Here is a 144,179-nt window from a genome sequence, read left to right as displayed (position 1 = left end):
TTCACTCATAATCCAGTACAAAGATTCCAGAGCAGGAAATTCTCCATATAGTCTCTATATATTTTTTTCTTAAATCTCCCTCAAGTTCTTAAATAAACCTTTTTTGCCTGCACAAGCTTCACGTTGGTTCTTAGAACAGGACTAGACTTAACTCCTAGCTTATAGTTTCACTGCTATCATGAAAGGCAGGACAGAATTGCTCCCTTTTATGCTTCCAGTTTTTGGCAAAGCTAACAGGAAAAGCCATAGGAAAAAGAATATATAATAACAGAATCCCTAGTGGAAAATAAGCTGCCATAAATAATTTTACAATATGAAAGCTAATTTAAATTTTGCCATATTTCTGGCAGAGCAGTGTTCTGTTTACAAAATTCAGACTGCTCTGCACTCTGCTGTGAATGCTCATATAAATTTATCTGAAAGAGGAAGGTGAATCCAATTCAACTTATTTTCATGCTGTGTTAGTTAGCTTTCACTCACTTAAGAAGCAGAGATAACAGCATATACCTTCCCTGGCACACTATGAATGGCAAATAATCTATCTTTTGCATCAGTGGCACAAACCAACAGCAACTAAAATGGGACATACAAGCAGGCAACAAGACCTGTATCTTCTGTAAAACACATCATGTATGCCACGGTACAGGGGAAAGGGCAAGAAAGGAAAAAGTTCTCCCCAATTTCACGTAGTGAACCAGGTCACAAAACAATTGAAACACTCTAATTCTCACTGAGCTGACTGAAACTTCTTCTGTTATTCCAGGGTGATAAAAAAAAGATAAATTTGCAAGCATCTTCAAAAAATCCGATTAAGAATAGTGTCATCTACGCAGAGTCAAATAATGAACAATTAAAAAGGGACAAAATATTTGAGAAAAATTAGTTTAAATAATTCTCTGCTTTAAGAAAATGTTTTAAAGTTACCAAAACCTGAGTGTTTCCAATATCTCAGTTTCAAAGCACTTACAATGTAGTAGTTTTGAGAGAACCAGAAAAGAAGGCCTAACACTATTAAAAAAAAAATGTATACTTAGAATGAACCAAATTATCTCATTGAAACCCTAAAATTTCTTGTCTTCAGCTTCACCAGACATGTCAGAATCAGAAAGTATACCAGCAGAACCAGATTCAGAATTGGTACCTCTCATTTAAAACTGATGAATCTGTATCATTTTATTCACCAAGACCCCCTATTCAAGGGAGTTTAGTTGATATACATTAACTTAATAGGTATCAAGTGGTTAATAGATTATTTAACAAGAGCGTTGTTGTAAAAAGAATGTTAAAAATAAAAATCAGCTACTCCAACCAACATTAGTTACCCAAAGCAGTAATCTGGTTTTGGCATATTCTTTAAGATATATTAAAATATCAAAAATTCCTATTTCAGCAACCCAAGTGCACTAAGCTATCTAAAATACATCCAAAGTATTCTGTTTGTCAGCAAATGTTTGTCATAATATATAATTTAGGATGATGGACAAACTGTCATGGATGATGGAGAAGTAAGGTGATAACTATATTCTCTAGTGAATTGTTATGCAGCAATTAAGCCTGCCCACATATGACCAATGATTGAAAGCTCACCAGGATATTGGATGTTGTCCTCATGAAAGCAGAAAACATCATTACAGCAATCAAACAATAATGATTCCATATAAAGGAAAATATTTTTAATAACGTCATCCACAACACCTTTATGCAGTCAATTACCAGTCCAAAGCCGAGATAAAGTGTAAGTGCACTAAATCAATATTTTAAAAATATAGCATAATTGTTATAAAAATAATTCTGTCACCTCTTTAATTCAGTTGAAATTCAAACCCAGAAAAACACACCTACAAAACTGGTCCTGGGGTAAGACTGGCTGGTGAAAATAAACATATTTAGCTGCTACTCAATTAAAGATAATAATTGTCTCAGTAACATTGTTCATAATCAGCTGCAAAGACATTAAAACCATCAGGGAAAAAAACCAGCAAAGGAGAAACACTGCCCCAAAAGATAAAACAGCACTTCAACCTGCACTGCTATATTTGTGTTTCAATAAGTTTTGCAACTCACTTTGATTTGGAAGCATCATACACACAGGAACAGAGTCAATCAAATGACAACATTTAGAGGACATGAATCCAAAGAAAGATCAAGCTACATCAATTCAGGGCTTGGGTCACCAGTACAAAATGGAAATAGCAGCAAATGTCATCAATAACCAAAAAGTTGTCAGGCAAACAATGGAACTAAGAAAGGATGACCTTAAAGCAGCTTTCAAAGAAATTTCTTGTAACCAGGTTGCAAAGATGAAAAGGTTTTTTCCTCCAGTTAACTCGAACTGAGAGAGATGAAGGGGAATAACTGGAAATGGAAAAAAAAAAAAAAAAAAAAAAAAAAAAGAGGAAAAGAAAGAGGGACAGAGTTCAGAGAGACTCAGCTGGATACCAGTAACAGTGGAACAAGAAACAGACATTCCAAATGACTGGAAACTTAGATTTAGAAATAAGAGAATTTGTACTTGTGTTGCATGTATTTCTGAAAAGAAAGAACCAGGATAAGGAAGAAGCACAAGGAGATTTGACATTTTAATGATGTTTTCTCCAAGACTAAGTTTCTTAGTTATTTTGAGAAATGAAAACTCCAATAAACATCACTGGAAACTTCTAGCATAGCTGTCCAGAAATAATCAGTGTTTCTTAGTGACCAACTAGACATATCTAAATGGTCCCTGATATTCACTGTCTGCAGTACCCTAATTAAATACCTAGTTTTTATTTTTTTACTCAAATACAGGCTACAGTCTCCAGTAGTGATGTTTATTTTTCGACACTAAAAATCCAGTTTTAAAACAATTCTGCATCTATCAATAAGAGACAAGAAAAAAATACAACTTTCCTGTGCTTGAAGAATGAGTGAACTAAATGACCTTGCTATTGGAAACAATTTGGCAGACATATAATGCAATTTATAATATCCCTCATCCACAAAACAAAGTCTAGGTCCTCTCAAACATGGATCTAATCAGGGACCAGTGTGTTACAGCAGTCTGAAAGTGATGTTTCCCTGTCACCTCTCAGGGCCATGGGGGCTACTCAGCACTGCCCCACAGGAGCAGCTGTGCAGCCACAAACTCCATCACCTACGCTGTAAATGCCCAGGACTGGAGCATTTCCCATCCTGTTTCAGCTGTACTTCAGCAGACAATGGACTATTTTTACCTATCATGAGAGGAGACAGAACCTGCTGGTAATTTAAAGAAAAATTCATACAACACTTAAAAATCTTCAGATGATCAAAATGTCTAAAACTATTTTACAAAGAAAGTATTTAGAGAGTAGGAATGAAAGAAACTGGAAAGACTCTGGCCTTGTGATCTCACATTGCTGGCCATAGGATTTGCCTTTCACTTTTGAACATCCACAGAAAAAGAACCCTTGTGACCAAGTGGCAGAAGATTAAAAAGTCATATTGAAAGAAGACTTTTGACACTATCTCAAAATAAAGAAATAAAAGGCAGTTTCTTAACATGCTCTCTGATTTAATATTTCACTTCTGCAATGTTCTGCTTCACTGCTGCTGAGTGTCTGAAAATGAAATAACAAAAAGCCTTTTTGTGTCCGTATCTTGCTTTTTTCTATGTATTGTAGAAGAAATGACAGAGCTGATCATTAAAAATGTTACAATTAAGTCCTGCAGTCACCAGATGTACAGCTGAAAAGTGGGATCAGTCCTGAAAATTACATCACAGGTAAAGAGAAAGAAAAATTGATGAATAAACAGAGGAAACTAATAGGAAAAAACCCTCTAGCCTCTTCTGCTAGGTTGGAGGGAGGAAAAGATGCAGTATCATGTTTTTAGAATAATTTCTGTTATGCCCTTTCCTATGAAGATGCAACTGCAGGTTTAATGCAGGCTGTGATGTAACTCATTGCAAATAATCAATTTGCAATTTATCCTGATTCTGATTAAAAATATAATAGCAGGAAATGTGTAGAATCAGAAAAGTTGATCCTGACTGTGGCACTCACATGCTTGACAGCAGACACTATGCAAGCAACTATGGGAAGTCCTTGCTGCTCAGGGAGAGGTGAAACCTCTCAGATGAACAAGGAGATGAATGGAGGCATCAGATGTCACATGGTTTGGGGTTTTCTTGGTTTGATACAGAGCAATTAAATAAGTAGCAATTTCTAGTACCCTCGGTGAAGTGGTTACCACACAGTTACTGAGTGGCTACAAATGCATGTACAGGTAGAGAATAGCAGCCTCTCCCATTTCATGTGGAAAGTGAATGAGACCTCCCCCAGTCCACCACCCCTTTCCTCTTAATTACCTTATTTCTTCATGTACATTGAATTTTAGGTTGTTGTTTTGGAGTTACTGTTTTAAATTCTGAGCCCTTATAAAATACACTTGGCAAAAAAGTACAGCTAAATTGTATTTTTTGTTATCTTTCTAAACTCAAAGATATATTGTCATTGATACTTTTTCTCATATATTTATATCATATATTTAATTAATAAATTATGAACAATTCCTCTTTGATAGGTAGAAATAAACAATTTTAACCAACTGAACAGACAGAAATTTTTTAGAATAAGAGCTGTGGCAAAGATACTAACAGAAATCAAAATTCTCAGTAATTCAGTTCTGTAAATGTTTGGAATTTTGACTTGAAAGGTAGATCAACATTAAATAAAACTATTAAAATTTTGAAACTTTTAAAAAATTGACATGGTCTTCTTGTCACTGTTTACTATCCCATCTTCCCTTGTTGTGCAGACACTAAACCTCTTTGCAATATATATTTGGGGACCTGATACAAAAACCTGTCCCAAGGCACTGTGATCACCCATAGCAGCAGAGACAGTGCTCCACACCCAGAGCCCACAGCATTCCCTGTGACACCACTGCCTCCTCCCACCTCTGGGTTAACAACACCGATTGCTGAAAGCAGAGAGGAGCCCCAAGGGGTGGGAATATCCCATGCAGATCTGGAGAGCTCTGAAAGAATTCCACATTGACTAGAGTGGGATAGAGGAGCAGGGCAGAGCGGGCCCCATCAACACAATGGAACCTTTTTGGAACCTTCCTTTAAATAACAGCTAAACTGTAGAGCAGAGTGAAATACAACACACAACTATTCAAGGATGGGAAAGTAAATTGCACACATTTTTCAAGGAGAAGGTTTCACCAGCAAGAAGTTATTCTGACTAAGTGCAGATCTTTCAAAGTTATTAAAGAAATTATGGGCAAACAGGCTTACTTTGGGTTTTATGTCGAGAAAGGTAAGGAGAAGACACAAAACCAGGAGTCACACTTTCTTTAGCAAAGATTTCTTTGGTTATTTATCTTATTCTACACTCACTGAAGAGGCATAGAGGCTGCTGTGAGCTACAGCCAACCAGATCAGAGGGAGCAAGGAGCAAAGGGAAGACTGCGAGCTGCCGAACAGATGGAGCGATTAACTACACTGGGGGAATCCAGTCAAAGCTACCAAGAATAACTAGCAGGGAGCATGGCTTTCAAGGTCATTTCACAGGAAACTGGGCTTTTTGGGACTTTCTTCTGCTTTTCTAAGTTGGCATTTTATTATCATTTCTTTCTGTAGCCTGTTGCCTCTCAGCTATTTCAAATCCTCGCCTTACTGTTGCAAATCCGGAAAAAGTGGTTATTTTTGAGCTACAAGAAAATGGAAAATCCCCTAGGTTTCTGTGCAAGGGTTCAAAATTATATTAAATATTTTAATATTGAGCCCTAAAAGCTGAACTGCAAGGAAGTTCCCATGCTGCTGTCAGTAAAGACCTTGACTTGTCTGACCATTTGCTTATTTTCCTGGTCTTACTGTCATCCATCTATCAAACAAAAACCATGATCTTTTGAGGCACTGTCTGCAGGTCCTGCTAATCTCAGTCTACATTTATGGAGCTTATGTGTTTTGGAGATAAAATAGGAATGTGTCCTAAAATTGATAACTGAGCAAACATGAAGATTCACAAATACTGTATTTCATACACATATTCTGGCAATTTTTAAAAATAATGCTGAAACTAGTATACAATGCAATAATTGTATACAATTACCTAAAGTAGATTCAAATGTATCTCAACATTTTCCAGACATGCAGAAAAAGATACAAATATGTAAAATTTTCCCAAATACAAACATTCAGCTCCTAGAACGCTAATCAAAAGTTTGGCCAGATTTTAAAGCCATGAGGAACTTCTGCAGCAGAGTATTTCATAGAACTACTTGTGTTGTGCAATTTTTCAGCAGACTGTGAGCAAAATTTTGAAGTCATGCAAGAATCTATCAAAATAGATGCTGTATTGGGAAGAAGAATGCTTGTATTCTATTTCTAGAGCTAGGCCAGACCTCAGATAAATCCTGAATCTCTTCTTTCATGCTCATTATCTGGTTTGCCTGCTACAATTACGGTCATCATATTTCTGCAATGACAACAGACCCTCAAACTGGCCAGAGTCCGTATTTTCTGGTTTGACATTAATTGCAGCAGTAAACCAGATATCAAGTGCTGATGCAAAGGCAAAAATCTGTAGCTGCCTGGCCATCAAAAAACAATCTGAGGGTGAGCAATATTTTTAACTTACTGTGCTGCAAGACTTGGTGAGATAACTGTGTGCACATACACAATATGCAACACAGAATAATCTTCCATCTTACAGATTTACAGGCTCCTTAATTCAAAAAGTCCAAGATTTCCAATTCTCTTTCTGCTATGTCAGTTTTACTGTGTGAAAAGATGAAAAATATAGTCTTACATAGAAAAGATGCCTACTGAAGAGGTAAAACATGCCTTAGAGAAGAAAATCAGACTCATATGAACTTTGTCTATTCTTTTCTAAATAGATGTCAAAGCAACAACTGAAAGAACCATCTCAAGAGACATCTGAGATGAGGAAGGTGAAATGGTGAGAACAGACAATGTTCACTAGGTACAGGTTTTGTCAGCATTTTGTTCTCTTTTGATCAGATGTTCAAACAAATAATCCAGAGATCTATCAAGAGGGGAAATACTGTCCAAATAAATTCCTGCATTGACAGGCTATCACATATCTGAGAAACTATGTCACATGCAAATATCATCACATACAAGGAATAGTGAACCTTGCATTAAATAAAGTTCTTGCTCTTTTTAATTTGAGGAAGAATCCCCCAAATAATGGTATAGATGGCAGTCTACTGGGTTGGCAGATACCATTAGGATCTCTTTATACTGTGTGTAAGATTTGCCCTTCTCCTGCCTGGGAAGAACCAATCAGAACAACTCACAGAATCTTTAATTTATTTTTTTTTATGATTAATGATAATTTCTCTTTATACTGTGTGTAAGATTTGCCCTTCTCCTGCCTGGGAAGAACCAATCAGAACAACTCACAGAATCTTTAATTTTTTTTTTTTTTTTTTTTTTTTATGATTAATGATAATTTCTGAGGTTCCTGAGATCCAAGTGCTTGTTTTCCAGAGGGTAGGTGCTGTGACCCATTGTGGACTGTATTTCTAAGTGGCTACAGGTTACATAAGAAATATGCACATATATATCATCACATGAGGAAAAGCAAACCTGTTCGTTCTGCAAGATAAGCATTATCAGCTTGCATGGTGATAGGGAAAAGACTTGAAGTTGTCCAGGGCAAGAGCTGGATATCCTGGGGTACCCCCAGTACAGCAGTAGAAAGGTAAACACACTTCAATCACACCAAGTGATAGAACTGAGCTTTCTGTGGAGCTAGAGTCACAAAAGGGTACTACAATAAAAGGCAAAGTTGAAGAAAGTCCTAAAGAGCAGGAGCTGGTTACAGTCTGTCTGCTTGAATATGCATCCCTCCTACTACAAGCTGGCAAGTGATTCTTTATCTCACAATATGGTGCACCACGTGTATGTTTTTCACTGCTGTAGTTTCCTGGAATAGCTCAGTATACAGTAAGATATGGGGCATTGGCAAAGGAAGAGAGGAAAGAGGTCACATTCATAGGAATGCCAAAGTATCTTCACTACTGTTTAAAATGCTCCAATCTATATTCCTGGAACTGGTCCTGCTAATGAGAAAAGGAAAAGATAATATAAAATCCACTTATTATTTTTTAAATAACCCTTCATTACCATGGGACAAATTTTTGCTCTTTAATACAGCAGACAGTGCAAGGATTTGGACCTTTTAGATTATATTATCAGGGAGACATAATTTAAGGAGTTGATATAACCTCCCCATTTCTTGGCCAGTTTACTACTGAATCCTAATCTCCTAGTACATAAAATATTGTATAGCATTCAATCACACATGACATTGGTAGTACATATTAGCAAAAACTACCCATTGTCTTTCTTTCTTTGTGAAATTGTGTTTATTTTTTCAGTTAAAATAAAAATATATTATCATGACACAAAGAATAATTTAATCTGAGCAATTCAGATCTAAATATACAATATTTTATAAACAGTGTTATGGCTATCTACAATTCAGACATTATATCAACTATAACTTTTTTTTCTCAGTTTCTCATGTGATCATTATTTCTGCAGAGGAAACTGCAGAGAGGGAAAGTGGCTCCCTGGAGGATTTCCTCATTTCTAGAAAGAGATGGTATCTTTCTTTGAGAATAATATTAATACCACACAAAATTCAGCTGAAAGAAACTTTGAAACTAAGTTCAGACCAATATATGGGAAATCGATGTCTTACACACTGTACCAATCACACCAAGAAAATTCCAGTAGTGTAAGACACCAGTCAAACCTGTCTCAAGGCTACTTTCTATTTCAAGACTATATTCTTGTTACATATATTTTATAGCTCCTGGTTTAGATTGTGAAGGTGCTAAAACATCCCACTATGTGGCAAATGGGTTGCAAACCAGTAAAACTAACAATAGTTGCCAGACCTAAGTTGGGACTGACAGGTTATGTGGGGAATTGTACCTTTAAAACATTTCTGTAAGGAGCCAGAACTTGACATCAAATAAAGCAGGTGCTTCCATTATTAGCTCAGATTGGTTTAACAAGATCCTTTTGGGGTAGTTGTGTGTCTAAAACTGGAAAATTTCAAGTTCTTCAAGTTCCCTGCTGAGGGAGAAGCAGAACACAGACCCTAAACAGGAAGAGGGAGCAGAATTCACAAAGAGGTTTGACAGAACACGGTAGGAGAAAAAGACTTGGTGCTTTGAAGGAACACTAAGAAAGGAGAAGTAGTTTGATGAGAAAAGTGATCAGAAGTGATGATCAGAAGATAAGTTCCTCTGGAGCAGTCTGATCAGTGTCCACCTGACAACTGCACTTCCAACAGTTGCCTTATTTGAAGCCTTCCCTTCATTTATGTACAACATCACACTGGTGAAATTAATTTATCCCCATTTCAACATTCAAAATACATTGAAAACACCCTAAATAAAAATTAATAGGAAGGTTATAAAAAAATCTTATCCTAAAATAAGCTGTCAAGCACAAATACAGAATATAAATTCTAGCTGAAGCTATAATGCAATTGGATAGTGGATCAGTTTGCAGCAAGTAAGAGTTCTCAGGTAAATTACACAAGAAAAGGAATAACTAATACATAAGCACCCACACAGACATGCCTTAGAATGCACACACTGGGAACAAATATAACCAGCAACGAAAAGAATTGGTGATGTTAAATCTTGTTTTACTTTTTGCCAATAGCAGAATAATGGGAAGGTGGTGACAGTCTACATGAGGGACATCTCTTAGCAATTGTAATAAAAAGAACAGGCCCAAACAGATGAAAAAGAAAAAGGTAAATATCCTGTACCATGATTTTGAGGAATGCTTTCTGTCATTTACTTACAGAGCCATTTTCCACACATGCCCATTATAATATTCTCTAAATAGATAATGACGCAACTCTACAGGTAAATAACTTCGAGGCATTTAGGAGACAAAATGGTTTGAGCCATTTTATATAAATGAGTGGAAGAATGCTTTGTATTAGTTTCCTTCAGTAAAGTTCTAGCCTAAAACAATAGAAAATGGTTCCTACATTGTAAAAATTATAAAATTGAGTATTTGACAGTAGCCGATTTATTAAATCACAGAGAACACTTTTCCTGATATATTATTCTCCTGGCTTTCCCTCCTATTTAATAAGCCAAACATTAGCACATTGTAACAACACAAGATTTGGTTGGATGGGGGTTGTTGCTAGGGGGGATCATTTCGTGGTTTGTGCATTACTTTTCTCAAACCTGTTACAAATATAAGCATTTTATGAATTTCCCAATTATTTCCATACTAACACTACCAGAAGGGAATACTGATGACAAAAGGAATTTTCAAACAAAACCACATTGAGGTTAATCCTGAAGTACAAACATTCATGTGCATCTCAGCAAATCCCTGTTTTGTTCTAAACATTTTGAGTGCAGCTTCTACAGTACTGTTTCATACAAAATTGTATTCTAATGCAGAAGAGTTGAAAATCCTGATTGTTTGTTTACCTGTTCCATCAGCTTCTATTCTGATCTTCTGCAGAGACCCAAGTTATAATTCACAGTAAGGAATGGGTAGGTTTAGAAACAAAAGATCACACACTTGTAAAGAGGGGAACCTAAAACCAGGCAAGGTGTTTAGGAGATGGACTTTCAAAACTGAGAGGTACCTGGATATGAAGGTAGAAAACTTACCATTCACTCAGCTGAAACAAGAGCTAAACCAAAACCAACTCTGCCTGATGAACTTTTGAGGACAAAGCTGAAGCAAATTTAGGAGACTTGGTCTAGTGGTAACAGGCATTGAATACAGAAGCAATGTCTGAGTGAGCTCAGGGATTTGCATTATCAGTTGCTGGTTAAAGTGTTTTCCACATTATTCTTTGATGACTGAACTATCAATAATTAAAAGACACAAATAACCAAATCAATATGAATGCTGTTCTTTCCCATTCCCTGCATATTGAGAATCTGCTGCTATTGCCCCAGCACACATACCACCTCTGCAGAGGCCAGTTTTCAGATCTCCAGTTCACCTTTGGTCATTTGCAGCAGTACACCTGCACTGTAGGAGAAAGGTTGCAGAAGTTAGAACATATCACAAAAGATATTTAGCTTTAGGATTAATAAATGTTTCTGATTTTCTCCTTTTCCACCCCCTAATTTTTACCAGGAAAACAGTTTCTCCATATGGATAAGGAAAATGTTCTTTCTAGCACTAATAGATAATAAATAAAAATAATATTTTTATCCTATAAAATCATAAACTTTGTGCATACCCTTTATGTGTTTTCATCATATTCCAATAATTGAAAGTCACAGCAAAATGTGAGTGTTGAATCAGAAAAAAATTGAAATATTGTTATATGTTGAAATTGAAATATTGTTATATGATGTAATAAGAAGCATTGTCCATTGGTTACCAATAAGCATTGCTTATTGGTAGCGGCAATGTTTTTATTAATAGTGTTTATAAAGCAGACAAAAACAGAGCTTCTAGAGCTAGCGAAAAGAAAAGAAAAGAAAAGAAAAGAAAAGAGAAAAGAAAAGAAAAGAAAAGAAAAGAAAAGAAAAGAAAAGAAAAGAGAAAAGAAAAGAAAAATCTCCTAACTTCAGAAAGGAAAAAGCAATCAATTATTCCATTTTCTAAAATACTGAGAATATCAAGCCAGTCTAGTAGCTGGTGGTTTTAATTCTTCATGTCAGAATTTAAAACAATGTAGGAAACAATTTCATGTTTATTGACTAAGAATAACTGAGATTTCTTTCTTCTGGAATAGTGAAACAGGCTCTATTCACCTGCTTTGTTCCTGATTCCCATTTTTGAGTGGCACAATTTAAATAGTGTATCTTTCACTGACAGATTTCTTCATGTTGTCAAGGAAGAAAGTTTCAGTTTTACTTTTTATTTTTCAGGTCTCCTTATGCTTATTTAATGAAGCATAAATATGGATGGCACCTTTTTCCTTACAGCAGCTGAAAACATACAAAAATACATTCAGCTGCAAAAGCACCTCTTTTTTAGCCAGTCTTTAAATAGTTCCCTTGGTTTCCATTATTTTTACAGAGAACTTTACTTCCTTCACACATGTGAGCAACACCATCTCCAAAACAGCTGTCCACATAAACTCATCACACTGATGTCAGGAAAAGAAAAAAACATATGAAACACTCAGAATAAGAAAATCCTTTCACAAAGAGATCCATATTACTATTAACTTCATTTTCACTTCTTACGAGCCAAGTGCTCAATACTGAAGGCCATGTCGTTCTCTCCTCTTTAACTGTAATTAACGAGTCTGTCAGGACCATTTTAAAGTACTTATTACCTAAAATATTGACCACTGATAAGTTCTTGTCAAAATATACCTAGAAGTGCCAGAATTTTGTGGATGTGCTATTTTCTGTTTCTGGATTGAAATCATCGGGTTTTGTCAGAAATATCTTGTCAAGCATTTCCTGTGCCAATGCCATGGCTTGAAAACTGAGGGCACCCCTGAAAAGTCAGAAAATATTTTATCAAAATATACAACTGAAATGTCTGCAGGAGGTGTGCAGGAGACAGACTGCACATGTCTTTTTTTTTTCTTCAGTTTTCTAGAGCTCTATCTCTTGTTTGGTAAACACGTTGTATGAATAAAGTATTTCTTATTCTCCTTTTTCCTCATATTCCCCCTCGTGTTCTATACCTCACGGCCATCATTTGTCTATATATGAGGAGATTTTTCAGCTGGATCTCTGGGGCTTAGTTTTGCCTTTCTACAAAGAGAAGGATAAAATACAGAAAGGAAGGAGAGAAGATAAAGCTCCAATTAATTCATCTTGAGTGAATAGGCAAACAGGTGCAGCTGAGCAGGGATCACCCCTCAAGAAAACTCATATATTCTTTTGGTGACATTTAATTATACTTTTCAAAATATCTCAGCTCTAAAAAACAGGCATTTCATTTCAAAGAAAGGAGAACGTAGCAACATTTTCTTTTACAGGGATGAGAAAGCACATCTATGAATCATAGCAGAAAGCCAGCTAACCCTGCAGCAGATTCTTCTGCCAACCAAACCTAGAAAGGACAGAGTTTGAAGGATTTTTGCATTTACTCAAACTAAAACATTCATGAGCCTGCAATATTAACACAATCACACACTGATTCCCAGAGACAGAGCCCTGCTCCTCAGCCGGGACACTCCATTCCAAGCTGACACATTTCATTATGGCTTTGTTGTTATTTCCAGACCCTTTGGGGGTACACCAGGGGCTCAGCTACAAAGCTGATCAAGTATCCACTGTACACTAATGTATATTTTATAGCTGGGCTTCTTGGAAGATGACAGATTTTGTGCACTACATGGATTCTAAAGAGTTCCTATAAAGTGTGAAAGAAGAGTGAAATCTAGAACCAGAGGAACAGGTTGCAGGACAGAGCAGTCCTCCAAGTCTCAGCCAGCAGAAAAGGAACACAGCATTTGGAGGAGAGATCCTAAGAAGTTATTTCATCCATTAGGCTGCAAATCCCACCATTTCTGTGGGAATGTAAGAAATAACTAGTCCTGAGAAAATATTCCTCCTACTGAAGGACAACAGAAAAATTAAAGGCTCTAGAACATATGTAACAATTTAAAATGTGTTACTTTATTTTTTCCCAATGCTTCCTTCTTCCTTTAGTATTTACCCCAGCCCAGACATTTCATTACAGCTAATGTTAAGAATAGTTATCCAACCTCAATACTCACTGGGCAGGAAGTTGTAAATCAAGTACATTGCTTTTCAAAAAAAAAAGAAAAAAAGAAAAAGAAACCAAACAACAAAACAAAATAGGAATAAAATAACCAGACTTCAGGCAAAAGCTCTGCGAAAGTCCTGGAAGAAGACTTAGAAAATCACTGACTCTTTTTTTGTGCTACAACTTTTACTGTAATGCTACTTTTGGAGTAAAAGAGATTTCTCTCTTCACACAAAGGGTGCATTCCTCAGTGACAACACACATCCCTGAGGAGCCTACAAAGAGCACAGCAGACACTGCTCACTAATGGTTTTATTACAGATGGAGCCTGACTGCAAAAAAAAAAAAAAATTGCTCCATAACACATCAGATTTGCCTTAACTTAATTAGGAATGCCTTTAGTCTTGTCTTGGACATGGAGTTATTACAGATTAGTTGCATTCAGACTAGGAGCTCTTTGCCCCTGTCCATTTCTACAGAATTTCAGGAACAATCTGCATGTGAAAAAGTTGAGATGGGCCAGGGAGACGGAAATATAACTCCACATAAGAACATATCATCAGATCTCAAAGTTATAGAACCCACAATGAACTTTCATTTACAACTGAACAAGCAGACCTCTTCATTCTACTTAGATAAACCATTACATTCCTTTACATCATTTTTAAGCCCTTTGTGTACTTTTAATTATACAGCTGATAACTGCTGAGATACCTGCAAAGCACCTTATAAAATACGTGAATATTTTATTTAGGTGGGTGATCATAGTTGATGCTTCCTACCCATTGAACTTTGACATTTCCCTGTGGAAAATGCAAGTTTCAGCTTGAAGTGAGCCCATGGATAACAATTTGTTTGGGTGCCACAGTGCAAGGCAGCACAGCGGGTCTATTTTAGTGTGTTTACTGCATGCATAAATACAAGCAGGAAGTACAAGCATCTTTCCATCCTCCTCACAAAACCACCTTTCACAATTTATTATCTCTTACTAAAGCCTACTGTTGGCTTGATTGAAGTGTGTAGGTTGCCCTGTACTTACCTGCAGATAAAGCACCTTCTTTTCGTTCTTAAGTTACTTCAGAAGCTCTCCCTGTTATTACATGCCTCCTTTTCAAATTATGAATTTCGCACACTTCACTGCTTTTGTGTTTCATTTAAAGCCTTGTTTATTGGTGGCACAAAAGTAAAGCTTGACTAGTAATGCCTGCCTTTTTCTTTTTATGCTTTCCCTTAAGGGATGCAATTCAACTCACATTATTGATGTGAATCATTCATTTCTGAAAGTCTTTCAAGTAAGTCTGAAACAAGCAGGTGCCTACTTTTTCAACCCTCAGAAAGAGGGAAAAATCAAATTAGAAAGTTTCCACCCTTTCACACATATGATTTAATGACAGCATAGATAATCATATTTCCTAACAGATAATGTTGAAGCTAAAATCTTTATCTAGATGGACTACTGTACCCAGCCAAAATCAGATTTTCTGTGACAGGACCACAGGATTGCTTCTTATGACTTCTTCAAATGTAAGGTTATTTTTACAAATGAAAGACTGCTACATCTCAAAAGGCTTAAGACAAACATGTAAAAAAGTAAAGTAGGTAAACCAAATTACCTCTATGGCTGATTTTATTTAATATAAAATTTAAATGCATTCATTTGGTTCACATTTTATTGCTATTTAAACTATTTCATATTATTTGAAAAATAAATCACTCATTTTACCTGCATTCAGAAATGTATAATTAGAGACAATTCTACTAAGTTGTATAATACCTAACTGTACAAAAGATTTTTTATCCACAGACTGCAAACTCAGTAACTATATGATCCCCCATATTCATGTAATGTTCAGACAAGCAATATTTTCCTTTAGTCCTATTTTCAAAATTAGATAGGTCTGTTCACTGTAACAGACAGCACATTAGATCTTCAGATTATGTGAAAACATAGCTGTCATCTGCTATCAGCTATTTCCTTCAGCTTTTCTCTTTTGGTAAAATGTTCACCACAGGTCAAAAAAAAAAAAAAAAAAAAGCTAGAAAATCAATCCTGCTGATTGGGGTGGGTTTGGGTTTGGGTTTTTTCCCAAAATTGGCTGGAGTTAGGAAAACAAAATGAAAAACTGCTAGGCAATGTAGGTTTTATTCTCAGGTACTTCAGAAGTGAATGTGGTTTATATATCAGTTTCTATATATCCACATGCACACATGGACTTTCAACATTGTGACTCAAACACTAAGTTGTGCACATTGACTTAGTCATGTGAATTTCTGTAAGTTCAGTTAAATGCAGGTTACTGAATTCCGACCGCTCATTTTGAAAATTACAAAATTTTGCTTTCCATGCTAGCTTTGCAAGGAAATAAATTACACAGATGCACTGCCAGCCTGTCGGTTCTCATCCTTTCCCTCATAACTTTTGAATGAATTGGCTAATTTTGATCAAATTTGACAAGAAGACTCGGTCTAAAAGATTGGAAGTTCCAACAAGTTTCCATGAGAACTGACAGTTGAGTAGGAGATAAAGACTGACATGAGTCTTCCCAGTGAGGAAAATATTGCTGTGTAAGCTCAGCAATTATCTATTATGCTTGACATACCCACTAGTTGATGATTGTGTATGTATCAGCCACACAATCCTCTTGCTTGGAATTTGGAAGCAATTACCGGTCTCCCATTTCTCTGCCAGCCACAGGCTGGGAAACAGGGGAGTGGTTGGCAGTATATTTTGTAGGTTTTAGCAACGAAAAGTGAATGAAGGGAGCTGTAATTTGAATGGACATAACTTTATTTGAAACCAAGCTTCAGCATATATACTGTAATCATACAAATTTGTTAAAGTTCCAAAGTGTTTATAATCATGACCTACTATAATCTGAAACAGTAAAGCCCAGGAACAGGTTGGAAACTGTCAGTGTGATGTCTACAGTGAGTTAATAAGGCTGCACACAAGTTGCTGTTTGCATTCTCCAGGGCAAGTTAAAGGAGTACCTTGGGGTGCCAGCACTTGCTCCAGGAGGCCACAGGCAATCACAGCCTGTTTTGGCTGGGTCCACCGGAGCCCTGCTGGGAATTGCCCACTTGGCACTGGGGTTGTTGGTGACACAACCTGTGATAATACCTGAGTAACTGGAATCTTTTCGAATTCTTGATATATTGTGAAAGAACTCTTGCACCTTTCCAGGCCTTTGTCTGATGTTCCTTGGCTCACATCTAACTGAGAGATTCCCAGTGATGCAAGTTCCTTGCCTCTGCCCAGTTTTGCTGATGGCAGCCCCTGGCTCTGAAGGTTATGCTGTTTTTCTTTCATGTCTCCTCAGCCAGTATCACCACATAACAAGGAAAAACAAGCTCCCCTCACTCCTTACCCCTGTTTAGTTCCCCTGCTTATTCAGGAGAAGGATTGCATTACCTTTGCATGCAAAGGCATCACACCAGGACCTCATGTTCTGTTATTTTTCTGCTACTATGAATCCTTGATCTTCTGCAGTCATTGCTTCCAAAGACAGTATTGCATTCTGCTGATGAAGTACTTCACTTACATCTGCTCAGACCTAATAAACACTCCAGAACTGGAGGTCCATCACTGTTACTCAAAATACTTGTTTGAATTATCATTTAGGCAGTCATATCCCTCCTTCATTCAGATGTTGCAGAGCATAAATGATAAGAAACCATTCCAAAGAAATCTGCATTGCAGTCATAATCAAAGTGAGTAAATAAAGAAGAGCTGACAGGCCCTCACACAGTAGGCAAATTGCTGTGATCTTCACAGAGAAAGGTAATGGTTTTCTTTTTCTTCTTTTCTTTTTAATACAGGTTTTCTTCTAGATTCAGAGGCCTTCATGTTAAATTAAATACTTTAGCACCCACACGACCATCTAGAATTAAATTTCAGCAGTTCCTTAGCATCTAAGAAAGAAAGCTATGATAGATCACTGTGATTCTCCTGTCCTTGTACAGAATCAAAGAATCGTTTACTAATAGAATGAATGCTTCCAAAAGCAGAAATCACACAGCTCCATCTTGTGGAGGATCAGATTCCTTGTGAAACGTCAGCTCCGTTCATCTTGTCTTTGGTAATGATTTAGCCCTAGATGTTTTAACATCTAAGTTTTACTTACCAGAGATATTTCCTTTCATATATGCTTTACACAATTTCACCAAGAGCAGGAACAATATGCCCAGTGTTTTTATTTATATTCTCCTGTTTTATTTTATTTACCCATAGCATTTTCCCAAACTGGTCCATACTTCAGCAGATCACCTTTGTACCAAGTAGTGCAGAATCAGCTATTTAATTTTCTTTCTATCCTCTTTCTTTGCACCTTGCAAAAATGTCCTCAGTGAACACACCATACATAAGTACTAAATATATTTGATTTTCAGCCTAGTCGTACTTCTTAGCAGGAAGCATTTTCAATACAGTTTGGATGACATAAAAATGCAGAGCAGCAGAGTTTATCTCATTCATGTAACACGGAACTTGGATCTGTAATGTTTCCATAATCTAATGCCATTAAAGTAAACCAAGTCAGAACTACTTTTAGGTCGGATGAACCAAGTAACTTTTTACAACACTACAAAAAATGTCTTCATTAATTCTGGAGACAACTATGGGATTGGTCCTTATTTCCTTGTTACAGAATCTTTGTCCTTTTGAAAGCTTTGGAATGGTTCGGACATCAAAAACCAGCACCAAAAACATGTACTTAATGTAATCCTCTGTACCATACCACCAAGACAAATTGACTGTTTATATTTTTGACCGTACATTGTACTTTGGGATAGCATATTAAACCACATGTACCAACACAGGTCTACAAACTGAAATCCACCATGATAAAAGTTCCTTGGGCTTTAGTATGGAACTCTTTGTAAAACTTCACAACATATTTGGATATTTCCAACAACCCTTGGTGTTTGAAGAAGGTATTTCTCATAAGCTGCAGTCAAATGTAAAACTTCTCTATCAGATTATCCCAGCCCACATTCACTGAAGTTTTCAGAAAAAGCAGCAGTAATGTGACTCATGGGACTACTCACAGATGTCTCTGGAAACTTATTTCCCATTAATTTTCAACTGAAATGCGTGAGTGGTCTAAAATGACCACAAACCTTCCCTCAAGTCTTCTAATGTAATTAAAAGCATAAATGATCCTAAGTATTTTCATGTTTTTAATTAGTTTTAAATTAATTGTCAGTGTGAGAGCCAGAAGTCCTAAGAGGAAAGTAAGGAATTGCTCATAGAAACTTCTATCCAAATCTGCATGATGAATGTCAACATGATAACCAAAACCAGCTGCTAATTAAAATACTGGTTTTGGATTATATTAATACATATAGGCAAAAGAAAAAATTAAGTAGAGAAAAATCTCCTAAAAATCATCCAAAATATGTATTTTTAACTAGCATTCTGGAGCCCAAGGGGGAAAAAAATAGAATAGCATCATGATTGTTTCCCTACAAAGGATATTCCATATTGTCCTATTGAGATGATTCACTCCCCTGAATTCATCTACCATACTGAGATATGTTATGGCATTCCTTCCGCCTGGTAGAAGTCAAAATAGCAACTTTCCAGATATGACTGACAAGAAAAATACCTCATCTCTTCTGCTAACCTTTTGTCTTGTATAAAATTTCTGGAACAGTATCGACTTTTTTTTTTTTTATTAAGTCTTGAAGTGATCTTTGTTTCTCTCAGAAGTATTCGTATTACTATGAAATACTAAAAACCAAAATCCACAGAAAGTATGAAGAAAAAAAGCCAAAGGAAAAGACTTTCCAATGTTCATATGCCACCCCACTAACAGCTGTCAATCCTGACAAGAAACGTGGGTGGATGTGAGAGTTCATCTTTGTCTGATCACTCTTTGGGCCGTGTTTCAGAATCTGCCAAGAAGGTTGGCAATTAGTGTCAATCATGACAGGTTTTTCTGTGATATGGACACCTATTCAAGAGATATTGGACTTATACTATCAAACTACCTTGCATCTGTATCTAAAGACCCTCTGTATGACTGTGCAACCTTCAGTTACTACCAAGATTAGCCACGTAGATATTGAAACCATATTCCTCCATCATAAAAAGGCTACACTGTGCAGTTTACAGCTGGAAGTTCTCTTAAGCTTTTCGAGAAGGTGCCAAGAGACAACTACTAGAAAAAGTACGTAATTTGTCCAATAAAGCTACAATTATTTCATTCCCCAAAAGCAGAGGATTAAAAATCATGTTAATCAGGATAAATATTGAGAAAGTGTTAAAGCATTATTACAAGACAAACCAAACAACAAGAGTTGTTTATAGCTGACTATTACAACAGTCTATAGCTGTTGTAATAGCTGACTATTACAACTGCTACAACTAATACTTCATAGTGATACACTGTGTTGCCTATGTTGCTTAGAAACCACATAATTACACACATTTAATCAACCTTAACCTATGTATTTTCATTACCTAGATGCATACCATTAAAATTCAAATGTTATCAAAATATGGCATTAGAAATAATTTAGTATTTCCTATTTTATATTGAAAAAATATATGAATAAATGCTATATTTGAGGCAGGTCATTCTAGTTAAAAAAAAAAGGACAAAGGACAGTACAAACACCTGAATCTGCTTGTTTTCCACTCATCTATTTATCTATTTCTTTTCTAATCCGTGTGCATTTTGAATAAGGTATTGAAAGTGTAATCCCAATTTCCCTGGTAATCTAAATGGGAGGTTTGACTGCAGGAGAAATCAAACACCAGCCTTAGAGCAGAGGGAAATAAAAAGTAAAAAGCCTGTAAGACTTTGCAGGTAACCAGTTTTAATGTAAAGGCCTTTGTTTCATTATGCATTGATAGGAGTATGGTTCTTTGGATTCTAAAGTACTTTAATCAATGTTCAAGGGTTTTTAAGAACCTCATTATGTATCTCTTTTACAAGATTATGAATATTTACAAATGGCATCATGTGATAAAGCTTCAAAGGCTAGAAAGTTAGATCAAGATATATTTTCTAAAACTTTTCAAAATATTTCAAAATCAGAAGAGCTGCCCAATATATATTACCACATTCAAGGTATCAACCTCCTCTTTGCATTTTAGCAACATAAATTTTTCAGTTCTGGAGAGAACTGAAGTCTATGAAGAGACTCTAGAGGGGAGACAGTGGTTGATAACAGCACAAAGAAAAAACAGAAGGCAGATTTGGTTCACCAAGACTGTGTCAAAGGAGGCATAGCAGAAGAAATAATACCCATAATGAGTTATTAATGGTACTGAAATTGTACCATTCATTTGTTAAAATGAATATGCTTGACTGTAGATTTTCTTGTCAGTCTATATATTTTGATTTTGTGCACCACACAGCTCAGCAGTAAATTACTGCAATTAACTTCGATTCCTTAGGATCCACAGCACTAGCATTTCCACATCTTGTGACTGAGTCTAGAATTGAATTCTAAATTCTTGTCTAAAGTGCCTTTACAAAGTAAGTGGTTACTTTGAAAAGTGCTGACAAACTTCAGCAGAAATTCTACCCAGATCTATTTCTCATAAGAAAAAAATACTTCTAAAAAATCCAAAGAAAATTTAGTTTATCCATCATAGTAAAGTTTGAAAAAGAGCTGAACAGCTTGATTTAATTCCTTAACAAACACCTTATGTATTCAATCACCATTTTTGGATTCCAAAGACAGACATTTCAGTGAGAATCTTTGCTTACAGATAAGATGTTTTTCATGCTGTTCCTTTTAAATTTTAGTAGCACATCCACTGTGAAAGTAGCACCGTTCCATCTGTGCCCTTCTAGAGAGTCAGACACTTTTATCTCACAACAAATCTGCGTAGCTTGCTGGTTTTTGGCTGTATGAGTGCAAAAGAACTTGACACAAAACTAACTGCAAATAATCAGATACAAGGTGTAACTCTCTAGAAGAAAGTTAGAGCCTTACCTTGGTTAGGAGAAACCACAAATCACATGTCCATAGAGGATGAGCAAGGGAGGAGAGATAAAATATTAGAACTAGGGGGACTAAGAGATTACACAGTAAAAGATCTGCCAGGAAATAGCAAGAATCAAATTTGACAAAGTGTAAGAAGAGTCAAGACAGGTATTTATTTCTGATTAAGAACTATAGAAGTTTCTATGTATGAGACATGCTCTTCTCGTTTTGTTCCCACAGCTTCTCAGTGAGCTATTGGGCAATTCCCAGTGCTGAATTAATTTAACTTCCAAAAGAAGTGAGCTTCTTTGACTTGTAAAAGTCACTGTGTGAAACAATTAATTGCTGCTGTATCACTAGAGTATAATTCAGAAAACGATACATAGATAGTAGACATGATGGAGAATTTTGTCATGACTTGGAAATCTTGTCGAGGGATCATGATAAAAAGGGCAAAAGCCAGCACAGAACTGGACCAAATCTACTTGCCAGTACTTTCTTTTTATATCACAGCAGACTTCAGGGACCACAAAGAGCATCTGATTCTCTTTTGGTAGTGCACAAGCAAAAAGGATTTTACAAGCTATGACGCTATTTGCTCCATTTGACTCCACTCTGAAGAGCCAGAAAAATTAAGCATGTCAACACATCTCAACCACTTACAGCTCAAACTCTGACCTAGCTGCATGAAACCACTGCCCCAGGAAGTGGCACTCTTACATATTCCATTAGACTACAAATGTGGGGAGATAATAAAGGTACTTTTATAATTGCCAAATTATTCACTATGGTTTTGACAAATACCATGGCTAAGATGGCTTAACACTCAACAAATCCCATTTGCAGCTCTTTTAAAAAGTTACCTAGCACCATTCATCTGGTAAATAAAAATCCTTGGAAAAATGGAAACAATGAGAAAGCAGTTCTGAGCATATTCAGAAAGTTGTAATTGCTATGGAAACTGTATCTAGTAATAGTCTTTTGCTGCAGAGCTTCAGAGGCAAATCATAATAAACTGACAGCAAAACAAAGCGTAATACTGCCTAAGAATTCAAAGTTCGAGATTCAAGAGAAAATTAAACCACTACATGCTTAAAATGAAAATTAAACCACCAAAGCTTTCATGCCTTCCCATCTTCCAGGTTCCTTTTGCAGTACATCTCTGTGGATGGGCACTTTGGAATTGATTTCTGCCCAGGCTTCCCAAATTGCAGCTGAAGCAGCAGTTAGGGCTGGCAGCATGGTTACAGTTGTTACAAAATACAAGGAAACAGTTTCTTTAGCCTAGCTCCAAAGAGACTGATAATAGGGTCAAAGAGGGTAATGGGGTCATGGATTCAGAGATCATCAATGATAGCAATTAGCTTTAATAGTTTACCGACCTAAATTAAGGTGGGTAAAATAAGAAGCTACTAATTTTAGACTAAAAAAATCTTTTTTTTTTTTAGAATATTATATGCCTTGCTTTCATTCTGAATATGAAATGTTCTCAATTTATTTGGCTGTATTTGTACTACACTAATGTGTTAATGGACAGCTCAGAATATTTTCAACATTTCATCTCCTTTCCTTGCAGCAGCTGACCTGCTGATACACCAGAGTTTATCTCCCTACTCTTCCTAGTCAACCCCAACACCTCTTTCTGAGTTTCTTCATACCAATTCTCAATTTTGTATTCTGAATAAAATTAGACTATGCCATATGCATATATCTACTATTCCAAATTCTCTCTAGATAATTAATTCCCAGAAAGAGTACCAGCTCAAATATTACTGCAGAAGAGCACTGGACTTCAAACACTAAACACTCCTTTTCCTTTCTTCAGGGACAACCCATCCCAATAAAACCTCAAAAAGTAAAATTCCACAACCAGTTTCATTTATCAAAGGCTTACAGTAATAAATCGTTATTGTAGTTATTTATAAGCAACAACTTCTGCTTTTTAAAAAGTTATTTTGTTTGAAAATTCCACACAGCTGCCTATAAATGGTATTTGTGTAATTAGGGTTTGGGTTTATGATCATCTGAATCTTGCCTTTCCCACTTTTTTTTTTTTTTTCTTTTTCTAATTAGGGTCTTCTAAGCTACAGAAACCAACCAACTTCCCACAAAAAAAATCTAGGAGACACCCATTTGTTATGCTACAATCAGTTAGATGGGAGCAAACAACCCCATTTTGTCAAGAGAAGCACGGGATGCAAATTTGTGCTAACATTATTGTGATAATCAAAAAGCAAGTAATAACTACTCTCACCTAATCCATTTGTTTTAGCAGTGAACCATCATCATTTTTTTACATAAATGTGAACAGGCAGGACGTGAATCTTACAGACCATTCTGTCATGTGGTCACGGCCTTTTCATGATAGCTATTGTCAGTCAGAAAGGTGGATTTATCCAACCACCAAATCACATCCTGGGCTTTCTGAAAAAAGAGTGACCAAAATATACAGCAAGTTACACAATCAGCTACACACAAACACTTAAACACTTGTTCACAAGCCAAAACAATGTTCGATTCTAAAAATTAGTTAAATACAAAACCCTTTGTTTATGAGACATAAAGCAATGTAACACCAATATAGCAAGGACATTAATTTGGCTTCTCTAAAATCTACCATTGGGATATCACCAGAATTACCAAATTAATGTATTAAAAACTGGCAGGAAAACACTGGCAGTAACACTGGCAGTGTTACTTCTAGTAACACTCATAACATTATATTGTCATCAATTTTCTTTTTCATTTAGGATCAGAAAACACTAAATCTTCAACTAAAATTGAAAAAGCAGATTTGTATTGCCACTACCACACAAGTCTACACTGATCACAATGGTGCAAATGTTCCCCATTGCTTTTGTTAATAACAAAGTAAGTTATTTGAAAAATTACTTCTATTAAACGAGCAGCTAAACATCATTGAGTGAATATGCCCATGGCCCTCAGAAATGTGTGAGAGACTTGAACACATGTAATGTATTAAAACATTTCATCTATCTGTCATTTCTGTATATTGCTATAATAAAGAAACCTCTTTGCATTTCATTACTTTTTCATCTAGAAATTATTAAGTAGGATAGTCTACACAGTCACCACATATATTATTTACAAAATATGCAGAAAGACAGAGGGGAAAAGTCAAAACTAAAGTTGTTCAGGATACTGAAGTACAAATTATACATATGTATCTTTGAAGTTTTAAACTTACCTTTGTAATTGTGGAGAAATAAACCTCCTGTGGAAATCATTAACAACTGCTTGGGTCTAATTCAGAGTATAATTAAGACAAATGATACTGAAGACACTTGCTGTGGCTTGTATGGCAGTTACACCTAAGGGGAAACAAAAGGGAGAGTTGGTAATTCCAGGGTCTCCTGGCCTGGCAGAGCCAGTGCAAGATGAGAACTCGCCTTTCCCTTACTAATGCTCCCTATCCATCAGACCACAGCCCAAATCAGCTCTTTTATTGCAGTTCATTTTTTACCCAGAAAAAAACAAGTCACATTTAATTTTTACAATAGCCTCATTGAAAAAGAATAATTAGGTTTTCTTTTATAGGGGTAATATTTTTTAATTTATAAAGAGTGTTCTGTATGTAGACTGCTGGAGAAAAATCTATTTCAGCCAATTACAGATCACAGAAAGTGCCCCCCTCAAAACTACCTGTTCTAAGAATATGAATAAATGTGCCTGAAACACAGGTTCTAACAAATTTCCAGATTATAGAACACAATTTTTTCCATTTCCAATGTATATTTAAACAAAAGACAAATGCTAATATTTCTAAATCCAAACAACAAAGCAAATGAAAGACACAATTAAAAAATCCACAGAGTTGGCAATCTAACCATGTTTTTACAGCTGAAAATAAGGAATTTTATTTAAATACAAAAGTTTTATGCAAGTTATTTAAATATTGTTTTTCTTCTCACAGGGAGTCCTCTTCACCTCTTTGCATGACCAGTAATAAAAGTTTATGAATATGGCACAAAAGACCTATTACTGCCTTCAGACAAGACTGTTGTCATTTCACAAATGAGCAGATTAATGACTTAGTCATGATTTTAGCATTTTCCTCTTTCACACTAATGAGAAACTACTTGTAAACATTAAAATTTAAAAACAAATTAGTTGTCAAAAGTGTATCATAAAGACTAACATTAACATTGCTGATCCAAATAACAAGGAGTGAGCCAAATACTAATCTCCTCTCCAGGGATTTGTTCTATTGCACTACCAGGCAATTAACCTGACTTTCATTTAGTGTTATTATGATCAAATAAATAGATCTGTTAATGCATTTTTAAAATACACAAGTAAATGTCTTCCTTGGGAGATTGATAATGGGCTGTACTGATCATCTCATATCATATATCAGTTTGAAAGTTACTTATCATTTGTGTGTGCTTACTATTTTATGTGGAATGAAACTCCGAAAGTTACATTAAAAACATGTTTAAAATTAAAAACAAACCTTGATTGTTGGAATAAAAATGTGTTCATGCACTCCCTGAATAACATTCTCCCAGCCTAATATTGCCAACTTTAAAATTAAATAGCTAATTCTTAGCCAAATTTTATTTATCCTATTCCCATTCAGGTTATTTCTTGTGTGTTTATGAATTTTTTTCAATATTAATCTAGTGTTTTGCAAAGAAAAATTGCACAAAAAATAAATTGCAAGATTTAGGCCTAAATTCTGGTCTCCTAAGGTAAGAAATGACAGCCCTCTGCTGGCTAATAAATATGTACCCACAAGAATTCACAGAATTCACAGAATCCCCAGGTTGGAAGAGACCTTCAAGATCACCAAGTCCAACCCATGCCCCAACACCTCAACTAAACCATAGCATCAAGTGCCACATCACAACAGCTTTACATTAATGTATCATTTAGACCAAGTAAAAATATATAAAATATATAGAGAGTAAAAATAAAATCGTGATAGAGAGATGCCTGAAATATTTTATCTGGACCATTAGGAAACATTCTGTCTACTTCCTCTAGGAAACAGTAGGGCAAGGAAATGGCTGAACCCTGAATTATATGGACAATTCTATAGAATACTGAAATTCCTCAAAGAAGTAACCTTATTGGGCTTCAGTTTTCCATGCAAATGATAATCATTGTGTTATTGTGTAAGGCTTTGTTCTGTTCAATTAAATGACTTGCAGTCCACAAAAATGAAAAGTTGTCCAAAAAAATACTGATTTCTTGACATTTTTCTGGTCTTAAATAAGTTTTAAATGCAAACATCAGAGAGCTTATTGGCAGCCAGATAAAAATGAGAATCAAAGCATGGTATTTGGCACAACAATTAGCAATGTGATCCAACTTGCAAAGAAAAAATTGTTTAGGTATCAGCATAAAATTTCATAAACATGAAACGTTCATGACAAAAATCATGACTAGTCTCCATATTTTATTAATTTTTGCCTGTTTTTAAAGACTCATTTTCTACTTTGCCCTGAAGACCTGTACTGCATTTTAAAATATAAAGACATATATTGTAAATAATCTGTTTTTTTCCTACATTAATTTAAAATGTTCCATAGCATAATTCTGACTCTGTGGAAAATTTATAAATAATGCTTTGCAAAGTGCCTCTTCCTTAACTGTGCCGACTAGAACAAGTGTGCAGTAAAGGAACACAACGGCAGTGTACGCTTTATTTTCCCTCATCAGAAAAACACGGAAACCCAAAGGAATCCCCAGTGCAGCTGCCCACAGGTGACAGTGTGAAACAAAGAACTGAAAGTGCTTATTTGAATAGATTTGACCGTTGATTCAACGCCCTTAAATAAGGGCATTTTACCCAAAGGAGACATTATCGGCAGAGATAACTGGAATCAGTACCCAAAGTAGAAGTGATGGGAACATCTTGCGCAGGTTCCCAGCTGGAAGGAGCGGGCGGAGCGCTGCCCCCTGCCCAGCAGCCCTGCACACAAAGCTGGCAGCCTTCTCCTTCCCTTTCCAGAGGGGGATTTTGACCCGGCTGAACAGGACCGCCCCGGGACCTCCGAGCCGCCCGGGCCACAGGGGGATGTCCGTGCCATGGCAGAGCGTGGAACTGGGAGATATGAGGGTCCTTTCCATCCCAAAAGGAAGGATTCCATGGCGCTCGGCTGAATTGCAGGGGAAGTCTGAGGCGTGCCCTCTGTTTGCAGCTGTTTCTGAAAGCCGCTCTGAGGAGCACCTTCATCCCTCTAGACACAGACTGCGCTTTGTGCGCTGGCCGGGGCGGGCGCCGTGGAAACGGCCAGGGGCCGATGCCTCGTGAGAGGAGTGCCCAGGAGAGTTTGGGTTTGGTGCTTAAAAAATGCAACTACTCGGTAAAAAATAATGGAGTCACACAATATTCTGAGTAGGAAGGACCCACAAGAACCATCGATCCAACTCCTGGCCCTGCACGGCACACTGCAACAATCCCACCCTGTGCCTGAGAGCGGTGTCCAAATGCTCCTGGAGCTCTGTCAGCCTTGGGGCCGTGGCCACTGCCCTGGGGAGCCTGTTCAGCGCCCACCCTACGGATGAGAAAGCTTTTCCTGGTATGTAACCCCACACAAAATGACTGGAGAAGACCGGCTATCTCGCATTACCACTCGGCACACACGCCCCGCACGGGGAGAAGCGCAGGCTCATCTGGCCGCAGTAGGAGCCCCTGTGTGGGGTCCCGTTCCCGTCCCCGCCCGCTGTGGGTGTCCATGAGGGGACGGACGCTTCCCTGAGGGACCCTCCTGTCCGCGCGCCTCGGGACCCCGCGCGCGGGGCGGGAATCCGCCCGCCCTGGAGGGGCGCGCGCGGGCGCGGCAGGGGGCGCTGTCGGGGCGCGCGCGTGCGCGGTAGCGGTGCCGCCATGGCGGCGCTGCTGGAGCACGAGAGCCAGATCTTCCTGGAGCTGTTCCAGCGCGACGGGCTCGTCGTGTGCGCCCGCGGGCTCGGCATCGACCGCCTGCTGCTGCGCTTCCTGCGCCTCTACTGCGAGCCCGCCAGCCTCGTGCTCGTGCTCAACACCAGCCCCGCCGAGGAGGTGAGGGCAGCTGCCAGCGCCCGCCCCTTCCCCTCCCGGCTGCCGCGTCCCGGGTGCGGCCGGTGGCTCTGTCTCTGCCCCGGCCGGCGGAGCGGCTCCTCGGGCTGGCGGGAGGGTGTGCGGGCTCCGGTGGGGGCAGCGCGGGAGGCGGGCCGGCCGCTGTGCGCCGGCCCCGGCACAGAACGGGTCAGGTTTGTAGGGAGCACGGTGGCTCGTCTCTCATTCCCTGCTCAGGCAGGGTCACTCCAGAGCTCACAGCACAGGATTGTGTCCAGAGGCTCTGGAATATCTCCAGCGAGGGAGACTCCACAGCCTCTCTGGACAATCCGTGCCAGGGCTCGCTCACTCACAGGGAAGAAGTTCTTCCTCGTGTTCAGGTGGAGCTTCCTGGGCATCAGTCGCTGCCCGTTCCTGCTGTGCCATTGCCGGGCCCCGGGGAGCAGAGCCCGGGGAGCGGAGCTCAGAGCCCGGGCCCTGCTCGGAGCCCTCCCTGCTCACACTGGCACACACTGGTGAGGTCTCCTCTCAGCCAGCTCCTCTGGAGCCTGAACCTGCTCACACTGACACACACTGGTGAGGTCTCCTCTCAGCCAGCTCCTCTGGAGCCTGAACCTGCTCACACTGACACACACTGGTGAGGTCTCCTCTCAGCCAGCTCCTCTGGAGCCTGAACCTGCTCACACTGACACACACTGGTGAGGTCTCCTCTCAGCCAGCTCCTCTGGAGCCTGAACCTGCTCACACTGACACACACTGGTGAGGTCTCCTCTCAGCCAGCTCCTCTGGAGCCTGAACAGCCCCAGCTCCTCCAGCCTTTCCTCACAAGAGAGATGCTGCAGGCCTTTCATCCTCTTTGTCACCCTCTGCTCCAGGGGCTCCGTGTCCCTTTTGCCCTGAGGAGGCCAGAGCTGGAGCCAGCACTCCAGATGTGCCCCAGCAGGGCTGAGCAGAGGGGCAGGGTCACCTCCCTGATCTGCTGGCAGTGCTCTTCCTAATGCAGTCCCAGGATCTTCTTAGCCACAAGGCACTGCTGGCTCAGGGACAGCATGTTGTCCACGCCCAGGTCCTGGGGAAGCTGTTAAAGCACACACATTCAGGATCAGGAGAGTTGAATTTCTACTCCTGCAGCACAATGAAGTCCTAGTAAGACTAATGAGCTAAAACAAGTACATAACTTATAAGTAAGCAGTGAGGAGAAAGGGGTGAAACATGCTTGTTGGGCTTGATGGGTTTGTCCCTAATTGTACAAAAAAAAGCTGCTCTTTTTTCTCTGGAACAGGGCAAATTTCCTATCTTCAGGAAGGGGAGATCTTGGGGGACCTTTTATTGCAACCATAGGTGAATAAAGATCACAGCTGTAGTTTGTAAGATTAAGCTTGGTGTATATGATTTACCTGCTGTAGTCATGACTACATGTGATGGCACTAAGAGATGATCTCTTTCCAATTCTCTGTTCTTAAGGCGGTATTAAAATTGCATTTTCTCTGAAAATGAGATACTGAAATATAAGAAAATGTAAGCTCCTTGAAGTATCAGTCGCTCATTTTTATGTAAGTATTGTCTAGTTACTACTGACTATGTAGATTTTTTCAAATCACCCAGGTGACTGTGAAACTGAAGAAAGTATGTCAAAGAAGAAAAAATCCTAATAATTCTGACTTCTTCTAATATGTTATACTATCATGTCTTAATTTGTTTTCGACAACTCCTCAAAATTACCAGAGTATGTGTCATAAAGGTGTTTTTTGGATCCCTTTCCCTGGACACCTCAATGTCTTGTGTTTTTGTTGTGTTTGGTTTAGGAGTATTTTATTGATCAGCTGAGGTCAGATGGAGTTGTTCATCTCCCTCGACGCGTTACCAATGAAATTGCAAATAACACTCGATATGAATTTTATACACAAGGAGGAGTCATCTTTGCAACAAGTCGGATCCTTGTGGTAGATTTCCTTACTGACAGAATTCCTGCCAATCTCATTACCGGTAAGAGCTTACTGAAATACAGGTAAGAGTGTTCTGTTTGAAAATACACAAAGCTTAATTCTATATGAAGAATTCTACTAACAGATATTGAGGTTGAAGAATTATTCCTTTTTTTTCCCCTCTCATGTCATTTGACTTATTTAATCATATAGTTTAAAAAGGCTTTCAAAGAAGAATAATTGATTGCAGTTGGTGAAATAGTGTCCTGGCGTCTATTGGACACTGGTCTATCATTAAAAGAGATTTTAGATGTCATGCTTTATGAACCATGCACACTAACTATATTTTTGCATTAACAAATCACTACTGATGAGTTCTCATCAAAAAATACCTCACTAATCTGTGTATTGACACACTTGGATACTATGCAAATAGCAGTATTACGAAGTAATGCTGTTACTGTAATTGTAAAGATTTGGGGAATAGCTTGCAACCTTTTTTTTGTAGTTATATAGAAGCTGTACATGGAAGATGTGAGAGTTACCCTTCTCTTCTCCTGTTCTGTTCCTCTTCTCCCCCAGCCACTCTTGTTTTTATGTCCCTGTCTAAGCTGGGAACCCTGTTACAGCCTGGAGAGCTGGAAAAAGAGAGATCTAAGAGCCAGGGATTTAAGAATATTTTACTGTTTTCTAAGTGTTAACATCTTAATGGTAAAACATAGCTGAATATTGTATGCTTAGAAGAATATGAGTTTCTGCTTTAGAAGTTGTACCTCCTTCCTGTTCATCAAGCTATAACGAGTTCTACTCTACAACATTTTGAACACTTATGGTGGAGTCGAAGAACACCAGATTTCTAAGTTCAAAGGTTTTTCTGGGCAAAGGTTTCATAGGTTTTCTGGGCAACCTGTGGTAATTTCTCTTTTTCCCTTGATTCCTTCCTTTTTACCTTCCTAACCTACCAAAGAAGAAAAAAAAATAGAAAGATGAAAAGAAGAAATACTGTAAAGTTTTAAAACTGGTGCTGTCCTATAGTGCCACAGAGGTGTGACAGGTTTTACATTGCCACCAGAGGTCGGTGTGAGAGCAGCTGCAATCGACTGGTGGCTTCATTCCCAGCCTCCCAACACACGGGTCCGTGTGCCGTTTCTGTGTGTGAAATTGTACAACAAAATCTTGTAGTAGTGTGTCATGAGGACACAACAGCAAAAGCCTTTCTAGGTGTTAAAAACTCATAAATCCAGCTAAATGAAGATAAGAAATTATCACTGCAGTAAAGCAGAATTATTCCTGGTGGTTTTAGCTGAGTAGAATTATGTACTTGACAGCACAGTGAAACTGATGCAAGTTGATGTAATAAAAAGTGGCGAGTTGTTTCTGCCAAGGCTTACAGAGCAGGTGTGAACTCCTTTCATAAGCAGATATATGTTGACTAAAAGCAGGAAGGTATAATAAACACAGTCTTACTGACCTGTTAGAAATTCTCTTTCCTGTCATGTCCATCTGCGGTCACATCTTGAAAAATTTGGAAGGTGTTCAGAGATTATCATTATTATGTACTGAAAAATTTGCTCCATAGGACAGGTTTAACAATTTCTAGATAGAAAAATACCTTGTAGTGGATTATTTCAGGACTTAATTATGAATGGCGAGCAGTTATATGGAAGTCTGTCTCCTGGATGCTTTTTCATTTAGCAAGCAAAGGCATGTTAAAATCAATGGCTGCATGCTGAGTTGAGGAGACTTGTTACAGAAATTAAATGCTCTGGAAGTTTACTAGCTTATGTAGGCACAAGGTAAGACCTGTGATGTTTGATGTCCTTTGCTTCCAGTTTAGAAAGGCATTTATGATTCCACTGGAAGCTGTGAACAGATACCACATAGGCCTGAATTCAGTAAGGGTAGAGGGAAAATAATGCAATGTGCTGTTTAACACGATTAGCATGAGGAAAAAACAAGCCTTGCTTTAGCAGGTCTTGGTTGAGTGAACTGTGAACTCCAGGAATGTTTGCCTCAAACACGTAATTAAATTAAACTCTTGTTTCATTTTTCTTTATTGAAATGTGCTTAATGGGTCTTTTATTCCTACTGCACCCATAGCCATGAAGAAAACTGGTGGTGTACTCATATATTTGATAATACTTGCTGTCCTTGAGTGTGAATATGACTGTCAGATGGGAGAGAAAAGCAAAATAAATGTTTTGAGAAGTTCTTTGATTATGTAAACACTTGAACTGTTACCAATGAAAGTTACTTGACAAGTCTGTAATTCCAGAATTTATCTAATCAAAAGAATTCAACTATCACAGCCTCAAACACATCTAACTTGCTTTAACAGTGTGTTATGTTGTGCATCTGCTTTTCCTGCTTTTAAAAAGCTCAAGTTCAAGTTATATCTCAGGTGTTGAGAATTTTCCTAGCTAGTATGTCTTGCCACTCATGCACAAGGTCTTTTTTTTCTATTAAAGATGCATTATTAACCTACTTCTGTTATTTGGCAATTCTATGGTAATGAAACTGAGGAATCATTTGTTTCAACCCCAGAAAGTTTGTTCAACCTTCATTTTAGAAGACTTAAATTCCCGTGATTAAAAGAACAGTAGAGGAATAAGACAACTGTGAGGAAAAATCTGTACAAACCTGAACCTTTCTGTATTTTTTTTAACTTGATTTTTTTTTTCTTTTGCCAGGCATTTTGGTGTACAAAGCACACAGAATCATTGAGTCCTGTCAGGAAGCATTCATCTTGCGACTTTATCGCCAGAAGAACAAGCAAGGCTTCATTAAAGCTTTTACAGATAATGCAGTTGCATTTAACACTGGCTTTTGTCATGTGGAAAGAGTGATGAAAAATCTTTTTGTTGGGAAGCTTTATCTGTGGCCAAGGTGAGGCACTTCTTTACTTCACTGGAGAGTTAAACCTAGAGGAAAGATGAAGGATGTTACAGCGTGTTGCTAAGAAAAATAGGTGTATGCAGTCACACTGCTAATCTGTGTTCCTTCCTGTATTCCCAAACAAAATTTTTTCAGTTTTTGACAGAAGTGGTCATAAAGATGCTGAATTTCTGAGAGTATTTTTGAAAATGGACTCCAATTGTCTCTATTAAGGGGATGAACCTTATGGTAGAACTGTCCTGTTAGTCAACAGAAATCACAGCAAAAAGTGACATTCTTAACAGTTTAAGAAAAACTTCTCTTATTAAACAAGATTACTTAAGCCATGAAATGACAGGTAAACAATCTCTCAGTTCTGCTATTCATGGAGGTGTTTGTTTCCAGCTGTTATGAAACTCCATTCATCTCCTTCTACATGTCAGATTTTTTAAATCTTCTTATGCACCTATGCTGTGTATGAAGAACATTTCCTGATGACTGTTAAAAAACAAAATGTGGCATGCACAGAGTCTTCCAGGAGTAGATCCATGAATGGAACTGAACACTCTGATGACCCAGTCAGTGCTTTTGCCCTGGCAGGAGCTCTGCCCATTTGTTCCATTAGTCTGGGCTGGAATGTGTTTCACTCCTTAATGAATGGCTCCTCTGCATTGTAAATTCCTTAACAGTCTTTCTTTCAGTGTCCCAGGGAAGTAGAAGCGGACATACCTGGGGTAGGAAAGGTTGGGTAGAAGCTGTCTAGATTTCCTTCCTTGACTTCCATGAAAAGACCTGGGGCTGCAGGCTGCAGTGAGGGAAATGTCTGTGGAGTTGCAGAGGTCAGCAGCCATTGGGTTCTCTGAGCCTCCTCTTGTCAGGGACAGTCAGGTGGCATCTCTGGATCTGTGCAGCTGGAGTGGCTCCAAGGACAGGGTTCCAACATGGACCTGCAGGTTGTCATTGCAAGCTGGGAACGTCATAAAATCTGCTGGTGCAGACGTGTGATTTCAGATAATTCCTTTCCAGTTTCTCCCTCATATGATTTTCTGGGCTTATTATAATATTTGTTATGTGTGATGATGATGCAGAATCCAGTGCAGTAATTTTCCGTGGATCATTCACCAGCACTATAGGCTCACATGACTGGGATGACTACAGCCATAATTGTGGAACAGATGGTTTTCCAAGGCTGTTCATAAGGTTGCAGTCTTCACATCAGTAGAAACTGATTTTGGAATTAACTTACTTGTTTACATTTAAAATAATTGTAGTTTATACAAACTTTTGAGTAATTCTAAGTCAAATAAAACTATCCATGTAAATCTTAAGAAGCTGTTTTTCTCTTAGATTTCATATAGCAGTGCACTCGTTTTTAGAGAAGCATAAACCTGAAGTGGTGGAAATACACGTGGCAATGACCCCTGCTATGCTTGCTATCCAGACTGCAATCCTGGACATTCTGAATGCATGTCTGAGGGAACTCAAACATTACAACCCGGCTCTTGAAGTAGAAGATCTATCTTTAGAGAATGCTATTGCTAAACCTTTCGACAAGGTAACAATTTTGATTGTTCTGCAGTGTCTAAGTAATGGGATATAGATCTCCAAAGTGCCTGCCATGCAACAGAAATGTTATTTGCAAAATAAATAACCAGCAGCAGTTGAGTGTTCTCCCATGACATGTTTATTACAGGTACAAGGGGATCTAATGGTGATGTGACAGTTGCCAGTAGGGATTTTGATGTATTGGTATTGTTCTTCCTTCATTTCCAAAGCCCCAAGAGTAAGAACACCCCAATTCATGGTTATAATAATTGTTGCTGCTGTTATTAAAAAGACAGCTGCAACTTCAGCTCAGAATACTTTGGAGATAAGTATCAGTAATTGCCATACACATACTCCCCTTTCCTTTTGAATTTCTTGCTTGTGTTTTTTGTTTTCTCTAGTGGGAGAAGCACTGTATGTAACAGACAATATGCACATGCATGCATCTGCTGTATCTTTAATCATTATGTATGTCGATAACTTTGGGTTCACTGTTATTTTTGACAGATCTGCAATGTGTGGTACACATATGTATTCATTAGGGCGAAATCAACTGTCATAGTGCAACACAGTTACTGGTTAACTGTGATTTAATCTGGATGGAAGGCCTTCTGTACTTTAAATATTTGAAGGTTCTTTCTTCAAATATTCAACTTATAGAGCCTTCAAAAGGCTCTATAAGTTGCACATCTTCGTAGTACCTGTCTTGATTTTGGAAACAAAATGACATTATGTTTTTTTCTGTACCTAAGTAAAGAACACTAGATACAAAATACAACAGGCCAGTACCAGTAAAAAAGGTGTTTTTTTATAATTTTACCAGTATTTTATTATTAGATAGAGAGGAATAAATTACTGAAAACATTAAATTATGTATGTCTGCTTATTGCTGAAATGTTTCTTATAAAGACATCATATTATGGTAACATTGCTAGGATATGGTAACTTATATCAAAACAAATATCTCACCAGTACATCTTTATTTTGGTATCTGTAATAATTTTGGGAAACCAGAGCGTCCCCTGTAAAGTTAAAGTGCATTCTCAGCTTGGTTAGAAGTTATAATGCAATAGTGCATGTTTGACACTCCAAACTTTCCAATTTTAATTTCCAGACAATACGTCACTATTTAGATCCTCTCTGGCATCAGCTTGGAGCTAAGACAAAGTCTTTGGTCCAGGATTTGAAGATCCTACGTACTTTGCTACTGTATCTAACCCAGTATGATTGTGTCACTTTCCTTAATCTCCTGGAGTCACTGAAAGCAAGTGAAAAAGCTTTTGGTGAGAATTCAGGTAAACACGGAATAACCATACAAGTTAATGCATGAAACGGTGCAATGTTGATGTTTTTAATTATCATTCCCAAACATATGAAGGTATCTAATTAGATTTTACACAACCAGCCATAAGGACGTAGGTTTTTATTGACAGATAATCCTTTCATCTTCCCACTTAACTGCTGTTACTTAACAGTGTGAGATTTGCATCACATTTCTGGTTTTTATTAAGCTGGTGATTACACAGCAAGCAGGTAGGGCAGGTATTCCAGCTGAAGATCCAGGGCTTTTACTGCAGAGAGTTGGAACACATCCACGTTGCAGATGTCAAACTACTACTGCTTCCTTCTCATTTCCTCTCCAGGCTGGCTGTTCCTTGACTCCAGTACTTCCATGTTTGTGAATGCTCGAGCTCGAGTTTATCGCATTGCAGATGAGAAACTGAATCAGAAAGGCAAAGGCTCAGGCTCTGAAAAACGTGATGTAAAGAAGGAAAATGGTACTGATCATTCCTATTTTTAAGTTTAAGAGTGTCACACGATTCCAGGTGCTTTGTACATTATTACTTCTACTCTGATTCCCTGCATGAACTTCCACAGCTCAGGATCTCAGTCTGTTAGCTGGGATAAATTGAGACATAATCTTAGTTCCAACAGCATATGATAAACAACGTAAAAGAGTCAAAGTAGGGGATTCTCCTAAGCTTGCTCAGCTGATCACTGGAAGAGCTTTTGTAGAATTGTTCTTGCATTACATTGATGTTTAGTTTCATCTTTATTATCTTATGTGAAAGAGTAGGAGGCTATAGTTGCTTTTATTAAAAAAAATATATTCAGGAGTTTCAGAATTGAAGAATGAGTGAATACTTCAGTGTTTTGCTTCACAAAAGCATTTCTCTCTATTTTTAAATTTAAGAGTGTTCTCCACCTCATTAGCATAACAAGTTGCATATGTAGGCTGTTGAATATCGTATGTGCCAACATCCATCACACTATTGACATCTAACCACTGATTTAAAGTCTGAAGGATATTTTGCCTGCAAGAGCTGCTGTGTTCAATCTTACTTTGTTTCAGAACTGAAAAGGGAATTGGTTCTAGAAAGTAACCCAAAATGGGAAGCTTTGAGAGAAGTACTGAAAGAGATTGAAAATGAGAATAAGAACAGTGACAGCCTTGGTGGTCCAGGTGAGAGAATACTAAATTATGCAAGTTTTCCAGGAATTCTACTCGTTTGTACTTCTACTTGACCTTGGAGAGAAGGAACTAACTCTTTTCTGTAGTTTTATCAAAGAGCTGGTTTAAATTTAGTAATCTGTGGCCTTAAGATGAGGAATTTATGTAAATTATGTACATAAACTATGTAAAATCAGATAGTTTTACATAAACTCTTATTAGGTCTTGTCCTAAAAGAGAAATGCTGTTTGTTCTTACAGTGCAATACTTTTTAGGAAAGAACCTGCATTATTCTGGAAAAACATTTTAGGTTACGTTTCAGTAGTGTACTGATACCTTCAAGTTCCAAGCCAAATAAAACACTTGTGGATATTTATAATGATCAAGGTACTAGTCACTCATTTCTGAAGTTTGGGTTCAAAACAAAAATAGGGGTTCTGTCTTACACCCTTCCTAACTTGCACATTCTTCTCATGCACCTGAAAATTTGCTTTGCATGGGTTGCATATAAATGAGGTAGAGATTAGGAGGCAGGGAAGAGAGTCTAACTGCTTTGCTGCCTTTCCTATTTTAGGGCTTTTAATTCCCTTAAAATTTAGCAAGTTTTATTTTAGGAAATAGTAAGGGTAAAAAAGTGCTCTTTTCTCCCACCCACAGTGTTCTGACTCTGGGTAAGAACTGGCTCTCTCTCTTAGTGTTGTAGGAGTTTATCTGAGTCAGCTTGCAGAGAATTGTTATTCACAAATGTCAATAATACTGTGTGAAACATGTGGTTTGTAGGCTCTCTAACACAGCTGACAAATTAGAATGGTCTAAACTAAGTTTTCTCTTATTCCACATCTTAAAAATGAGTAGTTGTTCGAGTAAGTTTCAACACACACTGTATCTGCTTCAGTTCCAATGGTCAGAAGGAAAACTTAACGAATTCAGATATTGGAAGAAAAAGGAATGTTGAACTTCCATTAATCTACTCTAATTTTATTTGGTACAAAAAGCCATGCAATTTGGATTCTCTCAAAGTCCAGAGCAACTGTGGCAGCCGAATATCAAGGCATTTGGCAGGCACAGTGCTTGGATCAGTGCAAGCCATTGGCTCGGGAGGTGCTTGTAGCTGGATAAGCACAGCATTACAGGCTGTAAACATGGTATTGTTTCTTGACTGCAGGGCAAGTGCTCATTTGTGCCAGTGATGACCGAGCCTGTGCACAGCTCAGGGAGTATATTATTGCTGGAGCAGAAGCTTTTTTAACAAGACTATATAACAAAACCTTCGGAAAGGACGAGAAAGCTGGAGAAGTGTGGATTAAGGACAGAAATGCCATCAAGTCCAAAGGAAATGCCAAACCAGACACAGGACCTCAAGCAAAAAAAGCCAAACTGACAGCTTCAAAACAAAATAAACAGAAGAAGCAGCAAGACCGGACTCTAATCCAAATGATAGGGAAAACTGAGGAGGAAAAGAGAGAAGAGGTCGAGGTGGAAGACAGCAAAGAATTAAGTGGTAGCCAAGAAGGCAACACTGAAGAGACCATTCCTGAAGATTTTGATTTGAACTTGCCCTCAGATTGTTACTATGGGATTTTCAAGGACCCACTGACAATTATCCACCCGCTGCAGGGGTGTGGGGATCCCTACGCGCTCACTCGGGTGCTGCACGAAGTAGAACCTAGATATGTTGTGTTGTATGATGCAGAACTCACTTTTGTTCGGCAGCTGGAAATCTACAAGGCAAGCAGGCCTGGGAAGCCTTTGAGGTAAGTTGACTTGGCCAGGGTAATTCTAGTCTGAAAAGAAAAAATTAAAAGTGCACTGTCAGCAGTCAATGCAGAACATGCTGCTGTTCATTTTCATTAGCTACCTTCCACTTCCTGTTGAGCCCTTAAGTTTAAACAAAAGCAGAACGTCTGGTGTAACCAAAAGATAATTTTTACTTTCCAGCAGGTATTTAGTCCCTTAACAGCAGAAGCGTATCTGTTAAAAAAAAAGAAACAATTCCAAGATCTCTGCTTCAATGATTTTAGTGGCAGTATATCATTTTCACGTGGTATAGTCTCACTTTAAACCATCTCTGAAGATACAACTTTTAGAGAAAAGAATTCATTTTGGATTTAATTAATTTTCAAATTTCGTGATGTTCATCATGCTGAAGACCAGTAATTCAGAAACTGTAACAGAGAAGCAAGTAAAGGAAACACAATAAAGAAAATAAGTATTTGCAGTTATAGCATTTGCTGACAGAAGATCACCACATTGGGTATATGTATTTAATACACCTGGAAATTGCAAAACTCAGTTTTATGAATAAATGTCACATACTGATTAAAAATATAAAAAACTTCAAATTTAATATGCTATTAACTAACTTGTCAGGCATTTACTGCTACTAATCTTAAATTTATTGGTTGTGAATTTTTTTAACTTAATACAAAGTTTTGTGACCTCTTCTTTTTTTCTCTTTTATACCCACAGAGTTTATTTCCTCATATATGGGGGCTCCACAGAAGAGCAGCGCTACCTCACAGCTCTGAGGAAAGAGAAGGAGGCCTTTGAAAAACTCATTCGGTAACAACAGTTAGTTTAACTGCCTTTGGAATTAGAGTTTCATGTAATTCCCCAATACGATTACATTTTAAAGAGTGAAGTTCTTATCTTAGCTGTGTGAAGGCTTTAAATAAACTTTTCATTCAATTCTTTGTCAGATGTAAGGACTACTTTCCTGTTGAGAATCACTAAAAAGTCAAAACTTTCATTTTCAAAGCATCTGGTATTTTGTTTAATAATTTTAGCAGGATTTAATATTAACGTAAAAGCTAATCAGCATCACTTGAAATTTTTCCTAATTTTCTATGAAGTTCATTTGTGTAATTGTGTTTTTGCTGGTAACATTTCTTGTAAGATAATTTCTAAAGCTTTTATAACTTAAGTCAGTTGGGGAAACAAAATATATCCTTAGACTGTATAAGACAGTATTTTTACTGACAGTGCCTTCTCAGTTACAGTGCTGTTGCTAGTTATTGGTTCCTTTGTAAAAGGAAAAACCTAGAAAAGGTTTTCCTTTTCCTCTAAAAGGAAAAACCTAGAAAGACTCAGTAAATTGCATTTCTGATCGGGGTTGCATTTAGTATTAAACTATATATAATTTTACATCTGGATGAAGGGTATTGAAGTATTTCAGTCTTCTTTACTCCTGCATTTGCAGTTTTTAGTGTGTGTTTGTTTGTGGTTCCTTAGAGAGAAGGCTAGCATGGTGGTTCCTGAAGAAAGAGAAGGAAGAGATGAAACAAACTTAGACCTCCTCAGAGACGCTAGACCTGCCTCTGTCTCTGCTGACACACGCAAAGCAGGTGAGCAGCTCCTAGGTCAGGCTTGCAGCCCAGAGCTTTCCAAAAGTCCCATAACTATTGCCCTTTAAATCCCCCTCAAAGCGTCTGGGGCAGAGACACATTGGCTCTGCAGTCTTCATGCTAAAGAAACGTTATTCCCCAGTGACAATGAACTGTGGTTTCCTTTGAAAATACGGGTTAATGAAGTATTTTACCATTAAGAATGATACTGTTTGTATTGTTCCTAGTCAGATTGTTGGTTTTGAGGCTGTCTAGTGCTGCTTGTAGGAAGAGAAATTAAAACATAGAAACTGAAGTCTACAGATTGTCAAAGGCAGAGTTGTCCTTGAGCTAGTAAATGTTGGGGATTTCTTTTCATCTTGACAAAACATGCTGCTTGGGTAAACAACTGCACATTATGGGTTTGATCACTTCCTTTGTAATAAAGGGTCCTTTTTCTTTTGTTGCATTTCTAACCATATTTTTGTTCTTTTCCTCTGACAGATATGCTGTGCCTCTGCCTGTTTTTCTTTACTGTTGTATTATAATCCTGCTCTCCTTTGCCATATGCTCTCTAATCTTTGCTATTATATCTTTTGTGGCCTTGGTGCTGCAGTCTCTTTATGTGTCCTGCAGATGTGTAGAGGGCAACACACAATTCCCACAATAAAGTGCTGTATTTCTGTGGGAAACAGCTGGAAACAAAAGGGATCAGCTTCATTATCTTGTTTTGTAGGCAGCCTTTTAAAGATTTCCCTGATTCATTTAAATAATTTTCATCTACGTCTTAATATATTTCATTGTCAACTATACAAAGCTTTCAGCAAGTAGCATGGTAGTTCTATCAAGCTGCAGAGCATGCTCCATAAACTACAGTATATATTTAAGCAAGTATTTTTTTTCTCTAACAGTTAAAAATCAAATGAAGTCTGTATTTATTGTACTGCTGAATTTGAGGTATAACTTAAGATGAGAAGTCCGTCCATTGCAGAAGCCTTGGCAGCACACAGGAAAACAACCAGAGCAGGAGGTGCCAAGTGTGGGCATAAGTGTGTTTCTTTTGCTCTTTAGGTGGACAGGAACAGAAGGGTGTTCAGCAAACCATAATCGTGGATATGCGGGAATTCCGTAGTGAGCTTCCATCCCTGATCCATCGCCGTGGGATCGACATTGAGCCCGTGACTTTGGAGGTTGGGGATTATATTCTAACCCCTGACATCTGCGTGGAGCGGAAGAGCATCAGCGATCTGATTGGTTCCTTAAACAATGGCCGGCTGTACGCACAGTGCGTGTCCATGTGCCGCTACTACAAGCGGCCAGTTCTCCTCATTGAATTTGATCCTAACAAATCCTTCTCCTTGATCCCACGAGGCTCTTTACAGCCAGAAATTTCCAGCAGTGATGTTACTTCTAAACTAACCCTTCTCACACTGCACTTCCCAAAGTTACGAATCCTGTGGTGTCCCTCTCCCCACGCTACTGCTGAACTCTTTGAAGAGTTGAAACAAAACCATCCCCAACCCAATGCAGAAGCAGCGATGGCCGTCACTGCAGATTCCGAAATTCTCCCCGAGTCAGACAAGTACAACCCTGGGCCTCAGGACTTCCTGCTAAAAATGCCAGGGGTTAATGCAAAGAACTGCCGTGCCTTAATGACCCACGTTAAAAGCATTGCAGAGCTGGTGACACTGTCCAAGGACGAGCTATCCAAGATTTTGGGTAATGCCGCCAATGCCACACAACTCTTTGACTTCATTCACCTGACCTATGCAGAGGCACTAGCCAAAGGAAAAAGCAGAAGATGACTCATGAGATTGTTCAACACACAGCACAGATAAACTTTTCTGGTACAGTACTTTGGCAAATACATGAAATAAATGCCCCCTCTAAGGTTACCAGCGGTTTCTTGCTAATGCTATTCCATCAGTTTTAATATGTGAGTAGATCATTGCTGAAGGCAAGTTTCAAGAGGAAAAAATATTTTTAATAGAGAAATGTGAATTATTTTTATTATTCTTAAAGCACTAACTAATTCTATAATGCCACTGAATTAACTAAATGAAGTTTTTCACCAAGACCAGATGAATTAAGTGCTAAGACTAACTGATAAAGGTGTTTTTTTGTGAAAGTTATGATGTCTTGTTCAAGCTAAAAATGTGCTGTGTTTTGATTAGTCTGTGTGACCTGCTACATGATAAAATGCTTGTGCCATTTTTAATGTCTCATTCTCTGGCAGCTGCCAGTTTTTGATTGACAGTGATGAAGCTATTTGAAATACATTGTGGTCTTTGCTCAGGAGTTTGTTTAGAATATAGTGGGACTGAATCCTGAATTTCAGAACATGACCATAAGCCTTTGTCACAGTAAAATACATTTGTATACTATGCTCTACATTTTGCTTGCTTACCTTACTGCCAGTTACACTTTTTACCATTCCAAAGCCGGTATAGCTCTGCCTTGCTAGATTTTGCCAAGTGCATTCCTTTGGTCTGACTGGATAGAGATTCTGTGGTGCCACAGTGCAACGTAATTTTGAGTGTGCCTTACTTATGCTTTTTAGAGGCTTTGTTTTTTACTCAGTTTTGATTAGCTCTTTCACTTGAAAGTGAAAAATATGGGTATACCATTGGCACTGTTCCTTCAAACCGGAGAATATTTCCTCTTGTAAAATGCAGTCATTTTCTAAGCAAGGTTTTCCAAAAGTGTTTAAAGTCCTTCCAATATTGGCTTCTTTTGTGTCCTATTGCTCTTGTATTTTTATGTCCCAAATCAACTGTCTGTCAATAAACTCAGTAAAGCCATTGTCACGTAGAAGATAATACTTTTAGCATTTTATGTAGCATAAAAGAGGGAAAAGTTTGTGAATATATGCATTGTTAAATTATATATTCTACACTGAACTTTGATACAACTGTGTAACAAGCTGCCGTTGCCAAAAGGGTTGGTCCCATGTTATTCCATGCTAATGTATTTACATTTGCTATTTACAAAACCTTTATCTATGACTTGCACATGTATTTATACAATTCTAATGGGAACAATAGACCAATATTATCTCTTTCCTGAAAGGAGAAAATAATTTTTTGTGTTCAGGTTTGATAAAAACTGTACTGTGCACTTTCAGGTAAAATGTTTATTGTGCATTTTAAGTGTGAATTATGAATTGTTAACTTTAATCTGTGGTTGAGCTGTGACAAATTTCCAAAGGAATATTTTTTCTGCAGATGCAAATTTTAGTATTAAATACACCCATAATAAGATTAAAATTTGTTCATTATCTTGTTTTTCATTTGGCTGTATTAATATCAAAACATTTTTATTTTTAGTGTGTGGTTTGCAATCCAGATCTTAGGGTTTCTGTTGCCCTAGATTCTAATTTATTTAATATGAGAAGAAGTCTTTCCATGTGACTTTTGCTTATTCAAACTAATATTTTCAGATGTGCAGAGGGTTGAGAATGCCTGTAAAGTGGTGCTAAGAGAACTGGAAATCAGAGTAACATCAAAGTGTCCTGAGTGCATGGCCTGTAGAGCCTGATTCAGAAACGGGCAGCTGACCAGCCTTCGAGAACAAACGTTGCTTGCGCAGTGGGCAGCAGGCTGCTCCATGAGCTGTGGGTTTGGGGTTTTTCACAGATGCTGCCTTAGCTCTGTCAGTGAAGTTTGGAGTTTGTGTCTTGATGTGTATGAGGTGAAAATGAAGGGTATAGTAATGGGTGGTAAAGTTGTAGCTTTGTGTTGTATGCTAGATTAAAGTTATGCAATCTGCAATTAAATAATTATATAATATATGCAATTAAATAATTATTTGCTAAATATTTTAATGAAATTGCCTTTTGCTTATATGTGTGGAATTTTTGTAAAGCTTTTTCCTTTTTCTTTCTCTATGCAGGATTTGCCCTTTTTCTCTAGAACAGATTTGTCTTTTTTCATGTCATTGTTGCTCCTGAGCTTTGGCATTTCACTGTATTAGTTTGGAGCTGTGTCCTCCTGGGGCAGGAGGTACAGACTGTGCTCCAAGGTGGGAGAGGTCCTGTGTCCTGAAACCACTTATCCCTGAAATAATAGAGCCAAAGTCTGCCTGAATGCAGTCACAACACAAGGTTGGGTGAATGATGAAAACCCTCTCTTTGAGCAAGAGTCATGGAATTTGTGCATCTTGTCTTTGCTGATGTTCTAAATTCGTGCTTTTGTTATTAAAAAAGCAAACACAAACACCCCCTGCCTTCAGTTTGGGAGTGTCTCAGCTTCTTGCTTGTCCCCAAATCAAGACTTCATGTTCCCAGGTCCCTCAGTAGGTGAAGCCCCCTGCGAGGGGTTCACATGCTATAGAGTTGCCAAGTTGCTTTTTCTGCAACTTCTCCTGGGCTTTGATCACTGACAGTTCTTCTGGAATAACCACACAACCTCTTATGGGCAAATGTACTTATATTAGCAAATTGTTTAGCACAGGGTGGATGAAGCTGCAGCCCCTGTGTTTGTTACCTGGTTACTATTCCTGCTCATGGGGACACTATTCCTGCAGTTTTGAGCTGCAGCTGCAAAAGGAGGCTTTGCTGGCAGTGTTGTCACTGTGCAGTCCCTAACCAAAGCAAACCTTACCTGCAAAATTGCTTCTGCATGAACACATAAAGTAGGGCTTTTCTGGGAGCAGCTAGATTGACTGCTTTCAAAACTTACATGTAAGCTAGTTGACCAGAAAGCCACACAGTTTATAAAATATGTAGCTGTGCTGTTAAAAACAATGACTGTTTTGGAAAGTGGAAAAATTTAAGTGGGAGGATTGTTGTGATTTTGATTTCTCGTTTGCAGAGTGATAGTGCAACCACAAATAACTTAATTTTTAAGAATTAAAATCTGTCTCTAAAGATTTCCTTAGTCAGGATTCCCATTCTGACTGTAGAATAGAATCCAAAAGCAAACATCTGCCAAAAAATAATTATTAAATGGGTACATTACTTATATACAGCATAAAGAAATGTAACTGAGTGTCATTAAAGAAACGTTCTGTTTCCAGTATTTCAGGCTCCATGAGCTGGGTTTACAGTCCTTTCCTAAGGGCCATTTTAGGATTAAGTTCTCCTTAGCCCTTACTCCAAGATAACCTAAATTAAATTAATATTCAGTTGATCTGCTTTTAAAATATGTGATTTTAAGAAATGCGAATAGGGTCAGAAACCAGAAAGTTCAGAAACCATTACTCTAGCATTTTGTAATACTTTGTCATTTTTACTTTTTTTGTATGTTCATTCTTCATCTAGTAGCAAGAATTTTGGATATTTACAGAATCAAACTAAGAATAAACCCTCTTGTGCTTCCTATGAAGTCTTTAATATCTTGTTATCTGTTAGGTACCTTCTTGCATTGAAAATACACTTACCAATAGTATCTGCACTTTCTTAATTTGCATGTTTTGACAAGGTTTTACTAGGAATTACTCAAGTGTTATGAGTTTCAGTGCCATTTTTTATTTTGAGTACAAAATGTTAGGAGCTCATCTCCCAGATTTTTCAATACAAATAAGCTGACCATTTTTTTTATTTGAGTTTTGATCTGCATTTTGAAAGCTTCTCCTCAACAAATTAAAGGGAAGAAATATCCTCAGTCACAGTCTTGAAAACAGGGAAGAACTGTTCAGTAGCTTGGCTGGCCGAGACTTAGCTGAGAGATGAATTCTTACTGAAGTTAGTGAGGGTAACCAGGGCTGCTACACTGCTGTGGTGATTTGTTGTCTAAACAGATGTTGCTGCAATATATCAAAATGGGGCCTGTGTATGTACTAATTTTAGTGTCATTTTTTTTTAAGCATGGCAAAATTACCTTAATCCACAACTGCTATAAAGCAGTCTCCCTTGGAATATTAATCAGGGCTAAATAGATACCGTTTTCTCAGCTTGCATTTTACCCTAGTTCTGTCTGTGAATAAAAGACAGATAAATATAGACAGATCTATAAATTAAAGCATAGTTTTCATTTCTAGGGTCCTCATTGTTCCTTCTTTTTTCTTTCATCTTGATCATCTCCTATCAAAGAGCAGGAGCCTGGAGTTATTAAACAGCTGACATTGTTTCCAAGCTGGCATTATTAGTGAGCAGTGCAATCTTGTTCTTTCAGTCTCAGCTTCTTTCTCAGCTCTCACAATGGCACCCAGACCATTCTTATTTTTATTCTTTTTTGTTTAGGAAAACACAGCAGCTACGTGGCAAAACTTTTTGGAACTGACTTGCCTTTTTTAATGTAACCTTTCTCATGTAAATTCAGATCACAATCGATAGTCAATATAAAACCACGCGTAAGTCTTCCTGTTTATAAGATACTAAGGTTTACCATGAGTTAGGCCCAGAGTTTCAGAAACTGTTAAGCTGGGATTACTGATTAAAGGATTTTAGCCAGGAGCCAGAGAGTAAGTTTATAATTTTGAGGATAGAATTTTCAGAATCACTACTAAGTCTATCACATTTGTACAATAAATATATAAGAGTTTTATTTTAAAATCACCATTTGTATCTTTAGCTTCAGTTCGATGAACAGTTCAATGAATTCAAATTTAATCTACCCAAACTCAGAAAACTTGGAATTTTACATAATTGAATTAGCAAGAAGAGAAACAAATTCCCACCTGTAAATTCAGTGCAATAGCTCTGGTTTCTGTCTCCTTAGTGACTATTACCTGTTTTCTTCAGAAACATGCTAACCTTCAAATTTCAAGCACATATAAAACCATCTCTTCATTCTAAGTCCAGGAGTTTTCCCAGTGAAATTGGCACATGAAGCCTTAACAAGGCTGCATTTTAACCCCCAAAAGTAGGCAGCATAGTTCTAATCTGAGCTCTTTGCGTTGAGCCCTCAGTTCCATGAGGATACACAGTGGGACATGTGCATTATCCCTCCTCTGAACATCCTCTAGGGTGAATGGAATGTTCCAGCAATGTCCCAGCTGTGCAGCTGCAGTGGAGATCTGTGTGTCCTGTACTCACAGCAACATTTAGCACTGAATTAAGTAACATTTTACAGTTTCTTCATCAGTTTTTTCTTGTGAAAATGTAAATTCTTGTGAATTTACATTATTCTCAGTCTCTATTCAACTTTTATCTTTCTTCTATTTTTCCTCTGGAATTTTCTGATTTATTTATTTTTTACATCCCTTATCCTAACCATGACTGTCTGAATTCTTGTCCTTTTGTTTCCATTCAAGAATGCTGCTTAAATATTGTGGCAATTTGTGATGTCTGTTGAGCACAAATAACACTGAATTCTTTGCAAGACTGGCTGCACTGGAGCCTTGTCCAGTACTTATTATCAAGGGGATTACATAAGAAAAGTATTGTACTTTGCTTTCATTTTGGTCCCAGACTTGAGGCCTGTCACGCTTGGAAAGCTGACACTCAGAGAAAAGAGAGCAGCAGGTTGGCAGTTCTTGCAACATTAAATTCTCAGGTTTGTCTTACGTTTCTTTTGAAACAAATGAAAAGCAGTCCAAATAACAGAAACAATAAAATGATAATCAGTTGATTTTATAAATCTTTCCCACCCTGGGAAAATTTTGAAGTATTTTTTATGTGTCACAAAATTCTTGGAATCTTATGCATAGATAGCAGAAGCTGGAAATTTTCTTGTAGCATTTATATCCCACAACCATTTTTACATATTGCAGTACTACAACTGGCAAGTTCTCGGATCCTGCAAATACTCTTATTCCATACTTAAGCATTTACATTAGGATGTGGGAGATCTGCAACAGCAAAAATATTAACTGCATGTCTTCTACTTTTGTCTAATTTTTCTTTATCCTCCTCCCTAACTCCTCCTATTGTCAAAATATGCTTTGTTTCTGCATCATCTTAAATCTCTGAATGTTGAGTGTTGGAAAGAACTACAGTCTTTAAAATCAACATATAATTGTATTAAACTATCATGATTCTAACTTCTGGAGTCACTGTAATGCTCTTGTTTCATTTGTTACAGGAGCATTTGGAAATCCATGTGACAGCAAAGGGGGGCAGACACTCCTAACCAAAGCTGTCCAGAATGTAAATGTCGGGATCACCTGCAGCTACAGCACAACAGCAAAATCTAGAGAACCTTCAAGAAAAGTCCTACCCATACTAAATATGAAAAAATACCTAAAATCTTCAAGATATGTCCTGTGCAAATCTTGGTGCATGAAGTACTGGCTATACAGACAGTCTTTCAGAAAATGAAAATGTCTCAGCCAAGCCTTGAACTGCAGCAATAAATCTGGTGTACTACAGTTCATATAACTATTAAAGTTACTGTTTTCTTAAATATTTGCATTATACTGCACATCACTAGCTGACAGAAGTCATAACCAAGTTCTTCTTTTTCACTTTAATATTTACTTGAAAGAAGGTCTGAATCACATACTAAGTTATCTGAGTTCATTACACAAAGTACTATTGGTATTAAAATGTAGAGATTTGGGTTTTTTGGTCAGCCCCACCAGCTCCTTAGGGATCTCTGACATATTTCTAGTGGCTTAAATAACTCTTGTGTTATTACCCAAACAGAGGAATTTCAACTGGTGTCCACCAGGAATGTCTGACTTTCCGTGGGCCATTACCAGCTCCAGCCTGTGCTGTCCCACATCAGCACCCGCACGTGCACACACAGAGTACCTGCAGGGGGGTGACACAAGCCTGCACATCTGCAGTGGCCGTGTCTCTGCAATGACCCTGAAAAACCAGCTGAGCCCATCCCCGGTTCTATATTTAAAACTGTTTGTTTAATTGGTGGAGTGCACCAAGAATAAATAATGAGCTAATTCTGAAGATCATTCCCAGAACAGCCAGCACAGATTTTTTTTCTGCAAGTCAGAACTCTCTCCTCTCCTCTCTGTTTGGGTTTTCTGGATTTTGGTGTTTTTAATGGTTTCATTATCTGAAGATGAACAGCTTTTATCTAAATGCAATTGTAGGAATAGTACAATATTTCAAGCATGAAGCATTCTGCACATGAGCGAGGTTTTTGCAGTGTTTGTTTACTGAATATAAAAATAGTTAAAAGTTCAAATTCTAAAACTGGATCAAGGATTCTAACCAGATTGAAGTTTCTTCCATGAAAAAAAAAAAGAAACAAAGAAACAACAACCAAAAAACCAAAACAAAAGTCCATTAAGAAATAAGGAATACTACCACCAGAGTTTTTCCAATGTATTGTACAGACCTTCTTTACCTTCCTTGATAACAGTTAAAAACAAGGAACTTAACTACAAATTTTATCTCAGAAAATAATTTTAAAAGACTTAAACAGTTACTGCAATTCCTTTTTCAAATTTTTCATTAGCTTTTCAGCTGTAATAGGTTATAAAGGTTTGATAATATTTAAAAAAACACAAACTGCTCTTGTATTTTGCTTTGTTCTAATGCACCAACAGGGTCCATGGGTCTCTGTGTCTCAGTGAGTGCACAGGCAGAGAGATGAGGTACAAAGAAACATACAAAGTTCAGAGTGCAGTGAAATGACTGTCCAGTAACAGAATAGGCTTGCTCATGGACTTGATGATTAATAATATTAATACAGCAATTGTCCTTTTTAATCACTATGATCATAAGTGGATCTCATTTAACTTGACCTACTGTGGTTGAAAGAATACAAGCTTTAGTCAAATACCAACCAGGCACTGTGAGAAGAGTACTGTGGCTCTTTGCTAGGTTATAAAAGAAAGAACTTAATTCTGTCATGCACCTGGTGTTGCATTCATTTTATCAAATAGGGAGCCAGAAAAACTAAAGGCAAAGGGTTATGCCAAAGCTGATAAAGCAAGTCCATGATGAAGTGTGAAATTGAAACTCACCACTGACTCATAGGTCAGTTAAACCTTAAAATCTTATCTTTCATATATTTCCATATGCTTTTTCAGCTCTCATGTGATGTTGTTTATTGCCAGTGTCAGATGAAATCTGTAGGAGTGTAGTGATACTCTGAGCAGTTTACACTGAAGGTTCTCTTGATTCCTAGCACTGATGCACCGATTCATCCTGTCACATGCAAAAACATTCTGCCACCTCCAGTATAGCTTTGGGACCAAATATGACACCTATCCCATGGCACAAACTCACCAAAAATCCTGTCTAGAATCCAGCTGAATCTTACCTTCTGGGTTGTGTCTAACTTCCCTGTAAGACAGGAAAGCTGGGAATTAAGTGGTAGCATGCAGTCAAGAACCAAGAAGTTACTGTTTGCCACTAGAGTTTTTCAGTTCAAATCCTTTTTCTAAGAGTGGGTTTTAAATACTCAAGAATACTGAGAAATTCAAGCTGGCAGGCAGGACCCAGTTCAGACCTGGAAAATCTGGATTTCTGAGCAACTGTAATTAGCTTGACCCTTATTTTTAGAGTCACACTGCTTAAACTGGCAGATATCAAAATAGGCTGAGGGCCAAATCAGTTATGATCTGGTTTTATTTATCCAAAAGTCTCATACGGACCTAATTTGCTATTTTGTGTTAAGAAATAATAAGTAGAAAGGATTATGAACACATGTTTGGCATAGAGAGGAAGAGAGAATGCAGCCATAACTTCAATTTGGGAATGTCTTACTTCATCATAAGCTTAAGTTTCAAAGCTGACACAGGGATTTTAGTACATAATGCCTCATTTTCAACTAATTGCATCTTAACTGAATATTGAAACCTTCAATTTGAAAGCTCAAATTAGCAGCTATATGGTGGTAGTTTTTTCCCAGGTTGTGTGTAGATGCCAACTAGAGGATCTAGGCATATGATCAAGTCTTTAAATGTGGTTTTATTAAGTAATAAGAATAATCAATATATGGTGACAGTTTTTACAAAACAAAACTTCTTCTAAGTCTTCTGTCTTATCCCTAGTCAATATCTTGAATAATTTACCCTGAAGTTTTCTCAGCACTCTCTGTAGAGAAAACCAGTATCCTTCCTTGAAGTGCCTTGCTATTTGGCTAATAAAAAAAACCCCAAAAAAACAAAACAACAACAAAAAAGTAACTGTTCTAGGTAATTCCCATGCTACATTGTATCAAAATTGCATTTGTTGAAGTTCCCCCAGGGAAAATTGAAAACATCCCTGGTGGCATATACCTGTTAAAGATGAATGCAAATCACTGCTTCCTTAACTATTTATGCAAATTAATCTTTCAGTTGGGTATGAGATGTTTATACTTTAAGCCTACCAAGCTGATTAATGACTTGGTCAACATAAGCCTCGGTTCACAGGGAAGGCGTCTGCAGATAAATAAATCAAACACTACTTGCCAATTTATAATATTGTATTTATACTTCTACCCTGTGCATGCTGAATGATGGCAGCAGCACATGAATCAAATGGGTACTTTACAGCTTCCCAAATGCCACAATCTGCCAATTTCATTAGCAATACCATAAAATTAATGTTTCAATCTGGGGAATTTCCTAACAAAATCAAACTTAGAAAATAAAAGCCACCCCGTGCTCTTTGAAAATATGAAAAAGACCTATGAACTTAAACTGTTGGAGAACAAGGGGTGAGAAGAAGTTGCAGAGGAGGAGATGCACCAAGGGTTGGTGGTGAATGGTGCAAATGGAGACAGATGCGTGTGCTTAGTGACACAGCCATCCACAGAAACTCCTCAGTCTGTGGTGCCTGTCCTCCCTTCCTTCCCAGACACCTCTGGGTCCCATTCCCTAGGGATCAGTAGGCATTGTGTCCAGCACCAGCACAGTTCTGCAGAGAACTGGAGCAGCCTGAGCCAGAGCTCTGCAGCTGAATCACCCCTGCATCAGCATGAGAATGGGGGATGACAAAACTGGGTTACATGGCTGAGCCTTCTCACAGTCCTCATCCCAAGAAACAAGCAGAACAAGGGCATGAAAAGGATGGGACTTAAAAGGCAGAATGAACATGCATAATTAATTTTCAAGGACTGCAAGATGATGTGATCACCTTCAGATTTTCTCCATCTGTTGCTAAGCAGCATTAAGTCACAAGCTTTGCTTTACAAAATGAACAGCAGTCTCCTCACATTTTGCTGTTTTTCCATTTGACACTGTTCTTTTGCCAAGCTTGCATTATAACTATATTCAAAATGCTTTAAAACAAAGATGAGCTCTAAGATAGATGCAGTCTTTGGGAAAAGGTTTCAGTTACTACCTGGGACTAATAGCCCATGGACTCACCAGTCCCCAAAAAGGAATTAGAAAAGCCTCCATCTCACATGTACCAAAGGAATTGTTTTCTGCCTCTCATCCCTGAGCTTTACATGAGAAATTAGACTTGCATCATGGAAAAGGAAAGAGTATCATACATTTGGGGTTGTATATTCATTATCAGTTTCAATAAACAAAATCAATCTCTATAAACAAAATCTTAGAATTTTTCCTGTAGTGGTAGTAAATTAATTGTATTTATTCATTTGATCTGTGCTAAGGATGTTGTTCCAATGATCAGACACCCATTCAATGCTCTGGGCATTCTGACAAAAATTAAAATTAAATCAAGGAGCTCTCTCTGTTAGAAATTTTCTCTCTCACTTAATTAGAAGCAATGGGCTGGCTGCCAGTGTTCCAAAACTAATACCAAACATGCCCACTGCAAACACCCTCTCCACAAATGCTTTGATTCACACCAGAAATTTCAGAAATCCTCGTTCTTGAAGACCAAGAGAAGCAAGTGACAAAGAGTTCAGGATCTTTCAGCAACTGTGGGGAATTAATTCCTCACACTTAGATCCCACATGTCTGCAGTTTAACCACTCTACACTGTTAGCTCAGTTACACAAAATGAGCAATCATTTTAAAGTGCAAAATGACCATCAGCTCAATTTTCAATATTCATGAAATGAACAAATCATAAAGTTGAATAACATAAGTGATCCTGAGGAGTGTGTGGCCTGAAGGAGAAGATGCCTTCCAATGAGAGAAAAGACATACTCAGTATCACAGCAGGTCTTTCCCTGTATTTCTACAGAAAACACAGAAGGTTCTTGCTAAACCAGCACCAAGGTGATAAATTGTACGTTTACAGCAGTAAACAAGACTATAGTTACCATCATTCAGGTTTATTGTTTATTAAAGTTTTTCAGCCATTAGCAAGAGACTGATTGGAGATTCTGGAGTCCTCTGCCAAACCAAAGCATGTACCCTCTGCTCTCTAGAAAAACATTTCCCTAAGGGATAGCCCAAAAGTTTCCCAAGTCTCCATGGCTACCTGTAGCAGCCTTTGGAGCACCACAGCCAACAAATGCTTCTCACAAGCCACTGGCCCAAATCCACACACTTTGGTCTATGACTTTTCATATCCTTCCACATGCCCCAGCACTCACCAAAGCAACAATTCGACCTGGCCACACCCCTACTTATAAACCCCAAACTTGAAGTAGCTGCACTGCTTTGCCACTGATTAAGCCATCACTGTTTTGGCAATGAGTATTGCTTATTGAAGAAGATTTTTGTTTCACATAAATTAAGATATAAACAGAATAGCTTTAATAACTTGGGCATTTATATTTACCTACTGCCCAGGAAGAGGTGGGGATCTGTACTTTACATCTACACAAGGGTATATCCAAAGTAAAATTTGTTGCACTAGGTGCAGTTAACAGTGCTTTCCTCACTCTTTTTGGAATATCTGGAGGAAAGAGAAACAGAGAGTGTTTTTGGTGTTGGATGGGGTTTTTTGGGGTTTTTTTGTGGGGTTTTTTTTGGTGTTTTTTGTTTTTTTTTTTTTTTTTGGTCTTTGTTCACATCTTTTTGTCTCCACCAGCTGTTAAGTAAAAGGACAGGGAGCAGGTAACAAAACCTGCAGCCTAGGGGTAGGGAGGCAGACTCTTGTTGCCAACTCAATCTCCTCCCTGCAAGCCTCCAATTTCTGTAAAACTGCAGGACTATGGCTGAGCCATGAAAGAACAGCAGTCTCTAGCATTTGTCCTGTTGCTTAAAGGAACAGGCAAATGAGGAGAAAAGAGGCATGAGGAGGCTGCAGAAATTGAATACACACATATTCAAAGGTGAGCCTGCATCTACACAAGAGGAAAAACAGGCAGAAAGGTCTAATGCAGGCAAAATGGACAAAGGGGATACAGGTACCCCATAGGAGAAAACAGCAACAACAACAAAGAAGTTATTAGGAGGATTAGAGGAAATAAACTAATGGAAAGACCAAAAAAAATGAAAAAATAGAACTTAAATGCCATTAATAAATATCCATTTCTTGTGACAGACTATTAAAGCTTCAATGCAAGACTGATTTTACAATTAGTACAAGTAACCACTGTTTGGCAGTGTTAAAACCTAGTGTAGTAACAGCCAATGGTGATCAGTTATATTATTTTCTCAGATGTAACCTGAAGTGCAATACTGTTTTCTTTTACGAGAAGCCACTGATGACCTGCAGTGAGCTCCATTCAGTAAGGTCAGCATGAGTATAGCTGGCAGTGCAAACCAAAACTGCAGGAATACTGCTCTGAGACATCGAGTCCCTTCTGTAGAATCACTGGGTTCAGACCTTTGCAAGTTTCTCTAGAGAATACAAAAACATTATAGCAGAGATAAGGTCAGCCTAATGTTTCTGTAACATGGCTGTTTCAATATAATAATAATTCATATTGCTTATTTAACCTACTAATTTAACCTGTAAGCTGGTGAAAGGTTTTCATATTTTTTTTTGCTTTTGATCTTAGCTATAATGTTGATAAATGCTACCTTTTCCTCTTTCAATTTCCTTGTCAAATAAGAACTGGTTCTTTACACTAAAAGTCCGTCTAGCCCAGCACGTTCCCTTGAAGAATAGCCACAACAGGATATTTCCCAAAGACATTCCCGTCCTTTGATTTCTATTGAACTCAAGGAGGTGTTCCCCCGTGAGAGATCCACCCCTTGTTAAATATGCTGCCATTTTGTAACTAGAGTGTTAAAAGAAATGCAAATGCAAATAACACTGTATCAACAACTCATCCACTTCCCCCTCACTTACAGCTCTTTGGAGAAAGCTCTGTGGAGAAAGTAGTTATTTCTTCCTCACATAAAATTTTTGTCAATCTTTTGATCTCAGGCCTTTACAGAATATATTGAAACATAATAATTACATATTATATGACTCTAGGAGAAGCTGTAGTAGTTCTTGCCCTACTTTCAAAGTAGCTTGCTCAACTATGAGCCAAATGCACTGCTATTCTGTAATCTTGTAAGTTAGGTGGCAAAATTGTGTTCTTTACTCAATTAATTTTATCTAGAAATTTAATACCCCCATCGAATATGTAGCTGACACCACTACAGAATATATTATTGCATGTTTTAAATAACGAAGTCTTTATTAACAAATCTAACCACAGTGTTTACATCTCTAGAATAATCAAATTCTTTTATATAAAGCCTGTACTAGAACTGAAAATAATATTTCTGAATAATTCCTAAAAGATATTTGCATTGTTTCATTAAACAAACAGTTCTTCCCCATTTTACACATTTCACAAGTGCATAATTAAATATATATTCACTAAATCACAACAAATATTTTTATGTGTGCATTAATTGGAATATTAAAATGTTGTTATTGTGTCATTTATCTGCTTTTCATGTTCAGCAGTTTCGAACAGCACAACACTGGTTTGAAAGCAAGAGAGGGAGAGGTGGGTCCATCCTTTCACTGCAGAGCATTGCATTGCTCTGCCAGCTCCAACCACTGTACCAGTGGTTCTTAGGCTTGTCCTGTTATAAAAAATGGAATATAGAATCCATTGTTATTCTTGGAGGCATATGCCAAGGGCTCTTGTTGAACTATTCTGTAAGAAGAAGGAAGTGTTGTACATGTCCATGCCCAAGGCAGGAAAGGTGGTGCTCAAAAGTCAAGAACAATTGTGTGTAGCTGGACAATTTCCGTAGAGTAAATTTATGGAATAAACTGTTTTTAAGTAGTTATTTGCCACTTTAAATGTGTCTTTTTCATTGACTCCTATCACCATGTGGTTTCATAAATCACAAATGCCTTCAAGAAATGAGCACCATCTTTGTTTAATGGCAAAGCCTTTAACACACCTTTGTCTCAGACATCTTTTTTTCCAGGCTTTTCAAGTTCTACAGTATTCTTTAGCAAGGAATACTCCATGTGTTCTGCAATATGATCCATGTCTCGACCCTTCTAATCAGTGAATGGGCGATGCCCATTAATGCAGCCATTGGAACAACTAGAATGATCTAGGCTGCATTGTAATATTAAAGAGATTGCCATCTCTTGCACAACGCTCTTGTACATTGTTGTTTTTAGTTTGCTTCTGGAATTGGATAAAATATGATTAGCTAACTGTAGACTAGTGAAATATAAGAGAAATTCACCCTCTTTTACAAAGCTTAACAAAAAAAGCCCCTTCCAATCCATCTAAAACAATTTGAACAAGTAATTCTTTCGATGTCAAAGTATCTATTTGTAGTGAAGTGTATTGGAATGTTGTCTTAAAATAATAAGGAATTAAAAACTGATTCTTTTTCTGTGCCTGTGGTATCACTGCTGAACAAGTGCACTGAAAAACTATTTTGGAGCAGGGAACCATGTTTTGCTTGGTCAGCATGCAGCGTAAGCTCAATGCAGTCTCTTAGCAAGCTCCTGAACATCAGCAAATTACAAATAATAAAAAAGCTGTATTAGAGCATTGCACTAAGTGGCAGCTTAGTACTTAATCTGTGAGCTGAAAAAAAAAAAATACAACTCAAAAGCAGGGTTGCATAATACTGGGCCTGATGCAGTATGTACTTACAGAAGAGGACTGGCTCGGTACTAGTAAAAGTCAATTTGTTAAATATTCGCTGTGAGCATAGTGTTGCACAATATGTGCAATAAATTACTGCATGCATGCATGATCATATTCTGATCACAGAATAAATGCCTGTGTTCTCTATTGCACATTCTCAAGTGTAAATCATCAGGTTTCCAAAACTTCTTTGAAGATTTTTTTTCCTCGTGATTGGTTTGATGTTGAATCAAGTTCAGTCACCTCAGACACTGACAGCTAAGCCTGAAGGTGAAATACACGAGCTATGAGTCCCGTCTTGTTTGTGAATGTTTGCACAGACAACATTTGAAGCCGTACCCAATCCATTGGCTTCGAATTTCAAATCCGTGCGACTGCAGCACCCCGAGAAGAGACACTGGCGCCCTCAGCCCCGGGACAAAGCCCTGGGGACGGTCGGTCCGGCCCGCCCGCCAGGGCCGGGTGTCCCCAGGAAGCGGCGGGGCCGCCGCGGCCAAGGCACCGCTGTGAGGGACGGGGCGATTTGCCTGGGCCTGGGGAGTGATCCCAGAGAACTTTCAAAAGTACCTGCGCCAGGAATAAATAGTGTGGCCAGCAGGACCGGGGAAATGATTGTCCTGTACTGGTGAGGGCACGCCTCGAGTGCTGCATCCAGTTCTGGACCCCTCAGTTCAGGGAGGACCTTGAGGCGCTGGAGTGTGTCCAGAGAATGACAACGAAGTTTGGGAAGGGTCTGAAGCACAACTCCCATGAGGAGCTGATGAGGGGGCTCAGCCCGGAGAAAGGTAGGCTCGAGGGGGACCTTATTACTCTCCAAGTACCTAAAAGGAGGTTGTACGGGTAGAGGTTGAACTCTTCGCCCAGGCAACCAGCGAGTACGCAGTCTTAAACTACGCCAGTGGAGGATTAGTGTAAGGAGGAATTTACGCAGGAGGAATTCCTTTCCAAGAAGGGGTGATTAGACATTGGAGTGGGCTGACCAGGGAGGTGGTGGAGTCACCGTCCCTGGAGGTGTTCAAGGACAGGCTGGACGTGGCCCTTAGTGCCACGGTCTGGTTAACACGGTGGTGTTCGGTCACAGGTTGGACTCGATGATCTCAGAGCTCTCTTCCAGCCTCCATGGTTCAGTGACCCCGTTCCGCAGGCAGCCGGGACCGGCGGCCCGGAGCCTCGCTCTCTGAGGGCGCGAGTGCCCGGATGTGGCGCCCCGCCTCCCGCACGTGCGCTGCGCCAGCGCGCGCGGCTCCCCCGCCCCCGCCCGCGGCCCAACCGCCGGGGCGCGCGCCCGCGGAGGGCGGTCCCGGGCGCAGAGCTCGCGAGAGGAACATGGCCGCGGCGGCCCGGGGTGAGCGGGGCGGCGCGGGCGGGGGGCGCGGGGCGCGGGGCCGGGCGCCGCCTCACCGGGTCCGCGCCTCGCGGGGCGGCCGCGCTGCCGCGCGCTGGAACGGGCTGGGCCGGGCCCCGCCGGGCCGGGCGCTGAGAGGGAGCGGCACCGCCGGCAGCTGTCGCCGCCCGGCCCCGGGCTGGGCTGCGCGCTGCCCCGCCCGCAGAGCCTTCTGAAGGAGCTTGAGGGGGGCGGGAGTGCCGAGAGCGGCGGCCGCCCCCTCTCTGCCGGGGGCGGGCAGGGTCCCCGCGAGGCCGCAGCCGGGCACAAGGAGAGGGGCGGCCCCCCAGCCCCGCCGGGCCGCTCTGGGCCTCGAGCAGGTGGAGGTGGCGGTGCCCGCACCGCGCCCTGGGACGCGGCTCGCATCGGCCCGGCCGCTGCCGTGCGGCCGCTGTTGGATGTGTCCTGTGTTATTATTTGCTAGTAAGGAACACTCGCTCCCGGGGGAGGTGCGGGGCTGCGAGGCAGCAGGGCGGCGCTGCGGGCCCGGCCCGAACCCTGCGGGAGCTGGGATGAGAGAGCCTCGCCCGGGGGAGACTGAGCCCTCCGTGACCCCAGTCGTGCAGCTGCAGCGGAGGTCACTGGGCTGTGAGAAGAGCTGCGACCCTTAGACCAGCGGCTGCTAACGAGTTCGACTCGTTTTCTGCGACATGTGTGGATTTAGGTAGCACTTGGTTAATCCATTTTAGCGTGGTCAGGCATTGGAATAGGTTGCCCAAGAAGGTGGTGGAGTCATCATCCGTAAGGCGTTTGAAAGACGATGTGGCGCTGGATGATGTGGTTTAGAGGTTTCAGTGGCAGTGCTGGTTTGATGGTTGGACTGGACGATATTGGAGGTCTCTTCCAAGCCTGATGATTCCATGATTCCATAATCAGCATTGTTAACGAGGGTATCCACAGCACCTGTATGCACAGATCCACATCGCGGGTGCAGGTCACTTGGCTGACACTTGCGGCAGTGCCATTCCTTGGGACGCGGGGAGCCAGGTGGAGAGCTGTGCTGCCGTGCCGTGCCTTTCTGCCAGCAAATGCATTTGCCTTTGTCCATTTATGTGGATTTTGTATTGGTGTGCAAGTGTGCAGTGCAGAAAACTGCTGTTAGTCAGTCTCAGTGCAGTCAAGAGATAGCAGGACTTCTGCCTGCTGCAGGCAATTGGCTGAAATAAAGACTACAGGATTTAAAGTGAATAACTTGTTTAGCTATGAAGTAAATATCAGGAAAATTATCTTTTAATGAATGTTTTGAAAACACCTCCATAAAGTCTGGTATGTCAATATGTCTAAAATACTTAAAGCTTAAACATCACTCACCTTATAAGAAAAAAAGCCAAGATTAAACTGTCCTGTGAGTACAGCATGTTCTGAAGTTCTTCTTTATGGGAAGGTGTTCTCACTTCCTCCTCATGCTGCATCTTTTCATTTATGAGAAAAAAAAAGCCCAGGTTTTGAATTAATTGAGATTTTAAAGATTTCAACGAAGGCACAGCTGGCATTTCACAAAATGATTCTCTTAATGTGTGACATTTTATCTTGTTCCTTCCTAAAGTTTTCTTTCCTGTGTAATTACTTAGGGCAGATGTGACTTTGTGGTATAACTTGCATTTAAAACTTGACAAGATTGCTGTCTGGTAATGACATCAGTTATTAAGCAAATAAAAATACCTGGAAGCTGAACATCCTTAGTACGTTATCGGGAGTGCAGAATATCTTTCAGGATTTGGCAGTATTTGGAGAAGTGTAGAAAATTGAACTTAATGATGCAAATGAGTTTTTAGAAACAGTCATACAATAACATGGAAATCACCTTTATATTTACCTTTTGTTTGCCAGATTCTGTTGAATTATAAGGTAGTATCAAACAGCTTTAATAGTGAGTGTTAATACATAGATATTCAGACAAATTTAGTGGTTTATATGCATAAAATACTTAAAAAATTGAAACTTTTACTTGTTAGCCTAGCAATGAAATTAGGTAATTGATGACACAATGGATTAATGTAATATTGGATAGGGAATATGCTTAGTTGAGGTTTGGGAATTTTTGAACAGCGTTTAGATTACTGATTAAATTATTATTGAAAGGAAGAGGGAATATATTTTATCATAGGCCATTTATTTTTGTGAGCCTTTTTGGCATTTCTGTCTTGTAACCTCTTCCTCTTGTGTGTTTTGCTTTGGTTTTTTACATGTACGGCTTTTAACCTCTGTCACTGACATGTACTGAAACCATAACATCAGCTTCAGCCTTTAAAATAATGAAAAGTAGTCTGTTAGGATTCATCTCTGGGATCAAAAGTAAAATTGTGTGCCTGAGCAATGTCAGGGATGTTCTAAGTCTGATACCTGTGGGTTCAAAGCCAAAACTGGAAAACTCCATTAGTGTTACTGTATGAAACAGCATTTGATAAATGGCAGACTTTAACTGGTTTTTTAACTTTTCTATATACAGTGAGCAGTAGGTTTCTATTGACTTAATCATATGTGTCTGTATGTGTATATATGTACACACACAGTCCAAAATATTCTAATAAATGAAATGTTGATGTTGGAACAAGTCCATTTGAGTTGGTGACATAGCAAAAAGACAAAATGTGGATGTGAACAGTTTTTTTTGTAAACATTCCATTGTATTAGAATCTGTAGAAAACTAAAATGTATTTCTGTTGTATAATTGGCACTTCCAAGTGTGAAGACTTGAAGGAACTAGGGCTGAGTTTGTGCATTGCAGTTGAGTTAAAAGGAGCCAATGATGCACCTCTGGTACTGCTGTTCTTGCCAGAAGTAATTGGAAAGGCAAATATTGTCTTAGAATTTGAGCAGGAATATGAAAGGTGCTAAAAGATGCACATAGAGTATATTGAAGTCACTTTACTCTCAGGGTTTTAACCTAATAACACACTTTTACATCTGAAAACTGCAGAAACTGAGAAAGCTGAACTAGTATTCTTAAGGCTTTAATTTCTCAGGTAGAACAAAATATGTAACTTTTTAAATAATGAATCCTTGAGACATCTTTGTGATTTTTGTTTTTCCTTTTTGCTTTCCAACCAACCAGGAATGTGCTGAAACAGACACTCTAGAAGGGTGCTAGAGATACAAGGTAAGTGCTGTATCTTAAAAAATTTAAATAAGTTTTTAGTTTTTTTTAGTAAAGCTGCTTGTGCTACTTTTTAGTGAGCAGTGTATCCCTTTAAGTTGTGCTTAAGGTTTTATAATCCTGTTAAAATGGAAGGTTTTCCAGGAGATCTGTTCCTACACAAACAGAAATTTGGTTATATGTAGTACTTGTATTACATAAACTTAAAAGCAATTTACTGTGATTTTACTCTTTGGCCTTTGATATGAGTGGGTTTAAATCACCTCTTAAGATTATGACTTAAATACTCATATGCTGATTAAACAATATTTTCTCTTTTTAAAGGACTGTCATGCTTGCAAGCCTTCACAGATGTTAGCTGTTTTCCAAATGTGAATAGTTTTGATATTAAAACTTTGGCCTATAGAACATTTTGTTTACTTTTAACAGTTTTTCTGCAGTGACTCAGGCTTGTACCAGCACAGCACCTCCAGAGAGATTCCAGACCCCTTGTGGTTTGGTTAAATCAATCCAGTTATAGATGAGGAAAATTCTCTCTCAAAGGGAGGCACCAAGGGTGTTTAATGGCTGCTGATAGTGCTGTTTCAGGAGGTGCTAGGAAGGGAAGTCAAGCAGCTTAGTAAAACAAGGAAGTTGGGTTATATTGACTAACACATTCTCAGTTCTGGAACTGTGTGCTTCTGGAGTTTAGCTGGTCCCTAAATGGTGAAAATTCTGATCCTGCCTTTCCCTCCTCATCTTCAGTGTGGGAAAAAGAGGGTGGGACAGGTTGCCTGATTTTCAGGATAACCAAGACAGAGCATCAAACTTAAAGCCTCTTGATAGTTTCCACTGAGGCCTCCTAGATGAACCAGAGCAGTGGTTCCACCTCTACAGAAAAAGCAGACACTGCACACGACTGTCATGGCTAAGAGCTGCTCCAGAGACTGGAAGAACAAGATGTACAGAACTGGATATACACAGAAGGGGGTATGTATCTGTAGCATTGATGTATTCCAGCAAACCCCAGAACTGTGTTAGGCAAAAAATCTCAACTAGAAACACTTAAAGGCAAGGTGTGTTTAGGGTTGTGTGCAGGCTCCATGAAGAGCAGGTTTGGTAAGACTTTTGTGTCCTCTTTAGTAAATCTACAACCTTTGATTCTTATTGTGAATAAATCTGCTTTTTTAGCTGCATGTCAAAAAAAAAAAAAAAAAAAAAGGATGAACCACTGAAATGAAGACTATTTGCACTTGACAGCCAGACAGCCATGAATGTTTCATGTTTGCTTCTTGAGATGAAGAAATGCTGCTTCTTATTCCATGCTGTGCTGAGGACAGGGAACCAGTATTCCTAGCATTGTTTTTAAACATTTTTAGCACCTGAAGTTCAAGAGCCAGTGTTAGTTACAGAATACGTTATTCTTCAAACTTTCCTATTGATGTCTACCACAAAAATCTTCCATATCCTGAAACTCCAAAGCAAATGCACATTACAGAATTTGTTGAAGTGTTCAGATTACTGTTATTAAATCCAGATGTTAATGTAACAGTTTTGTACTTGTGCAATAAACTGGATCCCTCTGATTGTTGACTCAGTAGAGAGTATTTTAAGATTTCATATTTGGTCCTTGGCTTAAACATTTAATTAATGTTTGAAAAGGGGCTTTTACCTGGGCATGGTGCCAAAAGCAACAAAGTGAGAAGTCCTAGTTATATTCAGTTTTGATCTTTACACCAACTAGTGAAACAAAAATTAACAAAACAAAAAATAAAGACAAAAAGGAAACCCACAGTTTTTTATCCTTCTCAGTGAATTTATGACATAGGTAGTCCTTGTTACATACCTGAGAAGGACATGCAGTTGTGTTCATGTTTCCACATTTTGTGTCTAATGCTAGAAGGCTGCTGGAAGGCTAGGGAACAGTTGCTGAAAACTTGTTTACAAGTTCTAGAAACATTAAAATTAGTTTCTTAGTCATTCTTTAAATGTAAAGGAGGTAGCTCATAAAAATTCAGCAGAGAAACTCATTAAAATGAGTTCAAATTGTTAGTGTATTCAGTGAAGTCCAGTGAAATGGTTCTTACATCTCATGTAGAGGCAAATTTCTCAATATTTCCTACACAAAAAAGGTAGAAGAGACACAGAATTCTAGCTATTGAAATTTGTTTAATTATATTGCTGCAATGCTTAAATTTGTTCCCCATATTTTTAAATTTGAAAATGTATAGCTTGGTAAAGTTGCAGTCCAGCAAAGCTTTAAGCATGTGTTTCTGATACTAAATGGGTTGCACAGTCAAACACGTGTTTAAGGCTTTTCATGATTTAGAATCCCTGTTAGTAAAGCTTTAGGAAAGTAATGTTGTGACACAGGCAGAGCAGTGTGTGTGACAGTGTGTCTGTGGTGGCTGTCTCCTTACAGTTCTTACTGCTGGTCCTTACTGCACCTGCACACAGAACTGCACTGCTGCAGGTGCAGTTCTGTGTGCAGGTGCTGTCCTGCATTGGCAGGGGTTCAGTGTCAGTTGGGAATTAGGGGTTTGTACTTGGGTGTTGTCTAAGGGAACACCTGATGTCACTGTTAATCTCACACTGGGTTTTTGAAATTCTGCAAAGTGTGTTACCAGTCTTTCTGTAGATTGTGCATTGGCCATCGTGGCACATTACCTTGTACGTGAGTGGCTGGAAGTGTGAAAGCAAAGGAGTGTTTGTACTTTTGTAATCTTCCCTTGGTGCTCAGGCAGGTGAGGGTCTCAGGATTGGTGTATTCTGAGAATGGAGCTTGCTGAATATACTGAGATGGCTATACAGAAACTAATGGGGCTCTCCCTGTTCATTAGGGTTGGCCTGAATTCTACCATTTGTGTGTTATTTTAGGCGTTTTTGAATGGACTAATAAATCTCTCTGAACTATTTTTGAGTGTGTTTTTTTCATTATATATCACTTGGTAACTATTTTTTTTAGAATTTCATCTTTAAAAATAAAATTTTAAACATATTTTTCCATGGAAAGTACAACTAAGACAGGTACCCAAAAAGAAAAGCCTTAATGCTTTGTTAGTGTTTTTGCTAATGTTTTTCAGTATGTAATTTGTACTCTTTGTACAGCTATACTCTATTTATAAATATACTTAGTATATTTATAAGGCTTTTGTTAAAGACTTGTAACCTGTATGAGTTAGGAATTTACAGAAACAACTGTAAACCTCACCATTTTCTACTTAATGTTTTCAACACTAATTTCATTTGCAGTGTCTGGACTGCAGAATGTTTTTAATACCCAGTTTATGAGGGTAGAGCTCACTTACAGTCTTTCTAGTAAATACTTAACTACAGAGGAGTTACTGCTTTATTTTGCAATCTTTAGTATTTCTGAATTTGTATGGGTTAATTACAGTAACGCTTCTTTATGTTAATGTCAAATAATACAGCAGCACTCAAATACAAGGTACTGAGCAAATACTGTCAGTTTTTGCAAAATATAAACTGTCTTTATGGTTATGGGAATTTTAAGTCTTCCAATGTGAATCAAGCCCTAAATAATTGTCTCTAGACAGTTTTTACCAACTTTCTTTGCGTCTATGAATAACTGAGTGTAATTTGTGATTTCTTCTGGAATCAGGTCCTCCCTCCTCTGCCAGATGTTCCACCCTTCCTCTGTTCTGCCAGTTAAACCATTTGATGACTCTTTTACCAGGTCCTGCATTGGAAGCCTAGTTTTAAAAACTTGTCATGCAAAATTGGTAAAAGAGAAAAGTGGAATCTCTTGGAAAGGCTGAAATGCAGGTGGTGAGAACCTGCTCTGGCCCATAGTTCATCTTTGCTGTCCTGGGAGCGCTGTGGGCAGCAGCACAGGTGGGAATGTGCAGCCAGCCCAGCCGTTGGACATGGGGGATGGGTAAAACCCTGGGAGTGTTTCCCTTTGCTGCAGAGTAAACCACACTCACAGGAGAGCCTTGGACACAGTTCTACACCAAATGTTCCTCAAATACCTGAGGCAGCTGGGGCCTGAAGGTGGTGCAGAAGAGGATTTCATAGCGTCTCCCGTGTGCCTTCGGGTTCTTGGCACTGGTAGACTTTGGAAAGCCTAAGCCAAGCCTTGTTCTGGCTGGCTGGGGAACATGGTCAAGAAAAGGTTATGAAAGAAGGATGGTATACAGAGCATTTTTGATAGGTAAAGCTGAGTTGAGGTGATTTAGTGATAGATGGAGGATAGAAAAAATAGAGAAATCAGGAGCAGAAATCAGGAAAGTGGGTATTGAAGTGACCTGGGGAAAAAACAGCTATTGTCTGACACTAGAAAAAGAACAATGAAAATAAACCAAGAGAAAAAACTCCTTGGCTACAGTATTTATATCTGATACCAGATTATATTTAATTAATATCTTGTTTTCATCACATGATCAGTATTTTCCAACAGAGTTTCTAATAAAGCTATGTAGTATCATTTTAAAATAGACTCAAACTACAAGAACTACAGAAAGTAAATGTGTGACAGCTGCTAAGTGCAGAAATTTGTAATCTACTGTAAACAATTTTATGTTACCATCTATTTCTTACTTATTTTTAAACAAGCAGCTTTGTATGGAATTAAATATTGGAACACAATAGTTTAAGAGATAAGACTTCTTTGAAACTGGCCTTAGGCAACATAAACTCTCCTGACCCAGAGTTTCTGCCCTATTAGTTTTTAGCCAATTTCAGTAGGGAAAATGGAATTCAAGTTCATTTTAGCTTTGGAGAGCGTGAGAAATTAGTTCTTAAAGTACTGAGAGCATGGACTGTGGATTATAGCATTAAATTGTTCAGAACATCAGAGTTTTCAGGCACCATACTAATAACATACTTTTTCTGATTATTTTAGAATATGGGTGTTGATCTGGAGATTAGGCTTCATCTGTTATGATCTTGGATCTGTATTTATAAAGAAGCAATAAGTTATATTCTTTCCTGTGGTCTTACCCTATTCCTTGTTAGAAGAAATGTGTTTGATTTGAAAAGTAAAAATTTGGCTTCTGTTAAGTGAAGAGTGTAATTTTGTCTTTATCAAATTATTTATTATGCTGTTAATCATAATACTATGTGTGTGGTATATCTTCATGCTTAATTTCCAGTGTTTAGGAGTCTCAGGGCTGGGATTTTGTGGTTTGTTGTGGGATTTTTCTTCCTGGAAGTCTGCTTAACTGCATGGAATTCAGCATTCTTTCAGACTGCATCCTTGTTGTTTCTATTAAAAAAACCTCCGACTTTAATTCTTAGGAAGATGCTGTAAGGTGTAAATCTAGTGCAAATGATATAATTGCATTCAGATTGTGACCTTTTGTCACTGCTGTATAAATGAGGCCTCATGGGATTAGAAGTAAGAAACAGGAAAGAATATTGGAGGTGAACACTTGGTATAAGTCAGGTAAAGAATGCACAGTAAATAGCTGCTGCTTGAGACGTACCGCAAGTTGATTTATGTATTTTATAAATTAAACATTAATGTGTCACCTTCTAAGTTTTGCTTTTGCCCATTAGCAGATTAAATATTAAAAGTTTCATTTTCAGAAGTTGGGAGCAACAAGTTGACTGGTTTCCATGGGAGCTAATTTAAGTTACTCTTTGCATTGTTAATACTTCAAAGTAGCTGTGTTGGTCCGAATCAATATGCAGCAAAAGGTTTGTGAGAGAGAGATTTTCTTAGCTCTCCTAAGGTTTTGTGTAGGAATTGCTTAATTGAGGACCTTCTGCACATGTCACTGAATTTCAGCTCAAATATAATCATTCTGATTTTTGCAAGATCCCCTAAATTGAAGTTGCTCATAGTCTCTCATTATGCTTACATTATTTTGAATTAATGTCTAATTAGCTCTTAGTTTCTTGCTGAATGTAAATAGTATGTTAAATTCTGTCCAATAGAATTTGATTGTATTTTTAAGACACATTAAACACCAAATATTACTGTAATTAATAACCAAATTACAATAATTAAACTTTGCTAATCTCTGTAAAGTGTGTAGATATAAAAAGAAGCAAAGTATAGATTTTTCAAGAAATCTTATCTACTAGAAATGATTGTGCCATGTTCAGTCTAGTTTCTGATAGGAGGTAGAAAGCAGCACCTTCAACTGGAGGCAGTCCTGCAGTTTCTTCCTCTTTGATTTGAATCCTTGTGCTTTCCTGGCTTTGTTCAATTCAAGGGCTTGGTTTGCAGGCAGTAAAATAAACAGAATAGCACCTGCAGCTTAGTCATAAATGGGAACATCTCGCAGTATCCAAGCAAACAAATGAAATCATGGACTCATCTAACCTTTCCTGAAATGCTTCAAGAGCTTTACCAACATTCATTTCTAAGATGTTCCACTATTTTGGCTATCAAAAGTCTCTGAACATATAGGGAAAGATTATAATACAATTCATTGATAAAAGTTACTAATTATTGTCTGAGCTATCAAGTGCATTTATTATACAAAAACAAACACTTGGGTTTTGATTTTTTCCTATGTTGGCAACTTCAATTACATAAATAGATTCTTCTGGCTACACCTTATGTTGGCTGGCCACAGAAAATCATGGAGCACATGGGACCTTACTAATTCCTTCCACAAAGTTCTGTCATAGACCAGAAGAATTGAACTTGCTTTTGGGCTGATTAATCCGAGTTGATCTCACAATTACTCAAACACTCCTGCAAAGCACTTCATATTAAAACTGAAATTAAGAACTTTGGGTTTTTTATTAATTGGAATTCAAGTAGGTAGCTTTGGAAGTCATATGTCACTATGTTTCATTGTAAAAAAAAATTACCTAAATATGTAGACATTTATGAGGGTGAGAATCTAGGCATCATTTGTTTGCATACCACACTAATGCAGATAGCTGTTGTTTGGTTTGTTTCTTTGTTTCTTTGCCTTGCTAAATTAAGGTGCAAAACTGACCTTGTGTTGCTTTGTAAACTCAACCCAAATGTATTTGTTGCCTATGTTAATGTCAGCTTTTTAAATTAGAGTATTAAAGCAAATTTAGAATATTGACAATCAACATCATCTTCACAGAGTGAAAAATAGGAGTGTCATATTTAGATTTTTCTATTTGCACACAAGGTATTTCCATATACAGTAACATCTAAACAAGATACTACTTCATGTTTTGCCTATATAGTTTTAAGTATTTTTATGAAGCTCTTTATTTTAATAGAACTAGTGAGGATATGTGCTATGACAGCTTTGTATTTATTTAATCAAGTGGAACCAGCTGAACCACTTAACATGTCCTTAAGAGAAACATTGTTTTTTAAGACTATCCGCAGAAAAGATGAGATTAAATCAAATTATGTCTGCTCATATGGTGATTAAAAGTAAAAAGTTTTGAGGTCTGTGCCTGAAGTCCTTCACTTACAACAAGTTATGGGTCAACGTTTTCTACACTTCAGGTATTGTGGCCGGAATTCTGGTTGCTGCTGAGTGCTCAGGCAGCAGCTCTTAGGGAAGAGGGACTTAGTTGTAGATGAAATAGATCATTGTCCTCTCGTGATTCAGAGTTTTCAGCACAAATCTTTATGAACTCTGCTGCAAACACTGCAAGTTAACACAGCATAGCTTCTGCTTATGAAGCATTGTGTCAGTAGAAGGTAAATTGAAAGCTGTCCTGGGTTATCAGGGTGGGTTAATGGATGTTTACTTCCATGCTGGGTCTTAAACAGCTCTCTAGAGATGAGCATCTCTCTTGCAGGGTGGAATAGCAGAGCAGTTCAGACTTCTCCTTAAAAATGGAGGTTGTTGACTGTGTGGTGCCTTTAAGAGGCAGTTAATTTTAGATTTTACTTTTTGTTTGGTCCCTCAGACCGATTTATTGATTTTGGTGCACACTGTGGAGTTTGTCAGCTGTTTCTTAAAGGAAGATGACATCGTTGAACAGTTTTATATAATTAGTAAACAATTTAAACATCACTTTTGTACGAAGGTTTGGGTTCTGTTTCAGTGATGACTGTTGTGCATATTGAACCTTTGCTTGCTTTATTTAAAATATTTGTAAGAAGTTTAGCATTTTAAAAAGGTTCTATTATTATAATGTTAAAGCCCTTGAAATGTGAATACAGAAGATAGTTGTAATATTTACAACTATTTAAAACATTTGAATCCTGAAGGTATTTAAACACTAAGCTTCACAACATTGCTATGAGGTAGATTCTTTCCTGTGAAGGTTTATGTGTAGCCCAGATTTCATGAACTCTTGTTTGAACAGGTTAGTTTGAGAAGGCAGTAATGTGAGAAAAGAATAGATAAATCATCTCTATGGCCCTGCACAGTGACAGGGTAGGCTTTAGTTTCCCCACACTTTAATGGAGCTGTGGGAGGTTGCCTTTATTCCTCACAGCCCCACACTGCAGGGTAATTCATTTGCACTTAGCAGGGCTCAGCTCCCATTACCAATTACTGTGATTTTTTTTTTTTTCCTACCTGGAGGTAGCAGTGGAGGGAATGTATCATCAGGGATTCTCCTGACTCAGCCCCAGCCTCTGTCCAGGTACAAGTAATTCTCTATACATTACCTCATGGACGATGTGCATTCGCCACTGTAGCTTATTCATTTTTCGTTTTTTGATCAGTCCAAAGGCTTAAGATTTAAAGACTTCCTCTGAAGAATTACTGAAGAGAATCTCAGTGTAGCATTGTCATCAAAATCTGCAGAAGTGTTAAAAGAGTTTCTGGAGGTCTTTCGGTGTCTGTTCAGTGGTATTAATTTAGCTAGAGCAGACAGTTACAAAAATTTAATCTCAGTTATTTAATAAAAGTGGACATTTTTCTGCAGTATCGACCAGCCCAGTCCTGTTTTTAAAGAAATGAATAGTAATAATGAGTTTTTCATAATGCATAATCCAAGGTGATTACTCATGGTTAGTCAGCTGCTGATATTTTTCATCTTTTTCTGCCTTTGTATAATTGCCTTCATAAAAATAGCTGTATGATTTAAATCCTTATTGCCCTGTGTTCGACCACAAAACTTAATTAAGTTTATCAACACTAAGTTTTAACTGTAAGATTGCAGTTTCTCTTTCAATGTGGTAATGAAATGTCAGTTTTCATGTCAAAGTTCACGTGCTGCAGTAAGGTGCTGTGTGTAGGAAGGCTGTCAGCCCAGCAGAGGTGAGGCTGTGCCTGTCCCATCGGGGCTCGTGCCCCCGCAGCCCTTGCTGCGTTTCTGAGCTCCAGCAGCCGCTGTGGCTGGGCTGAGGAGCGTCACCCTCTTTGGAGCACAGCCTCTCTTTGGTGTTGCTCCCGGAGCTGATGGAGATGGAGACTGCAGCCAAACCATGATTTGTTTCTGTATTTCTCTTTACCCTTGCTGATAGGCAGCATGGCAAGAGGAGCCATCCTTTAAAACCCTGCATCTCTTCCTCTCCTTGCAGTGGGTGTTCCATCGCAGGGCTTGTCTCCGGGAAGTGACTCCCGTAACTTCCAATTCCCGGACTGTTCAGTGGGCTGAATGTTCCCGACTCCTTTGTTTATGTTCAGGCCTGACGTATGTTGATCCTTGGAAGAAAGGAGAGACTGAGCATTCCAAGGATCTGACCACTGGACTGGAGTAATTTGTAGCCTAGGAAGGAAGTTTGCTGTAGGCTTGTGTAGGCATAGGTAGGGTCTGCTGCATTCTGAAAGCACAGTCCTTCCCCTTCATGAGAAGGGAAGGGGAATTGCCAAGTCAGTCTCAGATTGTGACTTCTCACATTCTCTCAGGTCATTGGTGCCCACTGCTCAAATAGAAGGAATATTTAAAACTGTAACAGCCCCTGAAGTCCTTATTGGCCTCAGTGTCAGAAATCACTGTTCCCACTGCACAGATCTCCAAGTCTTTCCAGGCACTGACAGGAAGACTAAACAGCTTAATGCAGTGGCTTGCCTTGGCAGCTGTTAGATCTGCTGGATCTCACACTTTTAAAGGATCTTTTTTAGTGTTTTCTGAGACATTGAAGAAAAAGGTAAGAAAAAACAAATGGAACATTTTACATCTCAAGTATTTTCCATTTTACATCTCGAGTATTCATTCAAGATTCTGGTGTATTACAAACTGCTAGAGTTTTAAATTTTACTGAGTTTTATAAATGGAGAAACTGAGTGCTCATGTTCACACCATGATTCTGTAAATCCTGGAGTTGAAATTGCTAGTATCTGATGACTGTTAATTCAATACTGTACTGGGTACAGTGACCCAGGTTCCTTGCAGGTGTGAGTGAGTGAGCAGTGTTAATGTCAGCCAGTTGACTTGGCCAAAACTTGAATGCATTGTCATTCTTGAACTGTGGTTTTCCAGCAGATTGCTAAAATAAAAGCTGATTTACTACTGAAGTGTCATCCAGATTTCAGAGCTTGTGCCAAATAAAATACCAGTTCTGGTGTCTCAAGTAGCCGGGAAATATAAGATTTTTCCAAGGAAATACATTTTGTCTTTTGAAGATAAAATGTTTAAAAATAAAAGGAGCGTTTGTCTTCAGCAGTTAAGAAGATAGCAACCACCTACAATCTGTGAGAACACTTACATAAGGCTCATACATTGTACAGGAGTTCTGGTTTCCCAGTGCTGGAACACTGTTTCTATGTACTTGTCAGGGAAATGTGAACCAAAGCCTCCTAGCAGTGCTGATGCAGATTCTATTTTGATAATGTATTCTAAAGGCTAAGTAGGAAAATAATTTTTATCTAGTTTTCACTTTACTACTCTTAAACATTTTGCTGAATTCTATGTTAAAAAATCCCAGCCCAACAAACAACCAGCTAGCTGTAATAATTTAGGACTATTGGAACAACTTTGTAATGTGATTTTTAGTTTCTGGAAATAAGTTGGTACTATGCTTTCCAACAGTTCATAAACAGAAATGGTTTTCCTACCTAGCAGAGTGATGGTTCACATAACTTTAACTTCAGGTATCTTAGTTGCAAGGAAGAGAGGGAAAACCCCTTGAGTGACAACTGATTTTTGTCAGATCAGCCTGGTATAAAAGGCGCTTTCTTGGATTATGTTAAGTAGAATATTGAAACTTTAGTAGAACGGATTTTTTAAAATTGTATTTTCCTGTACATGTTTTTACTATTGAGTTTCATTTATGTTATTAATATACTTGTGTATAGGTGTACTTCAGTTCGGGGTTACACAGATAATGGTTACCATCTGTAAATGCAGATGGCAGATCTGAAGTGATTCTTCAGGATTGAGGAGGCTTCAAACAAATGAGAAAGGGGAGGTAAATTGTTATCTTTAATGTAAAATATGAGAGTATCATGGGCCTTACATTCTAAATCAGAGGTTTCTCAGTTTTGCACATGGTTGCTGGATAAAGTGTTTATCGTACAGGGTTTGATTTTAAACAAGGGGATCAAATGTTTCCTACTACTCACTTTTGCATTTGAATTGTTAATGTACAAACAATTGGTTATATTAGATTCATCAGAATGAAATTACTTCTGAAGACTGAAAATAGATGGGAGACATTATGCATATCTTTAGTTGAGTTTTATGTTAAGTAAATGCTGCTGGTTGTAGCCTGCACCTGATGCTAAAGCAGTTGTATTCATCTGGAGCAGTTGAAATGAGTGTGCTAGAAAATGGTAATGGTTTATTATCATACGTGCAGCAGTGTAAAAATATGTTTACAGAGATACTTACAGATGTATTTTGTCCTCATTTATTTCTTTTTTGTTTGTTTGGAAATATATTTATAAAAGTTATTTTTAAGTTCCCAAATTAGTTATTTCAATTGATAAGGAAAACTCTGTGCCAAAGACAAACTAATAATTTCATTAATGCCAAGATCAGGAGTTGTCTTCAGAAAGCTGAACAGCTGAATGAATTCTTTACTAGATTCTAATAAAACAAGATATAAGAATCAAATTAATTGTTTATATTTTATTATTACAAGTCTTCAATTTGTCATCTTTATATTTTTTAGAAGTTCTGTTCATTGATTCAGTAAGGAGCTGTAAGAATCCTGGTGTATCTATGCCAGATGTTCATGATGTACGTCAATGATTTTTTTTTTCTCCCTACAAAAAAACCCTGGAAATATTGGGTGGGGATGTGTGTTTTCCTTTTTGGGGGAGGTTAAGAGAATTTGTTGTTCTTAGCTCAGAAATATTTCTGTAGTCTGATACAGCAGCAGTTCATAAGTAATAATGAAAAGAAATGAGACCAAAATGTGATTTGAGATATAAGTAAAGAATTTGAGGAATTTAGACTTTCTGGGAATACTAGAGTGTCTTTTGTTCAAAGGTTATATAGCAACATAGCAATAGGGTTGTTCTAGTGTTAAAGGAGCATTTGAGAACATACCTGGGTTTCTAGGAGCCTATCTAAAAGATTTAGGAATAGGGAAGTGCAGTATCTGGGACTTTACTGTGAATTGGAAAGTTTAAAATGAGGGTTTGAGTTCTGCACTGCAGAACTTTGGATTTAGGAGTTTCCTAATGATGACATTCATGAACTGTATAAAACTCCAGTGAAAACGAGGTCCTGAGAGTCATGATCAGCAGGAAAAGAAATTCTGTGTGAAGCAGGTGGGCAGAGCATTCATACTGAGGTTACCTAGAGATGGTGAAATCACCTGCTTTGGAGATTTTCAGAAGCTGGCAAGGCAAGTTCCTGAGAGCTGGTAATCCCATTAGACGGGGGATAGACTCGATGACCTCCAGAAGGTCCCTTCCAACCTGATCTATTAATGTTCAAACCACAGCTCAAGCACATTTTGTGTGGGAAGTCAAACTTGTTTTGAGTTGTGCTGCTGTGCTGCAATTAATTGCATGCTGTTTCTCAGTTGGATCTGGACAATAAACCCACACTTCTGTACATTCCTGAAACAAAAATTAAGAGATGGACATGTTACCAATTCCACAGTGCGTTGTAGAAGTGGTGAAATCAAGCTGGTTTCATTCAAAACATGATGTTTACTTATCTGTCATGGGGAAAAAATTAGTCAAAGCTAACCTGCAGCATAACAAATGCTTTAGTACAAGAAGGTGTTTCTATTAATTTCATCTGGTTTGAAAGCATCAATACAACTCACGTGGCTTAATCTCTTTGAAAAGTGACTCCAAGGCAACTCATAACTAGTAAACTGCAGATAAAATGCTGTGAATATGAACTGATAAGCAGCTACATTTTCAGTTAAATTCTGCTCTGAAGAGACCTGCTTGGTTAATAATGTACTTAATTTGTATGAGTGAGTGGGAGTTTGAGGAGAGTGTAATGTCAGGAAATCGAGTGAGAGCTGAGTAAATTATGCTTCTAGAAGCTAAGAACAAAGAAAAAAACTCTTGCATAACAGTAAGTTAATATGTCTTCATTTAATGTGAAAACTCCAGTTGGTAACTAGGGAAAATAATGAAAAATATGCACGTAACCATGATAATTGTTCTATTTAGGTGTATATCAAGCAGTACTTATATTTCTTATTTTTCAATTCACACTTTCAGAACATGATTCCCTACTCTTTTGTACTGTAGGCCATTCTTTGGTGGTCATGATAATTTTTTGTCATCTTGGTTTTTTAAATATCATGTTAACACTTGAAATATTTTGGTATTGATCATTGAAACATATTGCATTTTCAAAATTCTGAATACACACCCCAATACACGTGGTGTTTATATTCAGAATATTTGAAGCTTAAGGCTGAGTATGGCAAGTGGTTGTGTTTCTTAAGAAAAATAATTTAAAATTAACAAAAAGTCTCACAAGAATAAGACATTTCTTCATTTTTCGGAGTTGGATCTTTCTGAGTTGTTCATATGTCATATCATTCAAGTTTCCAAGAATCCAGGGACAGGACTTCATTGATGTCCATGTTGATTTATTGAAATTTTAATGACTTGATAGTTCTGTGAGGTATAAAAAGCCTGTACCAGTAATTCATACTTGTGTCTCTCTTTACTGTAGATTAAGTACTACACTAATGATAGAAAGGAAGCATATAGTAGTAAATTGGGACTTTAATTCAACTATTCAATAAGTAGCTAGTGTGTAGTAGAATTAATTTAAAAATATTTATGGCTAAAAGCCTTGCTGGAGAGACTGAGGATTAACTAGTTCTGATGTAGTCCTTTGGTGGTGTGAAGTCCTGTATAAGTACTGACATGGATTTGGGATCTGGAGGAGAGTTGTGCAGAGCTTCAAAAGATAAAAATCCATTTGTATGTTACAATACACATAGCAAATAATACAATGCACAATAACATAAAGCACAATATATTCTCTAATAGAAGCTATTGGGGAAAAGGGGTGTTGTGCTGATATGCGGATGGGGACACAGGGTGGGGCACAGGAGCTTCTGGACATCCATCGTGAGGGTTAACACTGGGTGATGTTTCTGTCAGTGTGAGCAGGGGAACTGTCCTGCTTTCTGTTAAATTGCCTCTGACTACATTTCTGCCAACCCCGTAATATTTGTGGGAAATCAGTAGGTAATGTCCGTAATTCTAAGGCCGAATTTTGCGTGCGAAGCCCAGATGTGAAGGCAGAGCAGTGTCTGAGGCGTTTGTCGGCGTTGCCGGAGCAGAGAGTCACCAGAGCCGCGTTGTTTCTTTCCGCAGAGCGCCGAGGCGTGCCCAGGATGGAGCCCGCGGGGCCGGCGGACGGCGAGGACGAGCCCGGGCCCCCGGCGCGGCTGGCGCCCAGCCCGCACAGCGAGGCCGTGGCGCACGAGCTGCGGGGGCTGTCGCTGCAGCCCAGCCCCTGCCTGCCGCCCCTCACCGAGCGCAAGAACGGTGAGTGAGGGAGGGAGGGGGGGAGCGGGCGGTGACCGCGAGGGACTCTCCTCGCTCGCTCCTGCCGCGTCCGGCTGCTGCGGGATCTTGGAAGTCGGTCCCGGGAGCTTCACCCGCCAGGGCAGCTCTCGGAGCAGCAGCAGGCACTGGGACCTAGAGTGGAGTTGAGGAGATTTTTAACTTTTAGTTTAAAACTACAGCTGGTGTATACTACAAGTATTGATGAAATATTTTTGAGAGTGGTATTATTATCAGACAAAAAGGGATAATTTTCAATAATGGGTTTTTTCTGCATAAGTAATACATAATTAATGTTTTGCATTCTATCCCACAATTTTTAATTCAGTGTTAGAATACTTCTGGAAAATTTGTTTTTTCTTAGTTTCCTGTAAAACTAAAATGGATGAGGTAGGTATCTGTGTCCCGTCAAACTTCCAGCCAAACTATTGCTCATCTGTAAGTTCAGATTTAGTAATTTTGGTTAATTTGGTTAGAAACAATTTTTTGTAGAAACTATGAAAGTCAGAAGCAAATTTGTAAAAGTGAACTTTGAACTTGATGGATTCACATTTAAAGTAGTTTTAATAATTTAATATTTTTACTTTTTACCAAAAATTGGATATTTGCAAGAGTATTTTAGCATGTCACTACTTTATAAAAAGTCTATAAGTGTAAGAGATTGCAGTTCACAGAAATACAGTGGCACTTAAAATCTGAAATGTCTAAGGGTATTTTTTTGGTAGGATATTTTTATGCAGGAAGCATTATGCTTGCTGTGAGCTCTGGTAGTGATCCTTTAAACCTTTTGTTTACTTGAATGAGTCTTTTGGCAGTAGTCCAGTAGGAGGCTGAACTGTTCTAGTGTTCTGCAGTGTTGTTAAGCTGACTTGCACAAGTTAGTACAGAAACTGTGTTTCCAGCTTTTCCAATGTCACTGCAAGGGTAGGAGGCTTCTGCTCTGGTTTGGTTTTGTTTACCATTGAGGTAATCACAGCATGCCTGGGTGAGCCAGCAGTCCCTGGAGCTGTTACTACCTTCTCCTTTTTCACATTTTCCTCCTCTCCCCTGCCCTCTGCCCCAGAGATCCCAGTCGCAGAGCAAAGCAGGAGTAAGAGCTGGGGTGGGCAGAGCTCGGTGGGTTTGCTGCAAATTCTCATGGTTAGCTTAAGCTCCGGTGGAATTATTGTCCCTTGAGTTTACAAAGGAACATTTATATGCTGTGCCAACTCTGTCAAAGAGGGTTTAACTTCCAGCAGAGGATCAATAACAAAACAGTTGGAGTGCATTAGGAGCTTAAGATTTTCTAGGCACTTATTACATGCAGGTATTTAGTCCCTGAACAAAGACAAACAGATAATTTTGGGAGGTGGATGTTGTATGTCAGTCTCCTGGACTGTCATAATTTTAAGGTTCTCCTATTTCATTTGAGCTGTTTTCAAGTTCATGGCTGTGGGTAATACTGTAATGCTAATGAAACTAATTTCAGGTTCTCATTAATCTGTATTTTTCTGGATAATTGGGCAGTACATGCAGTGCATTGATCATGTAAGCATGTGCCCTGTGTATTGAAGTGGTTTATCATGCCTGTTCTCTGGAGGCCAACTCTTGCTCCACTTGCTAAAAAGCAGCAAAAGTTCTTATTTCATTGGTTCTGGTCTTCACACTTATCACCTCCTGAGCGATGACAGAGATGTGTCTGTGACTGGCAGTCTCATGACAGCCATGGCTGTACAGTCCCTCTCATGAGCAGTGGGCCTGCTCACATACATGGAGTTTGAGAAACAGGCTCTGCGTTTGCATTCCTGCCTGAAGGATGCCAGGTTGGGTCCAGTATGTGCTTTTTAGGCAAGATGCTGTGTCCTTAGGAAGGACAGCTTGGGGGAAAAGTGACATGGATGAGGCTCTTTGGAAGCAGGAGGGAGAAGACTGATGCCTGGGTGTTGAGTTGGGCTGTGGTGGAGGAAGGCTGACAAGAGTAGCAGCAGTGTGGCACAGCCCAAGTACCAGTCAGAACAATGTGCTGCCCACACACTGTACCACAGTTTCACGAGCTTCTGTCTGAGAGCCAGGAGGTGGCAAGGGAGGGAAGGATAGGCTGTCTGCTGCTGACAGCAGGAGGGTGGATGGGAATGATGCTGCCTGCAGCTTTCCAACCTGCTGTTTCAGAGCCAAATGATGGGAAGGGATTGCACATGTAGATACCATCAAAAAAAGGAAGTAGTGCATGACCAGAGCTTTTTGCATGCTGAATTAATACTCTTCCAGAACTGGTGAGCATGCCACTATGGCTGGAATAGGGAGCTGTGAAGGGCTGGCTGTGAGGAGCCATGCAAATCATTATTTCAAGGTACATGTAAAATAGAAAACTCCTAGCTTGTGTTTTACAGCAGCCTCTCTTGGCTCTGCAGTGCCTTCCTTGACTATCTCATTGTGCCAAACTCTTCTTGTGACAGTGGCTTCTAGTTTCTGAAAAAGAGACATGTTTCTGAAAAAGAGACATGTAAGTTGCTCTTGTGGGGTTGTCATGCACAGGTGGGAGTCTGGTTATATTCTTGTAAAATGAGTGGATAAGTGGCTGGCACCTGTCTGGGCCATTGAGTGCCCTTCAGCTCTGCATTTTGGCCATACATCGTGTCAGAAGGGGAGTGTGCCCATTCCCTGCCCTTTGTGTGGTGTGGAGAAGCAGTTCTGTTCCAGGCAGTGAGGGCTGTGAGGTGTCTTCTCCTCCAAACTCACAGCCAGCATAGGAATGGGATTGCTTCTGCTTCTCTTTGGGGTTGTGCATCATGAAGTGGAGGAGGATAGAGAAGGTGGTGTTGTGCCTCCCCTGGCTGGCAGCAACTGTTCTCCAGCAGAATTGGGCTAACGGAGAGAAGAACCAAGAGTCTTGGATATTTTGTAGGAAAAAAGCCTTGGGACAGTGAACATCTTGAAGTAAAAGCAAGACTGGTAAAATCTTAATTAGGAGGAAGCAGCCCAAAGACAGCAGTGCCCCTGGCTGTGTAAGAACAGGGACACTCAGGAGGATTGACCCTGAGGCACCGAAGGTCAGGTGAGAATTGCAGCTTCCTGTGGGGCTGGAGAGCCTGTGGGATATTGTGAGGAATTCAGGGGAAGATGGAACACACACACACACACACACACCCCAACACAAACAAAACAAAATACTCCAAATGGTGTATATTGAGTCGTCCTAAGGGACCAGTCGAGTCAGCTGGGAGAAACAGTTCTTAAAATAACTGAATGAAATCCACATCTCACTTAACCTAATGGTATTATTTAAATAAATTTGATGATCCAAGGGATTTTTTCTGGCATCTAAGAGTTGTGGTATATTAGTTTGCTTGTTATGTCTTATCTTCCACTCCCTCAGTATGTAGCACTGGTAATGTGCATTCTTGGCATAGTTTTATGGCTTCTGAACAAATTCTCAATCCTCTGTGCAATTAATAGATTTGAACTGCAAATTTGGTATTAGGGAATCAGGTGAGATTTGGGACATTCTTGCATCTGTGTATGACAGGTTTTTCTCCACTCCTCTAAGATCAGTGATTAGGTCTGTTTTTTCCTCTTGTAATGATATATAGGTAGGTCACTCTGCTAAGAGTTTATTTTCATGACAGAGCTGGGAGAGACACAGTATAGAAAAGATGGCTAGTGGAAAGACTAGAGAACAAAACAATGGAAAACTTAGTTCTGATTAAAGTAATAGCTTGGCAGGGAATATAATTGAAAAATCATCTTAAATTCAGCAGTTTCGTAGTCACTAAGATGAAAGCAGTGAGATCTGGAAAACAGCATGCAGATATTCTGATTAACAGCACCACCACCAACAATAACGTCAACAAACCAAACATAAAAATCCCCCACAAATCAGACCTCAAAGGAAGTGTATCCTGAAAGGCCTATCTAGATAAAGCAGTGCACAATTTCTGTAAGCTTACAGTAGAAATGTGTGTCTGCATTTATAGTCATAAATAATGTGTGTGTGTACAGAGGTGGTCCAGAGAGACTGTGGAATCTCCACCCATGGAAATACTAAAAATCAGACTGGGCACTGTCCTGGGCGAGCCTGTTCAGCTGACCCTGCTCCAGCAGCACTTGGGCCAGGGGATCTCAAGAGGCTGCTGCCAGCCTCAGTGATTCTGGGATTTGTCTTTCCATTAAGGTTTTAATAGCCCATGGAACATCCAATGCAAATATTCTATTAAATAATCTTTGCTAGGAACACACAGCATATCGTAACTAATATATATATTTCTTCATGCTTTGGGTTTTTGGTAGTGCTCTGTTTTTTGGGGGGAGTTTGTTTTTTGGGTTTTGTTTGGTTTTTTAACATGTCAATAGAAAAAAACAGAAGTTCCTTGGTCTCCCGGTAAATATTTGAATGTCATCCTGTCTGTTCTGAGAGGAGAGCGCAAACTGAGTAGGTACTGATTTCCCAGTAAGTCTGTCTTTGTCATTGGTACTGCCAGTTCCCACAATCCTAGCATTCCCAGGCCATCAGTCAGTGTCTACAAGGAACAATTTTCAAATATTAAAGCATGTGAAAAGACATACAAGCCAAAACTCAGAGATCTCTGGGGACTGTGACCTCTTAAATGGAATATATTCTGACATTTTCACAGGCTACATGAAAGAATTCCAGAAGGGTCATTCCATTTGGTAAACTTCTAAACAAACATTCCATCATTTTAGTTTGATTTATAGATATTATTTTTTTTAATTATCTGCTTATTGTGAAGAGATTAACACAGGAGACATGACCTGTGACTGACTCAATTCAAGGCATCTGGTATATGTGAAATCCTGTTGGAGGGCCTGGCATTTGAGTGATTACAGGAGATACAGAAAGCATGTTTTCCTTTAAAGAGATCACTTGATCAAACTGTCTTATTCTGACCTTTTTTCTTGAAATTCCTTGTGCATAACTAAATGCATAGCTAGAAAAGAATGTTAATTCTAAATTCCACTGTATAATTGTTTTAAGTTGTTAGAACTAGGTCCTAACTGCAGATGTTGTCATTGAAGTGTCAGTTTATGACAGAGCCCCTACAGGAAGGTAACACAGAGCAAACAGAACTGGCACTTGCTGTGCAGCACTTATTATAGGCAACTTTTTCAAATCAGAGGTAGCACAGTGGATGACTAAGTATTGTCCTCTACAGGATATATATATGCAGTTAAACATAGATCTGTATAGTTAAACATACACAAAAATGCACATTTTTATGTGCTCTATATACACATTTATAAAATATTTATTAATTTAGATGAGTATATGGGCAAGACCAAATGGAAGGTAGTTTTCATTTAAGCAACGAACACTGCCAACATATGTCCTCCCTTAAAAGGAATTTGTGTGGGTTTTAGTGGGAGAAAAGAAGTAGAACATGCAGACTTATAAATTTGACATCACTGCAAGTGTTTGGTATTTTTCTGGGAAGGGTGACTGAGGTAGATGGTGACCATTATTTGTGTTTTTTGGGTCTTTGTTGCCACAATGGTGGAGAATATAGGCAGAACAGAACTCCCCTAAAACAATTCCCCTTAATTAATAATTTGAAATAATGTTCTTAATATTTACAGAAGTAATAGAATAAATTATAATAGGGGTTATGTAAACTGATGCTTTAGTTTGTATAGTCAGAGCACTGTTTTCCTGTGTGAAGAAATTATTACACCATGATTGAGAACTAGATTATTCTAACACAATATAAAGCACCAAGATACTCATCAAGGTGTTTGTAAAGCCAAGGTGAAATAGATACTTGAGTAATTAGTCTTTTTTCCCACTTGAAAATGTTGTTGTGGTAGTGAAAGAGTTTAAACACCCAAGGGCATTTGGTTTGGTTTTGTTTTTCTTTTTGATGGGATTGCGAAGGAAAGAGTTCCATATGATGTGAAGAGTTGGAATGTACTGTTAAAGCAATTGTTGCTTAGTTACTTGGTGTTTAATAAGGTTGTGAAGCAGCTCCCAGTGATGTCACTCAGCACATCACTGATGCTTCACCAGATAAGGGTTTGTTGTGAGGGGCAGGCAGGCACTGGGGAGGTACTGTGGGGCTGCATTGCTTCCTCCTGTACTTGGGAATTGCGGTTAATATCTACTAGACACCTCCACTTTTTAAATAACACTTTTGCTGTAGGCTGAAGGTTGGCAGAACACTTGGGAGTCTGTGTTGCAGAAGGATGGAAGGAAGAAGCACTCGTGACCTTAGATGTAAAGCAAACATTTGTGAAAAATTTGTGCAATACATTGCTGTTAAATGAGATTCTGGCTTATGGAACTGACAGAAATGTTCCATTCTGAGGCCTTTTTTCTTCATTTCACCCACTCTTACGCAGTATATTCAACTTCAATTGAAATTCAAATGAGAGGTACTTCTGCCCTCTGAAAATAATGCAAATTCTAACATTTCATTTTCACTGAAACCAAGACTTGTTGAGTGTCTTTTACTTCAGCTTCTGGTTTGGGTACACTGATGCAGTTTGTAATGAAGTTCAAACCTGTAACTGAAAAATACAACGTGCAGGACTCAAGATTTTCTTTCAGCTGAAAAAGATACTTTGGTTTTGTTGTTTGATAGAAACTGGTCTCTCAGCCACAGTTTTGTTTCTAGGTCATTTTAGGTTTCTCTGTGATCCTCAGTTTCATTTTGCTATTTGTAATGTTAAAAGCAGCTCATTTGAAACAGGTACATGCTCAAATTGCAGACATTTTATGTCCAATGTTTAGTTTGGAATTGAGTAGTTCTGTCTATTACAAAAGATTCTCTGTTTAAATAGCAGTAGAAAGAGAAGATGAAAAATTTGCAATTTGAAAAAGTTATCTGCCTGCTTTTAACAATGCCATCAATTTCAAATGACAATCCAAATTCCAGCTCACTTTTAGACACTGAACACAAAATAATTTCAAACTCTGAGTGGAATTGTAAGATCCCAAGCTTTTTCTGTCCCTAATTTATATTGTGTAATTCATGAGTTGTTCTATTAACTGTATTACTGCTAAAATAAAGAGTACTCAAAGAACAAACAAGTTACTATTGTTTCACTAATACTCTAGAGGATTTTTTGTGGTAGGCCAAAATGGGTGATTTGGATGGGATGGTATTAAGTTCCCACTTGTAAAGTCACAATTACTTTTCATAGAAATGTGGAATTAGCGTCCTTTAAAACCAACAGCAAAAGTAACTGAAATACAAAGCAGTTTTTATCTGTCAAAACAATCTTCAAGGCAGATACTGCCCAAACATAGGTAGTGTGTTCCATGTATCAGTGTGGTGATGACAGAACTTCTGCTATTTCATAAGAGCTTAAAAAATTACCATCAGATTTGAAAGTGCATGAGTAAATCTGAGGAGTCATTGTGATGCTTTAGCAGTCACAGGTGAGAAGGTATGTAAACCATTCTAGAGGAGTTACAAATTTATTTCATTTGGCAGGGAAGAAGGAGTCCTAAAATGGCAGGTGGGTCAGCACTGGGGTCAACAGGCAGCACTCTGCCTTGCTTCACATGGGACCTGCTCAGGACCCCTTTGAACACCTGGGCATTGGCAGTGGGCAGGTGAATTTAGTACTGGAATGTGCTAACAGGGTTTCTGTTCCTTCTAGTACAGCTCTTAGGAAGGTTGACAAAGTCCATCATAAGAACATGCACTTTTCCCACGTTGCAGTGCTGTGGAGCTGGGAATTGTGAGATGCCTCCAGGTGCCTGTGAAGCTGTCCCACAGTTCTAGACTGTTCCAACAGACATGTTGAGATGATGATTAGTTTTTCTTTGAAGCCTTATCACTAAAAATATAAGAACTATATTGTTGCACATTCAAATAACCAGTAAAACCAAGTTATCAATTGAGCTTGGATTAAGGTATTTTCAAGACTGCTGGGAAAACAAAAGGTTGTTTGAATAGGAATATTTTTTCATGATGTAGGAGATAAGTGTTATTCTTCATGCAGGGACTTAAAAGAAACTTATCCCTGAGCAGAATATCCAGATATTCTCCATATTCGCAGCGTAACTGAATCTGGAGCAGAACTATTTCCTTCCTCAAATGCATCTTTTCTTTGTCTTCATTTGTTATGCCTGCCCTCACCCAACTATTCCATATTGTATAGCATTTATTGGCAATGGTAGTATTTGGTTACATGAAAAATACACAGCATAATTTTGACCTTTCATCTCTCCTAGTCTGGACAAGAATTTCCACATTCTTATTTTTCATGTGATTCCTGCTTTTCTTACTAAAGATTTTGCATGTTATTGTTGAGATTTTCGGATCAGACTTCTTAAAGGTCTTCTAAAATTTTCATCTCTGTGTTAGGCTTGTATTGAACTAAGAGGTGAAATGGAAGCAAAATATGAGGTATAACTCCAAGTAGCTGAAGCATAAGCACATTGATCTGCTGTGGGGTAGCTACCCTTGGAAGGGGGAGGAGTGGATGGCACAAACTCCTGGCTAAACTCATCTTTCTGAACAAGATAAATGCTCCTGAAGGCTTGAACCGCTCCCACCCAGCTGCTGTTACTGTGGTCAGCTTTCACCTGAGCACTGGGCACTCTCAATTTATATAAAGCACTATAAAGGGATAGGAATGGATAGAACGTCCTTCAGAAATACGATGTTTGAAGAAAAATGTCTTCCTCTAGCTTCTTTAATTACACATTTCCTCATTAGAGCATGGAATTTTTAAAATTTCAGAATACTGTTTTCTGAATCATTGGGAAATCAGTTCAGAGTGTGTGAAGTGCACTGTACCCTTTTTGTAAAACAATTTGTACTGTTATAGATTGTTATACTGTTAGAATATAATTCATCCATCCAAACAATTAACTTCTCTCTTGGTACAAGAAAAATGTGGAGTTATAATCTGTTATATCAGTAAGTGTGTAATATTCTGTTTATTGACTGCGTCAGAGTTTAATGTGTGTTTAAGTTTAAGCAGTATGTGTTTGTATTCTGCTTGTCTCAGTTTTTATTTTCTGAATGTGTGGCGTTTCTCAACAGTGGTTTTGTTTCTTATGCACAGTAAGTGTTCAGCTGCAGGCAGTGAGGAAGTTAATTTGATTTATGAAGGAGCTTTTCCATAGTATTATTTTCTTGTGTTCAGTTAAAAATCACTGCAAAAGCAAATGTATTGGAATAGTCTGTAACTTGTATTTAAACAGAAAATAATTTAAGCTGATAATTTTTATACAAATGATGTGCAGACAACTGATTTTTAGGCTGGGAGAGTGGCCTGAAATCATTCATGCTGCAAAGAGTTTTTTGCCTGTATTGTCAGCTCCTTACATGTCAAGAGGTTGCTAAAGCCTGGCGAGCTCACGCCTCCTTGGAGCCTGCAGTTCTGAGCAGATCTAGGTCTCCCTTCTCCCAGCAGCAGGCAAACAGGGAGAGGCTTCCAAATCCTGCTGGCTGTGCCAGGCAGCTTCACACCCCGTGGTGTCACTTGCCCTGGGAGTGCACTGTCAAGGTGAAGAGTCAGTGCTCAGTGACTGCCTTGTAGAAAGATCCAAACAGGAAAAATATGGGGGTTTTTGTGTAGCTTCCACTTTTTAAAATTCTGTATCTGAATGCATATAGATATTTTCAAATCTGATTCTGTGGAAATGAAACATTTTATCTGAATGGAGATGTCCTTTATAATTTCAGGTTGAAGGATTTAAAATACAAAGTAGAGGCGTGGAAAATGTGTGCAATGATAGCATTTTTAGGCCGAGGGGAAGGAAAAAGACACCTGCCAGAGTTCCTAGTTGACATGTAGAGACTCTTTAACATTATGTATATTTTCTTTTCTCTAAGTACAGGAAATTAAATGCAGACTCGTCTGCTGTTCCCTTATGGCCAATGCCAGGTAATTAGAGGGGATCCATTTCCCTGAAATCTTCCAGGTTGACACTGAAGTTGATGACTCATGGAAGATAAATGGGATATGCTGCAGAGAATGGCAGATCAGAAGCTGTGGGAGGAAATACTCCTGAAACTGCTGGGAATAATGAGATGTGTAACTAATGCAAAAAGGAAAATAATAAAATACTCAGCGCTTAGATATTTACAACAAGGAACAGAGCCTCTCATACTGCAGGGAAAGGCATGGAAATAATCACTGGTTTTCCCAGTTACCTCTGCTAGATAAGTGTCTCTGGAACCAGACCTGGGGTTGGTGGGTGGGAAGGTTCCTTAACATAACTATAACTTTTTGACATGCCGCTGTGCAGCTTTGTTTACTGGTGAAACTCAATGAGTAATGAATGTGCCGGTCGGGCAAAGATGAAGTATTTCTGCTGCCTGCAGCAGTGTTCCGAGGAGTGGGGGCAGGGACGAGGAAGGGGGGAAAGGGAGAGAGACCTCAGCAGTAGTTTGTCTTAGGTATCAGCGAATGCTGCTCCAGCAACTGCTGGATTTATTTTTAACCGCTTGACTCATTCTTTGTCAGATGATTGACCACCGAGCTGCGCGTTGAAACACCAATGTGCAGAGGAAGCGAGCGTAACTACAGGCAGAGGAGGAGTGTCTGTCTGGGAAGAGGCGGGCTTTGGGAGTTGTGCTTCACATGCTCGGTGCCCGCGGAGAGAGCGGGCTGCAGGCTTGGAGCGGGCACAGCGAACCGAGCCGGGCCGGGCTGAGCCGAGCTGAGCCGAGCCGAGCCGAGGCGGGGCGGGCTGGGCTGAGCCGGGCCGGGCTGGGCTGGGCTGAGCTGAGCCGGGCCGAGCCGGGGCGGGCTGAGCGGAGCCGGGCCGAGCCGAGCCGGGCCGAGCCGAGCCGGGCCGAGCCGATCCGAGCCGTCGGGGCAGCGCCATGGGCGGCGCGGCGGCGCCCGGGCTGCTGCCGTAGGAGTCCGCGCCGGGCCCCTCTGCACCGCTGCCCACTGCGGCCTGCGTTTTTTCGGTGCTGGATGTTGCCATTCTAAAGGATTCCCACCATGATCGATAGCTCCAAGAAACAGCAGCAGGGCTTTTCCGAGATCTTACCTGCAGGAGATCTTAAGCCACTGAAGGAGAAGGAATGCCTTGAGGTGAACAGCCAGAAAAGTCTCAAGGAAGGTCAGTCACTTGCTGGTTGGGGGACAGAAAATGCAGAAGTCCTGGGCACATTCAGTTCACCAGCATGCCTGATGTGATGCTGTATGTCAGGAAGAGTTTTTGTACATTAAATGAGGTATTGTTTTCCGTCTGAAAAAAAAAAAAAAACAACAACAACTAAAACCTATAAAAGCTGAATTAAAATTTTACCTGAGACTAGTAAAATAACGATGACGGTAGCTGGATAGGAATTGTAGTATGAAGAAAGATGAGCAATCAAGTAGTCTTTTCAGGGTATCATTTAGTGCTGAATTAACGAAGAACTCCCAAATTGTCCTGTAAATATTGCACAAAGTGCTTCAAAATGTCGCTATTGAAATCAACATAATAAAATAAACCTCATTAAGTATGGCATGTCAAAATAAACCCCCCCCACACCTTTAGTGTTAGACATATTGCTACCTCATTTTCAACAGTGCTTTTCTCAGCTCTTTTCTTTCTTTGAAATTCTGTTCTCCTGTCATACTTTAAATTAGATTTGATTCTGATCTTGAGATGTGTGCTTTTCAGACCACATTATGTCTTTTTAAATGATTTGATTTCAACTGGGCATTAAATTGATAAAATGCACAGGCATTAGTTTCTAAAATAGCAGTAGTCTGAGAATATTTGGAACATCATTTAAAGCTGACAAATAGAACTATACAAGATTCATTTAAAGTTATTTTTGTTAGGCTGAGGCAATAATGCTGCTCAGGGAAATTGTCTTACTCCTGGCGGGCAGGATTCTTCCCGCTGGCCTGGGTGAAGGAGGAGAAGGACGAGACCTCTGGAGGTCGGCTGCCAGCCCTGCCCGGAGCCGTCTGACACGGGTGGGAGTTAACACACCAGGCTCTTGCAGCTCTGGGCTCAACTCCAGCTGCTTAATTAATGGTTCACAAACTGTCTTTGTAGTAGACAGAATTCCTGCTTTCCTTTTACACACTCTGCTTTGGCTTTTCCTGCAGGTATCTCTGGATTGTCTGGTGATGCAGGGATTTCTCCCTTGGTGTGGTGGCAAGAGTTCTATATGGGATCCTGCCTTTCTCAGAGAATTTAAATGCTGGGTTTGTTTGGGGGTTTTGTTCATTTCTTTTTAAAATTTGGACCTTAACAATGTTTAAAATGGCAAAACGATAGCCAGTTTTCAGTATTAAGTTCAGTAGCTAACAGGTTAGTTTAAAACCCCATTACTTAGCTTTAAGTTCGAGCTAGAGAAAACACTGATCTTTTGCAGTGCACTGATACCGGAGGTCTGTTAGTGATTAGGTACTAAGAGGCTGAGTGCTGCCGCACGTAGCGTTCAGTGGCTGAGAGCACAACAGTTCTGCTTCCTTTGTGGCAGGAAAGTACTGACTGGGAGACGGTGACTGAAAGAAAGGGCCAGCAGTGGCCTCTGGCTCGGGAGGGTTTTGCCTCCCAGCTCAGAACAGGCACAGTTAAAGCCCTGCTGCTGCTGGGGCTCAGGGGACAGCAGGAGAGAGAAAGGAGGGTCAGAGGATCAGAGGGGTGGGCAGTGCTGTAGGAAATAAAACCTATCTGGGTAAGCTACCAAGAAATAAAGGGCAGAAAAACATGGCAAACCCAGCACAGTGGGTAGTGTAGGTGGGCTGATGAGTAACCACAGCAATGATTATCTTCAGGCCTCTTCAAACCTGTCAGTTATGGAGAAAGTGGATGAAAGAATGTACATTACAGTAATGATGGTCTGTCAGAGTAGCAAAAATCCTGCAATGATGGGATACTCTGCCAGTCTAGATTCATTAATATTTTAGAGCTTAAATTATCCAGTGCATACAAGAAGATATGTTTTCCATAATCACTATCTTTGCTTCCTTTTCTGTGTTTTAGTACCTGTTCCCCATTTTCACTTTCCCCAGTGAATATTGCTTATTCTTTTATCTCTCCCAAGTTTGGCAATGTAATGGTTAAAATAATGAACCTCTTCTTGAGAGTTTGATTGACTGCAGGATCTCCTCTTCCAGCCTTTCCTCCTTCTAAAGCTTAGAAAAACAACAATTTTCTTTCTTGTGGCATATAGAATGAATTATTGAAAACACTCCAAATCTTCTTGTTTTACATCTAGAGGGACTAAAACAGAGCTTCATGTTTCCAGTTTATAATGTTATGAAATATGTAGTTCAGATATTTTACAGATTTTTAAAAATTCAGTTGCAGTTATTAGTTTAATCCTACTTAAATAATACTACAGGTAACACATTTTACTTTTTTAAAAACATAAATTGTAGGACAACTTATTTTACAGAACAATATCTTCTAGATTAGCTTATGCCATTCTGTCTCTTTTTTTGCCCTCCTCTTTTCTCCTCCTTTCTTTTTCCTTAAAATGATGTGGCTGGTTTTGCCACGTGAATTCTCAAACGTTTCTTCCTTAGGACACAAAAATACTTAAAACTATGAATTATAAAATTATATTTTATATTATATAAAAAAATATATATAATTATAAATTATATATAGTGAATTATAAAACCTGCAAAAATTAAAAATGTAAATATGTAGAGATCCAGTAATTCAAAAGGTGCCTTTGTTTTATAAGCTACTTTGGACAGGTTTGATAAATGTAAAAATCCTGAGATAGTGCAGTGCTGATTTCAGCAATGAGTACCTTAAGAGAACTGCGAGGTGCAATTTTTTTTTTTTTTACTTTGTATTTCTTTATAAGAAAAGGGATTTTTGATGGAAACAAAAACCCTAACACTGTCTTCAGCAAATTAATATTAAGGACATTACCAGTTTAGATTGCAAAGCTGAATTTATTTCTTTCCTTGGGCTATTGATACACATTCTAGCGTCCTGTAGCATGGGAGGAAATCCTCTTAACTACCCTACTTTCTTGTAAACAGCTCAGATACTGTTACTGCATATTGCCTTTTTTATGAAAAAAGTTCTTACTTTTATTTGATCAAAATTACCTTTTGTATGAGCAAGGAACAAAGGTATTTTCTGTCTCTGAGGTCAACCACACAGTGTTGCCCAAACATCTTTTTCAGAAATTCCTGTACCATTGACTGTACCTCCTGCAGCATCTTGTAGTACTGTCAAGTAGGCAAACAAAACATTTGGAAAATTCAAGTGAAAAGCCTTAATGTGCATACAGTTACTAAAGAATATTCAGTGTCATCAAAGAGTGCATGTATTAGGACGTGGGAATATATGTGGACTGCAGATTGAAAGGTTTCCAACAGCACTGGAGAGAGTTGAGGAAGTCTTGTTTTATACCCTGAATTGTCTCAGTATAAAGATGGATGAGCTGTATGACCATACTGTATTAAATTGATGAAACAGATCAGTGGTGCTTAGGTGGGATTTAAAAGGAGGTTGGATCCCAGTTTGTTTGCACTACATTTTTCATCTCATAATCTGAGTTTCAAAATTACCAGTTGCCTGCAGGCTACTCTAATTTAAAAAAAAAATAGCCAGGAAGGAAATTTTATTTCCACCTTGAAACATAATTTCTTTCCGGGATTTGTTATGCATTTTAAATTTACTGGTTTGTGAGGAACTGGAGACTGGCAAGTGCTGGAAACAGGATACAGGGTGGAATGAGTGGATTTCTCAGGTGTGCACTGGAATTGTCTTCGTGCTGCCTGAGTAACAGCTTACCAGGTGTAGGCAGGAAGGATTTCTTCCCCTCATCCCTTGCAATCAAATCCATGTTGCATGAGAATTGTTTATTCAACAGACTTCCTGCTATTGCTGGCATGTTGAGTATTGATGATACTCTTGACCTCTTCTGCTCTCCTGCCCTGGCATGATAAAGATTTTGCTCTTGGTTTATTTGGGTTGGTTGGTTTTTATAAAGAAAAAGCTCTTAAGTTGTGTTATCTGGTGTTTAGAGGTGTTTTTGTTACCCCTTATCAGTGGTAGTCCCATCAGGTATGTTTCTTGAGACACAGATCATGAGAAAAATACTGGTGAAAAAGCGTTATTCCTTTGTTAATAAAGGAAGCACTGTAAATTCTGTGTACTGATCCTGCAGGGCTGTGCTAAACTCTACCATAAACAGTCTCTTTAATGTCATGGGATAATTGTCATGAAAGTAAATCAGCACTTACTCCACAGAATGTTCTTCAGTGTAGCACTTAAATTAATAATAAATATATTGTAATACCACTATAATAAAACACATGGGTAATTACTTCAATAAATCAGGACTACGATGTACTAATTTGATTTTGTATGTAATCTCTATACAATTAAAAGATGATGGTGGCTAACCAAGAGCTTTTAAAAAACTTGTTATGGCAACTATAAGATTTCTTGAAGTTTTTGTAAAAGGATTAAGATGCTGCTGCCAAGAGCCAGGTGTATCCCCATCCAGCCCTACCCTGCTTAGCGCCAGCCTCTTTCTCGTGCTGGCATTAGGAGTCACAGGGCCCCAGGTGAGTGGGTATTACTGAAGAGCACTTCTTTCATGGTGCTGCCAGGCCAGAGCGTAGACCTGACAGGAGACACCTCTGGCAGTGTGAAAGCAGCAGAAGCAGCTGGGGTTGGAGGGAGGCACAGACCATTGGCAATCCTGTGTTAGATCATACTGAGTTATGAAACCACCGTCTGCTTTGCTGCTCTCCTGGGGGATTCTTCTTTCCTGTCACATCCAACACAACATGTGGGAGCCTCAGCCTCTAGTGCAGGGTCCTCCCTAATGCAGCAACTTTCCCATCCCTGTGATCAGCTGGACTCACCCACTGAGCATCTGCAGAGTCCGGAGCTGTCTGCAGCACAGTTGACTCAGTACCATTGCTCACATCCCCATTTGCAATCAGGCAGCTCAGTGGCAATCCACCTTCCTCTGTTTTGAATTAATGTGTAGTCTCCTGAGTTGGAGAATCTGCTTGGGTGTGCATTTTGTTTGCTGTGCCTAGGAATAGCATGGACAATGGAGGGGGCTTGGCTGGAAATCATCTGTCATCATTCTATGTAATACACTCCAAATTATCACAAAGGAAGTTGTAATAGATGTAGAATTTAAACTCAAGTTTCATGAGTCCCTTGACAGCACACTTTTTGGCTAATAGTAGTATTTGAGGAAATGCAGATTATCTTTTAAAAGGTCAGAGGTCTGCAATAAGCAGAGTAATACTTGCAGATTTAGAAAATGTTATTGTTAATACACTTAAGCAATTTTACAGAAAATGGAACTATAAGCTTTAGTTTGTTGAGACCTCTCACCCAAGATGGTAAGAATTTTTCTCATTTTAAAGATGTAAACAGAATCATGAAAAGTACAGATTTTGCTTTTTACATATCCATGCATATATATATATATGTATATATATATATATTCATCCCAGCACACATCCCAGTAATTTGTTTGGAGGCTTGTATTTGTTGTGGCTTGTTTCTAAGTAACATGTTCCATAGCAATAGGATACAATACAGATTGTCCTATATCCTAGTCATTTAAGCCTCGCAGCTAATGATACTGTTCATATGTTTGAAATGTTGAGTTTACGTGCAGCTCTCTTCGCCGTCTAGGTTTTCATTTTCTGTTTTCAGTGGATGCTGTTACTGCTGGAAGCACTCACCTGAGATCAGCACTGGCTGCAGACAAAAGCTTTAAATCACAGTGGTACCATTTCAGAGAGGTGGAGGTCCTGCAGGGCTTCCCTCCAGAATTCTGGAGAGATTCTCTGAAATGGCCCTCAGTAGTCTCCTCTCACATACTTTACACTTACACAGTACATTTCTAAGCTGAAATGGAAGTATGACTGAATAATTGTTTAAAATGAATATGCAAAAGAGCTGCTTTTCTTAATTATTTTGGATATAATCTTAGCAGAAAAATCACTTATACAGTAATGGAAAAAAGAACATTAAAATTATATAACAAGTAAGTAAGGGGTTTTTTTAACAAAAGCAAGTTAAACTAAGTAAAATAGTTAGTTTTAAAAATTACATCCTGGCATGCATGGAAGTTTTGAAGGCATTCACCCATGATTAGATGATTCTGATACTTTTAACAAGATGAATTGGTGAGAAATTATTTTTGTCTTAAAACTAAGAGTATTTAACATACTGTTATTACCATCTGCAGGCTGATGGGGAATGAGTACTACAATTTAAAATGCATTTTATCTTAAAATTCCATACAACTTAGAATAATTTCCAACAAATTAAAGGTAGCTACTTCCATGGTTTTCCCTCCTCTCCTTCTTTGACATGCTATATAAATGAAGTGAACATTATATTAACAAATTTCTGACTTTGGACTCGTGGAATGTGTAATACCATATGCAAACTACCATATTCTATAACCTTCCTGAATTATATATCTTGCATATCACCTGCTCTTTCTTTTGATTATTATACAAAATATAGTTTCTACTATTTTTTTTTATTCGCAGAACAAATATTAGTGGGAAAAATTAATCATTTTTGAATAAATAGGGTACAATACCTCAGCACAGAGTTGAGGGAGGAACAATCTCAACTCAGGAGAAAGCAAAGCCTGTCTGTGGAAGATTACCCTAGCATAAAGTTACAGTGTATAGAAATTACAGACTTTAGGATGTGAGCAGCTGGGGCGTGGGGTGCAGGGTAGCAATGCAGGATGCCCAGAGAGCGCTTGGTGCTCAGGTTCTGCCGTTCTGGAGCTGCTGCTCTGTGAGGCTGGGACAGATTCCAGGACAAAGCCGATGCTGGGATCCCTCCCGGAGCTCACCTGCCTGATGGAATTCTGTGCTCTATGCCCTGCCACACGCTGGTGACACACCTGCCTTAAGGGTACAGCTGCTTCAGCCCGGGCCCAGGGGACGCTTCTGTGTCCACCCGCGGTGCCCGGTGCCACTGCAGTGCCTGCCGGGAGCCTCTGCCCTCTGTGCCCCAGCCTCCAAGGGGCACCGGCTGCAGGAAAGCTGTTGGCAGCTGGCAGGAAGAAATGGAGCCTTTCGCTGTAACAGCTTTTCGTGTTTCCAGCACTGTCTGTTTCCATGGCAGCCAGCCTAGCAGCCTGCGCTGGAGTTTCTGCCACTCCTGGAAATTTCCAAGGGGTTATGGAGGAATGTTGGACATTACATTTTCTCATTTCCACTTGCAGTTTTAAGTGTTTAAATAGGTAATATCCGTTGGATTTTAACTTTGAGAGAATAATGAGATGATTACATACAGAACATTTTAAAAATCCCAATGTATTTTTTTTCTTCTTTCTGCCATTTGAAAGGACTATGTGGTGTCTGCTGGACCCCGCATCCATGGTGAAATGTTTGTTTCAGCTGTGTAATTGGGAAATGACAACAACTGTTTGCTGTTTCATAGCACGTTCTATTAAAAGATTAAAATTTGATCTTAAATTAATAGGCTGTGTAATGAACTATGTTAGATGAGGAATTATTAGTGCTGGAACTGTGCACAATATGTGTTCTGGTTTTTTTTCAAGGCAAGAAGCAGTGGTGAAAGCTTGTCAATCAGTGTAGATAGCATTGTTCCTGCAGGACAACTATCGATTTATTTTTGGCCTCTTTACATTCCAGTGCTTGTGATTATGTAGTGCTACTTTGAAACTGCTCTTCTATAGGATGCACATTACAGATTCATAACAGGAATCACCTGCTTAGCTCTGATAAAAGCTGTTTGTTGTGGGTGATTTAATAATACTTTATTTCACTCCTTCTGCCACTCACAGCAAGTAAGACGTGCCCAAACCGCTCTGTTTGCTGCCTTTCCAAGGTATACAGAACGTGCTGTGTCTCCTCAAGTGCCTGTTTGTGGCACTTCTCCTGCTCTCACCCCTCGGAGTGCTTCAGCAGGAGATTGAGGAGCTGCTGGTTCTGGTTATCCTCAATCCCTCAATCCCTTTGGGGCACACTGTGTGTGAACCTGAGCAGGACCCCTGGTGTGAGAGCAGGGCATTCCTTTATAAAAGTTACTGCTTTACAGAAGTGCACTTCCACACAACCAAGTGCATTGGTTAACGGATGAGCTGCCATTTCTGCACCATCATCTCCATTCCCTGGCTCAGAAGTGTTGATTCCCTGGTGTGCTAACACTGGAAGGAGCTGGAAGAGTGGGAGCACCAGCTTCTGGCACTCAGCTTTTGTACTGGCTAAAGACTCTACCTCCAGTGCAGTCACAAGACTTCTGCTGACTCTGAGAGTCAGATAACCAGATGTTCTTACTGTGAGGAGGGATTATGCTTTTTTGTCAGTAAGTATTAAATAAGCTCTCCAAGCTTCAGTGATCATTTTATTGACTTAAGAAAACACATGGAAATTTTGGAATCTCTCCACCTGGTGCTCAAGTGTTAAAATCGTATGCTTAGCTGAAAACAAAAAAGAGTATCTTCCCTTCTCTCTCGGTCAAAGCAGGAATTGGACTGACCTCTCCATGCATGGCTTTTATTCAGAAGCAGTTCACAGACAATTTTTAGAGTTGCAGTGGTGTGAAGGAGGATTCCTGCCAGATAATGTGAAGTGCAAAATATTTGTACTGTCTTTTAGCAACTACATTTGCTCAGTAGTGTTAACACTGCCCTTCTTTTGCACATTTACTTTAAATAGGAGGAACAGTATTAACACCATTAATAGTTTATCAACATATATAAATATTTGTTAATTTTGTGCCTTCATTTTGGAGATCACTTATGATTTTAGATGTTATGTAGGTAACTGCCTGATTGTAAAAGTGAAAGGTAAACTATCTGGCAACAAGCTGAATGGATTTACTGTGATAAGAACCATCTGTAAAACACAATGTTTGAGTAAATACCATTCCAAGGGCAACTTTGTTTTGTAGTACCTCTACCTCCTGTCTTTCGAATTCTCCCTTCTCCACATTCCATGATGGTTTGTCTGTAAATGGTTCTTTAAAATAAAGGGGAGGGGCAGAAACAAAAGAAGGAAAAAAAAATCCAAGCCCCGACCCAGACTAGAACAAGAGTAAAAAATATATATGCATGTACATATACAACATATATATATATATATATATATTTATTTATTTATTTATTTATATGTTGTATTTGGATAATGCTTCAGTGATTTTTAGGGTTTTTTGGTGTTTTTTTTTTTAGGCTGTGTGCTCTTATCTCATCCAGCTTTACTAGATTTATCACTTCATGTGTTACAGACTGTTCTAGAAATGTCTTGCTCTATGGATTTCCATATATATGGTAAAGTCTGTATTAGCTTTAATTACATTAGATTTAAACCAACCTGTGTTCTGTTCGAGATAGTTTCTCACAGAAATAAATGAGCAATTCTTTGCCATAAGTGGAATTCTCATCTGGCTCATCCTTGTCTCTGAAGATAATTTCATTATATTTTCCTTATTGAAAACGTGTGATTTAGTTTCCATGACTCCCATCCTCCTGTCGGGCTGGCTGTTCTTTGAGCTGCTTCTTGTGAGTCCCCATTTCCTTGTGAGCTTTTCACAGACCTCACTCCTGTTCCCTTCCTTCACGCCCACTTCAGGTTCCCCTCCAGCATAAAGAGACACATCTGTCTGTAACTCCAGAGACAGTGAAGGGTCACTCCTGACTCTGGTGAGACCACCTGCTCTGACACCCTGACCTGTAACCCAGGTGTGCTCTGACTACCTTGAGGTGCAGCTCACAGACAGATGTTTCTATTTCTTCCTTATAAACACCTCTGCTTTTTACTTTGTGTCACTGTAGGGGCTGAAAGTATTTTAGATCCTCTAGATCCTTATATCTCTTTTATAGAGATATCAATATTGGCTTTTTTCCTGATGGATTTGCTTTGGAATAGCAAAACCTTTTTAGCTTTACAGCTTTAAAAAATAATATATTTAGGGGTTTTATTCAAGATTGCTTTCTATTTGAAAATTTTCTATTCTTTAATAATGCATTTGACTGCTCAATATTTATATTTTTAAGAAGTGTAGATATGAAACACTGTTTCAACGTTAGTTTTGGAGTTGATTGCAAAAGCAAACAGCTGGTTTTCATCTTGCTTGGTTTCTGTTTAACCTCCTTGCTCTGGTCAAGTCAAAATCTTCGGTTATTATCTTATACCATCTTTCTAACTATGAGTCATCTCTTCTTTAGCATTCCCCCTGCAGTGCTTTCCTATTAGTCATGCTACAGGCTGTCCTTTCCTTATTATGTAATATATAAGTTCATGGTATTTATCTAGTAAGTGAATAATTACATGTTCTATATCTTCTATATCTCTAATTTTCTCACTGTTTTTATGAGTCCAGATACAGATGGGATAACTTCAAAATCTTCCCTTATTGCTTTGTAATGCCCAGTGTAGATGAACAGATGATGGGCAGACAAGTAATGTTAGGAGAGACAAGATGGTTTGTTACATGTTTTTCTTAAAAATGCTAAAGCTTCACACATGAGCACATAAGGTTATGTGCAGGTACATTCTTACTGTTATTCTCTCCCTTTTGCTCTAGTCCCACTGCATATTCTCTTTTTACACATGTTGTTTAGGATATGGCTCAGTTTTTAGTCTTTCTGTAAAGCTTAAGCCAAATATCTGACCATAATTGAAGCCACAAATCATAGATATATTCCTAAACTACACAGCAGGGCTTCCCATCATTTATATTTAGAAGTAATGTTCAGTATAATATATTCAATAATAATGTTCTTTCCCACTTGTGATTACTAATATTGAAAGCACATCCCTAGTAATGCTTAGGTAGTTATAGCTGAACCAGCTCCACCTACAAAATGGGCTTTATGAACAAGCTTAGTGAAAAAGAAAGTCTGAATAAAATACATATTAGAAATCTGTAATATCACCATAAATGCATTATTTCTTAATAGATTACCTGCCTATGATATGTTGGTATGTGAGTCATAGCAGTACTAACATTCCTGCAGCTGCTGTGATATTGCCAGCATTCACTTGTTGAACCACCGTGTTTCAGGTAATGGAACTGGAAAAGAAATACTAATTCTGGTTTATTTACTTTGTCTGACATATATCAGCTCTACTGTGGACATCAGTGATGTTGGAGCAGATTATTTTGCTTGAAGACCTTGGGCCTGAAATAAAGAGGCATATGTTTAAAACTGACTTGTAACTAGGTAAAGATTTGGTAGGCACATCTGTCATTTGCTTAGTGTTCCAAGAAAGCCAGATTTATGTGTGGCATGAATTTGGGCCAAATGGAGCTGTTAGCATGGATGAGATTCCTGCCCAGACCAGGACATGATTTTCTAGCCTTGTCACAGTCTCCTAGTGATGTAAAATAAAGCACAGTTTAAGCAAAGAACAGAAGAATCAGAAGTTTTAATCTACTCAGGACTAAAACCACTGGAACATGGTAGTCTTGCCATCCTGCCTATAAATTGTCTTTCACATCATTTGGATGGGTAGAACTTATTTAAGATTTTTTAAAAGGATTGCACATACAGTTTTAAGGTTGACTATAAGCTTTCTTACCTTACTAATTGTAAGTAAGGAACCCCAAACCAAGAAGATATCAGAGTTCTTTTGCTTTTTTGTAAACACCATTGCAGTCAGTGAGTTTCTCTGTGCTTTGGGCTTGTGATGTACCCCAGGGTTGAAGCTTAACATCACAACATTGTATTGTGTGCTTGAAATGCATTTGCATTTAAATGATTTTTTTTTTTTAATGCATACTTGTCTAGTAGAACTGGTGCAGGATTCCAGGCAGTAAAAATTTGCAGCTACTGGTGAGAGATACCTTAAGAAGCAGTCATGGTTTACCTGGAGCCACAGGAAAATTACAGAATACAAAACCAAACTATTATAAAGTTATTCTTTTGGTAACTTATCACAGTTAATATTACTTGGAAAATGCAATGCCCTACTTAAAGCAGGTAATTTCAAGTTTCCAGAGGAACTCAATACTTTTTGAATGACTTTTCACCAATTTTACATTTTAATGTTGTTCTTTTGCATTCTCACATCTCTGTCCTTTGTGATTCTTGTGTCACAATACTGTAAAGTCTGAACAGATCTGCTGTGCCACAGCCCTGAAATGTTTGTATTTGAACTCTCAGTGTTTGTGTGATAAAAGAAAATAATGTCCTTGTTTTCAGGACTTGCTATTCCCGGTCTTAATGCTTTAGCCAGAGGAATATCCTTCCTGTACTGCAGAACAGGAAATAAGCTGGTTCCTTTTAAATTCTGGAAACAATGAACTTTGTCCTTAGCTTAATTTTTTAGAAATTACATTCATTTTGATGTTTTGGACAATGCATTAGCTTGTTTTGCTTCCTTGTGAAATACAATAGGAACAGCATACAATAATCATACACCCATAATAAGCTCTCAAGTCTGAATTTCACATGTAAATATTACATCTTTAATATATTTTGTCTCTTGACTGTCCCTTGTTCAGAAGATGAAATTTCATTTTGGGGTAGTAGCTATATGTGTCAAAGAGATAATGAAGCACTATGATAAACTGATTTAGAAACAAGGGGAAGGGAGGAGTAGAAGAAGGAAACAACTTTTTTTTTCCTTGTTTTTCCCTCTGGCAACAAAAAGCCATAATCTTTAAAGTATAAAACTTTTATGTCTACCTCTTCCCCCAGGTTTTGTGATTTCTGGTGTAGTATTTAATATGTGTCACACTGGTTGACACACAGGAATGTGTGAGAAACATTTTATTAAATGCAATGAAACGTAAGAAGTTACTTCTGAAGTTTTATAAACTGTTCTTCCACATTTGACAGTATTGGATTTATTCTGTCCTTTAAATAATTATGATAACACATATCTCAATCAAAAACCCAATATTTTCTGATGTTCAGAGAGAGAATGTGTCCCTGATTGTAAGACTTTTTTGTTGTTTTAAAATAAGGCAGATAAAATCCCACTTCTCTTCAGTTTCTTGTGTTTCAGCAAGGTTCATTTAAATGTACAATGAGTCTTTATATTAAAAAAAAAAGAACCTTAAGAAGAAACAATCGATGAGACACACACAGAGCTTTTCTTCTAAAATGCTCTGCACAGTTTATTTCTATTTCAGCACAGTGAAGTTATGGAAGATTGGCTTAGGACACGCAGTAAGGCTCTGGAATCATTATGGGCTCCAGTTTACGGTTTAAACTCTTTTTACCTCACTGTTTTCTTGATGTAAGCTCAACACTTCTCATGAGACCTGGCTGATAGGAAAAGTAGATGCACGTGGGAAATACAGTCCTGGCATCAGATGAGAGTGACAAGCAGCAAACTCCAATGAAAGTGGGGATGGAAGTAATCCCTGGGAACTCTGTTAACAGCAGCTGTTCCTAGGATGGCTCTTGGGGGTTACTGTCAAGTCTGAATACACAGCAAAAAGTATTTCTGAGCTTGCAGTACTTGGTATCATTGGAATGAGGGTTTGCACTCTGTGAGGAGACCGTGCTCACACAGGAATCGATGTTTTCTTTTGTCAGTACTTCAGCTGAGGCTGCAGCAGAGACGGACACGAGAACAGCTGGTGGACCAGGGCATCATGCCACGTAAGACCTACGTCTAGTAATTTGTATTTCTGCAGTGTTAATTATGAATTGAATATATAAAATAATGAAGATAAGCATTTCTGGGGGATCATTAAAAATAACTTTAGCATTTCAAAAGACTTGTGGGATCCTTTTGATAGCCTAAGTGAGCATGTAGTAAATTCATTGTGCTTACATCATGTTTCAGTTAAAATAGCCACTGTGATGAAAATGCAAGGATTTGTAGACATAGTCTGACTCTGCTTTTATTTTCTCTATTTAAATAATTATGACTAATTTACTAAATAAACTGAATTACTTAAATGAGTGGGCATTAGTAACAAAACCAGCAGTTTTTAAAGAGTAGAATGACAAAGGTTGCCAAACAAACGAGGGGTGCATGGAAAACATGGACAGTCTCTACGTGGACAGCACTGAGATGGAGCACTCTACAATTTATGTTGTTGCTAGGTGAACAGTGGGTTTTTTACTCTTTCTGCTTATTTAGAAGCTAACCATCATTCTGTTTTCTAAGATGAACATTTAAGGCCTCTATATTTTTCTATTTTGTTTTTAAATCAACACATAGTTCTTAAGGGAAGGTCCAGTTCTCTCTAATAACAGCAAGTATGAGGTATGGACAGTCAGAAAATTCAGTGGAATAAATTGAAATAAATTGGCATTTTGGCATTCTGAACCTTACTTCACAAAATTTCCACTGTGGGACAGTTTTGATAAGTAAACAAACACCTTTGTACATTGTGGAAAAGTTAACTATTACATGGTAATAATCTGTTAAAATCAAATATTCCAGGTATTCTATATAGGAGTATTGCTCATCTCTGCTAAATATAGCACGAATACAACTAGCATGAATCAAATGTAATTCTGGTCAGATGCAAACACAACTCTGAGGTGGTGTTAAACTCACACACATTCTGGTTAGCATATTTCTTTCGAAAATGACTTCCTGTCCGTTTAACTCTTACTCTCCCTTCACAGCTTTGAAGAGTCCAGCTGCATTCCATGAGCAGATAAAGAGCCTGGAGCGAGCCAGGGTAAACCACTTTGTGTAAATTTGTGATTAACATCTGGAAATGGAGAGTCAGTTTTTTGTGATACTAAATTCTCTGAGTACATGGAAAAATTCTTACCATTACAGTAATAATGTGTGCTTTTATTTTGGGAGAATTCATTAAAATAAAATATATGTGTCAAATCTGAGAGGAACTTCTCTGAACCTTCACAGATCAGTATGGGGGACTAAACTAATGGGGGGTCAACACACAGCTACCTCAGTTAAGGATTGGATACTTGGGGAAGTTATGCTTGTGCAGTTTTTCTGTGGCAAATATATACTATTTTGATTATATGGTGGTGTGGGATCAAATCCAGAAACATTCCCATCTTGTTTGGGGAAGCTGGAAATCCATCAGCCCTGCTTTACTGCTAGGAAAACAGAACAAAGCAAGAGGAACCTCTCTACTGCCTGTGTTCTGACAGTGCTACCCACCCATCTGAATGAAACTGCAACTCTTCATTGACTAGATGTGGGTGATTTGTCAAACTGCTGTGAGTTTTTAAGTGAACAGTAGCTAATGGTGTTTCCTCCTTTCTTTTAAGACTGAAAATTTCTTGAAGCACAAGATCCGGAGCAGGCCGGACCGCTCGGAGCTGGTCAGAATGCACATTCTGGAAGGTACGTGCCAGCTCTGGTGGGAGCTGCTCACAGCAGGGACCTGGTTGTGCTCTCAGTTGTCTCCCTGAATGACACTTCGGTGGGAATTCTTTCTAAAGGTTTATCTGCTCTATTTCTCTGCTTGTACAGTGTCAGTGGTAGTCTCTATTCTTCATCTGTATATTAACAGATACATCTGTGGCAGTGAAGGTATTCTCAGCAGTGTATTTGTTTGCTATTGCATATTGTTCTTGCTCTGTAATGGTAATTACAGCATGGGGTCTGTACACGGAGTGTTTCTATTGCTTCAGTTTCTACTCATGCCCTAAAATGACCTGACAGCCTTGTGCTCTCCCCTGGCCCTAAAGAACCTTGAATAAATGTGACTGTTACCCTGTTACCTGTTATACTTGGCTGCTTTTGATATAAGTGGAATGGTTATTGCAAAGACAAAACAATGTTTTTTGTCTTGAAATTGGGGAACAACTGGAACAGAATATTTAAATCAATATATCCTTTTAGAGACGTTTGCAGAGCCTTCACTACAGGCCACTCAGATGAAACTGAAGAGAGCTCGGTTGGCAGATGATCTGAATGAGAAGATTGCTCAGAGACCTGGCCCTATGGAACTGGTAGAAAAAAATATTCTTCCTGTAGACTCCAGTGTTAAAGAAGCCATTATAGGCAAGTAGAAGTCCCACAGCTTCTGTTTGTCATCTGTGTGGCATTGTGGAAAATAAATAATTTAACTCTTGACGGTGAAGTTCACTAGATTACTACTTACTCTTTCAGCTTCTGAGACCTAAACTTTGTTATCATTTAAATAAAGTAATCCTATTTTTACATGAAACTTTGAAAAAATATTTTTTAAATAAAAATCATTACTGAGTAATCAAACATCTGTAGCCATTCCTCAGCCTGTCGTAGGTGTCTGCATGCACTCCACATCTTTTGAACGTACCTTTTAATCTCTTAGTAAAACCATGTCTGCTCCACACTTGGTTTTATTGAGTCCTTGAATATGATTTAATATGGCTCTCATATTAAAACCACAAATACTTAGGTACCATATGTTTAGACTGCTGAAAACTGATCATTTTCTAGCAATTAGCTGATTCAGCCATGAATGTCCAAATTCAATGTGTGCAATTAAAAAAAACGTTGTTTCTTTCTATGTAAACATTTTAGCAGTTGGACAAGAGAATTACCCTCAAGCTTTGGATGATTTTTCATTTGATGAAGACAGCAGTGATGCTTTATCACCAGATCAACCGGCCAGCCAAGAATCCCAGGGTTCAGCAGCTTCCCCTGGTGAGCCAAAAACAAGTGACTCACCCTCACCTATAACCCCAAATGCTGCTACATCAACACAGGTACAGTTTTTAAATGTTAAGATCTTCACAGTATGGTTTTTGGTCTGGCACTGTAGAAATGGGGCATGGTTTCACATGGAATGAATACATCTACTTCTACAAAGGGGTATCTGGGACTCTCTTTCTGGTTGGGAGTGTATAGAGTAGAATCCTGGCTTAGCTGGTGGCAGTGATGAAATTCCCATAGGCTGCAGTGAAGCCATAAATTCCCTGAAATTCATTATGACCCACAGAATATCTGCAGCTTTCCCAGAAGTTGTTTAAAAGGTCATGGCCATAGTTTACTCCAGCTGTCATTGATTACTTAATGTCTGTCTTCCTTCTGGGCAAGGTCTTGAACTCATTTAGAATTAAACTTAGCTGAAACAACAACAGTTGATGTCAGTTTGATTATCTTCAGAAAAGTCCATAAAAAAGATTTCCCACATAATTTAAATATTCTTTCCTATAGTTTTTAAAATACTGCCTAAGGAATTTTCTATTTAAGAAATCAAAATAACAGTTACGTTGATTTTTCTGAGGTTTTTAGTGTTTTCTCAAGGTACTTACAAAGAAGGGAAAGTAACTGTGTCATGGCAGATAAAATGTTACCTTTATAGCAGAGCATTTAAATGTGTGAAGATTTAGAGAGCTGTGGGTTTGCTTCTTTCTGCAGAAAGTAATGTAAAAGTCAACTGTTAAATAAGTAATAAAGAGGTAGCTCTTGTTAATGCTCCAAAGACTATACTGTCTTTATGACCATGGACACTTGACAGATCAGTGGTTCAGGTTCTGGTATTACTCTCCTTGGTTTTCCTATTACCAGAGTAGATGGAAAAAGTATTGTAAAGTTCATATGCAGAAACAGTGCTGGACACAAAGTACAGCACATCCATTTCATTTCATTGTTCCCTAACATACAGATTAACATATGAGTTGGGTTTCACACTGAGAGAAGATAATTTGTGTTGAATAAATTGAAAACAAACCACATGAAATTAGATTCCTGAGTAAGGAATTAGGTTCCTAATGGAGAGTTAAATAAAAATACTCAAAGCAATACATGCCAAAATCTTTCTAAGTAGGAAGCATAAGAGAGATCTGTGATTGCAGAAACAAAAAGTAAGGCACTTGAACTTGATTGAAAAAGCACTTCAGATAGAACTTTAAGCCTTTGCTTATGGATTCCATATCACATTACAGCCACTTCTGTGCACACATCTAAAATGAGAAGTTGTTCTTCTGCAGAATAAAACAGATGCTTACCTTGTTGTTCCTTTTGAATTAAAGAATAACAGCACAGCAAGTCTCTACAGGAGACGTGTCTGGGAATGGCTCCTTTATTCTTTTAATTTCCTCTGATAAATTTAAAATTTTATTACAACAAAAAATACAAAGAAAGTTTTGAATAAAGCAGAGTGCAGCCAGAGTTCTTTTCAAGGCTTCCTCCTCCGCACATTTCCAGACATCAGAGGATGTAACATAATTTTGAGAACCTTCAGCTCTTGTTGACTGATGACCTCTAACTTGTTTTAACCCAGTGTACTTGCATCTGGTAAGGATTAGGCATTTTAGTCATACTCTAAACAGATCAAATTGGAATATTCACAATTCAGAAGATATTAAACAGTTATCTTCAAAAGAGCTGAAGGATTTTGCGTGATGGCACAGAATGACTGTTTCCTTAATATATTCTCTGTAGCCTGTTGACCTGCTAGATTCTTGTTGGCATCTAGCAGAAAAAGTACAGAAGTCATATGATTTGGAAATAAGGATCTGTTCAAATTAAATACTAGTTTATGAAGTAATCAAGTGATGAAGTAAAGGCCTGTTAAATCTAAGGTTTTGAATTTAAAAATAAATTTTGTGCATGGTTCATTGTCTCATCTAACACTTGCAGGTAAAATTGGGAAGTCTGTAAAAAGCTTTGTGTGTAGGTTAGGATAATGACTAGTGTAAGGAAAAATAATCTACTCACTGGCAAGAGGAAAATGTTTAACACCATGATTTTCACACAATGTGAAAAGAGGTAATTTGGGGTTTTGGTGGTGCTTTTTTTTTTTTTTGTTGTGCAAGTCCAGCAAATAACAGACACTGTGTAGATATCAGATGCTTTCCAGAGCAAACACTTTGAAACTTGGATATAAAAATAAAGACATTTCTATGTTTAGCCTGCCACCATAAACTGACAGGAGCCCAGGACAGGCATGTGCACAGTGTTTCAGTGACTAGGGAGGGCATGGTAAATTTGCTGTTTAGTAAAGCAGTCATCAGGAGCCGTTCCTCTGTGTGGCTGCAAGACAGAGGGATCAAACCCACTATTCAGTTTTGCTGGGTTCTGGGAAGGCAGCTATAGTTGCCTCTTGGCAGCTGATAGTTGGGTACACAGCGGGATGTCTAAATGAAACGTGAAGATAAAATGGAAATTTATTACAAATTAATTGTAAGCAAAAGTTGGAGAGTTTTATTCATGCAGACTGGCACCTTGGGAACTGCTATCCCAGAAATACAAAAGAACCAGTACATAGAGTTGCAAAATGTTTACCAAGTTAAGTCATTTGTGGTACAATCTCATAGAAAAACACAGGAAAGGTACAGGAAGAAATGAAACAGAAAGAAGTACCTGTCGGACTTAATTATAACGCAAGTCTTGGAATTAATTTGGAAGAAGAAGGATGTTTACTGATAGGAATATAGAGAAGGGGCTTTTATAAAAGGAGCATTGTACTAGGTGATCTAATTGCTTTCTTAAACAATGGAAGTGCAACTGATGTCATCTGGCTGGATTTATTACTGGATGATATTAAACACTAGGAAAATGAAGGTAGAGATTATCAGAAATGAGACGGAAAGAGGGAAGTCCTGGGCTGAAAGGAAGCTGGTACCAGTGCTCTGTGGGAGTTGATCTGGGACATTCTGGTTTCATGTTATTGTTAACAATCTTGACGTAAGAACGGGTCACCTAACAAAAGTAGGAAGGTATAGTCAGCATTGGATTGTTATTATGCAAAAAGAACTGGTTGATTGGCTTTTAGGAGAGAAATGCAATTCCAATAGAATGAATATTCTTGGAAAGAAAAATACACAATGCTCCTCTTTCCCATGACAAAGAAATGTGGAAACCTGGGGACTCTTGACTCAAGAGAAAACTGAGGAGGAAGAGGGCTGGGGTGCAGTGTTCAGCAGTGGAGTCCAGGAGCTACTGTGGACATCCTCTGTAAAATTGCAAACCTGTCAGAAGAGATGATTCCAGTAGAAGTGCTAATGCCACTGTAAGGATGCAGTGAGACCCTACATGGCATATCCTATACATTTTCAATTACTTATATCCAAGAAAGGCTAACGAAAACTGTTAACACAGTTAACTGTAACAGGTAAAGATAATCAGAGAATGAAAAATCTGTGACAAAAGAGTAAAAATTCCTTTGTGTATCTAGGAACCCAAGGACTGAGATCTGTTTATGTAGAGTCTACATTCCATCAGAGGGATATTCACCACAGAAGGAAATAATAAGGTTTCTATAAGACTTAAAATCACAAACCAATTTCAGCACAATAAAAATTGGTATGACAAATTTAAGATGAGCAAGGTTTGGGTTTACACTTCTGCTGGCATAAGATACAGAAGAAATGCATCTCCTGGCACAGTCAGAGGTGGGGTTCTGTGAAAATACCATAGGAAGGGTGAAAATACACCTGCTGTCCTGCTGCTTGATCATTCTGAAACAAGAAGTTTGTTTGCCTGTGTTGAAGTTTGACCTTTATGACAGCAATGCTTTTCTGACAGTACTTGTTTGGGTGGTAAGATTCTCCTTGTATACATAAAAATCTGACTCCACAGACAAAAAATACTGAAGGCCTCAATTTTATAATAATAAAGCAGTGTCTTCTTAGCTACCTAAGAAGTCAAAGTAAAAAACCATTTTACTTTATTTGCTGTGTTTGAAGTGTGCCAAAATGTGCCCTTATAGAATACTTGTACACGTGTACAGGAGTTCTCTTTTCACCGTTCCTCTGAAAAATATTTTGTGAATTTGACATGATAGTAAATTATCTTTTTCACATTTTTTCCAGTTACTCAGGTGGTCTATGTTTTTAATGTTTCTCCTTTTCCTTATTTTTTTAAATACTAGTATCCACCTTTAACTTCTCCAGTTCCTGAATTCCTCAAAACTCCCTCTACAATCGAACAACATGTGACTCGTTCCACTGCTGCAACCACCGTGACCACAACCACTGTATCTGCAGCAAAGCCTGGGCCAACGTTAGTGAAGGTGGGTACCTGGAACTGTGGCCCCTGAGGACAACATTCTTCATCTGTGTCTTAAACACACTGTGCTGTGTTTAGTGGAAAACTACACAAGTCACTTTACAGTACCTCTAGCTAAGAGCAACTTCTGCTGCTGTTCAGGGGAGCATACTGGGCTGGTGACTCAAAGCTTTTGTGCGCTAAGGTCAGCCAGTACCCCAGAGACCAGCTCATTATTCCAAGAAGTCCTTACAGGACAGTTGACAAAAGTTTTCGGGCATTGTGCATTGCTATGGAAGTTTTTAAAAAAGAAGGACAGTAGGTTTTGGCAATACATCTATCTGCTTTCTAATCTAGTTTTGTATGGAGGATAGCAGAATAGAGTCACTGCATTCATAGTCTGCCAGTAACCAAAGTGGTGAACAGCATTGCTCCTTTTCCACAACTATTTTCTTAGTTGGTTTAATATATAATTAGAATGCATTGTGAGGGAGAAGTTACTGTATCCTTGTTGAGTATCAGAAGAATATACTCAATTCTTTTTTTTGCACTGACTTAGCAGCATTGAAAACCCTTTCAAATACAGTTAGAGAGGGATTTCCTTTAGATGTCCATAATGTTTCATTTCAGTAACTTCACTGTCTTCAGCTGTGTTAATGAATATATGTATGTAGACTTCTGCTTACCTACATGAAATTAACTCAGTTAAATGTACAAGGATGACCTCTGGCAGTCATTTTCTAATATAAATTTGGCTATATCCTTTGAAATCACTGGATATGTACCACCTTACTTAATGCAGGACCTTAATTCAGATGTTCCCCAAAAGAGGCTATCTGTGTAGTAAACAGGCATGGATCAACACAGCATTTCTGCTTTGATAGCTTCTGTATGATCAGGTAACTGCCTTCAATTTTTCCCTCAAAATAATTTCAAAGAGCTTGTAAAGGAAGAGAGTTTTACCACTTGAGCATTGCTAATGAAGATACTGCTGCCTGTAATTTATAGGAGTGTCTTGCTTTTAGTCTAGACCTCTAAGTACCTCAGATGTTTACAGAGGGAATTTAGAATATTGGCTTTTACTTCCACAAACTGCTAAGTGGCTTTCAATTTACCTGCTTAAGAAGAATGCCTCTTTGCAATGACAGGTCATGACTAGTAGAATCCCTTAGCTGTGCCACCTTTAAAAAAACACATTCACTGTGATTTGATGACCCCTACTTGTGCAGGGGATAAGCCAGCTGGAGTAGTTTAACCTTCCAAGGATGGTACATTTAGGGATGTTTTCAAGGGCAATTGTTTTCAGCAGCTCTCTATAGTAAAAGTGCTCTGGTATGCTGCATCTCAGAGTCATGCATAACTGCTTTAAGTGACATCTGTTGTGGTTTTGTTTCAATCTTTTCCATCCATAAACAGCAAAGCCACCCAAAGAACCCAAATGATAAACATCGGAGCAAGAAATGTAAAGAACCTAAGCCAAGGGTGAAAAAATTGAAGTATCATCAGTATATTCCACCTGATCAGAAAGGTGAGAAAAATGAGCCACAGATGGACTCCAACTATGCTCGTCTGCTACAACAGCAGCAACTGTTTTTGCAGCTGCAGATCCTGAGCCAACAGCAACAACACTACAACTACCAGACAATTCTACCTGCACTGCTGAAGTATGTGAAGCATTGTTTGTGTCCTTTTAAGAAAAAAACATATACCTCAGTTATAGGCTTAGGGCTATAGAAGTAAACATGGTTTGCAAACATTAAAGAGACAGTTGGAACCCAAGAAAACTTTAAATGGTATTATGCATCCCTGTGGGTATTACTTGCCTTATTTAACAAGCTGGTGAGGTTGTTTTCTTGTTAAAATAATCCTGAAGTCTGAGAAGCCTTGAGGTGGTTCTAGTTATTTTTATGTGACATGGAAACAGAACATCTTACCTGTCATATGTGTTTTTTCTGACCAAATGCATATTTGAAACTCAAAAGCACTTGTGCAAAATCAAGAAGGATTTGACACCATTTTCACTCAGGTGTCAGATAGGTACGTAGAGCAGGAGAGAAGCTTGCAGACCATGTCTTTAACAAAGACATGTACTATTCCTGTGGGTTTATTTTTTTTTACATCAAATTCTCAAACCACATTCTTGCAGTTTACAAATAAGACATAACAGTAATTTTAAATTTGATAAGATCTGTGTGTTGTTTATAGCCTCGCCTCTAATGCTTATATGAGTGCCTCATTAGTACTGATCTTTAGCACTTTTAACAATGAGAAGTACACTCACTGATTTATAGGTAGAAGCAGTCAAAAAAATAAATGTTTAAAGAATTTCCAGAATCACATAACAAAACAAGAAGTTGACTATCTGCAGCATTTCATTCTCATCATCTAAGACCAATCCTTTCCTAGAAGTCCTTAAAGTGCAACATGCCACAGTCATGGAACCCTAAATTCAAATTGACTTTCAGCTCTTTTTTTAAAATGAGTTTTCACTGAGTTCTTTTTCTTCAGCAAGTGAGGCTAGAAAAGTTAAAGCTACCATCTGTGGTTGTATTTATAATTACCATGTATCCTAACATTTGGACTGGCGATGTTTCTGCCTGCTTGCCCACGCTTCTTATGTTCCATTTACTGACATTTCAGAAACATTTCTTCATAAAAGAGCTGACTTATGGTACTTAGTGTAAATGGTGGCATTTTTAATTTTTTGCAACTACTTCAGAATCTTTATATGAGATTCTTGTGTACAGCTGAAAAAAATGCATCATCTTCAAAGTGAACTGCTTTATGTCAGTCCATACTGTGTGTGAACATTGGACATCTATGAACATTCAGTATTGGAGGGTGGTTATTGATGTCAGAAAAAAAACTAACTAATTGCCCTGGCTGGTGATTAATTTGTGTAAATGGAGTTTGCAGTCCATAGTGTTCTTCAGAGATACCATGACAATAATCAAAACTATGAAGCATAAATTGGTATGCTTAACTGCAAAACCAAACCAAAACAGCAACATACTACTCTCTGTTTTCTTGTCTGTTTTGTTTTACTGAAAATACTTAACAGTAATGTGTTAGGTTAAACATGAATTTGTAAAAAAAGTTAATTTGTTCATTAGCTTCACTAGCTTCACAGACGTGAGATTAAGAAGCACAGCCTCTTGACTGAAAACATATTTAGCATTGACATTCTTGTCCCTCTTTTTCCTGTTTCTTGAAGGCCACTGAATGACAAACAGAGCAACAATGGGAATTCACCACTGAATACTTTGAACAATAGTACACCAACATCAGCTGCCAATTCACCAAGACAGAACAGTAATGTTCCTAGCAGGAAACCAGGTCCTCTGCCTTCCAGCTTGGATGACTTGAAGGTAAAAGATAAGAGGGATTTGTCCATTCCTGTGCATTACTGTAATTCATAACTTGTGAACTGTTGCTGTCGAAATTATGCCTGGTAATTTGTACCAATGAAAATTGTCCTTTCCTCCTAATTGGTTAGAGTAAGATTGTCAAAGTTTTCATACACAACTCTCCTGGACTGAAATATTTGATTCCTCATATGCATATGTTCTAGAACTGACATTTCTTTCCCAAAGAATTAGAAGAGGAGGAATTCCAGACACATTTTATTGGTCCCTTACTATGACATCTGTGAGGTTCACTTCATGTGAAGTTTCAGCTCAGGCAGATATAAACACGTGAGCAGTAATCTCCTCGTGATAATTTCAGTGCATCAGTGAAGAGGTTTAGTTAAGCAATATAAATTAAAAGATGCCCTAATAAAAACATACTGTGAGAGGTCACTGCTATAAATAGAAACAGAAATAAGACTGTAAAGAGAGAATAGAAAAGATCTTCTGACCAGAGTTCAACACATCTGAAAATGAACACTAAATTCCAGAGTTTCTTGAAGTTAACTAACTGTGTAGAGTGTTCAGGTTGCACTATGAGGGCATTTCATAGGATCTTCTTCTTTCTGAAATACATGAGAAGGAATAAAGACTGTGAGGGACAAATCTGAAGCATCTTGTGGGGGGTTAGGATTCAGCAGCAGTAGTAATGTGCCAAACTTCAGCAGCAGCGTAGGGACATCTAGCGGGCAATTAATTCCTTTCTCTCTGCCTTTACCAAGGTGTGGGAGGGAGGATTATTTTAGATTTGAAGGGATAAAAAGAAGACATTTCAGAAGATTGGATTCTCAAGACAGTAATGTATTGTCCTAAGTTAAAGCCAATCTTTTAATTTGAAATAAGTCTATAAAGTGCAATTCAAACAACAGTGTTTGAAATCAGTTTTCCAGTCTTTAAATTTTTAACTAAAATCTTGTAAAGATATTTAAGTTAATACCTGGAATTGTGCTTTGCAGTGATGAGAGCTATTCATGTATCTATTTCTGCACAATTTATTGGTATTCCTGCTGATTTGGTAACACTAACATAAGCCTTCCTTGCAGACCTGCTGGTGGTGGTTTTACCACCGAATCAGCTAAATCAGTTCTGGGTAAGAGTTCAGAAATGGATTGTTGAAAAAGAGAAAAATTAGAACACGCTCTCAAGTGTTGAGGGCACCAGACTGGGAGAAACAGCTGATAGTCATTGGCTAGGGAGTTATTTAACATAAAATTGCTGTGGGTTTTAGAGATATAAAATGTCGTGCTGTGACTTTTCATCATTTTCAAATAAAAAATACCTCCAACTTAAATGCTAGGCTGGCTGAGTACTGAAATACTACTGAGGTCACTAACTTTTGTTCTATTAGAAGTAACTGTAAGATGCAGGGAGCCCAACTCTGCAGGTAGCTGTGGTGCATGTTTAAGATAAACAGAAGCCATTCTTTGCGACTGCTTTTCTTTAACTGATATTTTGAACCATGGAATAAATTTACATTCAACACATCTGCACTTTACTTTGTCTGTAAGCTTATTGGAAAAAACTGAGAATGTTTTTCTGTCAGAAAATAATTTTGACTGCTTATACTGTTTTTGCAAAGAAACACAGATGGCACATAGGGTCACGGTTTGGTTGCTAATTAGCAAGAGAGCCTTTTGTGTTTGATGGGTCTATTTAATCATCAGCTGACCTGATAAAGTTTCTCAGAAACAGATCTGTCTGTCCTGGTGGTGTAACAAAGGGGCTCAGCATGCTGCTGTTCACTGCTTTTATCTGCACTGCTGCCATTGTCTGCTGGTTTGCTTCAGAGGTTTTTATCTCAGAACTGGAGCTGTAGGTGCATTTTTCCATGTTGAATATTTATGAAAAAACATCACCAGTTTGCTACTATTCACTGTACAACTGAACACTGCTAAGATTTTGGCCACTTAAACACTGAAGTAGGAGGTCATGGAGATGTGTTCATAGATAATGCATGCTGTCAGAACCCCGAGGTGTAATAACTAGCAAATATGCTAATGAAAATACTTTTCATTATTAAGATGTAATAAGAATACATATCACTAAGTTTTAATATTTTCCTTTTTTATTATTGTGTTTTGATTTATTTTATTTTATTTCAGGTAGCAGAGCTTAAAATGGAGTTGAAACTGAGGGGATTACCAGTGTCTGGAACAAAAACAGATCTTATTGAGCGTCTGAAAACCTATCAAGATCTTAACAACAATGGGGTTGCTACAAGTACCTCTGTGACAGTGACCACTTCTAGTGGGGCCACAGGTAACACTGGGGAAGTGACTGTGGCATTTCCTGTTGCAACAGTAAATAAACCAGTGACTAATACAATATCCAGCTTCCCTCCAGAAAAAACATCTACTGGACCTGGCAGCAAAGCAGTAAATACTGAAAACATCAGCTCTCCCCTGCCTATATCTCCCTCTCCCTCTGAACAGTCGAGTGTAAGCACAGATGATACGAGTGTGGCAGACACCTTCCCAGAAATGACCATGATGTCACCATCCCAGTTCCTAAGTACTTCACCACTGAGGGCAAGTACAAATGAGGATAATCAGAATTGCAGCAGTGGAAGCATCTCAACCATGGAGTTTGATGTAGCAGAAAAGGACCGCAAGCTTCAAGAAAAAGAAAAACAGATTGAAGAGCTCAAAAGAAAACTGGAGCAAGAGCAAAAACTCGTGGAAGTATTGAAAATGCAACTTGAGGTTGAAAAAAGGGGACAACAGCAACAGTCTCAGACTTTTGGTAACTCAGCTGCTTTGGAACAGAAGCAGTTTGGTGCTGCTGTCAAAGATGAAACTGCTCCTGCTGACTGCTCAAGTACAAGTCAATCTGTACCTGTAGCCAGCCATTCCTTAGGACAGTCAGTGTACACCACTGGCCAGAATCCAGTTGCCAAAAAGGCGGTTGTTATCAAGCAGGAGATACCTGTGGCCAAAGCTGAACCTCAGAATGCCATTTCTCACTTTTATGTTAGTCCACAGAGGCAGCCACAAACTGCAGTTGTTGCTCAGCCTCAAGCTTTATTAACTACCCAAGGAACTGCCCAGCTGCTCCTCCCACTGTCTATCCAGGGACCGAATACTGCCACTGCAGTGCAGTTACCAGTCGGAAATATCAAGTTGCAGGTAAGGGTGTTTCTATTTTTTTATCATGTAACCTGCATGGTAGTATTTCATAACTTAGTGTAAATAGGTGAATATGCTGCTTGTAAGATTACTTTAAAAATCAGGCTTAGACTGTTTCTGCTTAAGGAAAATAGTAGAAAAGCTTGAGCCGATCTTGTAATACCTGCTTCTAATTCTTGTTTCTTTGCAACTTTTGTTCCTAGATACTCTTTCCTGAAAAGCAATTGCCTTACCATGTACTGCCTCCATGCACAATTTGATTTAAAGTAGCATATACCATCATTTTGTTAACTGCAAATTGTAATAGAGAGCTACAGTCTCAGTACTTTATTTTGAGATGGCCCTTTTTGCAAAACATATGTGAACTACCTTGTGTGGTGGTGCTTTGATACATTTAAAAATGTGAATGCCAGGCTGTAGAACTCTCCTGTGGACTTAGAAAAATAAACCATGGTTATGCAAATATTATTTCTAGGCTGATTATAGGTAGTGAATAAATACAGCATAAACCAAGACAGGGTATAAATGCAGAGGTATAGGAGTAATCTGACCAAGCTGAATCAGTGTAACCTGTTGGTCTGAGGTAGAATTAAGCAGTAATGCACTTTCCAGTGGCATTGTTGGAAGATCCCCTGCCACCCATCATGGCAGCAAAGTATTCTTCCAGCTGCTGTGTGTCCCTGGCTGTTGTGCGTGCTGTGGGCCTAGGCTTGCTGCAAGCCTGTGCAGCAGCACATCCAGCAACCTTTATGAGGGGTGGAAAATTCTGGTGAGGATGGGCCCCAGTCTGCAGCACAAGAACTGTTCCTAGGAACTATACACCCAGATCTCCACCTGAATTGTTCTAAAATCCTGCTAGAATTCTGTAATGATCTTAAGCAGCTTGGCCTGGTATTTTACTTCACCCATACTCCAGAAAGTTTTCTGCTATCACTTGAAATTGTTTTTCATGAGGTTGGACACACTTCTGGCCTTTCATTGGCCATTAAAAATTACCATGGTCTTGAAAGCAACCTTTTTCTTGCATCATCAGTTTTGTCTTCTGATTACTCAAGCTAGTTCTTATAGTCCTTTCTTACTGATTTCTGCTCTCTCTGTCCTCTGTTATTTTTAGCATTTCTGCTGGGTCTCTCCAGTTTGTCTTTGTCTTAAACTCTGTTGGCAAAATAAACATCACCTTTTAGCTGGGAATTCCCCAGTTCCAAACACTGTACCAGTTTGGTTTCCTGTACAGCTCCCACTCATCCCTCCCAGAATACGTGTTACTACTATTCTGCATAAGGTGTGTAATAGATTTTTACATGATGTAACTTACTGTGAGATACAAATAATGCAAATATTTTATCTTCATCCTTTAGGCTCAATCACAACCTGGAATACAGACCCCATCACAAATACCTGCTCCTATCTCTTCCTCTGGCCTGGTGCAGACAGCACCTCAGATGCATGCTCCACAACCAAAACAAAATACCATCACGCAGCACGCACTTGGTCAGACCCAACAAATCAGAAAGGTTTGTGGATAGCAATAAACATTAAGATAAATAGTTGTATAATCTAGTTCTAGGCCGTGCTTTTAGAATCTTTTATGTGTCATCTGTGTTATATACAAATGATCAAGTCACCTAACATCTGTACCATGTTTTTCTGTGTGATACAATGGGCTTGTAACACCTTTTTCCAAAATTTTAGTCTGTGCAGGACTTTATTTTTCAGTTGCAGATAAATACACTGTCTAAAGACTTAATCTTAATGGTACACTTAGGGCATGACTCTTACTACATCCTTCCTTACACTTGGCACAAGTGGTGTGTACCAGGTATATTCCAGTCAGTTACTCTTATTTGCCACTGGCTCTAAATGAGAGATTCTCATAGGCAGTTCTTAAGAGAAAGCTTTTTACTTATGACTTCAAAGATTTATTCTTTTATAGAAGTCAATTCTGGTTTTCTGACTTTCCTTGTTGATTTCATCCCTCTTTATGGAGAAAGCTGTAGACTCAGATCTTGAGGATGGTAATTCCAGTGAGTCAAAACCCTACCATGCCCCCTCCTAAGGATGATAGGGTATGATACGGAGAGATCCTTCTTTTCCTCTCTACCAAAAACAATCAGCTCTGTAATGTCCCATTCCAACACATGTTCCTCAGCACTGGATGTACAGTTTTGACTGCCAATCCAGTCATGTTCATATGGGAACTGATATCAACCCATCAGCACCAGTCATCACAAAAGAAAAGGTTTTCTCCTCCTCTGAGCCTCTTCTAGACTGACCTCTGTTATTAGGAATGTGGAGATTAGTTTTGGACCTTTATTGCATCCTTATCAGTGGACAGCAAGGTTTTTCAGCTTGCCCCTAGGGACAGATAATTCAGAAACAACTCAAATTCCAAGATGAAGAGGGTCATTTTCACAGTATATTATGTAACTGTTATAGCTCAGCCTTTGGAGTTCTTATTTCAGTTTACAAAAGTGCATCATGAACCCCATGTTCTGCTCTGACTTGGGAATTGTACCTGAGCTGTGTAACCTTATCTGCCTCTGCTTGGGCTATTGTTGCAGATAAGAACTTACCTTAGAAGATGTATGATTGTGCTTTGCCATTCTCTAGAGAGCTGGGTAATAAAGGGGGACACAGCTAAAGGAGCATCAATACTCTTCAGACTGCTTGTTCAATCTATTTAATTTCATGGACATTGAGGTAATCCTCCAGAAGTCAAAACTGGCATACATCCAAAAAGCAGATTTCATGCAGGTTCTCTGGGATTTGGTGAGGGGCTAATATTACCTTGTTAATGCATCAGGTCTTATAGAGAAATTATCCAGTCATCCTGAGGCATGTACTTGTACCAGAGACTGGCAGCTTGCTGCCATTGCTGCCTCCAAGTTCCTTGAAATGTCTGTAGACATAATCAAGATCTGTACCCTCCAGTCCTCCCCACTATTCAGATCAGTTTTGATGAAGACCACAGTTCCCAGCAGAGTTTGCAGCCTGCTATTGCACTGGTTTTTACATCAAAATGAAAAAATAGATGTGATACAACAGATCAAGACACCCCTTATGCATTCAGCATTAGATCTACCTCTCTCCATGCATGACATAAGGTTTGTCACCTTTGTTATAAAGGTTATAAAGGTATTTGGGAGTGATACTGAATTTAAAACAGCCTTACTTGCTGATGCATTCATAGCTTCTCTTCATTTCCCTTTAACTCAAAAGTATGAGAAAGAGGATACTGCTGGGAATCGCAATGAGTATGTGGACTACCAGTTGAAGAAAAAAAAACTTTCATATACCAGTAACCAAACTTATAATTGATACCCGTGTTCATCAGTTTTATCTTTTGCATCTCCCTCAATCCTCATAAATACCTGTAGTTACTTTCCAAAAAAAAAATTAAAATTATATGGCCCAGACAAACCATTCTGTCTTAAAATCAGCAGGAGAGGGCAAATGCGGATATATGTACAGTTTGTATCAGGTCAGAAATAAGCTCATGTTATTGACTGTCCACTAGATGGGGAAATCATGGATATGCTATTGAACTGTTCCCTACACTTTCCTCATGCTTCCTGGAGAATTGCAGGAAAATGTTTTTAGTAATGAGAGATGAATGAAAGTATGTCAGAGCACAAAGTTTCTTTAAGAAACTAACTGTTCTGAATTTAGAAATTATTCCACTGAAAGGAAAAATCAGTATAAATAACATTCACTTAATAGGGAATTTAAGCAAGCAAGTATTTTAGGAAAAAAGGTCTTATATTGCATTAATGTAATTTATCCAATATTACCTTTTTTTTTTAAATAAAAAACTCACAATCTGAGACTGATCTGTTAATCCTTTTCAGGTTTTTCCACCTGCCACATCAAATGCAGTATTTTCCTATCAGACTGCACCAGTTTCAACACCTTCACAATCATTTATTAATAAAACATCAAACTCTAACATTCACCCTGGTGGTAATCAGGTCCCTTCTGTGCAGAATGGACCTGCTGCTCCCAACAAGGTAAGGATATCCCAACCGTCTTCCGTAAAGTTCAGGTTTATATTATTATTCTTATATAACATGTGACTGTTTACATATGGCAGTTCACTCAAGGAAGAATGTTTTGTAGATTTTAGTAATGCTTATATGTGCATATTTGTTAGAGAGGGAGAAAGAAACTTATTTTATCCCTCTGATTACGCTAATATATAGATTGATATGACAAAATAGAATAATCTGTAGAGCTTGATACATCCTGAATTCGCTAAATCACATTATTTAGTCATTATTTTGTCACTTCATGCAGCCTGGGTCTCCATCTCAAGCCCAGCCTTACATTGTTCAGCAGCCCCTCTTCAACAACACAGTGTCCAAGACAAAAGATCCTCCTCGTTATGAAGAGGCCATAAAACAGACCCGCAATATTCAGCCATCACACCGTGAGGTACTTGTTTAGTCTGTTAAACAAAACTTGTCTCTACAATTACCAAAACCATTGCTTGTTTTAGGTTTTGATTTTTTTGTTTGGTGTAAAGATTTTCTAAGATACCCTGTCACTAGTTTCATAACTGTGTTTAACCACTGGACTTCTGTTTCATTATTCTTTTATTAAAGTAGCATATATGTAAATAAGTCTTACAGTTCCCAGTTGGTGATACATCTAATTGGGATAATGCTGCTGTTGCTACTAACAGTAACTAGCCTTCAGATGACTTGTTTTGAGAATGTGGGATACCCAAACACCACACTTAAGAGAGGAAATATGTTTACATTTTCCAAAGTGAGTAAACTTGAGAAGAATGTGTGTGAATGTGTTCATACACACAGGCAAACATGAGCATAGGTGCTTGCTTGAAAAGAGTTTGTACTAAGTGATCTTGGTGAACAATCCTGTATAGTGTTTAACCTTGATAAGGTAAAAGTTCCTTTGTATTGGAGGAAATCTGTAAACAAAACTAGTGAGTATTCCTAATTTTGTGCATTTCAGAACTATCCCAAAAGATAAAACCTTGTAGTCCCTTGTGTTGGTTGGGTTTTTGTGGTGGCAGATCTCAGGCACAGCTATGGGTGTCTAATGCTCTTTCCTGTGTCCTTGGCATGTGTGGGACATCCCCAGAGTGAGGGCACACAGGTTGTCTTAGGTCACTCTATCACTACCAGTCAGCCAGGGGTTCCCCACTAGATCTCCTGGTGACAAATCACTTCCCATCCTTGGAGTATAAGCAATGGTTTAAAACACTTCTTCAGACCTTCATGAAAGTCTCCACTTTCTCTAGACTTTTTGAATGAGTGGGTTTGTGGGGGGTTTTCTTACCTTTTGCTTAAGGTTCAGTTATTTAGGGGATGGCTGTTTAAAACAAAGATGAACAGTTCCTAAAAGCTTACCCCCTCCTTTAAAAAATAAAAGAACATAAATCTACAAATTAGAAAAAACCCCAAAGACACCTAATGAAATGTATCTTACATGATGGACATTCACAGGCTATCTCTGAGAGACAGTAGAGCAGGGTTTGCACCCCCAAAATGCTGCAGTTATTATTAACCCTGGTACAAAATGGGGCCAGTAACTCTCCTGATCCCTAGCTTCCTGCACCTCTATCCTAGGTTGCCTTCATGAAGTCTTTGTCATGCTTTTTCCCTATTTCTTTGTACTGAAACAACTACAGAGATTGCAAATGTTTCTCCAAAGTGTCTGTTTTCTAGATAGCCAATTTCATATTAAGGATTTTCATCTTTATTATAGGTTAGTACTTACATACTGTTGATAGGAACTAGGAACAATGAGCATAGGAAAAAATACCACATGAAAGAGAATAACCCTGTTCTCCTGCACTACAGATTTCCAGTGCACATAGTCAGCAGATGGATGATCTTTTTGATATTCTCATCAAGAGTGGAGGTAAGCTTATTGACAGCTGTGTGACGTAAAGATTTAAAACCTGGTAATAAAAACTCACTGCTATAATCAAATGAGAATCCTTCTAGGAACAGGAGTTAGAATCTGTCTAGCCTGAATGAAGCTAAATTTCTGAAAGTTTGCTTAGTTCCTTATTAAAGAAAACATTTACCAAAACACATACAGTGAACCTGCTGTGGAACTTCAGTGCTTGCAAATTAGCTGAGGCAGGCCTTTACAATAATCTCTAACAGCATTCAAATGATTAAAATAACTCCTTAGGTTAGCACAGACATACTTTATCAAAATCGGAAAAGTTCAGCAAGTCCATAACATATTTATTGAAATTATACAAAGAAGAGAATAAGGTTAAAGCATGTTGATAGTAGAATTTCTTTAAATATAACCATGCGTTATCAACTATAAACATCAGAGATACATTACTGGGAAAAGTCTGCGTGAACTACATGGAGACATTAATGAATAACAGCTTTATGTCAGTTAAAATAAGAGAGCTGTCAGAAAGGCACTGATATAACTAAAGTAATAGAGTAGCTCAGCAATAAAAGAAGGAGGCTTTCAGCCATAATTAGGCTTAGTAGACTAAGAAGCCATTACAATACTGGGAGATGTTGTGGTGCCAAGCAGTTCAATTAACGGAATGGTTTGTAACTGCTCTCATGTAAGGATCTTGACAGGAGTGAATGCCAGGGCAGAGGGATGGGTTCTAGGCTATTGGAAGATTTTAGCCATATTCTAAACATCAGAGTATTTTTTTCTTTTTCAAAGCAAATTACAAGGTCACCTGCAGAAAATGTGAGTAGACTGAGATAAGTAACTTGAGTACTCAACAACTCAAGCTAAATTAAATCATCTTTATGAAAAAAAACAAAGTAAAGCATTCAGGGCTGTTGCACTTAATGTGAGTAAGCTCTGCACTGAAAAATGGTTCGTTTACTAATGTACTTCAGGAGAGTGAGAAGGATGTGGGTTTTTCTTGGAAAACCAGCACAAAATATATTGACAGGTATATTTTTTCTGCTAGGAACATCACTTGTGCTAGAGGATTTATTTGCATATTTGTCTGTCTTGTTTTGGGGCTTCATTCACATATAAGAATAAATTGGAACTTATGCTTTATTTCCCATTATTGTTACTTCCACTGTCTTATATGGAAGTGTTGTTTTAGATTCTAGAATTGGGAATAAATGCTTCTTAATCACATAATTTCATCTCATGGACTCTTAATTAACCAATGTGGACAGTACTAAACAGGGATGAAACTGAAAATTGGTTTGGGTACTCTTCTCTAGACAAGGAAACGTGTTGGTTCCATAATTATTCCAGTTAATGAGAATTACTGTAAACGTGAAGGAGGTTAAGGTCACATCTAGATATACGTTCCTTTTTTCATCAACACCCATACTAATTGGCTGAGCTATCACTGAAAGCAGAACTCTGGGGCTTTTAAAAAATACTCTATTGTTCATGGAGGTCATGCCAGAGTCTGATGAATGTGAATGAGTGGAGCAGCAAAGTGACTGACTGTTAGTGCACTTAATTCACTGTGGATGCATCCCAAAGTGGGCTGGAAGTTCTAAGTGTGAGGATGTTATGTCATTATCTGTTTGAATTCAACATGGGGTTTTTTTATTACAGAGATTTCCCTTCCAATAAAAGAAGAGCCATCTCCCATATCTAAAATGAGACCAGTAACAGCCAACATCACTACAATGCCAGTGAACACAGTGATCTCCCGTCCACCTCCGCAGATCCAAATGGCTCCTCCTCCTGTGTCCTTAGAACCAACGACCAGCTTGTCTATAAGTTTGGAAAACCAACTTGAAGCCCTCTTGGATGGAACTTTACCATCAGGTAATGAAATTCCTCAACTGACAAGCAGTAATGAGGACAGAGAGTCATTTTCTTTAATTGAAGACCTCCAGAATGATCTGCTTAATCACTCCAGCATTTTAGATCACTCTCATTCACCCATGGAAACAGCTGACCCACAGTTTACTACTAATAATTCTTGTCTGTCACTTGACCTCCCCGATACAAATTTGGACAATATGGAATGGCTGGACATTACAATGCCTAGCTCCTCATCTGGACTCACCCCTCTCAGTTCTGCTGCCCCGAGTGTGTTTTCCACTGACTTTCTAGATCCACAAGATCTACAGTTGCACTGGGATTAAGCTATAGCCAATGAGAACACAACCTGCAAGTCTCTTCACAGCAGAGGTCCATTATAACACCATTCTGATTGCAGTTAACATAAACTAAGACAGTAATGTTTGGAACAACAAATGCTTGAAGCTAATTCCTTATTGATTTTCAAGTTTACAACAGTGAATCATTTTATGCACCTATCAGTAATGCAGATCAGGGCCCTCTGAAAGCTGTATTTCACAAGTCAAGAAAGGATGATTGTACTTTGTGATTAAAAGTACCCCAAGGTAAATGTATCACACATATTTAAGAAAGAATTTATGTCTCTGACTTTGTAATGCTTAAATGAGCAACACAACATGACTAAACTTAGAGTGAGATGTCAGTTCTCTGTATTGACCCAGTGAACAAATGTCTGGGAGAGGGGAGGTATCACTGCACTTCATTGTTCCTGTGGAAAGCCTGAGCCAGGTTCAGAACTAATTGTGAGGGCAAAGGCAAGTAGAAGCACTGGCTGGTTCAGTGAAATTTCATGTATCTAGTCTCTTAATTTGTTCAAATTGTTTTTATATTTTGCTTTTGTGGATTTTAAAACACTTCCCCCATTCTTTAATCATGAGGGAGGAATTTAACTGCATCCAAAGGGATATTAAGTGTAACTGCAAGAAATCCACTGTAGCTAATTCCAGGTAATATTAAGAACACTGAATTTTCTATAGCAATGCTCTGGATTTAATAGGTAGGTTTTAATGTGTATATCAGACAGTTATTTGTATACTCTTTTAACTTTATATAGCTTATTTTTGTGAACAGAGGGGAACACAGTGGTCTTCAAACAAGAGATTATTAAAATGGAAGTAAATATCCTATTTTGCTTTGTGTTTGAGGATATTTGTTAGATCATTGAATCCAGTATCTCAGCATATTAGAAAAGTTTGAGGAAGTAGAAAAGTTTCATTAATAGTATTGTATACTACAATCCTGCAAGCATCTATGCAAGAATAGTCCCAATGCCCTCAATAAAAGATGTTTGTAGGATGAGATCAAGTTGCAGGGGACAGTGCTGACAGGACAACCGTAATTTCTTAATGAACACTTTGTCTGTTGAACAGCTTTGTCTGCCACTACATAACATCAGGGAAACCAACAGCTGCTCAATGTGAATCCTAAACACCAGGATCAGAATGTATTGTCTGTTATAAGAAGGCATATTGCATATCTGAAACAGAGAATAGCAAAAATTAAGCTCTTACCTCACAGCACAGCACATGAATATTTTTTTACATCCCTTAGTAGTTGTTTTCAGAGTCTATTTTGAAAGCAGTTAGAAAAACAAAAAATTCAAGTAGAACTAATATACTTTGACATTCTATGGTTGTCTCTCAGGTAATAGCTGTTATGTTGCCATAGATGATGGAGGCTGATAATCAAACACAAAATTGGAATTTCCTATTAGGGAATTCCTAAATTAAGATAAAAGGAAACACTCCCTGTTTCCTGAAATGGGGAAATATTGTATGTTTTCTAGTCTGAAAACCGATCTCATTGCATGGTTCTTTCCTCACCAACAAGCTTCAAAAATAAAGTTCTGTAGGATTGAATGAAAAAATGCCCTGAAGCTTTTGCCCGCTTCTTGGAATAATGATATGTATCAAAGAAATACTGAAAACAGTAAGTAGCTGTTATCCATTTAGCAACCTTATCACATTTTTCAAAAGGAAAAATAAAACACAATCATGTTAACATCAAACAAATACTTTTGTCAGAAAATGTTATGGAATTAACTGAAAATATGCGTCTCCAGATATAATGCAGTCTGGTTTACTGATATGACAGAATTCCATTGGCTTCAGATAAAATAATGTATTACGTCACTGATTCAGGGTTTGAACTGATACCATATGTTTGCATCATATCAGTTACAGCACTTTAAATCATTACGTATCTTCACTGCTTTTACTGGCCAAGAATTACTGTAATACAAAACTAAGTACAAGAAAACAATCTTTGGAGATTTTCACTACACACAGTTGAAAGACGTAATTCCTTATTCTTTCTTGCTGTGCCTACAATACTTGAGTACAATATTACATGTGGACTGTCTGCCTTAAGCTTTGATGGTATAGGACTTTTCAATAACAGTGAACACTTAGCATTCAACTTTTTGCATTCCTGTTCATCATCCTATCTTGGGAGCTGATACTCTGAGATACAAAGTGCCCTCGGCTGTTACGAGAATAAGAATTAAGGACTCTTGGTCTGATAGGAACAACTCTGAATGAAATTTAGTGTTCTGCAGTACTGTCAGTTTATTACGTGTGATACACCAGACATCATACAATGTATGTGTGGTTAGAGTTATCCCTTTTTGACCCTGCCTCCTGATTAAATGAGAGGCAAGTAAAATAATTTTTAGAGGACAAATAAACCTAGAGCAACTGTACTGTCATTTTTGATGTGCATGTAAATACAGCTTGAAACTGGCAAAGTCATCTTGCTACAAAATTACCCTTATTGGCAGTGTAGAATGTTAATTAATCCATAGGAATCTTTGTGCAGAAATAAACCCAAACAGTTGAGATGTCTTGTTATCAGTACGGTATAGCTTTCTGCTCTGAACGTCTATTTGAAAAACAAAAAAAAATTAAGGGATCATTTTAGTTTCAGAAGTACAAATATTCTAGTATAGGGAATGTGTGGTTTCTGTACATTTCAGAATTGTGTATTAAACCTTATATAAAATGGTTTGCTTTAGACTTTGTTCTGAAATGTGCTATGTTTGCCATAGTTGTATATGCCTGTTTATGGCAGAAATAGGTTTTGCTTAGACTTTTGTGTGTGCATGTTTTACATGAAAATTTTTGTAGCACAAATACTTCTTAGAAATTTAATCATGACTGTGCAGTTTGACTGCACAGAACTGAATCTTTCTCATTAAGAGAACAGTTGCAAAGGAATGCACTGGCACTAAATTTGCCATTTAATGGCTGCAGTATACTAACAGAATGCATCCTATCAAATGTGGCGTTAGTGGGTCCTTCAAAGTATTTAAGAATACCTTTTAATCAGTATGAAAATCAGAAGTTGGTTGTTTACACATCTAGACAGAGAGAGCTCAGACAATGTGTTACTAGGCTCATGTTACTCCAGAGGAGTCACATCCTGTGTTCAGTAAAGAAATGGAATTTGCTGCACACTTTTAGTGCCATTCAGCATCAGTTACAGCAAGGAAGGGTACAGGCAAAATTTGTTTAACATTAGAAGTAGTTAAAAGAGCATTGTCATACTCTCTCTGACAATAAAATTAATTTATGGCAGTTGTTTTTTACAGATATTTAAAGTGTAATCCAGCAACGTGAGCTTGCAGACCTGCAGAATCAGAACTTTAAAAAGCTGAGGCCACAGCTTTTAGAAATGATTACTACTTAATACTGACATTTATTTCCCAGATATTTCTAAATTCACCAACAAGAGTCATGTTCAGAGAAGATGGTGATCCAAACAGAAGTGTCAATATTAAACTTTTCTCTTGCATAATCTCAAACATTCAGGTGCCTCAAAAGTGCAGGCACTGTAATCAGAACACAAGCACAAGCTGCTGAATTATTTTCAAGGCAGAGAAACTGCAATTACAGGATACATTGAACTGGAAGGGCATTATGTAATCAAAACACAGGAAAGTTCACCGATGTAAACAATTATTATTTGGACGGCATCTTAAGTGTATTATAAACTTAAAGCAAACTCTGTTAAAACTGGAAAAAATCTTCCACTTATCTCTAGTAAATGTTCTGTTGAAACTCTTTGTGTTGTGGTCTATGAAATCACCTTTCAGTGACTTCTAGACCATACCCCAGAAGGTATTTCATGTGAGATTGTGGAATTGAGTTACATATAGTATATACATGGCCAATAAAGAGCATCCATTAAAACCTGAAATAATCTCAAATATTCCTTTTATACTAGTTTACTAGGAATAAAGTGCAAAAAAAGAGACACCTACATCATTCTGTAGTGTCCAATACTGAATATAAAGTGTTTTTAAGTTAAAAGTGCATAAATGTATTTGTAGAAATCTAGCCAAAAAAGCCATTCTAGCTATGAGAGCAAATTCTCAAAAAAAAAGCAGGGAATGGTTAATAACTATATAATCACACTATTTTTATAAAATTATACAGCTCAGATATTCAAAAGACAGGCTAAAATAAATTATAATAATATAAAAATTTAAATAGGAACCAAAGCATTGCCATTTATATTGCCAAAGGAGGCACTTTGTATTTTAAAATATAGGAAATTAAGTCCCCAAAAACTTTTTTAAAATTCAGGATGTAGATATTTTCAAAGCTGTTTTTGATGTTTAACAGTACAGATTTGTTTTTGTTGTTTGAGAAATTTGTAGTAACTAATAGCACAGGCTTTTTTTCCAGATAGGATTTTCTTCACAGTACTGCTTGCAGTAGAAATAACGCTAACCCTAGTAGGTGTTTCTCTTCTTATTTTCATAGTCATAATTATGTCTTAGCATCTCATTTTGTGAAAAGAAGAAGATAAACACCTGTCTCTGGGGCCCTCTTCATTTAAGCACTACTTTACTAAATGCAAATTATGGCAATCAGGGCGTCAGTTTATGTATTGCCTTTCTAGAACCATGATGCCTTTGTATTTGCTGTTTGCACCCCTAAAATCAATTCCATATGTTTGAATGCCATATGTTTTGCACATTGTACTGTATATATGTAATGCATACTGTATTTTTATATGTGTACTACATTTATCAAATATTTTGTACATAGTGGCAATATTGTAGCTACTGAGGAAATGTTTGATATTTCAGCATTTTTGCTAAGTGTCTCAAATAAAAAAGGAAATCTGTGTTCATTTGTCCATGGTTACTATTTAAAATGAAAATATCATTCTGACTTTTATGAGTCTGATACATTTGGCCTATGTTCTAAGTACCTTTCTCACAAAAAGGAGTAAGAATGAATCTGCACTTAGACAACTCCAAAAGAATTATGGTTTGTCTTTAAAATCAGAGCCAAGATCTGTAAGAACAGAGACTTCCAGAGCCCTTGAAGTTTAAGTTTGGATTTCCATTTTTTTAGCATTTTTTTTAATATAGCATCATTTACTCATAGAATGGCCTGGGTTGCAATGGACCTTGAAGTTCATCTTGTTCCCTGCCCTGGGCAAGGACACCTTCCACTATCCCAGGTTGTTCCAAGCCCCACTGAACCTGGCCTTGGACACTGCCAGGGATGGGGCAGCCACCGCTTCTCTGGGTGACTCACTCCAGTATCTCAGCAGCCCCGCAGTAAAGAACTTCCTCCTAATCCACAATCCACACCTACTCTCTTTCAGTTTGAACCCATTCCCCTTTGTCCTCTCACTACAAACTTCTTGTAATGCACTTTAATACATGACTTTCCCAAATTCTTCCAAGGTTGTCAAGATGTGTTGGGTTGTGAGATTTTGTATTTTTGATTTGCATTCTGCTCAGCTTCTAGAACACCTGAATACATTTTTTTCAGGAGAATGAGCTATGAGCTGTTTGCACAAGCTCCTTTTAAAGAAGAAGCTGTTTTATTTAAATATGTAGTGTTACACTTCACCTTGTGAAGGCAGTCCTCTACTAATCACCCACCCTTTCCTCATTACAGTCTGTTCTACACTGATGACATCAGAAACTTTAATATTTGGCCAAATATTAAAAAATTCCACAAAGTAGTAAGTAGTAATTAAGCGAGTAAAACTGAAAAAAATTAAAATTACTAATAAACACTGTAAATTTCAAATAATACCTTTTCTCTGTGAACTTCTACAATTGTTAAAGTTTGTAGGCTGTATGTACCACAAACTTACCTTTGATATCAAACACAATCACACACCAAACACAAGTACTGCAAAACAAGTGCAGCACTTTTTGACCATGTATTTGTGCAATTAAGAAATTACAGCTGGAGTACAACAGAGATAAAGGACTTGTTTTGGTGCCAGCTGACAGTCTGAGGGTTTGATTATTTTACAGTGACAAAATACAAGCTTCTTTCACAAGCTATGTTCATATTACTATTTGATGTAAACATAAAACAAGGCTTGATAAAACTTGAGATTATGCTGAACTTTTTCCACAGGCTAACCCTTGATTTTCAATAAAAACTCAATTTATTTAAACATGCTCTACAGATGGCCATCAGTACGTTTGTCTTTACTCTGTAGCACATTCAATTCCATTTGCTCCTGCCTATTGGCTTGTTGTTTATAGTACAGGTGTTGCTAGAGGGACATATTTCTTAGAGTATTTGTAGTGTCCCAAGTAGGAGATGTTTCTTTGAAGGCAAAGAAGTCACATGGATTTCCCCACACCTCAAAGTATAGTCTGCTACTTTACCAAGACATTCCTAACACAAAATCAAAGTAACAAATTAGCTTCTGAGAGCCAACAGCCAGGGCTTGTTTTTTTTTTTTTTTTCCCAGTTGTTTATCCATAAAAGAAATGAGAAACTCTAAGATGAACACTTGCCTACATGTAAAAAAATTACCTGTGAGTCTCCAGTCTTCTGTGCAGAAAAAGGACTGCAGGGCCATTCTGCCATCTACTGCATCATTCTTGAACCCCTTCCAAGACAAGTGCTGTGGATTAGAAACTAAAATAGTGAACTGAAACATTCTTTCATACAGCTAAGACAAAGTCAAAGCTCAAGTAACTGCAACTGAGGAGTATTCCAGCTCCTCAGCATCCCACAGCAAGTCTATATAAAACTCAACTGCACCAAATCTAGATAAATAGGATTGTTCCCCTTGTTTTGCACATGAAACAGACATCAAAGCCTCTCCTAAAGCACCACCTCCATCTTATATGTGTGAGGCTAAGGAAAGAAAGAAAAAAAAAAAAAAACAACAGGTGATTATTCCTCCATCCACCAAAATCTCTGACAGTATCTTTTTAGCAATAGAGTCCTCTAAGACTTTCCTTTTGAAAAGCCATGTTGTGTTTAAAAGAAGCTTGTGTCAGAAGAGAACAGCCCTTAATGCACAAGGAGGATTCAGCATGGAGGAAGGGCTTTAACACCCAGCTCAAACACGGGTAAGGGCCAGCATAAAAGACACTTCCAAACAAAAGTATCCAGACACTGAAAGAGCAATTACATTTTTTTAAACTCAAGTTAACTTTTTAAATTATAAAAATCATTGTGATAAATCAGCTCACCAATAAACAGCCCTTTGTTTAGACAGAAAGTTTCTCCAGACACACTAAGGAAGTTAGGCCCAGAGAGTAGACAAAATTTTTAAACCTTATCAAGCATTTCCTCTTAATCTAGTTAGAAGATCTTTATGAATTAAAATTGAAGTTTCCATCTCCCCATACAGCTGAGGAAGAACTTGGTGAATAGAAGTTGATTTACCATTAAATACTATTCCCGATGCCAAGCGAATACATTTATTAAAATGTAGTATATTTGAAGACATAAAACCCACATGAATTCCACCAACAATTCAAACAGTCCTTGCACTCACCACAGAATTACCTCTCAGCTCACAGGGATCCAAAACCATTCATAAACACAGATGTGAGCTGCACAGGAACTGTGATGACAAGTTACAACTGGCAAGTATGGCACATAAAAGAACATATTTTGTAATAAGCAAATAGGCCAGAAATGGCATATCATCAGTCAAACATGAATGATTAAAACTGAACTCCTTTCTGCTGCCAGCTTGGCAATACTAAGAGTAACTCCTTCAGCCAGGGGAGATGAGTGGCTCTCTGAGGCCACCCTGTTCATAAGCATTACAGGGGTGTGAGTTGAGGGAGGCAGCTTCCACTCCTACACGCCATCACACTTCAAAATGCTGCAGTGATTACACTGACAAGGCAAAAGCAGAATACAGCAGTGCTATTCTCATTTCCCAGCTTTCCATAGTCCAGATGAGGGCGTGTGGTGAACAAGACTAGCAGTGAAATTCCAGCAAGCATTCGGATTGGCCAGGCCATCAGTTATGCCCATAGGGACTGGAAAACCAGGACTCTGGGGCAATTTATCCAAGGTAGCAGCAAACACACTTAACAAAGGCTGACTATCCAGTAAGGTAATTTAAATTAAACACTTTTCACTGCAGGGCAAGCTAATTCAAATCACTCTGCCTAAATACAGGCAGGCATAGAGTTATCAGAGACAAACTAACAAATGATAAGTTTTAAAGAACTAAATTTTTTTTTCATATAGTCAAGGTATCAAGCATGACTTTCTATTATGAGAGTTCAAAGAACATCCCAAAAGGCTACATAAGTATTTCCCTGCTCACTGCAGGGTGGTTCAATTAGAAGATCTTTGAAAGTCTCCTCCAAGCCAAGTTATTTTGGTTCTTTATCAACCTTGTAACGCACCTGCATTACAGCACTACCAAATCACTACTCTGATCTAAACCTTTACATTGGTACCTCTGTAGAATGAATGTTCACATGCTTCTTCCACAAGGAAAACAAAACCACACCGAAAGGAATATAAAACTTGGATATCAAGCAACAGTTTCACGGAGAATTTAAACAGACCTCCACAATGAACATTAAAAGAAAACTAAAACTTTTGTTTTCAGGTCACACTTGTAAAAATCTAGGAGATCCCGTTTAGAAAATGTCTAGTAAGTATCTTTTCTGCAATTCACAACACTGAGTTTTTTGAGGGAACAGCTACCAGGCAGCAAGTGTGTTTAATTTAGTATTTACCATTTAGTTATCCCAGCGTTTTGCACTCCTGCTTCTCTTCTTGGTGGAGGAAAATTTGAACCCTGTTTTTTGTCCCTCTCTAAGCCGTGCTGGCCGGTGTGAAGCAGCCCCTCGAGTGCCGTCTCCCGGCACCGCACCCTCACAGCCCCGGGGCCGACGCTGCAGAGGGCGCTGCCCTCAGAACGCCTCCACAGCCGGAGGGGAGGCTCCTGGCAGCTCCAAGGGCGGGAGAGAGCGAGAGACAGAGGGAGACGAAGGAGAAGGGGGACGGGGAGCGGCGGCAGCGCCGGTCGGTCCCTCCCGCCTGCTCCGCCCCCTCAGCCGCCGCCGCCGCCGCCGCCGCCGCCGCCGCCGCCGCCGCCGCCGCCGCGCCCTCAGCCCTCAGCGCCGCGCGCCCCGCAGGTGTCAGCGCAGGCGCGCGCGAGGGCGGGCCGTGGGCGGGCGCGCGGGAGTGGCGCCAGTCATAGAAGGGCGTCAGGCGGGATCCTTAACGCAGGCGCGGTGGCCAAGTGGTAAGGCGTCGGTCTCGTAAACCGAAGATCACGGGTTCGAACCCCGTCCGTGCCTTGGCGGGTCCGCGCGGGCGGGAGCTGTCCCCTCCTTTTTGGGGGAAGGCGGAGCCCCGGCCCTCCACGGAGCGTCCGACCCGCCCCGCCCGGCACCGAGCATGGCGGCTCTGCAGAGCTCCGGCCGCCCGAGCGCGCCCGGCAGCAGTAGAGCCACTCCCCCCGAGCGCAGGTACCCGGCCACGGCTCTCCCAGCGGCGGCAGCGGCTCCTGCGGCGCTACCCAGGGGTTCTGGGGAATGCCGTGCCATCCCTGCCTCCGCCTCGGTCGTTCCTGTCCGTGCCTCAGCGGCTGCGTGACCGCCTTCCTCACATCTGCACGAACAGAACGGTTTTATCTTCGTTTTTTCTTGGAGCCTAATCCTGTTTTCAAGAGACCCTCAGCTCAGCCTGAAGAAACAAAAAACAGTTTGAAATGTGAAAGGCCAAGGTGAATGCTGAGGCCGAGTGGAAGTCATGTCAAATGCCTTTTCTACATAGCGCTCCTGAGGCAAGTGCTGGTGCCTACCTTATCATGCAGTCATTCCTGGGAGGAACAAGTGGAGCCTCTGCAGGGTCTTGTTTGAAGAGATCCTCCAGCTCCTTCAAACTCTTGTTGAAGAGAGCCTTCCCCAGAGGCTGCAGCTATCCTGAAATCCCCCAGGTCCCTCTCATTGGTTCACCCCCACCCTGCCACCATGCAATTAAATATTTATTCATTTGGTTCTGTCTTCTGTTTAGTAAACCATGAGGTTTCTTCATTTGTATCATTAACCACTTAGAAGGATTATTTGCCATCTGATTAGTGTGTACTTTACATTTTCTATTTTCTAATAGAAAAAAACCTCCCTGTGACACTGAAAACGGGTAAGGAAAGGGTGCAGTGGTTATGCTCACAGGAGCCCAGCAGTGCTCCCCTTCTCCAAGAGAAACAAACACTGGGTGCTTTGGACACAGATGATCCAGCAGGACCACAAGTGGCCAGGAGGTCCAACTCCGTGACACTGACGGGACCAGGCACCAAACCTACCCACGCGCTTGATGGGTTGACAGCACTTAAACGCATCCTAACACTGTAAATAGGAAAATAATTTCTAATTGAAGGAAATCTTTATTGATTCATGTTTGATAATTACTTACCATTGGAAATTTTTCTGACCACCGTGTCCACACAATAAATTTTGTTCTATGCCTGACAGATCTCCCCCTCATATTCTGCAGCACTGTTGTCAGGAATATAAACTGCACATTTGTTGTATGAACAGAAATAAATGCCCTTAACTATTTACACTGGATTTTGTAAATATTCTTAGATATTTTTACTTATGGATACAAAGAACAGTGAGGTACATCCATGTCCCTGAAACTACTTTCATAGGAGAGTTGTAAAAACTAAATTCAAAAATCAAACTCAAGGACAAAACACATATCTGATAAATACTGTTTTCTGTTTACTACAATCTCAGGGATAAGCTTCTCAGGGAGGGTGGAGATGAGCCACCTTGCCACTGATGAGTAAAGCTTTCATATATTTGTGCTTGTTTTTGGAAATAATATATTTCTAGGACAAAACCAGGTATGCATAAGAGTTGTGGTTGTGTCTGACCCTCTTAACGATGGTTTGAGGCCTGTGTTAGATGACACAGAAATCAGATAACACAGAGCCTGTTTTTCCACAGTTTGCAGACAGAACTTATATTTTGTTGAGTAATATTGCAAAACTATTAGCACGATAACAATGTTGCTAAGTAACATTTTAAGACATGTCTTGTGGTTATCTACTTGAAATTAATTTTGTAATTAGAAAACTATCAGTGCACTCACAGCCTAGGAGAAATTTGTGCAGCCCAGAAATATAACTCCAGCAGCAGTTAAGTAGAAATAATTAACATATCACACAGGTCTGCTGCCACAATTAATTCATTTACTTGATGATAAACTTTTTTTCAGTGTTGCTCTATTTGTCTTCAAGCTTCTTCTTTTTAGACAACACAATGCCCAAATTTTAAAATCTCTCCTTTTAGGCCAGGTTTTCTACACCTGTAATCATCCTTGCTACAATCCCTCCCATCCTCTCCAGATGCTACATATTACTGTTGAACTGAGCAGCCAGCGAGGCTTAGCAGCAGTGCTCAGAGAGGGCATTTCCGCACAGCAGGGCTCACAGGGACCCGGCAGAGGCCGAGCTGGAACGTGCATCCCACACGCCACCAAAGGCTGGGCTGCCATCGCCACCGTGCCCAGAGGGGCTGCCCAGCTGCCATGGCACCACAGCACACGGGTCACCACACTGAGCACTGACTGGCACACACGGCCCTGTCCCCACACCAGACTGGGGGATGTGAAATTTCAACCCCAAACCTCCTCTCTGGCCACGCGCTTGCCACTGCTGCACCCCCATGCAGCCCTGGCTCCCAAGGGCACCTGCAGCTCACTGTGGCACCCACACGCCAGGCACAGAGGTGAACCAACAGCCGGGGGCTGGGGAATGCCAGGGCAGAATTTGTACTACAGTCATGTGAAATGAGTCCTCTCCATACTCCAGTTTCTATCGCTGCATAATTTTTAAAAAAATCCCTTACACTGTGCAGTAAGGTGAAACAAATTTAATTTAGTTTCATATTCTTTTTTTCTTTGTCACTATAACAGCCTCTTGCTGACTTTTAAATTTAATTTTACTTGTGACAACCAGTATGACCAACAGAGGACAGCACATCCATTTCTTTTAATGATTAAAAGATCCTGAGCTTGAAGCTGCCATTCACTTTTTCACTCAGGAAATGAGAGTGACAGGCAGAGTGGAGCAGTGTGCCGTAAGTAAGCCAGCCAGATTAAAAAGGCCTTTTTGCAATTAACTAGAGCTGTTTTGAATTCCAGGAGATTACTCAAAGTAAATCTACTTCTAACCAGGCATTATTGCTAACGAAACACTGTGGGCACATGTTGGTGAAACCTGGGTCTGTGTTTTGAGGCGATTGTTTACTGAGCACTGCAATAACAGTTAAAACACTCTTAGGAGTAAAAGCACACTCAGGATTTCAGGTGAACTCAGCTAATTCCCCTTCAAAGCTGCAGACAGACAAGGTGTCTATAACCAAGTTTTGATTAAATGTGAGTGTTCATAAAACACTGAAGTGAAGCCAGCTCCAGTGTTTTTATTGCATTTGATTTGGGGGCAGAGAAGACTCTGCAAGTCATAATGAAATTCAAAGAACAAACCCAAGGATTTAATGTGGCTGAGGGGAATTTCATTAAGGAAATCCAATTAACCTGCAAGAGTTGCACACATTGAAATCTATTATCTTCCCCCAAAAGCTGGCTTTGTGGTTTTTATAGCAACCTTTGCTATTCCTGAATAAATAATGCTTTATTACAAATGCACTGACATCTTTATATAATTAAGATTATAATAACATCTTCATTTGTCTCTGCAAACATTCAATTCTGCTTCCTATGAAACATATCAAATAGTGTTTTGAAAGAAGATATGAGTCAGGATTGATTGGGTGTTAGACACTAGCACAAAGCAAACAGAGATTTAGGAGACACATGAGGAATAATGTGGCTCCTGCCAGCGTGCGGGTCTCCGTTAGTTGGTCAGGGCCTGATCCTGTGAATTGCTGAACTGAATTAATTAAGAGCCTAAGATACCATTAAGTCCATGGGGACTGACAGTTCTCAGCAATACTCAGTGTTAAAGCCCTTAAGTAAAAGCCAACCTACAAATTCCGATTCATGTGAGTAACAATATTGCACACATCTACAGTGGGAACATGAATTATTCACATCAGCATAGCATGAAAGATGCAAACGGCAAAGCCTGTTTAAAATAACACAGAAACACTCGGTGTTTCTGTGATATGTGGGAGGGTTATCATTTGGCCCATTTTTCACTCATATGCACATTCCTTTTATTTGCTGCGTGCATAGGTCTGATACAAGAATATGGAAAAAATAAATACAGGAGATAGACATCTAATAAGCATTATTAGAAAATGAAGAAAGGATGCTGCTGATTAGCATTCTTCCCATATAAAACTACTAGATTGTATCGGAGAAATGTGAGTTAAGTGTTTTACCGTTCTTTTTTTTTTAACCATTATCTGATCAGAGAAGCATGAAAAGCACTTTATTGCCTTTTTTTTTTATCCCTGTGCTAGGAGCCCTCTGCAGGAAGTGAAGCTGAATTTCACAAATCTTCCCTTTCTGACGTCTCCCGAATTTCTAGGAATACCCCTTCCCTGTTACTATATTTGGTGGTAGTTTCTAGGAAAAAAAATAATTTTCGGACGGTCTTGGACTCACCACACCTCCCCGCAGAGGACTGTGCGCCCCGGGTCTCCTGGCACGGCCCCCGCGGAGTTGAGGAGCTCACGGCTCGGGCTCACAACTCCCGGCGCAGACTGCACGTCTTTGTAGCACTGTTGGAGGAATGAGCATGGAGAAGGAGTGGGAAGGGGAGAGGTGTCTTTGTGGCAACAATGAGTGAATCTTCTCTAGTTTTTTTGGGTTTTTTTTTTTTTTTTCCCTGGCGGCTGCTCTTTGTTGTTTTGGGTTTTTTTGTTTTTTTTTTTTTTTTCTCCTCTCTGCACTTCTTTTTTCCCCCCACCTTTTTTTCAAGGAAGAGGATCTTAATGAAAGAAAAGAAACCCTCTGGATTTTTTTTTTCTCTCCGCTTCCCCCCTCTCCCCCTCCCCTTGATGTGGCCTCTTGTTTAGCTTGTGGCGTGACCGTGATGAAGAAATGTTTCAGGGCGCCTGGCAGGGTGATCTTTTTATGTAATGAGTCAGGATTTTGCCAACGGAAGGAGCCGGCTCGGAGCGAGGAGCGGAGGGCTGTCTCCTTTCAAGAACGGGGACCTGCCCGGCAAGCGGCTCCCTGTGCGCGGGATCCCCACTCGCTGCGGGCGCTGATCCATTCCCGTTCCCGGCTCGCTGGGGCACCGCCGCGGGCACTGACAAGTGGTGAGTTGCGCTCTCCCTCCGCGTCCCCGCTCCGCGCCGCCCGCCAGCCCGCGGGGAGCGGCGCGGCCCCGCGACGTCCCCGCCGAGGCCGCAGGTGCGGCCGCCGCCCCGCGCCCCCTTCCGCGGGCAGCCGGGGCCGCGCCCTGCGCGGGGATGGGGCGGCTCCGCGGCGGGCGGGCGCGGCCGAGGCAGCGCGGTCGCGGAAAGGCGCCCCGGGAGCGGCGGCGGCGCGGGGCCGCGCATCGCCGGGCGCGCGGCCCCGCGCAGCTCCCGGCGCGGCCCCGCGCCCACCTGCCGCAGGCCGCGGACGGTGCGCGCCCCGCGGGGAAGGGGCGGTTGGCCGCCGTGCCGGCACCCTCGGGAGCTACAGGTGTCCGCTCCCCACGGTGTCCGCTCCCCACGGTGTCCGCTCCCCACGGTGTCCGGCCACCGGTCCCGTCCCGCTGCCTCCGCGTGGCTTCTGCGGCGACTTTCGCCAGGCACAAATTACTGCCAATGCGCGTGCGGAGGGGTGTCGATACGCACCGTCTGATCAGGTCGTGTGAAAGCCAGAAAAACCTCCTAAATCATCACAGCCGTAAATAAGTCAGTTAAAACGTATAGTCTGTAGAAAGAGGAATTATTTAAACATTTCTATTTAGCCAGAATTTCCATCAACTTCTCTTCGTTTTCCTTTCAGGATGTATTTGGTGATTATAAAGCAGTTCAGCTAGGACAGCATTCTTCGGCTCCCCGAAGGCATTTTGATTATCAAAAGCAGAATGAATGTAATAGTGGCTTTTCAAGGACAATAATTAGTTTCTTTTAAAGTAACTGACAACATTAACCTACTTCAGCCATCCAAGTGTAAGCTATAATGCTTTTAAACATGGATTTTATATAGAAGCTGTGTTGGAATTATAAAGTGAAGATTTAGAATATATGTTCCTTTTGTCTGTGAATTTCTACTTTTTGTCTCATCTTTGAAAGAAGATCTTATGAAACATAACATTGAGGGTAGTAAGATGATGATTTAGAGCAGAATACTTGAGACTATCATTGTTAGTAGGAAGAGACCTGTTTTCAAGTAAAGTGAAAATATTTTCTAGTTTATTGTACTAATAACAAATTTAGAAAAATGACAGCTATTTCTCTATAATGTGTCAACTTTAGTCTGAAATACAGTGAAACAAATAATAACTTGTTACATACTTTGAGAAGAAATCTTAATAGATATTTTGAGTGCTGGGTCTAATAATTGTTATTCTGTGTCATTTTATAGACACTTAGAAAAGGCGCTTCTTACCTGCTTGATAAATAGTTCATAAAATATTAATAAAATCAATTAGTATCTGTTAGGAATTCCTGCTGTTGAGAAAGTGAAGGAGGATGTATTGCAACTGGGCTATAACGTTCTCTTTTGATTAGTCTGAAAATTACCACTCTATAAGCAATGACTCAGTTGATTGGGCATATCTTACAAAGATATTTTACTTACAAATTGAATCTTGGAAGGCTGTGGTTCCAGAGCCGGGGTTTTGGGGGCGAGATGAGCTTATGTTTTATCCAACTGGCCCACAAAGTCCCGCTTTTGGTGGTCACTTTGTTCTGCAAAAGAAAACAGCACATTATGGCTCTTACATTGGACAGTAAACTTAGTAGTAAACTACAGCTGCGCTTAGTAAAGGGCTATTATACACTTTAAATAAATAATCATGTTCTAGCTTTAATGTTGTCTTCAGCAATAAAAAAAAGTGGATAGAAAATAAAATAAGTCCGAAACATAAACATAAAAGTTTTCTAACTGTTGTTGGGGGTTTTCTCTTAAAAAGCCAGCAAAAGCTGAAGAAAAAGTCACCTTTCAAAGGGTGGTCATGCAATACAGGTGAATTGGGAGAAAAGATGGTCCCTAGAAAAGAGAGACAGTTTAAACCTTGAAAAAATCTTTTAAACACTGGTAGCATTTGTATTGTCAATCCCCACCTCTGGTTTTTTTTTTTTCTGTTTGTTTTTTGGTCACAAAGTATTCAGTTGTAATGTATCTCTTGAACGTTCCTTTCTGTGTGTCTATGTGTGTCTACATGTGTATGGTCTTTACCTATGAGTCAATTTAAAGACTGCTAATTTTTGTACTGGTATAAGTTGTGGAATATATTATTGTAAGGCAGTGTAAACCTGAGCTTGCTAGAGAGAGCTGTTTAAGTTCATGTTACTATTTACATTTTGGTATCAATATCCTAAAGAATTGAAGTATTATTTTTACTTAAAAGTTACATAGCTGTACTTTCCTCGTGGGATTCTTGAAAGTGTTGAAAACACTGGTAGAGGTACTGAACTTTCTCATGGTTGCAAATATACTGCACAGATATCTACCACTGAATGAACACTTGATACATATTGTAACTTATACAATGTTTCACATATACAGCACACAACATACATGCTGGAGTAAACGTGTCTGTCATAGTTTTGACATTTAATGCCAGCTAATCACCTGCTTAAGCTACACATAAACATCCAGACAGTCACATTGTGAGCACATTGTCACTGCAGTCAGGTTCATTTTAAGAGTTGACCTATACAGCCTGAATCAATTTGAGTATTTCAAAAAGGCCTGGAAATTCAGCTGAAGTGAGACAGTGTCACACTGATAAAGCAAAATTGTTGGCATGTGATTTATCTGATGACTATATGCAGGATCTGTACATTATTGCAAATGAATATCAGGATGAGTTATCAAGATTTTTCTATAGGATTCTCACATTTTAAATTTTATAGCAATATAATTGCAACAAAAGTGAAATAGGATGTATCCAAACCTTAGGGCAACAAATTCCTCATTTGTTTAAGACTGAAATCTGATTTGGAGGAGCTTAGGTCAGAACTGTGTTGCTAATATGCTTTTTAGCTACTATTTTCCATGAAAATAATACTGTTCAGAAGCAGCATTTATGAAAGGTTAAATTTTCATAAGCAAATTAAGTTAAAAATTTAACTGTAGAATTTTATGTTTGACTTAGACTAGAGTATATTAGTACTTAGTTTGTGAATACATTCCAGACTTGTCCAATCTTCCTAGTTGTCAGATTTGGATTGGTTTAATTCCTGTGGTCTCTTCGCCAGTATTCTGAGAATGTAAGAGCAGAGAATCAGAGACGAGAAAGTGGATCAATGTGAGGATCTTGCTTTAAGGGAAAAGAGAAACACATCCAAACATCAGCAAAGATCAGCTCTGTTCTGCTGAAATACCACAGTTGCTTCATACCAACTGTTACTTAAAAGCTCTTAAATTAAAATGTAATTTTGTACAGCTACTTCCAGTAAGATGTAAAGATCACACTTTGTAAATCAGCTATTTTTAGATTATTTTTTAAAATAGATTCTATCTGGCTCTCTACAGAGGATATATAAAATTCACTTGCATTCCTTCTAGCACCAATAACCTAGCTATAGAATTAATACACTATTTAAATGATTAATGAGCAGTGTTAAAGAACACAGTTACACTTCTGTAGGCCTTCCTCATACAATATTTTTATTCACATTTTTTCCCATCAATAAGCTTACAGAAAGAGCTCCTGTTTGTCTCTGGTGTGCAGTAGAACAGACAATTTTCTGCTGCTATAGATATCATGAATATATTTTAAACTTTATATGTATGTGCATTTTGTATGTGTAACTTAAATTAATGATGATTAGACAAAACATTGATAGATTTCCTAAACATCTGTGTTATAAATATTTGCTCTCTTTCCCTCATACTTTTTTTCCCAGCAGGTTGGTATACATCTTGGGGTGCTGGCCTCAGAGCTGAGACTCCTGAAATGCACTGTGTATCCACAGTATTAATAATTAAATACCTGGGATCAGTCTATCTTGCTATCTGATATGAAAAAAAGAAATTTACAGAAGATAAAAAGTAGGTGGTATGTTTGTAATAAAAATTAATTTTTCTTCAGACAAAAATGTCATTAATTATTAAAAAAAAATTAGAAATATCAACCCCAATTATTTATTGCATTTATAATTTACAAAATTGAAATTCCTACTAGCTATCTTTCTATTTAGAATAAATTTTAAAATACATTTTTTAATTACTTTTCTGCATTTTTAAACAAACCTTTAAAAAACCAGCTCACAAACACACTGAATCAGCAGAGGATTACCAAATGGCCGAATCTGTTTACTTTTGGAATTTTATTGAAAGCAGTGAAAAGATCAGGATCTCCACCAGACTCCTGTGGCATGGTTTGGAGGTTGGTCTGGGGCCTGTATTTTCTGAAGCAAGGCCTCAACCTTTGACACCTCCTGGTCCCGTGTTGCAACAGAAAAGTTTTGTGACTCCCCTCTGATCCAGCCACAGAAAAGGGACAGAAAGGTAACAACCCCAAGTTTGGAAACTCATGACCTGGAACAATTAAAATTTTGCCTTACTGAAGACTCCAGAATCAGTTGTCCTTTCCTAGGAAATTATCCAGAGTTTTTCCAGGGCGAGAACACAGACCCCCAAGGTCTGCTTTTTAAACTGTGCCTTGTTCTTTGCTCCCTGTTGCAGTGTTACACGCCAGCACTGCTTCCCCGTGGAGAACCTGGACCTCATGCCACAAGAAAGGTCTATGCAAACACAAACCAGCATGTCCAGGCACATTTTCTAAAGACATCACTGAAAAGATAATTTTACCTGCCTTGGAAGTAGTATTTAGAAGCCTATGAAGCAAAAACAAAACAAAGAAGTGGTTTTGTAAATGGGTTTAAATGATTAGGGGAAAAACACTGCTATCACCTGGAAGCTGCACCTGTAGTGGAAGACATGGCAGAAAAGTGGTTCAGACCACGTGGCTTGAGCTTCTGGTGAAATCAATGAATTTAAAGCATCATTTGCCAATTCACAGTGCACATCAGTTAATAACTACACTAATCCCTTCCTGCAATGCCATATGCTATTCTCAGTCAAACAGTGCAAACGTGTAGGGAATTTGGTAAAGGTATAAACATGGAAAAAAGAAACAAAGACTCAGGGGGTTTTGCCTGTTGTCAAAATGCCCAAATAGTTGCTGTTTACAAGGTTTGGGGGCAAGGGCATTGATTCTGTATTCAGATAATATCAACAGAAATAAAGTCCAGTGCATTACTGAGGGAACTGGCTTTGTGAGGTGTAGCTGACAGGACTACACGTTAGCAGTTGGTTCCAGAAAGTCACCCCTGATCTCTGACTCCCTGTTGGATATAAGTTCTTTAATTACCAACATCTTTTAAAATACTGGAATCGTAATTCTCTACAGACAGGCTCCAGAGTTTTGTAGTGTTTTTTTCCCTGTTTGGAAAATACCTGCTCCTAGCTCAGCTCAAAAGAAGTCTTAAAAATTTGAGTCCTACCTGATTTCCTAGTATGCTGGATGCTTACATTGCTGATATGTATGAAAAGCTTTTAAACAAAACTATTTGGATCTTTTCAGTTAATACTGTTAATTTTAATTTAGCTGTTAATGGGGGAGACTACAGTTCAGCGGTTTAAGTAGCATTGATGCATTTTTGCTATTTGAAGTATCTCAGCTTCAGACAGTCCAAATCTTTTATGGCAATCATGGCCTTTCTATATGAACCAATATAAAATAGTATCTAGACACTAATTTTTTAAGTAAAGATTTTCATTTGTAGGTCAGGAAAAGAATTAAAACAGCACACACCCCACCCTCCCCCCCAGAAATATATAATGTATTTTGTCATCTACAACAAGGCAGGTATTAGCAAGGCAAGGTTGTAGGACAAGGAGAGAAAAATAATTTCAGGCTGTTTCAGGACTGGCCCACATGCATCAGGAAAAATAAGTCAATGCAGTAATTGTATTGAAAGGGTAATTCTAGTTGTTACACATTGATGCTGTTAAAAATTTCTGGTTTATGGTCAGCAAAATCTTGCTTTCTGCTTTGATGCTGCTGCTGTTTGTATTAAAGCTTTTTTTTTTTTTTGTAATCAATGGTCTATTTCAAATCACACAAAGCACACACACCTCTGTCAGTAGATGCCTGGATGCTGCTGTAAGTCAGAAGTATCTCCACTGAATTCACTGGATTTACATCCATAAAAATTGCAAGTGAGATCATGTTAAAATTTCTGGAACCTGAGAAAAGAATTTGGTTAATTTTTCATATTTTAACACAAAAAAAGGGCAAAGGTATTACACAAAACATAGTATTAAATAACATGAAGAATTGAGCATTGCTTTTTTTAACAATATTATTATATTTTATGCTTTGTGCTACAAGAATCTGTGAAGAATATGCCTGTTAAGTGCTATTCAGTGTGGATTGTTTTAAAACAGTAACTTTTCATTGAATGAATGGGCATAACTTAAAGTTCAAATGTGCTACCCGTTTTACTAATGATATTTATAAATATGGACAATTCAGCCTACTAAATTGGGATTACACTTTGTATTTTCACTCTGACTAGTCCTTCTGTATGTATGGAAAACTGCCCGGACAGTTCATTGGAAAATATCTTAAAATTCTTTAAAATGAAAGATGTTCTATAACTCTATTATGTATAATTCTCTTCTATAAACTAATGTTCCCTCTGTCACTGAAGTATCCTTAAAAACGAGAAATGCAGGTTAACAGTTAATGATGACTATCCTGGGGTTTTGTTTTGGGGTATTTTTTTGTCCAGTATTGTCTGGGCTTCATGCAAAATGTATTTTGCTTACCAATAATAGTATTTCCAAGACAGCTGCCTCAAAATTCATTTTACTGTGTGGACAGAACCATTTTCTACATCCAGAGCTAATGAATTAGAGGATCCTTGAAAAACTACAGTTTTACTATCCAATGGACTAACAGAAAATGATGAAATCCTGAGGTATTGTTGGAAAGTTGTTCTAACTTAAAAATCTTTTCTTTATAGTTTCATTCTTGATGTTCCACAGCATTCACCACTTCCTGCATGGCTTTTAACCGCAG

At 38.8% G+C, this 144,179-nt stretch overlaps 3 protein-coding genes, 2 long non-coding RNA genes and 1 other non-coding gene across 8 annotated transcripts; 4 read left to right on the top strand and 2 right to left on the bottom strand.

Moving 5' to 3' along the window:
- The first annotated feature begins 28,441 nt into the window (after window positions 1-28,441).
- On the top strand, window positions 28,442-42,922 carry ERCC4 (ERCC excision repair 4, endonuclease catalytic subunit). Its single transcript, XM_068206797.1, has 11 exons — window positions 28,442-28,652; window positions 30,455-30,635; window positions 33,265-33,460; window positions 34,796-35,003; window positions 36,108-36,288; window positions 36,637-36,771; window positions 37,347-37,457; window positions 38,611-39,199; window positions 39,915-40,007; window positions 40,677-40,789; window positions 41,840-42,922. Exons 1-11 carry the CDS (start codon window positions 28,479-28,481, stop codon window positions 42,571-42,573), a joined length of 2,715 nt encoding a protein of 904 aa, XP_068062898.1. The 5' UTR covers window positions 28,442-28,478; the 3' UTR covers window positions 42,574-42,922.
- Window positions 42,923-58,716: 15,794 nt separating this feature from the next.
- On the top strand, window positions 58,717-127,879 carry MRTFB (myocardin related transcription factor B). Of its 3 annotated transcripts, XM_068206793.1 has the most exons (17): window positions 58,717-58,825; window positions 61,920-61,964; window positions 76,502-76,675; window positions 101,092-101,157; window positions 102,139-102,194; window positions 102,760-102,835; window positions 103,337-103,498; window positions 104,003-104,187; window positions 108,300-108,440; window positions 109,832-110,079; window positions 111,630-111,783; window positions 113,925-114,947; window positions 116,306-116,461; window positions 118,796-118,954; window positions 119,241-119,378; window positions 120,773-120,833; window positions 122,490-127,879. In XM_068206793.1, exons 3-17 carry the CDS (start codon window positions 76,522-76,524, stop codon window positions 123,026-123,028), a joined length of 3,318 nt encoding a protein of 1,105 aa, XP_068062894.1. In that variant the 5' UTR covers window positions 58,717-58,825; window positions 61,920-61,964; window positions 76,502-76,521; the 3' UTR covers window positions 123,029-127,879. The 3 variants fall into 3 exon arrangements, with proteins under 3 accessions (XP_068062894.1, XP_068062896.1, XP_068062895.1); XM_068206795.1 differs by lacking the exon at window positions 116,306-116,461; XM_068206794.1 differs by lacking the exons at window positions 58,717-58,825; window positions 61,920-61,964; window positions 76,502-76,675 and adding an exon at window positions 87,491-87,719.
- LOC137483586 (uncharacterized) lies at window positions 123,993-132,069 on the bottom strand. The gene is made up of 2 exons (XR_011004547.1): window positions 129,548-132,069; window positions 123,993-129,406 (listed from the first exon to the last, which is right to left on the bottom strand). It is a non-coding gene; the product is annotated as an uncharacterized lncRNA (long non-coding RNA).
- A 159-nt stretch (window positions 132,070-132,228) lies between these two features.
- TRNAT-CGU (transfer RNA threonine (anticodon CGU)) lies at window positions 132,229-132,300 on the top strand. The gene has a single exon. It is a non-coding gene; the product is annotated as a tRNA-Thr (tRNA).
- A 4,043-nt stretch (window positions 132,301-136,343) lies between these two features.
- Window positions 136,344-141,945, bottom strand: LOC137483584 (uncharacterized). Its single transcript, XR_011004546.1, has 2 exons — window positions 138,719-141,945; window positions 136,344-136,698 (listed from the first exon to the last, which is right to left on the bottom strand). It is a non-coding gene; the product is annotated as an uncharacterized lncRNA (long non-coding RNA).
- On the top strand, window positions 136,692-141,122 carry LOC137483583 (atherin-like). Its single transcript, XM_068206792.1, has 2 exons — window positions 136,692-137,826; window positions 137,921-141,122. The coding sequence occupies exon 1, from the start codon at window positions 137,013-137,015 to the stop codon at window positions 137,784-137,786; it is 774 nt and encodes a 257-aa protein (XP_068062893.1). The 5' UTR covers window positions 136,692-137,012; the 3' UTR covers window positions 137,787-137,826; window positions 137,921-141,122.
- Window positions 141,946-144,179: the final 2,234 nt, after the last annotated feature.

The sequence above is a fragment of the Anomalospiza imberbis genome, chromosome 16 (genome assembly GCF_031753505.1).
Source record: "Anomalospiza imberbis isolate Cuckoo-Finch-1a 21T00152 chromosome 16, ASM3175350v1, whole genome shotgun sequence".
Lineage (NCBI taxonomy): Eukaryota > Metazoa > Chordata > Aves > Passeriformes > Viduidae > Anomalospiza > Anomalospiza imberbis.
Note: the sequence above shows the minus strand (reverse complement) of the source record. Positions and strands in the feature narration are given on the sequence as shown.

Excerpts from the sequence above, each read along its gene's own strand:
- ERCC4 (XM_068206797.1), top strand. The coding sequence starts at position 28,479 with ATGGCGGCGCTGCTGGAGCACGAGAGCCAGATCTTCCTGGAGCTGTTC. Across the intron at positions 33,461-34,795 it reads AAGCTTTATCTGTGGCCAAG|ATTTCATATAGCAGTGCACT; the intron begins GTGAGGCACTTC and ends TTTTTCTCTTAG. Across the intron at positions 39,200-39,914 it reads AGGCCTGGGAAGCCTTTGAG|AGTTTATTTCCTCATATATG; the intron begins GTAAGTTGACTT and ends TTATACCCACAG.
- MRTFB (XM_068206793.1), top strand. The coding sequence starts at position 76,522 with ATGGAGCCCGCGGGGCCGGCGGACGGCGAGGACGAGCCCGGGCCCCCG. Across the intron at positions 102,195-102,759 it reads AGAGCCTGGAGCGAGCCAGG|ACTGAAAATTTCTTGAAGCA; the intron begins GTAAACCACTTT and ends CTTTCTTTTAAG. Across the intron at positions 102,836-103,336 it reads CAGAATGCACATTCTGGAAG|AGACGTTTGCAGAGCCTTCA; the intron begins GTACGTGCCAGC and ends ATATCCTTTTAG.
- LOC137483583 (XM_068206792.1), top strand. The coding sequence starts at position 137,013 with ATGAAGAAATGTTTCAGGGCGCCTGGCAGGGTGATCTTTTTATGTAAT.